The 127,606-nt window shown below is 53.9% G+C and overlaps 1 protein-coding gene across 2 annotated transcripts; it reads right to left on the reverse strand.

The window, feature by feature from the left end:
• Positions 1-5,169: 5,169 nt before the first annotated feature.
• JPH3 (junctophilin 3) lies at positions 5,170-79,500 on the reverse strand. 2 transcript variants are annotated; one of them, XM_036275420.1, is made up of 6 exons: positions 78,454-79,500; positions 54,063-54,840; positions 11,946-12,070; positions 8,919-9,802; positions 6,558-6,776; positions 5,170-5,504 (listed from the first exon to the last, which is right to left on the reverse strand). In XM_036275420.1, exons 1-5 carry the CDS (start codon positions 78,833-78,835, stop codon positions 6,696-6,698), a joined length of 2,250 nt encoding a protein of 749 aa, XP_036131313.1. In that variant the 5' UTR covers positions 78,836-79,500; the 3' UTR covers positions 5,170-5,504; positions 6,558-6,695. The 2 variants fall into 2 exon arrangements, with proteins under 2 accessions (XP_036131313.1, XP_036131314.1); XM_036275421.1 differs by lacking the exons at positions 5,170-5,504; positions 6,558-6,776; positions 8,919-9,802; positions 11,946-12,070; positions 54,063-54,840 and adding an exon at positions 77,843-77,883 and having other exon boundaries at positions 78,454-78,835.
• Between the last annotated feature and the right edge of the window lie 48,106 nt (positions 79,501-127,606).

Raw genomic sequence — 127,606 nt, forward strand, 5'->3', positions numbered from 1 at the left:
TGTAAGGTGCAGTTATCCCTCTCGAAATGTTGGCACTGGAATGTTGCAGCGAAGACACGAGTTTGAGACGGTGCAGATTATCCAAATGTCAAACGTCAGTGTGTGTTATTGCAAGGAGTGAGTTTTCTTAGTCCCCACCGTGTCCCTTGCTGTCAGATAGTGAAGTACATAGTAATGGTATGATTTAAACATGTTCAAGAAAGTTATTTTAGCCCTGGCCGGTTTGGCTCAGTGGTTAGCGTGTCGGCCTGCGGTCCAGAGAGGCCCGGGTTCGGTTCCCGCTAAGGGCACGTACCTCGGTTGCAGTTTGTCCCTGGCCCTGGTTGGGTCGTGCAGGAGGCAGCCACTTGATGTGTCCCTTTCACGTCGATGTTTCTCTCTCTCTCTCTCTCTCTTTCTCTTTCTTCCTCTCTCTGCCGCCCGCTCTGTCTGAACAAAAAAAATGGAAAAATGTCCTCGGGTGAGGATAAAAAAAAAAGTTATTTTATTTTGTAAGTAACCAAGCTATTTTTCCAACTAAAAGTAAAAGGCCGAAGTAATGTTTTTAGGCTGCTTCGTCAATGAGAAAAATCAGAACATAGTCAACATTCCTTTTTGTCAGTGTGCAGAAATGATTGCACAGCATCAGCAAAGAGCGTGCCTGCACCCCGGGGAAAGAAAGAATGGGAAGAGGAAATGCAGATGGAGACGGATTTGTGCCCGGGTTCGTTCATTCACAAAAAGGCATCTGCATCGGGGTTAGAGGTTTCAGGTCTAGAGCGAAGAGTTTCACGAGCTGCTCACCTGAACAGTGAGGATGTGTCGGCTTTCTCTCCTTCAGGCTACACCGGATGGTGTGTCTTTGGAAAGGGTGAATGGTGCAAACAAGCAGGGTCCCGCTGGAGAACGTGGTCAGGTCCAGCCAGTGTTGGGGAGGCGTTGGCTGAGCCAGGGGCAGGGGCACGCGTGCTCCCGTGTAAGCCACTGAGTGCACGAGGGCGGTGGAGGCAGGGGTGAGTGCAGGCCACGCTGCCGAGGGTGGCAGTGGCCGCGCCGGAGAGCAGGCTCACTCAGGCCCACGGGGAGGAGCCCGGGCCCAGGGCCAGGGCTGCGGAGTCGCCTGGAGGGAGCACGTGCAGGGCTGGCCGTTGTGCTGACTCCTTCCTCCTGAGCCTCGCTGTCTTCCTGACCTCTCGATGTCTGGGGCGCCCACACGGGCCGTCGTCCTCCCGACTCACTCTCCTCCCGCCTTTCACAGGCTCCTGTACTGTGGTGTCGTCGTTCGTGGAAGGTCAGTGAGCACAGTGCGTCAGCCCTGCCGGAACTAGTAGCATTGAGAGAGAGAGATTCTTGGGCTGTGTGAGTGCTCTGCTCTTACGGGACCAGAACTTCCCATGCCTGCCTCGGCGTGTCAAGCGCTGACCTCCGAGGAAGCAGCCCGGCGTCTGTCTGACCTCCTAGCAGGTGTGGATGAATCCCTGAGGCTGGTGCTGCCGCCGGCTGGAGAGGAACAGGGGTCCTTGGGCCTCTGCCTTCATGGGTTTGGATTGCCGCTGTCAACATGTCACCATGTCACCAGCGGTGGCAGCACAGCTGGAGACCTGCGACCCTGTGTGGCACAGACATGACGGGAAGGGCAGCAGGAGAGGGGGTGCAGGCACGCGGAGCGGGGGGCCTGAACCCGCGGCCCCAGCGCACAGTGAGCTGTGTGTCTGTGTCTCGAGCAGCGGGGGGTGGAGGGGGCAGGCGAGTGAGGTAGGAGTGTGAGCTCTGTCGCCCTCACCCTGCCCTGCTCACCATCCCCCAGACCCCGGACCTGGGCTCCCTGCACCCGACTTGCCCAGGGCAGGCTCAGACCCACACCTTGCTCTGCCCCTGGTGCCTGCCTGCTTCTCTGAGGTTTAGGAACACGTTTGCTCATTTCTGTCCCGGGCACTTCCACGTCGGGGTTTCACGCAGAAGCACACTTCAGAAACAGCGTTTGTGCTGAGTTTTGGAGGACATTCAGTCATCTTCCAAAGCACGGCCTGCATCTCCCTCAGGGGCGTTCGCCTGTTCCTGCACCGCCGCAGTCATCTCCCTTCTGCACGGTTCCCTCCGCGCCACGTCTCCCGCCGCGACTTCCTCAGTCAGGCTGACCCTCGCGTTTCAGAGCCTGTGGCCCTTGCGTCTCCATAGCTTTCAGACACCCCGTACATCCTGTAGTTCACATTGTCCGGGTGTGTGTGCACTGTAAATGCAGTTTTGTTCTTTTATTTTTAAACAAAGGCAACTGTATTTTTTCTTGCTTTTTTTTTTTTTTTATCACCCGAGGACATTTTTGCATTTATCTTCACATAGAGCAGGAGGGAGAGAGGGAGGGAGAAAGAGAAACGTCAACTTAAGAGAGACACACCAACTGCTTGCCACCCACACGACCCCAACCGAGGCTGGGGACAAACTGCAACCGAGGTACGTGCCCTTAGTGGGAACCGAACCCGGGTCTCTCCCGTCCGCGGGCCAACGCTCTAACCACTGAGCCAAACCGGCCTGGGCCTTCTTGCTTCTTTTAAGGCGGAATTAGGGATACTTCTTGGCACTTGGGACAGATCGTTTTGTTGTTGTTGTCGGTTTGGTTTGGTTTCCAGTTTTTGCTTACTGATGACTTTGCCGTGGCAAGAGAACAAACTACCCAGACACCTTAGGTTTGCAGACAGTCAGCGTCACCGTCATTCCTTGATCCCGTGAACTTCTCCTTCACGCTCAGTGGGCTGGGAGCGAAGCCTCGTCCTAGGCGAGAGTAAGGGACTCCTGCTGTGCTGGCCCAGTCTCCTGAAGCCGAGGGGCTCAGCTGGACTGAAGGCTGCCGGTTGACCTAGCGTCAGCAGCGCCCTTTAGGTTAAGTGTCTGTGACCACAGGAAAGAGACATTGGGAGACAAGATCTGTAAAAGTTAAAGAAACGGATTTACTGTGGAAAAGAGGTTGCTCCCCCCACTCAGTGTTGGAAAGTGTTCCTGGCACGTGAGAGTGGAATGAGTGACTGCCTGGGGGAGCCGCTGCGGGCAGCTGGGAGCACCCGCTGCAGGGCCCCCCCTTGGGTACAGGTGGGAACTGCCCTGACAGGAAGGGCTGCCCAGAGAGAGCACGCGGGTGGGGGTCCCAGCGCTTGGCCGTCTAGACCAGCGGTTCTCAACCTGTGGGTCGCGACCCCTTTGGGGGTCGAACGGCCCTTTCACTGGGGTCGCCTAAGACCATCGGAAAACACGTATTTCCGATGGCGATTCATAACAGTAGCAAAATTACAGTTGTGAAGTAGCAACGAAAATAATTGTATGGTTGGGGGTCACCACAACATGAGGAACTGTATTGAAGGGTCGCGGCATTAGGAAGGTTGAGGACCCCTGGGTTAGAGGATAATAAAAACCCAAACTAAAAACAAAACGCAAAAAACAAACTATTTCGTTCACTCCCCCAAATATTCATCTACTTTAACAAGACCTTGTGGGATCTGAACACCTCCACTGGGCTCTCAGTAATGCCCTTGGTGCGTAAGTGGGGTGGCCACGTAGCTTACTGTGCACAGTGGTGGAGCTCTTTTGAAAGGGAACGGGAGCACCGTCACGACCAGGCTGGGACGTCAGGCGTTAGGCAGGGTGTGGGGCTGCTCCACTGTGCATCCTGGGAGCCAGGCAGGCCCTACGGGGAGTCTGAGGAGACCTCATAGTCATCTCGGGTTCAGTGCATGTTGGAAAGAGCTGTCATCCGACCACGGGTGTGTTCGCTCACACCCCACACCATGGCGTTTCAACAGAGACCTGAGTGTGTGGCTGTTGGATGTGGTGTGGACTTCTTAGGAGGTGGATTGGAGTCCTTGCATTTTGACGACCCTCCTCCCTCGCCTCGAATGCTTGCGGCAACGGGCGTTGCATTTTTGTGGAAGCACTGAATTGTATCAACATCTTGTTTGTCAGCTATTTTAGCATCGGCAGTGCATACCTCCTCCGTCTTTGGGAACCTGTGTGCTAATGACAAACCTTAGAATTCGAAAGGACGGATGAAGAGCACGCGTAGATTGTGCACAGGCTCCTCACGTCTGTGGTCAGGGAACAGGCGATCTCGGGGGGCTGTGCTCTTTCCAGCTCGTTCAGGTTCCCAGCCTTGGGTGGGTGAGGAGAGGTGGGCAAGGGGTGCTGACCCCTCCTCCCCATGGCCCCAGGCCAGTGTCTCGGGTATCTCAGTTTCTCTGCCTCTGGTTTTCCCATCCAGAGCATGTCGGGAGAGAAATGACTCTCACGAGGTTGCTCTGGGATTAATTAGAACTTGTCAGCGCTCTGCACCGCGGGGGGCCGGCGGTGACACACGTCTGTTTTCCCCACAGTCCCACACGTCCTTGTCGGGCTCAGCACACTCACATCCACCAGGAACAGGCATGGGAAGCAGCTCAGCTTACCTGGCACACCCATCGGGCAAACCCGAGGCTCTGGGCAGGTAGGCAAAGCAAGCTGGGCTGAGCGGGAGCATCTGGCCTGTGCGAGGTGCTGCGAGGCAGCCTGGTCTTGCATCACACTGTTTGGAACCATTGAAAATGGGCTGTCTGGCGTCTCTCAGACCCAGTGTGTTTGGTCTGGGTGGCATCCACTTGGAATTCACCAGGAGCGTAGGGAAATGGCTCCATCCTCTGCAGGTGTGGAGGGGTGTTGCTCTGGTTTTGGCAGCTGGACTAGTGATGGAGAGGCCTCATCGTGAAACCACTCCTGTTGAATGCTGCGCACTTCTGTGCTGCCGCGGTGACGCATCTGACAACCTCGTGGTGTTTGCGTGTGGATATGTAACCTCGTTTGTAGGTGCCATTTTTGTCATGCGGCTATTGGAACGTACAAAAAGCCTATAATCTTTACAAAGAGTTGCAAAACAGAATTATAAAACACATATCCCAGCATGGAGGATTCTTAGAGCTGCAAGGAGCAGGCATCTTTATTTGGTTCACTTCAGGTCTGCAGCAACCACTTGATATTAAAAAAGAGGAACGGAAAATAAGATGTACAAAAAGATGTAATATCCCTTTAGAAAGCAACATTATCAGAAATGTATTTCCTACGGCTCCTCCCTCCCTCTCCCGTGTCCCCACTCCCCCCCAGAAGACCCCAACCAAAACCAAACTGTGAGAAGGAACGGGGATTGAATGTATAACAGAAAAAAATAAAACTGAATTTAACTGGAACATGCTCTAATCTTTAGTTTATTTCTGGTTAAAAATATAGCAATCCAGTGCAGTGTAGTAAAGAAATCTGCTCGAAAGGTAGCAGAGAAACAGCTGAACATAAGCAAAGCAAGGCAGAGTCATAGACGGGCTGTACCCAGGACGACTGTGGGAACTCGCTTTAAGGACCTTCCCAGGTGTGAGCACAGGGGGACCTGCGTGTGGACGAGCCCATGGCCCCACAGACACGTCCATACACGCTGGCCGGGCTGGCTCCGCAGCCAGGGCCAAAGAGCACTCGGGCATTCTGGAACCTTGTTCTTTCGTCTGGATGACAGAGCAACGCTCATGGAGAAGGCAGACACCAGGGACCTGTTTTTGTTTGACTGGAACAAGTTATGTATTTTGGGGGAGATGGATATGCAACGATTTCTCAGGAATTTTCAAGCCACTGGGTTTCAACCACACTCCTGTCCTGGGACCAGACCAGCTCTGGAGAGTGAACGAGGCATCAGGGAAGAATAGGCGCAGCTAGGGGGACGGGGGTGTTGCAGGCACAGGACAAAGATGTGGAACCCACGGGCTCACTGACAGAGAGAAGACGATGTCACATAAGGGCCGCGGACATCTGACAGGGACATGGGAGCCTGGATACCCGCCCGGCATAGTAAGCACAGGAGTGCCACATGCTGAGAGCCGGCTGACGGCCCCAGGGCCTCACCCTGCTCCCTGCCCGCCAGCACCAAGCCCGGGCTTCTGCAGGCCTCTGGACAGCATGGCTCCCCGGGGGCTGGGGGAGGATGGTGCAATGGCGGGGCAGCGGGGGGAAGAAGGACTTGACTTTGAGACTTGGTGTGGGGATCTGGCCTTGCAAGGAAAGTCGTGGGGCGCCGAGGCAGGGCCGGGCCGGGGTCTGTGTCTGGGGAGGGAAGGGAAGGGAAGACAGACCTCTGCTTCCTTAACTGTGCAGCACACATTGAGAATAGAAAAAGGCTCAGCCAGCCAGGACGGGACGCCCTCTTCCCCAGGCCTCACGCCCACCCTTGTCCCCAGTGTTCCAGGGCAGACAGGAGAAGCAGGGGTAACTGACGTCCCGCGTTAACACCTGCCAGCAGCTGCCTCCCCGGCCGGGCACCGCTGGGCAGGCGGAGGGCTCCTCCTCGGCTGCCCCCTTGTCCACATCCCAGGCGGGGGTGCGATGACGATGGTGGTTTTATTATGTATTTATTTTTTTTGCCGCTGATTGGCCAGGATCCCTTTTCTTTCCACTTCAAGCGGGAGGGTCGGCGTGCTGGCCTCCTTCTGCCATGCCACACAGCATAGTGTTATACAAGCAAAGAATTTTGGCTAAAATCCAAAAAACATTACCCAGAAAAAAAGGCAAACTGTGAGTAATACCCAATCGTGGTGTTCTGTGAAGAAACTCGGAAGTAGCTGTCAGGCTGTCTGCGTTATGGTCCTTTCCTCTTTGCGGTTTCGCCGTTAACGTCCCCCTTTTGTACACCCACCGGTATTTTTGCTAATGTGACAATCTCATCAGATGAAAAAGTTAATAAACAAAATGGCGACTCCGATGTTTAGCAAGATCACCATGGCTACCAGGATGGGCGCTGAGCCCTGGAACGGAGAGAGAGAGAGGAGGTGAGCCCGAGGCGTGGTCTGCAGCGTCCCCCCATTCCCCAGGCCAAAGCAGGAAATCCAAGGGGTGGCAGGATAATGGGGCACTTGGGAAACCACCAGGAACCAAACATCCATGTCTTCAGAAGTCAGACTTGAGGAGGAGGCTGCGCGCCCGATTCTAAGTCTGCGCTCACTGCGCTCGGAACTCCTCGTGGCTCTGAAAACTCGGGCGTCTGCCCTTCCCCCTGGTGCCCCGGCTTGTATGGCTGGGACTTCACCCATTGTCACTGAATTTCAGATGCAGCCCAGCCAGAGTGGCCCCTAAATTCAGCCTGAGACCCCTACACCGGCGATGGGAGAGCCCTCTGATAGGCCTCCAAACGATCTCCCTCACCCCTGGGCACCCCGGCCTCCCCTCCAGCGGGAAGGAGCCCTTTGTTCTCCTTCAGGCCTTTCCTGGGCTGTGAGGTGCCGGAGGCCCGCAGACCGCGGTCCCTCGAGCTTGCCATCCTCCTCAGCGATGGGCGCAGAGGCCCCCCTCCCCGTCCTGGCCCCAGCTGCCCCTCAGGACCAGGTGCGCACCTCTACCCCAGGGAGCTTCATTGAAAACACCCAGACCTGCCAACATGGGGGAGGGGTAAACACGGAGCCCTTCCTGCACCCCCACCCCGGCCCGTCACCCGGCTGTTCTAAAATAGCGCACAGGCACACGGGTGCACACGGGTGGGAACACGTCACGTGCTCGCCTTTCCCGCTGCCAGGCTGAGGGAGAGGAGCTGAGTGCCCAGGGCAGTTGTGTCCCAGGGGCTCTCCCGCAGTCAGGGATCTGGGCAGAAGCATTTTAGGAACCAGCCCACCATCAAGAAGGGCATGCCACAGAAATGGCCTCGAGGGCCAGCAGGCCGTCTCTGCCAGGCGGCTTCTCTTCCAAGGGGCACTACCTCCGGACACGGGCACATTCCCAGGAGGGCGGAGACCGAGGGCGGGCAGACCTCGGCCCCTCCGCAGAGGCACTAAGTCCCAGGGGCCCAGTCGGTGCAGGGGCGTGGCTGTGCGTGCCCGGGAGGCAGGCCCAGTGTTCCTCCCGCACACAGGAGACTGCCGCACAGTGCCCACCAGCAACGAGGAGGCTCTACGGGATGACGGGTCCCTGGGGGCTCTGTGGGACCGCACAGGGGCATCGCCGGGGGTGTGGGTCCGAAGTGTGTTCCATTGGCCAAGGGACCAAGGCATGTCTGCTTCTAGGTGGAAGCCACCTGGCAGAGGGTCCCGGGATGTGCCTTCAGGGTGCAAGAGCTCTCCCCAGCCCCACAGCGTCCTGCCCAGGGGGCTCCCCCTCCAACCCACCCTCCTCGGGAGGAGGGCTTCCAGGCTGGTCTGGCACCTGAGACACGGGCCTCGCTCCTGAGCAGCCCCAGGGTCGCCCATGGGACCTGATCCACCTGGTTTACAGCCCCATCCACAGCTGTGATCCCACGGGCCTGGGGCGGGTCAGAGGCCTCATTCTAACCATCTGCCCTGGCTGAACGCTGGTGCAGTGTCCGGGCCCACCTGTGGAGAGCCGAGGCCTGGTAGGAGGGGAGCCGGGGGGCGTGGGCTGGGCAGCCTCACAGAACCGTCTCTCACCCACTGGGAAGTAGGCTTTGTTAGCAGGACACACAGATGGGGGAACCGCAGTGCCTGGCCAGAAGGAGACGGTGTGGCCTGGACAGAGGGCACCGAACCCAGCCTCACGTCCCCTGCTCTCGGATTCTGGCCCCGTGTCCTCCGGGACTGGGACACTCCTCAGAGACAACGATGCTGCGGCTTCTCGACAGGGAGGCCGACCCTCCGGCACTGGGGAGGGCCCCTCGCAGCTGGGAGGTCTGAGCAGCACGGCGAGGTCTGCGAGCAGCGGGTCTCCTGCCGCCCACTTCCTTTTTGGGAGCTTTCCCTGGAGGGTGGAGCCCGGGAGCGCCCTCTGGCGGCTGTCTGGGGAATGCCGCCAGCCCTGCACTGGCCCCTGTGGGGAGGGTCCCAGCCGCTCCTGACCGACCCCCCCACCCCCTGCTACCGGGGGACTCCGTGAGTCTCAGGACTCCGTCTCAGGACCGGTGGACCTGGGCCCTCGCTCCCCAGGACTGCGGGGCGTCCACTTACCGAGCTGGACTTGAGCTCGTCCCCGTTCTCCTCGTCCGATTCCCGTGCCACGGGCGAGGACTTCTGGGGTGGGGAGAAGGTCAGGTCCCAGCGCAGCAGCCGGGGCTCGGCCCTGTCCCCCAGCCGCAGGCTCTCCAGTCTCTGCACTGCGGGCTCCGCGCTCGCGGCCGGCCGGACGTTCTCCTTGTTCTGGGACTTGGGTCTCAGTCTCTGCGCCCCAAAGCCCCGGTCCTCGCCCAGGCCCCGGCAGGCAGCCCCCCTGCTGTAGCGTCTCTTCTGGGGGTGCGCCTCCTGCATGTGGGCGTCCACCCTCAGCAGGGGCTTCATTTCCATCTCATAGTTGCTCAGCTTTTCCTCATCGAGCTCCAGCAGTTTGGCGCCCCCTGAGCTGGGGTTGCTGGCCCGAGGGTGGGAAGTCCAGGAGAACGAAGGGGGCGACTCCGTCCGCCGCTCCCGGGGCTTGGGGTTGCCGGGCTGCTTGTGGCCCGAGCCCCGGGTGCGAAAGTCCTCCACGGGCTGGCCACTGCGGAGGGTACCGCTGCGGACCCCCCTGGACCCCCCTGCCTTCTCCTCACCCCAGCTGTGGCGGCCATAGTCCCCTCCTCTGCCCTCCAGGAGCATCTGGATGTCCCCGCCACGCTCCTCGTCCACCGACACCTGCCGCGAGATGTGGGCGACCTTGTTCCTGGACGCAGGAGCTGGTGGTGGAGTGACCGAGGGGCTGGCAGGGAAGCTCTGCAGGGGGCTGTCATCGGGGGTCAGGTCCGAGGGGGTGGTGCCCTTGCGGTACAGCTCCGGGCTCTCCTGCTGCATGGGTGTCCCAGTGGACATCACCTCGATGTCGTCACTGGAAGCTTGATGCTTTGGCCGCTGGTACTCGAGCCCTGTACAGAGGGGAGGAGGCAGCGCAGAGGCTGGGTTACCGCGCTGTTCTGTGCGGAGGCCTGGCCTCGCCTGAGGGTGGCAGGAAACAGGCTGGGACGCAGTGGTTCCCCAAGTCCCTCTGTGGACCCCAAGCCCCACACCCCAGGTTGGGAATGACCAGGTCACGACAGGTGGTGGTGGACAGCAGTTCTGGCTCCGATCCCCAGTTCCTGGGGGCAGGGCACACCCAAGGCTCAGAGTGTGCGAAGTCTTGGGCCCAGCCTACTCCGTGGGGTCGTAGGTCCCACCCCCCATGGGGCCTTGCTAAAGATCTCATGCTAGGTGACTTTCTATGGGGTCTCAGCCTCCGGGGACAATCCTGTCCCCCAGTTCTCCATCCCCGGGTGGCCTTCCCGCCCCACCCACGGCCTGGGGCTGGGCTCCCCTCCCTGCTTCCATGCTGGAGCCTCTGGCTGGGGCAGGAGACCTTGGGGGTCATGGCACCCTCAGTGAGGCCAGAATTTTCCAGGTCCAGCAGGGGCCGGTGCCCCGTTGACAAGGAGACATGCACCGTGCTTTGGTGGCATGCACGGTGGCCTGAGGCTCCTCTTGCTTCGGGGTTTGAGAGCACTGACCAGAACAAGGCAGAGCTGGAGACACCCATGAACAGTTCCTGTGGCTGGTCCACAGGGCGAAGGCCCCCCATGGGAGCCCCATGTGGTCCTGGATGGGGGAGTCAGACCCATGAGTGCTGGGAAGACATGCCTGGGGCTCAGGGCAAGTGGTCAGTCCCCCTGCCCCTGCTCCCATCTGTTACATGGGGGTGTGGCCCAGGTGTGTCCAGGTCTCATTCAACCACCACACCTCTGTGGCCGTGGGACAGAAAACCTGCTGCCTCCCTCCCCCCGGTCCCCAGGGAAACAGGCCCGAGGAGCCCGAGGAACCAGTGGAGAACTGCCCCCTTTGTGGGGAGCCCTAGCCCTGTCCCCGGACTCCCATGGCCTTCCCGACCTGCCCCAATTGTGATCTGGACTTCCTTGGGGGCCAGGCCCCCGCGCCACCTTACCCCCCTGGACACCGAGCCCTGAGGGTCCCACGGACCCCACACCCCGGAAAGAGGTGCCCTCACGCTCAGCCCCAGCACGCTGTCGGCGCCACCTCCTGGAGACTGTTCTCAGCTAAAGTCAGTTCCAGGGCACACGCATTCCTGGGAGCATCGTTGTGCAAATGCAAAGCAGAACATGGGTGGCTGGGTCCCAACACCTTTGTCCCCTGTCTTGGGTCCTCCTGACTCCCAGACGTGGGCCCGGCCTCCCTCAGCTGCCCCAAAGGGCCAGGACCCCTACCAGTGAGGTGAGGAGCTCAGGGCGTGGTCTCAGGATACAGACTGCACCCTGGCCGGCTCCAGCCTAAGCCCTCCAGTGGCTTTACCCCCACTCGGGGGCATCCCTGCAAGGGATTCGGTTTAACCTGTTCTCCGGGGCTTCCTGCTGCAGAGGCAGCTTCTGAGTGAGGCCAGAGGGACTTGGGGCAGGAGACGGGGGCTGGGCTGGCCTTCGGGGACCTTAGCCTCAGCAGGCTTCTCATCATCATCCACCCCTTCCCCAGCTCTCGGTCTCCCTCAGGCCTGTCCCCAGAGGATGAGGGTCACAGATCTGGCCAACCTGCGGTGGCCTCTAGCTCCTCCCAGCTTCCACCAAAGGGCGTGGCCGAAGCTCCCCTGGCTGTCCCAGAGCCACGGTGTGCAGCGTGGCCGCCGGCAGGCACCTGTGGCCACCTGCATGTCTGTGGAGATCCGTTAGGATCAAATAACACTAACGACCCAGGTCGTCAGCCACACTAGCTGCAGTTCCCACGTGGCCCGTAGCTGCCTCGTTGGACAGAGCGGTTATAATCGTGTCCCTTCATCACCCTGGGGGAAGGGCAGGAACGGCGACCACGGCACATGCAGCATGTGGGCCGGAGAGGGATGCACGGAGACTCATGCGCGCAGGGAGAGAGGCTGCGACCGCCCACCTGTGTCTGAGGGAGGCGCGTGCCAAGGTCGCTGGCGGGGACACACATCATCAAGGATCGTGACCCCGAGGTGAGGTGGCCGCAGGCAGAACCTGCTGGAATGTGGCTGCCCCCCCCCCCCCCCCCCCCGGCGCGCACCCGGCTCACCGTTTTCCCTGTGCTGGAAGGAAGGGGAGAACTCTTTGGCAGTGATCCTGGCAATCCGTGCTTCCTCCTGGGCCTTCTGAGCCGCGGTGAGGGCTGCCTCGGCCTTGGCCCGGGAGTGGGAGGTCCTGGTGGGGAGAGACAGGCAGGGCAGTGACGGCGCAGGAGGCAGAGAGGCTGGGCCAGGACAGGTGCTGGGCGCCCGGGGGTTTGTGCCCTCAGACCTCCGGACCTCTCATTTATTCATTCACCGAACATCACTGGGCACCGACCAGGCCAGAGAGACCGCTGGCTCCTTTGGGCACAGGGCAAACCACACCCTGTGCAGGGCCTGGGTCGCAGCTGGAAATTCAGCCTTTAAAAGGGACCCTTTGTCCTGGACAGAGCGCAGCAAGGGGCCTCCCTCCTTCCCCGTGTCTCGCCCACAGGCTAGAAGCCGGGACCCAGGGCCGGCTGTCTAAGTCTCCGCAGGCGAGCAGGGGCCTAATGCTGACCTGACGAGAAATAAACAGCGTGGGGGTGAGTGGCCAGCCAGGCTCCTGAGCAGGAACAGGCAGGCTTGATGGCGGGACCAGCAAAAGGTCAAGGGCACACGGCACAAACGCGCCCCCAGCACCAGACTTGGTTCCAGGCCCAGGGAGGGTGTGGGCCAGTCATGCTGACCCATCCGGATGCCTAATACCCTGGGCCCAGGCTGCCCCATCGGCGTGAGCTGGGCCCGAGACGGACGGACAGGTGAGCTGTGAGCTGGGAAGGAGTTACTGGGAGACCGAACGGGGCTGAGCTGGCCCCTGGCCGCTCGGCCGGCAGTTCGTCCACACGACCCCCACACTCCTGCAGGGCCAGGCTGGGCGTCCTCTCAGCCGTCACCTGGCACCTTCTAGAACGGCTGTCACTAACCCCGATGTGTGCAAGAGACAGGCGCAGAGGGTTTCAGAAGCTTCTCCAAGTAGGTGTGAAGCGTGGGTTCCAGATGCGGAGAGAGAGGCCGTGTTTCCCACAGGCTCTGGCCGGGGTGAGGCCGGACTCCCACCAGCATGTCAGTGTGGGTGAGGGCGTCACTCGGAGCAAAGGCTCCGCCCCTCCACGCAGGAACCGAGAGGCCCAGTAGAAGTCACACGTCTCTGGGCCTTGGTTTCTCCCTTGGTCACACAGTCAGTGACAACATGGACCTCGTGTGTGTGTGTGAGGTGGGGGGCACATAAAGTCCCCAAACACAGGTTGGCCTTGAGGGGCCTGATCAGAATGGGCGTGCTCTCTTGTCAATAGACGTTCTGCACAGGTTGCACCAAGCTAGTTTGAAATTGCTGTCCTGAAACTTGGGGGTCCCGGGACTCCGCTCCCCAGCTGAGGTGCACATGAGACCCTCCTCCCTTTATAAAATGAGGCTGGACTGGATGCCCAAGGCAGGACAATGTCACGATCCCTATGTCCCTGGTGTCCTGGCTCCAGGGGGCACTGATCCCAACACCAGGGAAACCGAGGTACAACAGCCAGTCCAGGACCAGGGGTAGCCTGCCCCTCAGCGGTCTCCTCCCCAGGCTCCCCTCGGCAGCCTGACCCTCCCAACACCCGCGTTCCTCCAGTCCCCGGCTTAAGGAAGCCCCTCCCTCCTCGCGAGTGACCAGGCTTGCTTTTTTCGAATTTCCACCACGCCAACTAGCAACAGCCTTACTGGAAGAGACCGTGTACGACAGACACACAGTAAGTCACAGTACGAACACGCGTCCAGGAAGCGGGGCCAGCGCCGAGGATGCCCGCACAGCGGTCGCCAGGGTTCCTGTATCGTCCTCTCCGGCCGTCGCCCCCGTCCTGCCCCAAGACGGGAGAGAAACCTCTGCAGAAATGTAGCATGAGGACATTCTCCGTCCACGGAGTTCTCTCCTACATTTGGGAAAACGTGAGTGTCACCCGAGACAGCGGCAGCCCCGTGTCCCCAGGTGCACAAGCTGTGAGGCGCCGCCTGGAGCCTGTGGTGAGGACCAGAGAAGAGGGGCAGGAGCCTCCTGGAGACACCACCGTTCCCAAAGCAGCAGCTGTTAATACTTCATTTGTATCAGTAGCACATCAGCTGGATAAGTCGTTACTGCAGCCTTCGACCCGACCCAGCCCACAAGCTCCTGAGCGGTCTCTCCCACCTGGAGCCCATGTTCCAGCCCCGTGGTCCCTGAAGGTCACAGCCACGAGCATGTGAAGTTGGAGCTGGAAGAGGGGTGTATGTATCTCGAGGTCGGCATGAGAACCACGGGAGGGAGTCAGACCCAGTGAGGGCCAGTGTGAGGCCTCGGTCGTCCAGGCCACATCCCGGGGGGACCGTCGGTGACGGGGGCGGGGGGGTGCTGGATGGCAGGGTGAGCAAGCAGAGGCCTCCCAGCCAGCTCCCGCCACCTGTCCCGCATCTCCGCATCTGTCCTGGGCCGAGACCCAGTGAGCGGACCGCTGGGGCAGCTGGAGACCCTGACCTGGAGCCTGGAGGTGGACAGGGGCCCTAAGCAACCCCACTGAGGGGCTGTGAACTGGGAGCCTTTGGGTGGGTCCACGTGTCCCCTGAAATTGTACTCAAAATGCTCTACATGCGTCACCGCCACCCCCAAAGCAGAGGGTTCATGCCTGTCTTTCATCAGATTCCCTGAGGCCCTGTGACACCCCGAAGAGACTCGCAGCCTGAACGCAGCTGGTCCTGATGGAGAAAAGCGCAGCTCGGGGCTTGGTCCCACGTGCTGCCAGGGAGCCACGCTGCCCACGCGCCCACGCTGCCCACGCGCCCACGCTGCCCACGCTGCCCACATGCCCACGCTGCCCACGCAGCCTCAGCTTACCCAGGGCTCGGCGCTCACCTCCGCTGGGGCGACCTGGCTTCTCTCCAGAACATGCCATGGATTGGCTTCTGGTTGTGTTTTGTTTTGGGTAATAACTGATTTATTGAGATAGAACTCACAGAGTATACAAGCTTTCATTTAACATGTAGTCGTTTTGCCCTGGCCGGTTTGGCTCAGCGGTTGGAGCGTCGGCCTGCGGACCAGAGAGTCCAAGGTTCGGTTCCCGCTAGGGGCACGTACTAAAATAAATAAAATGAAATAAAATGAAATAAAATAAAATAAAATAATAAACTAGCCCTGGCCGGTTTTGCTCAGCGGTTAGAGCATTGGCCTGAGGTCCAGAGAGACCTGGGTTCGGTTCCCGCTAAGGGCATGTACCTCGGTTGCAGTTTGTCCCCGGCCCTGGTTGGTCGTGCGGGTGGCAACCACTCGATGTGTCCCTTTCACATCGATGTTTCTCTCTCTCTCTCTTCCTCTCTCTCCCTCCCGCTCTGTCTGAACAAAAAATGGAAAAATGTCCTCGGGTGAGGATTAAAAAAATAAAATAAAATAAAATAAAATAAAATAAAATAAAATGTAGTCGTTTTTAGCGTGTTCACAGAGTTCTGCAACCATGGCCACAATCAATTTCAGCGTTCCCTCTACCCCCACCTTCCCCCCGACGCCATCCCACCAGCCCCTGGTAAGGTCTGTGTCCGTCAGATCGCCGGATATGCCAGGTCCAAGTAGTTTTTTAAAAGGTTTTCTTTCTCCATTTTCTAGGACTGAGGTGTAAGTCACCTGACGTGAAGTGAACCAGTGAGAAGTTTGGGGCCTTGGCACGTCCGCAGTGCTGGGCGGCCACCTCTACCGCTCAGAGGACATCCTGTCACCTCAAAAGGAGACCCGGACCATGAGCAGTCACCCCCCACTCCCACCTATGCCCCTAGCCCCGGGGGGCGGGATCTGAGTGACAGTTCTGCCTTCACTAAGCACCTCCCCTCATCCCTGGCCTTCCCCCCGCTGGCCGAGTGCCCCCCCTCACCCCGATCCCAGGGATTGGGGTCATCAGCTGGCACAGGAGCATCACAGCCGAGCAGATGACTGTCCCCAAAGCCCTGTTTCTAGCTGAGACCTGAGCAGGTGATACCCACCCTGAACCGCCTGCGCGCCTTTGTACACAGAGTCTGGGACGGGTCAGAACCGCCAGTGTTCCTTAGTACACAGAGTCTGGGATGGGTCAGAACCGCCCATGTGCCTTTGTACACAGAGTCTGGGATGGGTCGGAACCGCCCGTGTGCCTTTGTACACCGAGTCTGGGACGGGTCGGAACCGCCTGCGTATCTATCTGTACATCAAGTCTGGGACGGGTCGGAATCGCCCACGTGCCTTTGTACACAGAGTCTGGGACGGGTCAGAACCGCCCGTGTGCCTTTGTACACCGAGTCTGGGACGGGTCGGAACCGCCTGCGTATCTCTGTACATCAAGTCTGGGACGGGTCGGAACCGCCTGCGCACCTTTGTACACCGAGTCTGGGACGGGTCGGAACCGCCTGCGTATATCTGTACATCAAGTCTGGGACGGGTCGGAACTGCCCGCGTGCCTTTGTACACCGAGTCTGGGACGGGTCGGAACTGCAGTTCCGTGGAGATTCTTCCCTGAAGTAGAGCTTGGACGGCTTGGGGCTGGCACCTGCCCTGACGAGAATGCAAGACAGAACATTCTGTGCCGCCCGCTAACAGCAGGTCTGCACGTCCCTAATAGTCGTCGTTGCCGACCACGACAGACGCTGAATATGGAGCCCAAACAGGGCTCCGAACCAAGAGAAGGGACTGAGCAGAGAGAAAACAGCAGGAGCGTGGCCTGACGGGAGGGCAAGGCAGGGCAGGCCAAATGAGGCTCAGTGGCTGGCTGCCTGGCTGCAGGGGGATGGGGAGCTCTGGGTGGTTGCCGAGGGCAGGGGTTAGAGGCTTTGGGGCAGTAGTGTGTGTCCCGGCCCACAGCCAAGTGCAGCACGCTGGGTTGGACACGGCTGCTCACAGGATGAAGTTATAGGGAAACATGAAAGTGAGATTTTGTTTTGTTTTGTTTTTTTTAATCCTCATTTTTGCATTTATCTTCAGTTAGAGTGGGAGGGAGAGAGGGAGGAAGACAGAGAGAGAAACATCCACGTGAAAGGGACACATCGAGTGGCTGCCACCCACACAACCCTAACGGGGGCTGGGGACAAACTGCAACCGAGGTACGTGCCCTTAGCGGGAACCGAACCCAGGACTCTCTGGTCCGTGGGCCGACGCTCTAACTACTGAGCCAAACCGGCCAGGGCATGATGTTTTTTGTTGTTGTTGTTGTTGTTGTTTTTTAAGTAGCAAGTTAGCCCCTGGCCTGTGTGGCCCAACTGGTGGAGCGTTGTCCCATGCACCGATTGGTCGCCGGTTCAAATCCCAGTCAGGGCACCTGCCCAGGTTGTGGGCTTGATCCCCAGTAGGGGGCGTGCAGGAGGCAGCCAATTTATGTTTCTCTCTCTCCCTTTCCCTCTCTCAAAATCAATAAAAAAACTTAAAAAAAAAAAAAAGCAAGTTTGATCATTGCTCACTTAGGAATAACATGAACTTCTGTTTATTATACCAGTGCCCACCTCACAAAACTCAGTTTAATCCTCCAAAAGTCAGGCTAATGGGGCGTCCTTCCAAAGCATTTCTGCACACAGGCGTCCCAACAGCATGTGCACAAATGAATGTGCCGTTCCCTCTGGACGTGTGTGGCCGGGTGATGATAGCGTTTCTCGGGGTGGGAGTGGGGTGGGGTGTCCAGAAGGTTGACCAAAGATCATGCGTTCACCACATGCTTGTTTTGTCCTGAACCCTCGGAAATAAAAACCACCCCTTCCCGCCTGGCAGACTCTTGGCGAGGCAGATCTGCCCCTGCTCCAAGCCAGCATGGTGGGGTGTGCTGGGTCGTCACGGCGCCCACCGACCCACCCTTGATGGGTGCCAGTCATGAACTCCGCCAGGACGGTGCACTCCCCACCGGCTCGGAGCCCCCCCCCACAAGTGAACGCATGGGAAACGCCCCTGCAGGGGCCACTAAGGGTTCCCACAGCTCCGCGGAGTAAATATACCACGAACGTTAACTCACCAACATCATACGTGTATTTACATATATACGTTCACACATACATAAAAAGAATATGCTGTGCCAACCCTAAAATAAAATTAAATCAAGACGAGTGCTTTTAATAGAGAAGAAAACCTCCCAGTGCATCTCGAAGATTAATTTTAGAGAAGACTTTCAGGATTCCGCCAGCAGCCAAGCTGCTGGATGGGTACGGGCTCTGGGGCAAGACCCCTCTGGCTGACACCTGAGGGATGGGGGGCAGGGCGGGAGGCCACTGAGCCTCCTCACTTGCTGGCCACTCCACAGGCTGCATCCCAGTCATGTTCTTCCTCCCGCCCCCCAGTGTTCATCAGGCCTGCACCCCACCCCCACCCAGCTCCCACAACCAGCTGGGATCCCAGAGCAGTGGCCATGAAAACCAACCTGGGTTCTGACGCTGCTGCTGACCAGCGGGCGGGGCAGGACCGGCTCCTCCAACATGGGAGGGGCCAGGGTCGAACTACGTGAGGCTGTCTTCCCTCAGCATCACTGGTGTGACTGAAAATGAACGGGACTTGGAACACGGCCACCGCCAGGGTTGTCTTCTGGTGGGGCCTGCCAGGACAGGCCAGGCTGAGGGTGGGCCACCACACAGCAAGCGGCACTTTGAGTATGAAATGGCCACAGGAGACACAGGTCTCCGAGCTGAGGGGTGGTGGCTCGGCCTGGTGGTCTCCATCTGTGGGTGTCAGGGGTGTTAGCTTGCTGCAACCAGACCCTCTGTTCTGAGTTCAACCAACTCGGAACCTTCTATATTCTTCTCTGGATGCCCCACAGCTGGCTGGGGCTGGTGGGTGAGGATTCCTGCTGCCCAGTTGGTGCCCTCGTTATTACCAGGGGCAAGACAGCTGGTTGGCAAAGCACCCACAGGCAACAAAAACTATGCATCCAGGTGAGGTCCTTTCAGATTCAGACACTACTGGGGTGTAGGGGAGGGAGGGCAGGACCAGCCTCCGGTGGGATCCAGGATGAGTCCCCATCCTCCACAGAGCCCAGATTCCAGGTGCGGGCAGGGCCAGGTTCTGTCGGATGGTCCTCCCTGCACCTTCCAGCTCCTGGAGGCTCCAGGCGTCCTGGGCTTGTGGCTGCATCACCGTAAGATAGTCTTCGTCCAGACTTTTCCCCAGCCTGTCTGTGGCTCTTCTCTCTCTCACAGGGACACCAGTCCTCGGCTTGAGGGCGTCCCTCACCCGGGGGGATCGCACCTCCAGATCCTCCGCTCAGTTCCATCCGCAAAGACCCCACCCAGAGGTTCCTGATGCACTTGTCTGTTGGGGGCCACCATCCAGCCCGGCGCGGGGGCGGCCAGGCTTGCTGCTGCCTGGGCAGCTGCAGGAGGAGGCAGGGCCGGTGGCCGCCCGAGGCAGGACACTTCCCTCCGGCGGTCGGCGTGTGAGGCCGCCTCCTGCTTGCAGGGGGGCCGTGCCAGGCCTGTTTCTGCCCACAGGGCCTGCGGAAGGACGGCGTCTCAGGCAGCAGAGACAAGTGCAGTTTCCTTGAACAGAAGCTGCTCTCTCAGAGCCAGGATCTAGGGGAACGCCAAGTGCGGGAATTACCACTGCACGTCGGCGCGGAATCCTTCCTGTCTCCGCAGCGCGCCACCCATTCACCCCGCGTCTCTGCGCTAGGACTGCGGGCTGCGGAGCTGCCTTCCGGCCAAACAGTAATGTGTCTCAATAAACGATCAATACATGGAAATGGGACACGGCCTGTGACGTACGCAAATGAGCACAGCGCTGGTTTTGCAGAAAGCCACACCCATTCGGCTTCCCATTGAGGGGCTAAGCAGCAGCCAGTGGGCCGCAGCCTGGGCAGAAACCACAGAGCTGACACTTCTGGGTGCCCCCTGGCCCCTTGCCGGGCTCCCGCACTGTCCTGTCTGACCTCCGGCCCCTGGATGGCCACCCAGGTCTGGCCGCCCACCCTCCATGTGCTCAGGACCCTCCTACTTACTCTCCACTCACCCCGACGCCATGAGGTCGGGGACAGTACAGGTGTCTGCATTTTAAGGAAGGATGTGCCTCCGTGAGGCTCCCATCATTCAGCTTGCTAGGTTCCCAGGTTCAGGGCCCCGCCCGCCCCACCCCTGCCACATCTGTCTCTCACCTCTCAGCCTGGAGCAGAAATGGGCAGGAAATGGGGCACGCCTGGGGTGACCCAGCAGAGGGGGTGAGGCTGATGACAGAGGCCAAGAGCATAATGAGGACCAAACCTCCACACGACATTTCACAACGAGGGACCCGAGGCCCATGGAACTGAGGGGACCACCCGGCATCGCAAGTGGGGTAAGCAGAGTCGGGGCCTCAGACCCCGGGGCTCCGGACCCCTGTGTGGTGAAGTGGGCTCTGACGGCCAAGAGGCAGGGTGGACTTTTCCTCTTTTAAAAATGTGGTGCTGGTTTGTTTTTGTTTTTGTTTTTTTCCCCTTTCTCCCTCCTGGCAGATCTCTAAGCATTACAAAGGGCATGTGTGTGTCATGGGTTGAACTGTGTGCACACGAGACACGCTGACGTGCTAACCCCTGGTACCTGCGAATGTGGCCTCATGGAGAAGCAGGTTGTTACAGAGGTACTGACGCTAAGCTGTGGTCTTTGGGGTGGGCTCTCGTCCACGCATACGAAGAGGGACAGACACACAGCCGGAAGGACAGGGGAGGAGCCACCGTCCCCTAGTCAAGGAGAGAGGCCTCAGACAGAACCAGGCGGACGCACCTGGATCTCGGACCCGCGGCCTCCAGAACCAGGAGAGACCTCTGCCGTCTCGGCCGCCTGAGCGGACTAACCCGACGTGTGTTGTTTCCTTCCTTTAACTTGTGGCATCTCTTCCTCGCTGGTCGTGGCCAATCCCGAAGTCACACCCTGGCCTTTGGTTCGAGCCGATCCCACTGGACCTGGTGGCTCAGGGATGCTCCCACAAAACCAGATTCCCAGGCAAAGGAAGAAAACCTCTCACCCTGCGTCCAAAGCAAGCCCAGTTCCCGGACCAGGGAAGTGAAGACGGGGAGACAGCCCAGCCCAGGGCAAGCTGTTCCTCCTTGGCTACGGTTGCCAAGGCAACCCTGCCTCCTGGAGGGAGAAACCCACAACCAGGGCCGGGTGTGCAGCAGGCCTCCCACCCCTCTGAGCCAGTGCCCTGGAGGCCGGCTGCTGGTCAGTCCCTGGAGGACTGGAGCCTGTCTCTTCTGGATTTGGGATCCCCAGGCCCTGCAGCCCAGTGCCGCCCGCGGAAGGCCCAGTCCGCAAGTAGAATCCATGCCTTTCCTATTCTACAGATGAGGAAACAGAGGCCCAGAGAAGCTGATCGGAGGCCCAGCGTCGGAACCCCATGTCCCTGCTCCGCTTGCGTGCCGGTGAGGCGCTGAGAGCTGTCCTGGATGCCCCATCTCCTCAGGGGTCAAAAACTCACCTCTGGGGGCCCTGAGAGAGGAAGCCGGGGACAGCCTGCCAGTGCCTCCTCCTCCTCCGCCCTCCGCCCCCCTCCCCGCCCCCAGCCGGCCCTGAACCCTTGCCGCCTGCTGAAATGTATTTGGGTAAACAGGCTGCCAGTCCCACTCAGCTTGGACCCAGTGCTTCTTCCGAATGAGGGCGGCACCTTTTGCAAGCCCTGTGACTGCCTCCCCGCGAGTCCACGCTCTGACGCGTCGTCTACACGCAGGTGGAGCCTTTCCCGGCTGGGCTGTGGGAGGAAGGGGTCACGCTGTGCCGGGGACCGGGCGAGGCTGGGGCGAGCTGCCTCCAAGTCCAGGGTTTCGCCCATCATAATTCATGGGGTGCTGGGGAGGGGAAGGTGGGGTCCCTCCCGGGAGGCCCAGCCTTTTACCTGTGGAGAGACCTGGCTGGTCACCAGGCCCCATAGGCCTCAGTTTTCCCATCTGTAGAATGGAGCCATCTCAAGGATGAACTGCAGCCGCACAGGACATGCTCCCAGCACACACCCAGCACGTGGTAAATGCTGGGGGATTTGGAAGCCGTGTTCTTCCACCCTGGGTGCTAGTCCCTGCGCATCAGTGGGGAAGGGGCTGTAGGTGCCTGAGCCAGCCCTGCTCCCTCCCTAGGATGGGGGTGCTCCTCCCTCAGGGCCCTTCCCTGCTGCCCCCATGTAACTCAGACAGGATTTCCCCAGGCGGCCCCCTGCCCTCCACCACGGAGCTGAGAGGGAACAGACCCAGCAGGGCCAGGGAGCTCTGGGCACAGGCCTGCAACCACAGCCCCCGCGTAGACCGTCCCCAGCCCTCGTGAGCCTGCTGCCACAGGGTCCGCGGCCCTAGGCTCGGGGCAGCACCGGCAAGGAGAGGGTGCGAGAAGGAGCTGCTCTGTTCAGAGCAGGCAGAGTGGCCCTGGAGTCCTGACTGGCCATCCTGGGGTAGATCCTGGGGCCCTGTCCCCCCCTTTGCAAATGGAACACCCCTTCTTGGCGCAGAAGACTGCTTCATCTCAGGAACCCAATGGACAAGGATGCCTTGGAAAGGAGAGGAATTCAGGCCCAGGGCAGCTCCTACGGCCCCTCCTGGGCAGACATCACTAATCGATCACTGCGTTCTCTCCCGGGCTCTGGCCACAGCCTGGGAACCTTCTGTCTTTTCAGCCCCTGACCGGCCAGTCAGAATCAGCTGACAAGCGGAGCGCTGGGGCCTTCCCTGGGTAGACTGCTACTTATTTCTGTAACGGCATGAGCTCTCGGGGAACCCAGGGCCAGTCTGATTACCCTAGAAACACGGTGAACAGTGCAGACACCATCCAAGGGGAACACTCACTCTACCTGTGCCTGACCCCACCAGACTGGGGTGCACCTGCCAGAGGTGGTCAAGGGCTCACCTGTGCCGTCCACGGTGAGGGCCCTGAACCTGCAGCATCAGCATCACTGGGGGACACCCAGAATGCAGATTCTCAGGCCCTCCAGCCCTCTGAGTCAGGAAGGCCAGACATCTGCCTGAACTAGGGGTCTCTCACACGGACCTGTGCCCCAGAAAGGCCCGCGTGGTCCTGCCCTGCAGCCCTGATCAGGCTAAAGCTGGGGCACCAGAGGAGCTGAGACCAGAGACAGGAAAGGCGGTGGCTTTAGGTCACTTACACAGCAACCTTCCTTGACCTTCACCACTTTGTCTGACCCTGTGCAGGCTCCAGGGACACGGGAGGAAGACCCAACACCTGCCCCAGGAGGCTTAGAGGGTAAAACAGACATTAACTAACCACAATGCCACTGGTGATAACCGCAACCCGTTATAACCAGTGCTGGAGACAGAATGAGTGCTGAGAACGCATCCTCAGGGGCTCACGCCTGGTCAGGGAGCGCTTCCTGGAGGAGGTGACAGTGAGCTGGGGTTTGAAGGACCAGCACGACAGTGGTAAAGGTGAGTGCAAGGGGCTGGGCAGGGCCTATGGGGGTCCTAGGAATGGGGGGCATGGTGCACCCAAGGGCCCAAGTAGAGAAAGGAGCTGGGTCAGGAGCTGCCTCACAGAGGTCTTGTTCATCCCAAGGCCAGCGAAGGGCCTCCGCAGGGTCGTGGGCAGGACGGGACCAGCTCTGAGGTACGCACTGAGAGGCGCCCTCTCAGGAACACCGTTGGCCGCTGCACCAGGCACCAGACCGGCTGACCAGCGCCCTCTACAGGCGATGCGTCTTCACAGCCACTGCCTGAGCTGGTGCACATGAGGCAGGGAGGGGATCGGCAGGATGGAAACAATTACTAAAGCAAAAAGAATTCAAACAGAGCCCAACAGTATCACATGAAAGTCAAGCCCCCTGTCACAATGGTTCTGATGAAATGTCCCAGCAGAGCCAGGGCACGGGGGGAGGAGCCTGATCCCACCCGGATCCCTGGAAAGCGCAGCTCAGTTGCCGGACCCGGTTTCAATGTCAGCGATGCGCAGGCCACACAGTAGAGCCACCAGAAACATTCTAGATCAGACCGGGACAGCTGGCCTCTCGTCTCCTGCCACACCGTCCACTACCCCCATTCTTGCTCCTGTGAAAAAAGTCCTCAGAGGAAGAAAAATAAAAGCCCAAAGTCATGAAAGAAATGGTGTCTGGTCCGCCGGCGGGCTCCAGCCAGGCTGACTCACAAAGGCAGCCAGAAACAGACGGGGGTCAGGGAAATGCCACCAGAGGGACACGCTGCACCTGAGCCTGGGATGCGCAGGGGCCCCAGGTGTCTGCGGTTTGGGCTGGGGGCGGGGCAGGAAGGTGTGGGGGTGGGTCTGAGGTCAGGCGTTGCCTCTGCCTGCAAGATGGACGTGTCCAGGGGCTGCAGTAACAATGACCGAGACTGGGGGATGGGCTTAACACAACATAAATGGATTCCCCGCAGGTCTGGAGGCCAGACGGCCACACTCCCTCTGAAGGCCCCGGGAAGATCCGTCCCAGCCCTCTCCCAACTCTGCTGCGTGCTGGCAGCGGCCGCATCACTCCAATGTCTGTGTCTGTCGTCACTGGGCCTCTCCCCTCGTCTGTGCCTCTGTGTGTCTCCCCTTCTGTTCCCTTACAGGGCACTCGCTTTGGATTTAGGGTCCATCCTAATCCAGGGTCACCTCATCTCAAGATCCTTAATTACATCTGCAATGTCCCTATTTCCAAAAAAGGCCACAGTCTGAGCTTCTGGCTGGACATATCTCTTGGGCGCCACCATTAACCTACTATGGGGTATTAATGCTCCACTTCCGTGACCTTGACCCCAGGCCAAATGTCACTCCCAGGAAGCAGTCCTGACCCATGAACATTCTGGGCTTTGTTAGACTGGTGTCATGACCCAAGAAGGTGTGCATTGGCACCCAGACTCCCCATTCGCCGGCTGCTTCATCAGGGGCTGGTTATGCCTCTCTGAGCCTCGGTTTCCTCAGCGGCAGGATGGGTACAGCAAGAAGGATCCTTGCAGCTCACAGTGGATGATCGGCGTGTGAGTTTACTGAGGCATAGTTCACATACCACGGCGTTCTCCAGTTTAAAAGGTATATACAATTCAATGGGTTTTAGTATTTTCAGAGGTGTGCAACCATCAGCATAATCTAATTTTATAACATTTTCGTCACCCCTAAAAGAAAGCTCATAGCCACTGGCAGTCGCTCCCCATTCCTCCCAGCTCCTGCCAACTGCCCGTCCACTTTGCGCGTGTGTGGTTTTGTTGAGTATTTCTCTCGGGGAGGGATTCAGGAGCCAAGGGCTGGCAGGAGAGAGGCTCAAGAATTCGCGTTTGAATCTGTGTCAGTGGGGGGTGCGGTCGGAAGGGGTGGAGGGGGGGTGTGCAGGCAAAGGTAGGACCCAGAGGCACCACGGCACAGGGCGGGCGCTGCGGCCCCCTCTGTTCTCCCACCGAGCCTGGGTCCCCTTTGAACTCCTTTCATTACGGAGTTCTTTTTTGAGTTAAAAGATCTTTGCTGTAAAATCTGACAGAACTCTAAAAAAACCATGCTCCTGGAACAAACCAGAAGACACAGGGGAGTGTGGAGAATCTGCCCCGGACACAGCATCCACAGCACTGCTCAGTCACTGCAGACGGCGGCCTGGGACAGCAGGTCCGGTGGGCTCACGGACGGGGTGGACGGGCCGGACACAGGCAGGAGCTGGGATCTCAAAGCCCAGGGGCAGGTCCTGCCCAGAAGGAGTGGAGGTTCCGATGGGGAACGCCAGTACAGACAGAACCATGGAGCAATGAACATCGGCAATGCCCTGGGATGGACACAGGCCTCCGAGGCCCGAGAGGCAAGGAAGGACTGGCCCAGAGAAGAGAGTTCTAGGATGAAGGGACAGCAAGTGCAAAGGCCCAGGGGCAGGGGACTGAGGGAGGTGAGTGTGTACAGGGAGGTCGGGTGGGCAGAGGCATCTGCCTCGTGGGGAGAGAGGAGGCTGGTAGAAGCAACCCTAAGACACTGGGTTTAAAACCTTCTACTGTTGCCCTAGGCAGTGGGACAGTTGGTTGGAGCATTGTCCCCTACACCAAATAGGTTGCGGGTTTGTTTCCTGGTCAGGGCACATACCTAGGTTGTGGGTTCAATTCCCAGTCAGGGTGTGTACAGGAGGCAACCGATCGATGTTTCTTTCTTACATCAGTGTTATTCTCTCTCTCTCCTTCCCTTCCTCTCTCTCTAAAAATCAATAATGAAAAAATATATCCTCATGTAAGGGTTAAAAAAATTATTTAAAAAGAAGCCTTTCCTTATCTGGCTATTGTGGCTAGCTATTTTCTTTTTAAAAAATATACAAAAGTAATATGGGTTCTTTACAAATTTTTTAAATAAAAAGTATGGAGAATAAATGTAAATTTCCCCTTTCAACACTTTCCCCATCTATTCTAGATCCCACAGGCAACACCTTGAATTCTGGTGGATTCTCTTTCAGCTACTTTTCTATATACTTACAGGCATGCACATCTTAATTTTTTATTTTTTATTCTTTTTTTATTCCTCACCCGAGGATATTTTTCTATTTATCATCAGATAGAGTGGGAGGAAGGGAGAGAGGGAGAGACAAAGAGAAACATCGACGTGATAGAGCCACATCGACCGGTTGCCTCCTGCGTGACCCGACCAGGGCTGGGACGAATCGTAACCGAAGTATGTGCTCTTGACTGGAATCAAACCTGCAACTCATTGGTCCGCGGGCTGACGCTCTAACCAGCCAGGGCTTATTTTTTATTTTAGAGAGGGAGGAAGGGAAAGAGAGAGAAAGAGAGAAAAACACTGATGTGAGAGAGACACATCGATGTGAGAGAGACACATTGATCGGTTGCCTCCTGTATATGACCCAACGGGGGATTGAACCCACAACCTGGGCATGTGCCGTGACTGGGAATCAAACCTGAGACCTTCCAAGGCACAGGACAATGCTCCAACCAACTGAGCCACACTGGCCAGGGCATACGCATCTTATTTTTGAAATATGAATGAGGTCATACTCTATATTTTTTCCTGTGACTTGTTTTTGCCTTTAATATATCATGGATGTCTCTGCTTATGAGTTCACCGAGATATTTATTACTGTTTTTAATGCCTGCATAATGATGCATTAAAAACTCAGCACAAGCGTTAGTATAGCACACTGTTCTGTGTCTCGCTTTTTCTGGTGGTTGTTTTTCCCCCAGCCTAACACCGTACCTCGGAGGGTGTTCCACATCAGCAAACACAGAGCTTTCCGGTTCTTCCGAATGGATTTTGTACTGAAATACACGGAGTCCGCCCCTACCGAGGGACATGTTTTCCACTTTCTGCTTTTACAAACCCTGGTCCAGTGATACCCTGATGCCCTGGAGGTTTCACAAACACATCTGTCTTCAGGATACATTTCCGAAGTGCAGTTGCTGAATCAACGATGCAGCTTAAATGTTCCTACAGTCTACACTGACAGAGAGGCGCCCTTTGCTATGCAGAGAGGCGAGATCCGCTTACAGGAGCAGTACCCAGAGGGCCATTTCCCCACATTCTCTCCGAGTCAGTGGGCTAGCCATTTTTTATCTTTCCTGAGCTGACAGGTGAAACATCATATTATCTCTTTGTGGTTTTAATGGGCACGATGGTTATTAGGAGTGGGTGGTTTTATTTCCTGGATGGTTTGGAGGAGTGTTCATTGAAAAAGCTCTGTGAGGCTGCCCCCCCATCTCACAGGTGAGAAGACTGAGGCCTCTGGAGGTGACCCCGCCTGGTGTGTTTGCCACCTCCAGCGGGGAGCCCAGCTGGGCGCTGAGCCAGGCACAGAGCCATTACCCAGTTAGGCTCTGGGCCAGTTTGTCTTGGGGGTGGGGGTGGAGGTGGCGGTGGAGTGGAGAGGGGCTGGTCTCAGTTGCCATGGCAACCCACAAGCGCCTGCTCATTAGACACTGGAGCCTCCTAAAGAGTTGACTTCCCAACACCATTTCTCTCTCCTCCTGCCTCCCCTTCCCTCTGGTCTGCAGTCTATATTTAGACCGAGCACCCCCTCTTTACCTCCCTCACCCCACACCCCAAGCCTCCGCACACCAGGAATAGCAGGCAAGCAGCCCCCCATAATTACCCTACATACCCACTGAACAAGTGGAAAGAGGGCTAATTAGGGTGCTGCGTTCCCACCAGCTCAGGCTGGTGCAGAGCCCATGCCCGCCTATGACTGTCCCTGGGCCTGGGATCGCCCCTGGACAGGGCCAGGGGGTGGGGGGACCGGACAGACAGGACGGGGTCATGGCGCCAGGGCAGGGACAGATTCTGAACGCAGGACGAGCCAAATCTAATCTGGGCGCTTTCTTGGCGCAGAAAGGTTGCACTGGTGACATGTTTACTTACAACCAGCCGGGGAAGCTCGGGTCCAGGTCCTCTGCAGTCTGCCCACTCAGTGCCCTTCCCGAAACGTGATCTTTGAAATAGCTTGCTTATGTTCAGTTAAAAAAGGGACCAGTCTGTCCACGAAGTCTGGATTCCCCTCCAACGGGCCTGCCGCCCCCATGCCCCGCAGACAGCCGTCAGGAGGGCAACCTCCCAGCCAGGGCGTGGACGAGGGGCCCCTGCCATGCCGCCCACCAGATGGGCTGTGACCCTGTAGCTCGGGGGGGAGGGGGGAAGGCAAGCCCTGTGCCCCCACTCTCCCGGCCCCCAGGTCCCCGCCAGGGCGGAGGGCAGTGGTAGGACACGGGACTGGTTACCATCTGGGGATGATGAAGGGGCGGCCTGCCCGGGGGAAACCTCTCCTTGTGAGCAGAGGCTCTGAGACCCAGCTCCTGTCCCGCGGGGCGTCCCTTACACCACAGTTTCAAAGCTGCGGTGATTCAGAATGTCCAGGTGGCGACACCGGGCGTTAACCCCCAAGTCGGGGCCCTTCTGGGGGTGGCCCCGGGCGACAGACTATCCATAGAACTTCTTACCACCACCTCCCCCTCTGCCTCCTGACTCAGGGAGAGCCCCTCCATCCTGACCAAATGCCACTTCCCCTGGGAAGTCCTTCCTGTCCCCACCCCTCCCCATCCTCCTGAGAGGCCCCCGCAGCCTGGGGGCTCTGACCCAGTGTGTACCCCTGCATCAGCAGGGCAGCCCCGGGAGAGCAGGATCTTTATCAGATGCACCAAGACCAGGGGCCGGTGCAGGGTGGGCCCCCTACAGGCAGTTGCTGAACGGAGGAACCATTATATCTGTGTGATTCTCCAGAATCATCTGTCTCCTTCCCACCCGCTCCCCGGGGACGGGACTGATGGTCTCATCAGTGTCGGTGTGCAGCAGGTGCTCCGGGGGAGTGTCTGATGACGGACTGGGTGGAAAGGAGGACAGAACAGCGTGAGGGAGACACAGGAGGTGGACCGACGGGAGGCCGACAGAGGAGGGGCCGCTGCGGTGGGCAGACCCTCACCGGTGGTCCACCCACGGGGATCCTGGAACCTGGCACAGTGCTGTGCGCACAGCAAATCCAACAAGCGTTTGTTGCTGGAATGAATGAAATAAGGCCAGGCCCCAGGGGCCCTTGGAGAGCGAGCTGGAAAGTTCGTCAGGGTCCTGGTGGAGAGCCTTCCACCGCTGACAGCGCAGATTAGGGGTTGGCTTCTCCCAGGATGTCAGTGACAGGAGGAGCCATCTTTCTAGCAGATTCCCCCAGGCCACCGTCCCCGCTGCTGGACACCCATGGGTGCAGAGGTCACCCTCCCCGGCCAGTTCAGCCCCCGCCTCACGACCCGTCATTGATTCTGCTCCTGTGGAGTGCAAGTCAGTCTGTCAGGGTCCGGCTGACCCACCCCCAAAAGCTCCTGCCTCGTCTCTGTGCGTGGAAGGAGCCGAGACGCTCTGCGGCGGAGTGAAAGGAACGCTGTCTACAACCTCCTGGACACGGCCCCTACCAGGTCGGCCCAGAGGCCCCAGCGCCGGAGGTGACCACGAGTCCTCAGGCAGGCGGAGACGTGGCTGCACCTGCGGACAAGCCTGCCCAGGCTCCCCGTGCAGCTGGACACCTACTGTGTGGCGCTGGGATGTTCCTCTAGCTTCTCTGAGCCCCTAGATGTAAAATGGGGGGGGCAGGGAGTGAGCACACGCAGGTCTCCCACGGGGGCAGGCGCCAGGGACGCGCCCTCTGAGGTTTAGCTGCTGCTGCTACTCTGCTTGTCCAACCAGTGTTCTTCCTTCCTCCACCCAGACTGGCTCGGCTTCCCCCCCCCGGGGGCCGGGTGCTCTCACACATCACGCCTCTCGTTCCACCGGACCGGTGGGCCATCGCTGGGAGCCAGGCCTGGAGCGGGACCGGTGAGGAAGGACGACCCCAGGGCCCTGCACTTCCTACGCAGCCTCTGTCGGAGCACCGGGTGCTAGGGTCACCCCACTTCACGGAAGAGGACACTGAGGCACAGCACGAAGGAGGTTCTGCAATCTGCCCAAGGTGACAGGCAAGGGACCAAGGGGTGACAGGATCCCACAGCATCAGTCTGAGCACACGCTTTAACCTAAAGGTAACCAAGTCTCTCCTTTACTCAGCCCTTCCAAGCCAGGTGTGGAGGAGACGAGGCACCTGGTCTGGGTGTTCAGTCCCACCCAGCAGGCAGGCATCGAGACCCCAAGCCCCTCACCAACAGGGCCAGGTTTCCTGCGGGGGGTGGGGGGCAGGCAGGGGCTTGCAGCCCACCCCCGCCCCCACAGCTGGCCACGTCTTGCACTTACTGCTGTGGACCCCACCACCCCGGTGAGGGCCAGGGCAGGCCCCGCAGACCACAGACATCCCTCGTCCCACTTGGCGTGAGACAGGAGACGTCAGCAGTCTCTCAACGCTTCCGTGTCCATCCGGAGAAACGGGGAGACATTTCCTTGCTAATTTCCAGTTCTCCGAAGGCAAGCTGCGTGAGCTTAACCTCACCGGACCGCGAGAGGCTTGATGAGATGTTTGCAAAGTGTCTGGAGCTCCCTGGAGACGGGATCCAGGCGCGTGCAAGGTGCCAGCTGGTTGAACCCTACCCAGCGCGTCACCGAGGAGAGCAGAGCTCTGAGTCCCGGGTCCCAGCCCGGGTTCCTCGAGGAAGCCCCTTCCCACTTTCCAGTGGAAGGGGTGGGGAGCTGGCCCTTGAGTCCAGCTCTTTTGTCCGTAACCTCAAGAGCACCAGGGGCTCAGCACCATCCATGAGAGGACCCATTCAGAGACTAACCATCCATTCAACCAGCCAATGTGTGGGCCCTACTCATTGGGAGGGGGGGACAGGACCCTCATGTCATGAGCATTGCCCAGGCCTCCATCAGCCCCTCAGCCAGCTCATTACCTCCCCAGACATACAGCGGGGACAGGGATTCTCCCATTACAACTGGCTGGCTGTGATGGACACAGCCGGTGTGACCGGCCACGCTCTGTGCTGAGTGAGCTCTCCCTGCTGACCCTGGCATGACGGACAGCGAGTTGCTATGGTCCCTCTAACAGACAGGAACGGAGGCTCAGCTATGCTCACCAACCAGTGGCTGGGATTTGCAAAGGACCCAGAAAGAGTGTTAAATCTGCAAGCCAGGGACAGGCCTATGTGGAACCCCAAACCCAGGACAGTGACAAGCAAGAGAAGGCGACCCACTAACCATCCAGGCACAGCGCCGACTGCCCCAGTGATTACGTCCAGGACCTCGGGACCATCCTGGATCATCACATGGGCTTTGAGGGCCATCAGCGCCCTCTGATGAGGCGAGCAGACAGGGATTTGAGACAGAGGAGGAAGATGTCGTGTGGCCACAGAAGCACAGGGGGAGTGATACGGCCACAGGCCCAGGACACCTGGCGCCCCCAGGGGCTGGAAGAGGCAGGGAGGACCGTATCCTGGAGCGTCTTCAGGGAGCACGGTCCTGCCCGCACTGGGTTTCAGACTCCCGGCCTCCAGCGGTGTGAGAGGGTAAAACCTCAGCCTGGGGAGTTTCTACAGTGGCCTGCGTGGACTGAGACACTCACAGCAGTCAGGGGAGCACACAGGCGCTAGGGCCTGCTGGCCGGGCTCAGTCCCAGCTCGCCTCAGTTTTCCCATCTACAGAATGGGAAGAACACCACAGCCCACCTCAAGGCATGGCCGTGACAGTTAGATTAGGGTTACCATGGGGCACACCCACATCACAAACGATTCATCGTTTACCTGAAATTCAGACGTCACAAAGCATCCGGGCTTGTATTCGCCAGCACGCGAGGTGATACGGCGCAGGGACGCTCAGCGCCAGCGAGTGCGCAGCGAGGCCGGGGGCTGCCCGCCCACCTGCGGTCGGGGCCCAACGGTAAGGCCCGCTATCGACACTGAGAACAGAGTCCTGGTGATCAAAGTTCCGACTGGGGACAGGACATTCTGGGTAGCAGACAAGGTACTTTGCCAACTGGCCTCATCCAAGTTGGGGGACGAGGATCTGGTTGGCCAGGTGCAAGCGGACTCGGGGGGGATGGGAGGCAAGCAAGCAGGGAGGAAGGTGACAGTCTGGAGGTCGGCCAAGCTGAACTAAAACAGCAGGTCCCGGCGTCCACCGGTTCAGGTGTCCTGGCACGGCGCCCTGAGTGCCTGCCCTGCAGAGAAGGTTCTAGTCCGGCCACTCTGCAGTGAGCTCATTACCTCCCCTGGAAGACGATGTCACCGGCACCTCCTTCTCCACATCAGAGGGAAGGGCTTGGGGCTGGGGAGCAAGGTGCGCACCAGCTCTCTGGTTCAACCCACAAGAAGCCACCGCGAGTGCCAACTATTTGCTAGGAGCGAGCTGGATGAGCCCAGAGCAGACACGAGGGGCCCCGCATGCGAGATGTTCAAGGCTTTGCGCACTGGAGGTGTGGGGTGGGCGGGCGTGCAAGCTGGGCCAGGGGCAAGGCTGACCTTGGAGTCGCAGTAGTGACCTAAGTGCCCTGGTGTGACTCCAGCTCTGCCACCTACTAGCTGGGACCCTGGACAAGTCACATGGCCCCTGGGGCCTCCGTGTCCCCACATGAGAGAGGCTGATCATAACCGCCCCTCTCACCCAGGCCTTGTGAGGATGGTAAGGGCATGTGGCCGGCACTCAAGGGTGATTGACTCCGGTGCTCCCTCCTGCCACGCCACTAGCCTCCACTGAAGTCACTTATTCAGTGATGGCAGCCTGTCCACTAGGGAGTCCTATGGGGGGGCAGCCCTGTCCAGCTGCTGAAGCCAGGGCTGCTGCACTGGCATCTCTGAGCCGCTGGCTCTGGATGACCAGCTCCTGCCCATGTCCAGGCCTCCAGGAAGGGTCCACTGGTTCCATCTTGATTCTGCCTGCAGGGGGCGGCATCAAGCCAGACACCTGGGGACAGAGGTGAGGGAGACACAGGCCTAGCCTTCAGCAACAGAGACACAGCCCCTCCACACCCCAGCTGCAGGGCCTTCGCCACCACCTTCTCATCTGTGAAGCCAGACGGTACCTGGATGGCAGATCAAGCGAAACTGAGACGATTATAAACAGATGTCGGGAGCCAAAGAGCGAGGATAGGGGAGCCACTGAGCCGAGCCCCGGGGTGGGAGAGGCTGGCGAGCGGGCGCTGGGGATGGGACACGCAGTCTGCATGGAGCTGGTAGGGTGCCCGGCTGGGCAGGGCCCCTGCATTACTGTCCCCACTGCCATCACCAAGCTGGGCCTCAAATCTAAGAGTGGCCGAGAGGTGGAGCCGCAGCGGCTCATAGGTCCTGCCAGTGTAAAAGCCCTGGGTCTGCTTGTCTTGGGCAAGTTTAAATGCTTGTAAAAATGTTTAATCATTGTCTGGCTGCTGTGGCTCAGTGGCTGAGTGTCCACCTGTGCAACAAGAGGTCGCTAGTTCGATCCCTGGTCAGGACACATGCCCAGGTTGTGGGCCCAATCCCCAGTGGGGGGACATGCAGGAGGCGGCCAATTGATGTTCTCTCTCATCGATGTTTCTATCTCTTCCTCTCTCTTTAAAATCAATAAAGAAAAAGGAAAAAAAAAATTTAAATGTTTAACTGTTTGGAGAAATATATGTTTTGAGTGAGAGCAGAGCTGGAGGAAAGAAGCAATAACGTTGACAAAAACGTGCTCTGAGTGAGTCCCCAGGAAGACGCCAGAAGGTGGGGGTCAGCTCCCAGACTGCTCAGGCGAGAGATAGCAGGGTCTGGGGGCCTGGCCCTTTGCTCTTGGACGGCCCCTGTCTGTGGGGTTCTCCTCATCAGCCTCTCAGGATGCCCGGCGACGCTGTCAGCTACCCTGCGCGCGGGACCGGGGCGACACAGGCCCTTGCCTCCTGGCTTTGCCTGCACCTCTCTCCTGCCCCCAGCTCCCTGCGAATGTCGTCTGTGTTCGCGCAGTGTTTCTGGCAGATGAAATCATACAGAAGAAAACACGCAAACTGTGTTACGTTCACATTGTTCCCTCATACATCAATCGTGTTGGAGCCACGTTGCATTTTCAAAACCAGCGTACACTGTATGCTACTGCTATTGGGAAGCTAACCTTGAGCCCTGGCCGGTTTGGCTCAGTGGTTAGAGCGTCGGCCCGCGGACCAGAGAGGCCCGGGTTCGGTTCCCGCCAAGGGCACACACCTCAGTTGCAGTGTGTCCCCGGCCCCGGTTGGGGTCGTGTGGGTGGCAGCCACTCGATGTGTCTCTCTCACATCGAGGTTTCTCTCTCTCTCTCTTCCCCCCTCTCTCCCTCCTGATCTATCTGAAGATAAAATGCAAAAATGTCCTCAGGTGAGGATAAAAAAATAAATTTAAAAAAAGCAGCAGCAGCCGCGAACCTGGAAGTGATGCTGTCACCTTGCAGACCCAGCGCAGACCTCACCAAACTGTTGGCTCCTGGCAGCATTTCGAGGGCCCGAAGAGGGGGTGAAAGCAGCCGGGGCCTGCAGCTGTGAGGTGACGCGAGGCGAGCTCAGCCTGGGGCTGGGGGGTGCGTGGTGCCAGACCCCGAGGCCCTGGAAGTTGCTGGGAGAGGCCCGTGCTTCTTCCTGCAGGAACAGGGGAGCTCTGAAGGCTGTCGGCAGGGAAGGGCCTTTTCAGGTCAGGGGGCTGCCCCACGCAGAGAGGGAGACGGAAAGGAGGGTGTGGGACCCTCGAATGGAGAGTGATGGGGGTCTGACCACCATTTTTATTTAAAGGGGAAGTAGAAATGCCACCCTGAGAGACAGGGCCCTCATCCCAAACAGGCAGCAGGGCTTGGCAGACACTAGGCTCTGACCCAGGACTGACCGCGGAGGGGCCAAGGCTCCCTCGCCCCCCTCTCCTGCTCTATCAACCCCACAGGACCTTGTTCCCAAAACAGACACCCCAGAAGATGAGCCAGGGCAGCAGAAACAGCCACAAAATTAACCCGGCCCCTTAGCTGTGGTCTCAAGAAATCCGACGCGAGGCCCGTGAAATCAGGCGGCGGGGGAAACCCCAGCTGTCCTTTGGGTTTCGGTTCTGAAACCACCGGCCACTGGTTCAAGTGGCCTGCAGAGGGGACAGAACACTTCCTGTCCAGGTGCCTCATAGAGAGCCTCGCCCACGACACCTCCCTGGACCGCACCCCTGGTCCTGAGGCACACCTCCCGGGACAGGGCTGCTGTCCCAGCAACGCGGTGCCCAGCCAGAAGTATCGGCAGAGCCCGAGCCCGAGCCAGGCCCGCGAGCTTCTCTGTGCCATCCCAGGATGATTTTCTTTCTTTTTTAAAAAAAGATACTTCTCTCTACTGATTTTAGAGAGAGAGGAAGGGAGAGGGAGAGAGAGATAGAAACATCGATGAGAGAGAACATCGATTGGCCGCCTCCTGCATGCCCCCCACTGGGACTGGGGCCCACAACCCGGGGATGTGCCCTGACCAGGGATCGAACCGCTGACCTCCTGGTGCGTGGGTCGACACTCAACCACTGAGCCACACCGGCCGGGCCCAGGACGGTTTTCAATACATAAAACAAAACATGTGGCATTGCGAAGAAAATCGGTGATTTTGAATGCTATTTACGAATTGCCTCTGTGAGCTGGTCAGACGTTATGTCACGCTGCTGGGTGAGCACAGGAAAGAAGCCGAGCAGTCCGCCTAACGTGGACCATGACTGAGGAGTGGAGCTGGCCAAACCCTACCTCCTTCACCAGCTGAAAATACCGACCGAGGTTCGTACGCGGCGGCAAAGTCACAGCCCAGTGACGCCGCCAGGGCCGACTTTTACCTGGAGGCTAACGCAGGTGCAGACGTGATCTTCCCCATCTGAGCCTGTCGGGGACCCTCGGCATCGCCCAGGGTTTGGAGCAATGAGAGGAGGGTGGGGCTTGACCCCCTCCCCACCCCTGGGAGCCCTGGGAAGGCCTCTCCTCCAAGCAGGGAGGATGGCCCGGAAGGGGAGAGGTGGGGCCAGCTGGCGCCTCCCCACGACTTCTCCCCACCCTCAGACAGGAGGGGCAGCTCCTCGCAGACAGGCAGTGGCGACTCTGAGAAGGGGCATCTCACGCGGCCTGGGAAGGGTCGGGAAGGCCCCCCAAAGCAGCAGCCTGGGCCACAGGTAAAGGAGAGCAGGGGGGGCCACTGTGGGCAGGGTCACGGCCTGAGAGCACCCTGCAGGGGCAGATGCCGGACGAGGAAGGGAGGGTGAGGCTGGGCACAGACGTGCTCCCACACCAGCCCCCCCAGGGCCCTGGGACCCTCCGTGGCGGTGGGAGCACAGAAGCCCCTCAGCTGAGATCTGCCCTGTGAGAGCCTGGTTCTGGCTATGGAGGAGAGAGGGTGGGGTGGGGAGGAGAGCCCCCGGGGCGGCTGCCTGCTCCAGGCAGGATGGGATGGGACCCTCCGGAGGAAAGAGGGAGCTGAGGGCCGCTCCAGAGGCGAGTCTCAGGGAACCAGCAAGGCTGGATCAGGGATTAGCTGGGGCTGCAGGAGGCAGGGGCCAGGGTTTCCGTGCTGCCCCGTTGGGTGGATGGTGATGCCTTCTATTGAGATGGGAAACCTAGATTGATTTATTTATGTATTTATTTTTTATTCCTCACCCGAGGATATTTTTCACTTATTATCAGATAGAGTGGGAGGGAGGGAGGGAGAGAGAGAGACTCTATTGATGTGATAGAGCCTCCCACACAACCCGACCAGGGCCGGGGACGAACAGTCACCCAGGTACGCGCCCTTAACTGTAATCAAACCCGCAACTCATTGGTCCATGGCCTGACGCTGTAATCGCTGAGCCAAGGTGGGAAACCTAGATTTTACAGAAGCTGGTACAAAATGCTATACCCACTAGGATGGCCACTATACAAAACAACAACAACAACAAAACACAGAAAATAACAAGTGTTGGCAAAAACATGGAGAAATTAGAACCTCTTGCACTGTTGGTGGGAATCTAAAATGGTGCATTCACTATGGAAAACAGTCTGGCGAGTCTTCGATAAATTAAACATAGAATTACCGTATGGTCCAGCCATCCCGCCCCTGGGTACACACCCAAAGGAACAGAAAACAGCCTCAAAGAAATGTGTGTACAACCATGTTTGGAGCAGCACTATTTACAGAAACTGAAACTTGGAACCAAGTCTCCATCGACAGATGAATGGATCTGCAAACTGGGTTCTATACACAAAGTGGAGTATTATTCAGCCTTGAAAAGGGAAGGAATTCTGATATAAACTACCACATGGATGGACCTTGAGGACATTATGCTCAGTGAAATAAGCCAGTCACAAAAGACAAATACCCTGTGATTGCCCCTAGAGGAGTCAAATTCATAGACGGAAAGCAAAATAGTAGTTGCTGGGAGCTGGGGGAGGAGAGAATGGAGAATTGTGTTTAACTTGAGTTTCTATTGGGGACTATGGAAAAGTTCTGAAGATGGTGTTGGTGATGGTTGTACAATATGAATGTGTTTAATATTGCTGAACTATACACTTAGAAAAGGTTAGATGAGAACATTTACATTATATGTATTTTACCACAATTTTAAAAGTTGACAACAAGAATGCCACGGCCATCAAGGGCCAGAGGGCGAACAGCGTGCTCTAGGGAAGTTCCTCTCCGCAGCAGGGACACCTGTGCCTGCCTCCCCGCAAGGCCCGCCTCGGCGTCAGCTAAGGGGTGAGTACGTGGGCCTCTCCTGGTGACCCCCTTTCTGGGTGCCCACGACCGGCGTTACTAATCAACCAAGGCCCTTCCACTGACCCAGACTTGGCCTCAGAAGCCTTCTCAACCCAGAGCCCCGGGTAGACTCCCCATCAGAGATGGCAGCAGCCACTCCCCCGCAGCTGCGCCCCAGCTGGTCTGAACCAGACCAGGTCCAGATGCAGGGCGGGCGGTCTCGGGCCTCGGCCGCAGTGTCCCAGCCCAGCGCCTCGGCCAGCGCCAGCGACAACCAATAACCCAGGTGGTAGAGGCTGTGGAGTCCTGCGGTAATCACCCCAGTTCAGAGCTTCCTGTAATTGCCCGCCAGGCACCAGCCAGTCACACCCCCTACTGGGTAAATAACTAAGAGGGGAGCTTCAGTCAGAAAGGGGAGGGCCCGTGGCTGTGGGGGGCAGACAGCTGTGCTCCAGCCACCGCAGGCCCAGGCTGCACATCGCCCACGACTGGTGAGGGTTCGGACCCCAATTTAACCCCATCATCAGGCTCAAGCAGGCAGCGGGAGAAGGAAGATGGTCCAGGAAGCGAAGCTGGCTTGTCCAGCTGCCCCCAAGGTAGAGCATGGCCCTGCACCCCCTCCCGGGCTGCCCAAGGTAGAGCACGGCCCTGCACCCCCTCCCGGGCTGCCCAAGGTAGAGCACGGCCCTGCACCCCCTCCCGGGCTGCCCAAGGTAGAGCACGGCCCTGCACCCCCCTCCCGGGCTGCCCAAGGTAAAGCACAGCCCTGCACCCCCCTCCCGGACTGCCCAAGGCAGAGCACGGCCCTGCACCCCCTCCCGGGCTGCCCAAGGTAGAGCACGGCCCTGCACCCCCCTCCCGGGCTGCCCAAGGTAAAGCACAGCCCTGCACCCCCCTCCCGGACTGCCCAAGGCAGAGCACGGCCCTGCACCCCCTCCCGGGCTGCCCAAGGTAGAGCACGGCCCTGCACCCCACCTCCCGGGCTGCCCAAGGTAGAGCACGGCCCTGCACCCCCTCCCGGGCTGCCCAAGGCAGAGCACGGCCCTGCACCCCCTCCCGGGCTGCCCAAGGCAGAGCACGGCCCTGCACCCCCCTCCCGGGCTGCCCAAGGCAGAGCACGGCCCTGCACCCCCTCCCGGGCTGCCCAAGGTACAGCACGGCCCTGCACCCCCTCCCGGGCTGCCCAAGGTACAGCACGGCCCTGCACCCCCCTCCCGGGCTGCCAATGCCCACACACAGGGCCACCTGGAAGCCCTACCTTTTTCTTCACTGTCCTTTCTTGTCAGTCGTCCCCGGGTCTGTGTCAGAATGTACAGGTAGGGAGAGGGGTGGTAGGGAGGGGGGGACAAAGAGACAGACCTAGAGACAAAGAGGTATAGACAGAGACAGAAAGAGCTGGAGTCAAAGACAGAGACAGAGACACAGAGCGGGAACCCTTGTCTTAGTGCTCCTGACTTTTCCCCAGAAGATCGAAACACAGAGTTCTCCACCAAGGTGTGCTGAGTCTGGGGTTCAAATCCTGCTTGGCCGCTGAGGGGTTGTGACCTCGGGAAACAGCTTTCACGTCCAGTTCTCTTGTCCTCTTCTTATAAGGACACCAGTCCCCTCGGGTCAGCGCCCCTCCCTTATGATCTCACTAAACCCTGTTTACCTCCTAACGGCCCCGTCTCCAAATAGAGTGACATTTGGGGGCTAGGGCTTCACATCTGAATTTGGGGGAGGGCCACAGTTCAGTCTATAGCAGACGCTGTATTAGGAAGGAGGTCAGATTGACAAGACCCCAAATCACAGCTGGTTAAGGCCTAATACGTGCTGCAACGTGGATGAACCCTGAGAACATGGTGCTGGGGAGAGCAGTAGACCCTAAAGGACAAACCCTGCGTGAACCCACTCACATGAAATGTCCAGGAGAGGAAAACCAGAGTGAGGTTCCCAGGGTGGGGGGCTGACTCCTCATTAGTGAGTCTGCGGTTTCTGTTGGGGTGGGCTATGCACCCCACCCTCGGCAGCCCCACTCAGGACAACTTTGCAGAGGCTGGACGGCCGGCGGTCAAAGGGAACGCATCGTGGGGGGCTGGACGTGGACGGGCAGGGTGTGAGTGTGTATTGGTGACAGGTGTGTGTGTGCATGTCCCCTCACCTCCTTGAACCCAGGACCTCCTACGAAGCCAGAAGTGTGGACCTCGACAGCCACTCTGTTCTCTGTGCAGGGCGGGACACTGGCTGGTGCTGTGTGTATTGGCCATTAAATAGTCTGAATGCCACCCCTGGGAACAGTTATGATTGCTTAGGGAAAACAGGAAATGGTAGTTAAAACTGAGACATGATTCCTGTCCTACGGACAGGGAAACTGAGGCTCACGGAGAAACAGCTTCGTCGGTGGCTGAGCGGGGCAGGAGCAGGGGAGGCTGGGCGTGGCAGTCTCTGGTGACCAGCACGTGGACCAGGCTCCTTGGAAGCCCACTGCTCTTGGGGTGGCGGGGTTGGCGGGAGGGGCTGAGAGGGCCACACAGCAGCGCAGGGCCCCCAACTCCTGGGGTGTGTGGAATCGAGAGAGCTTCGAGGAGAACGCAGAGCAGGAGGCTGAGACAGGTCCCAAGCTTGTTCCAGCCCCGCAGTGCCACAGAGCCCTTGGCTAAGGTAACCTCTGGGTCACACCCTTCGGATATTTGGCAACAAAGACAGGCTCCTCTGGGAGACAATGTTTTCCCAGAGCCAAATGGGGGTGTGGGTGGGGCTTAGGGGTCAAGGATGATTTAGCAGGAGTCCTTAGCAGCGGGTCACCCGCCAGGGGACCAGTGCATGTATGCGTGGTCACCCTAGGCCTGGGTGCTCACGGTTCCATAACTCTGGGAACAGGGTCTATACCTGTGGGGCAGGACGCAGAGCCCGGCTGGAGAACCCCCTCCTGCAGATTGAATTGTTGATTAGTGAGCGTTCTGCGGGTCCCCAGATCTCAAGGTGAAAATAGCAATGCTGACTGTTATGACCCCGAGGCCCTTCCTGTGGCAGGGACGTGCTGAGCATTCTATTCCCAGCTGCCCCAGGAGTAAGGGCTGTCATCACGCCTGATGTACAGATGAGGACATCGAGGCTCCGGGCAGTGAAGGCTGGTCTGACCCACCGGCCACACCACTTACTACTCAGACATGACCGTCTATGTGAGAAAGATCCCTTCCTGCTGCTTCTAGCTCCTGTACTGCTGGGCACTGAGAAGGCAACTGTCCTGACTTCAGGGAGCTCCGAGTCCCAACGAACACATAAACTCCTGCACCACAAATAGATGCCAACACAGAGGGGAGGGAAAGTGTTTTGGGATCACAAAACGGGACCAGCTGACTCCCCCTTGGAGCGGGGATGAGCTCAGAGAGGTGGGTTTAAACTGGGTCTCTAGGGATGCACAGGAGCTCACGGCTGAGCTGAAGGGGGGCGTTGCAAGCGGAGGGAGCAGTGTGTGCACAGAGGAAGGCTGCCCGAGGGTGGTGGGGTGGCAGTGCCGGACTGTGGCTGGGGGCGGCGGGACACAAGGGCAGAAAATGGGGAAGCTGGTCATTGGCTGGGAATCCGGAGTTTGTCCCAGAAGCTCTGGAGCATTGGAACAGAGAGATCGGATTCCAGTTCCTACAGCTGCTGATCTGCCCACTGCAGAGATGACTGGACACAGGCACTGGAGACCGGCAGCTGTGAGCCCTCCCAGAGGAGGGTGCTGTGGGGTGAAGGTCCCCATGCTCCAGCTTCTGTTCTCCCTGCTCTGCACTGGTGCAGATACCCCATGGAGATGGATCCCAGACCCCTGAGACTCGCCACCACAGTTGGTTTCATGCCAACGACTGTCCTGGCTGGTCCTTTGGGACCTCCAGGGGGTGTCAGGAGGACAGCCTACAACCAAGCCTGGGAGTTGCAGAAAATGCCTCCATGGGGTTGGACCCAGACTGCCAGGTCTCTCTACTCCAATTCCCTTATTCCCAACGTGCCACCAGCCGGCGCCTCTCCTTCTAAAACAGCAGGCCTGCAGACCTCACCTCAAAGCTTCACAGGGGCTGGTACGAGCGGTCACAGCCCCAAGGTCCAGGAAAGGGATGGGTGCCAACTCAAGGGAGCGCGGGCTGAAGTCCTGGGCCTTCCCTGAGGACCTCCTGGGGACAGGGAGGAGACCAGGATACGGTCCCTGCTGCAGGAACCCCAGCCCTGCAACACGGCTGTGCTCTAAGCTGTCAACCAGCAAGTCCCAGCACCCGCCGGGGGCTAGGTGCTGTCCCAGCCCCAGGGCAAGTTAAGGGGCTCGGGGAAATGACAGGTATTAAGCCACAAGGCCAAAATACATGCATCTAAATATTCAAATATATACTTTAGTCCGGCTGGTGTGGCTCAGTGGTTGAGCGTCGACCCATGCACCAAGAGGTCGCTGGTTCGATTCCTTGTCAGGACACATGCCCAGGTTGTGGGCCCGATCCCCAGCGGATCAGGAGGCGGCCAATCGATGTTCTCTCTCATTGATGTTTCTCTCTCTCTAAAAATCAATAAAGGAAGCAAAAACAGTATATATATATATATATATATATATATATATACACACACACACACACACACACTATATACTTTTAGTCTTTTGGTGGGGGGGATGGGGCTTGAGCTGACTCTGGGCTGTCCAGGTGAGTGGTAAGTTCTGATCCACTAATTCCAGAGGCTGAAACCAGGATTTACAGAGGACTAAAGTGAAGAAACAGGAAGAAAGGCATTTACAACCACCGGAACAGCCTGGCAGTGTGCCCCGCAGTGGGCTTGAATGGACCCCCACATTTATATCCACCAGGAATCTCAGCGTGTGACCTCATTAGGAAGAGGGTCTTTGCAGATGTAATTAAGAGACTAGATTAGGGTGGGCCCTACCTCCAATCCTATGAGAAGACACAGACACAGAGGAGGAGGCCTGTCGCAGCAGAGACGGAAAGGATGTGGCCACGAGCCAAGGGACGCCTGCAGCCACCAAGATTGAAGAGGCAGGGAGAACCCTCCCCCAGAGCCCGAGAGGGTGCAGCCCTGCCGACACCTCGACTCTGGCCTGCTGGCCTGCAGGATTGTGAGAGAAGAAACTTCTGTTGTTTTAGGCCCTCCGTTTACGGTACTCTGTTTCGGCAGCCCCAGGACATTCACAGAGGTGACCAGGAGTGTCTCAGGAAGGACCGATGGTCCAGCGTGGCCGGAGCTCATGGCGTGCGGGTGTGAGCGCAGCAGACACCCTTTCCTTGCCTCAGGAACGACCCACTGAATGCTGCATCCGCCAGCTCTTTCCACAACATGCTGCATGACAACCCCCCCAAAAGCGAGTGACGTAAAGTAATCACTTATTTTCTGCTCGCGCATCTGGGTCATCCCAAGGGCCCCTCATCCCCAGGGATGGGGGCGGGGAGGAATGGGCACTCCCAAGGCGTGTTGTCATGACATCGGCCGAAGTGCAAGAGGGGTGAGCCTCCCAGCGCCTCTGCTCGGGGCTGGCACATCATCACCTCCGTCCCATTCCACTGGCCAAACAAAGCCACAGGGCAAAGGGCGTGGGCCCCGCTTCCGGGAGAGGAATCCGAACCGAAGGTGAAATCTAACAGCACCTTCAGGTTCCCGGCTGGACTGAAATGAACTCAGATGAAATCAAACGAACTTCTCAGATCTGATCGGTGTGGACGTGGACGTCCTGCGCACCGAGTGGGCCCTTTCACTCAGGTGGGGAAACTGAGGCTCGCTGACGGCCAAGGAGTGGAGGGCAGGGGAGTCCTCTCGGTGCCTCTCCCCCTACCTGCTCTACCAGGTCACCGGAAAGCCAACCAGGCGTCCTGTCTTTCCTTGAGACCCGGTTACTCTTCCCAACAACCCCACTGGACACAAACGCTCTTCAATCCATTTCACAGAGTAGAAAGCGAGGGCCCAGGGGCCTGATGCTCTTGGCCTGAAGCCAGAGAGCTAAGAACAGCAGAACCACTTACATTTCTCTCAAAGAGGGAGAGGAAATGGGATCCAGCTGCAACAGGAGGGTTGGGGGTTAGATTTATAGGAAAAATTCCTGCAGTCACCAAGTCTGGGGACATATCACCAAGACCACGTGGGAGTCCCTTTCTCCAGGGCCTTGTAAAAGGCAACAGCTTCTCTTGGCAAGCAGGGAGCTCAGGGAAGGACAGATTAGATGCTCCACAGCGCCGGGGCCGAGGCTGGGCCGCAGGACCCCTGGCCCAGGGTTCTCCCGCGTGCAGCCAGCCCAGGGCTGGCTCCCCATTTCCTCACATCACCCAAGGTGCCTGCCCAGTGCCAAGTGGGAAAGCTGCCGGAGGGTGAGTCAGAGGCTCTGTGCACTCTGTCTAACAAGCAGCACAGAGTGAAGTAGGCCAGATCCTAATCACATCCGACAGCCCACATCCCCTGACCCCGTGCTTGAGGGCGAGACACCCTGGGGCCAGGACCACAGGTGGTGGAGGCGGAGGCAGGAGCTGGCTCTCCAAGTCCAAGCCCCCGACACGGGCCAGCCTCAGAGAAGCACCGTAGAGATGCTAGACCCAGGCCCAGCGTCAAGAATTCCTGGATCTCTGGGATGGGACCCAAGGTCTGTGGGCACACCCAGCCCTGGGGCACAGCTTCTCAGCCCCTGGCGAAGCCCTGTGCTGGCCCTGCACCTGGTCACTTCCCAGGCTCTTGCACTCACTCCCTAGTCTTTCCTTATCCTTGTTTGTTTGTTTGTTTTTTATGTCCTGAGGGCAGAGTCGGAACAGATGGCTGTCGTCTGTGTGATATGGGCTGGCCCGCCCCCAAGGCAGGAAGCCGCATGTACCCTGCACAGAGGGCCCGATTCCACAGGACCTGGAAGCGAGGCCACAGAGCAGGCTGCCTGGTGGGGGCAAGAGGGGTGGACATGCTCCTTCTGGCCAGGGGGACACGGGGTGACGCGCCCTGTCTCCAGCCAGAACGGGGAGTGCAAGGGTTTCCTCTGGAGCTGGAGCAAATCCCAACATGCTCAGCGGCATCCAAGCTGAATCTAGCGGGGCTGAAATCAGGTGTCAGCAGGGCTGCTTCCCTCTGGAAACTCCAGGGAGAATCTGTTTCCTCATGTTTCCCAGCTGCCAGGGGCCACTTGCATTCTTAGCTTGTGGCCACCTCTCCCCAGCCTCTGCGCCATCACCTCAGCTCCTTCTACTCTGGCTCTGGGTCTTCCTCTAATAAGGACCCCTGTGATTACGCCGACCTTCCTCCCCCCACATCCCCGCCAAGTAATCCTGCATAATCCCCTTGTCTCGAGATCCTTAATTTAATTACTTCTGCAAAATCGCCTTTGCCATGGAAGGTGACATCCGCAGATTCCAGGGAGCAGGACATGGACTTCTTTGGGGGCCACTGTCAGCCTGCCTCAGGGAGAAGCCCTTCAGGGGCACAGCAGTTAGTCCTCAGGGCCACCCCACCACCTCCTCAGCAGACCCCCCCCCAGCCAAGGGAAACCGCTGTAGCCTTTTTGCCAGGCAGTGTGGCAGCAGCTCCCAGACTTGAAATGTGCCCACCTCTCAGCCAGCAGTGCCTGCTCGCGGTGCCCACATACCCACCCCGGCAGCACAGGTGGGTGGACAAGGAGAGGCTCTGCCGCCCCATCGGCAGGACCGAAAGATGGGGCGCATCCGAAACATTCACATGTAGAGTAAGGGCTGGACCCGTTTGGGGCATTCCGTAGCCATGAGAGAAACATGCAAGTCTGGATATGCTGACACGGAAAGATGTCCTTGATGTAAGCGAGGAGAAAAGCAAGACGAACGGCAACACAGCGCAGACGGTGTGACTCCATTATCGTAACGAGAAACCGTGTATGTGTGACACGTCTGCCTGTGTATGGGCTGGGAAGACGTCTGGAAAAAAACTAAAATTCCCTGTGTCAACGGCAGGAACATTCGAACCTGTAGAGACGTTTTGTAAGTCTGTTTGAGCCAAACAGACTCACAAATCTCGATGGATGGAGATGATGCTCCGGAGAATGGCAGGTGTGCACCTTACTGGATACGTTTCAATCATAAGAGAAGATGTCAGTGGATTACATGAAATCCACTGGTGACGGATCAGAGAGGTGGGAAACCTCTGGGATTGGATGAAAAGTAAAATGATAGACACACATCTTTCACATAGGTGGGCACAGGATAATTAACAATCGACAATGAACTCTGTAACAACGAGGGCATTTGTGGTCTCCGCAGAGCAGCGCCTGGGCTTTGAGGGTAAAAGGAAAGTTGACATTCCAACGGTATGTTATTGTAGACGCAAACGACAAGCTTTGTGAGGGTGAAAACTGACCTTGGTCAGGGAAGATACTGACCGAGGACATGACTACCCACCATAACCTGCTTTCAGTTAAAAAGTTTCCATGTCAGACCATGCTTTATGGTTATTTTAGGTTTCTGGGTTTGTCAGGTTTAACATGTGGTCCCTTTTTCATCCACACCAGTAAAGAGATGAGCAGGTCCTGATGGGACACAGTAACATCTGTGTTATAAACAATACCAATCTGTTTTATTGTTTTAATATTTTATAAGACTATATTATCATGTTAACAATATTTTTTAAACTAAGAATACTACCCTCTCCCCCAATTTCAAATGCCCAGAGATTCTGTTTCCTTTAAAATGCAAAGATGTCCCAGTCAGAGAGCCCCAGGAAATCTGGCAGGTAAACCCCCGCCCACCTGCCCCCCGCCCCCCTCTGTGCAGGTCTGGGAGCAGGTCTCCCTACACCTGGCTCTGGGACCAGCTGGTGCAGATCTGTAACACAGGAGCAGTGGAGCCACTACGGACAGTTGATGGCCAACGGTCAGGGTGCCCTGAGACCTGGCCGTACAGATACAGCTCAGGGCCTGGCATATAGCAGGTGCTCAAAAATCAGCTGGGCGTTTGGAAGCCCCACCACCCTGAGCAGGCCACACCTGAGGTTTGTATACCAAATCCTTCCTGTTCCAGGGACAACAGGTATTTGGAGAACATTTCAAGGGAGCCAGCCAATACCCCTGTATTCACAATAGAGGAGGGGTCCCTGAATTTGGTCCAGGTCTGAAGGGGCTGAGAGGAGGAGCAGGGCAGGAGGCAGCCCCCATGTCTAGCCCTGGCCCTGAGATCCATCACTGCCCTGTAATACGGGGTCCTGGCTCTCAGCCAGACTGCCTGCTGGGCCCACTTTCCCACCATGCTGGCAGAATTGGTCCCCACCTTTCAGAGGGCCCGCCTGCCTAGTGCGAGGATTCTGAGTGCAACAATCAATTAGCCATGTCTGCCATGGTTGCAGGAGGAAGGAATGGCTGCCAATGTGCTGAGAATTTGTCATTTCCCATCTAAATGCCTATCGAGGTCCCTCCTAGCTCCACCTGCCTGCGATTCTGCTCACTCAGCAAAGCATCACAAGACAGGGGTGTCAGCTGACAGCCGGCAGGCAGGCCTGTTGCTATGGCCCTGACAACTGCATGACGACCGGCCAGCCTCAATGCACAGGAGCAGGTGCCTTCGTCCACCCGGCCACCTCCAGGAAGGCCCCCACCCCCATCAGGACAGACAAATGCCCTCTGCATCTCGGGCCTCCCAGCCCCGCCCTACCTCCGGCCCACACACCTAGGTTCATCCGCGCTGCTCCCAGGGGAACAGAGATCCTTGAAAAGCACAGCCACCCCGCTGGCCTCCTCCTCACCCTCAAGCACGGTGAGCGGTCACTCCCAGGAAGCAGAGCTGGCTCTGAGCTCCAGGATGCGGGTTCAGCGCCAGAGGAAAGCCAGGCCAAGAAGTGGGGGAGCGGAGCTGTGGAGCATCATCCTGCCCAGAGTGTTTGGGCGATCTGTCCCCCACCACTGCAGCCATACAATCAACCCAAAGAGCAAGCCAGCCTGGTCCCCTGCAGGGATCTCTGGGCGGGGTGGGGGTTGTTGCACACAGAGTTCTCATCCTCACGAACACCCCCCTCCTCCCCGTGGGCATGGTGCTACACACTGCGCACACACTTCGTGTGATCCCCGCAACATAGGACCCGGGGGCAATGCACCAGCCCCACCCTCGGTGGAATGAGTTGGTGACCCTCCCCCGGCCACACAGCAAGCCAGTGCATCAGGACTTGGACCGCATCTGTGGGATGTCAGGGCCCGGGCACCGCAACACTGAACGAAACCTCAGGAGCACACAGTTCTATCTCCCAGGAACGTTGCCAGAAGACGCTGCCTTGCTGGACCCAGGTGGGTCCACCTCGCACCCTCTAGAATCTGTGGGCACCAAGGGGCAAGCGGGATCCCACAGTCCCCACGGAAAGGACTGATCACTCAGCTGTGGCAACCCCTGCTCTTTGTGAGCTTGACCCAGTCATCTGTGCCCCAAGGTGGCCATGGCCACTGCTACACCTCCGGATCCCCAGAGCCAATGGAAGTAGCCAGTGCCCCTGGCAAAAGAAAGTGGGGTCTGAGCAGTTACTCATTCATTCATTCATTCATTCATTCATTCAAAATGTAACACTGTGCAGACTCTATGCTGTTAAGCTGCAGGTCCCAGGCTCCAGGGGGAGTTTGTGTTCCAACAGAATGGAGTCAATCTCGATAATAAACACCTCCTTTGGCTCTTCACCACTTTGCAAACCCTCTGACATCTCTTCACAGTAATGTTTGAGACAAACCACAGAGGCGGCAGAGAAAGGAACACCACCAGAGTCCCTTGTAACTCTCACAGGGTCTGGGGGTCCAATAAGTCGTGGGTTTCACACTGGCCAGACCCTCCCTGCCCCGACTCCGGGCAGACACAGCTAGTGGACCCCGGCACTTTCTCCCATGGCGCTGGGTGCAGCATCAGACACCTTCTCAAGCATGAACCATCAACCAGGATACTGCTGACTGTCCTGGGGCCACCGCAGAGAGGTGGGAAGGGGAGAGGCAAACAGGCCACAGTCTGCCCCGACTGGCCCCCAGCTTGACTCTGAACATCTACTTGATCCCTCAGGGAGCTGTCAGAGTTTGCATGACAAAGGGCTCTGTGCCTAAAAGCTAAAGAGTGACAACCTCTGGGCTAGGTGTTCTCCATGCCTCTTTCCTCTCTAGTAGGTGGTCAGGTTTACGTTTTGATTCCCAAGCAGACCACAGGCTGGACCAGGAACGCTGCTGAGCAACAGGTGATGGCCATTGGGTTTCATCTTCGTCGCCAGCAGCTAGGAGCACTGGGATTGACTAGTTATGTCTGCCACGGGCCAGGTGAGCACTGAGAAGCAGCAGGTGCTATCCAGGGAGGAGACACTTCATAAAAGTGTCCCGAATGTATGCAGGCGAGAGAGGTCTATACCTGTGGTCCCCCAGAATACAGGCAGCTTCCAGCAGGCTGAGAGCTCCCCTGTGTTTCCCACTTGGCTGGGTGACAGGGCAGAATGGGGTTCATCACAGCCCGTCCCTAATGGGGGTTCACAATGGGGTGAAGAGGACCCTACAGGAAGTCACAGGGGAAGGATGGCAGCGCCTTCCGCTCTGACCTCATCTCATCCAGATCAACCATCTGGCACTGAAGACCCCACGGGGCACCCTCCACACGTCTCCTCCCCGCCGGGGCCTCCTGTGAGACAGAAGAGCGGCTGTGCTCGGGCCAGCGGTGCCAGCATCCTGGAGGCTCCTCAGATGCAGGTTGTCAGGCTCCCGCCCAGACTGGCCGCATCAGAAGCTCTGGAGGTAGGGCCCAGCCATTTGCATTTTACACACCTCCCGAGGGTGCTGAGGGCACCTAAGGCTCACCTGGAGAGGCTTGAGGGGCTCTGCAGTCCCGGAACTGAGCATCGTGGGTGACCAGCAAGTCTGAGCACACCAGGAATTCCAGCACACACCAGGAGGGGGGCGGCGAGGGCTGGGGGACCTGCTACAGACCCGTCCCAAGAGGAATCCCAGTCCCCTTGGCTGAGTGGCCAGTCCCCAGCCCTGAGCCACTGTGGCCTCGGCCCACTCTCTGAAATGGAGAGGACGGGACCACCTCTGAGAACTCAAACTTGATAAGACACCCCCCCACATTTAACAAGAAAGCCTGGGTCCGCCCTGGCCGGTTTGGCTCAGCGGTTAGAGCGTCGGCCCGCAGACCAGAGACCTGGGTTCAGTTCTCGCTAAGGTTGCAGTTTGTCCCTGGGCCCCGGCTGGGGTCGTGTGGGTGGCAACCACTTGATGTGTCTCTCTCACGTCAGTGTTTCTCTCTCTGTCTTCCTCCTTCTCTCCCTCCTGCTCTGTCTGAAGATAAATGCAAAAAAAGAAAAAGGAAAAGGAAGCCTGGGTCCCCCTCCTGGCAGTGGCTGCTCTAGATGCTCTGACCAGGACACACCAAACCCTTTCTCTCTGACTCAGCTCAGTAACCTGTGCGTGGCTGCCCATCGCTCCCTTTTTGCCTGGCAGTCTCTTTCTTTGGCTGTGACAGTGACCAGAGCCCACCGGGGCTGCTGTGGCCGCTTGCACGCTCCAGTGCAGGGTGGGCCTTGGGGCTTCGGGGGCACTGACCCACCGGCCCATCTGCTGGCTTCACTCTCGAGGATGCAGCCTCTGTTCTCTCCTTTTTTCCAACTCGAAGCCCATTGAGAAAATGCAGGACACGCAGCTCCACCTGCAGCCTGAACGAGGCTCGTTCTCAACCTCATCGTGGTGACCAAGGACACTGTCGCTTCCGGCCTCCAAGGGGCAACCCCGGGCACCAGGGGGCCAGCATGGCTAGGGCAGGCCCGTGGACAGGCAGGCATGCCCACTTCCCTGCAAGGCCGGGGCTGGCATGGCTCAGCAGGGGGGGGGGGGTCCGTGGAGCCCTCCAGGCCCCACCCGAGCTGAGGCACTGCGTGTTGCTCCTCCGTCCTTTGAAGGGAAGCCTGACGCACGGAGGGTAAGCCTCCCCCCCAGGACACTCGGCAGCGATGGGCCCAGGCTGGACATGGGTTTGCAGGCTCTGAGAAGCAGTTCCAGACGCCGCCTAGGTTTGCCCTCCTCTCAGACATGTTTTAAACGCCAGACTCTGCAACTTTGTTCCCCTGACCTGGGAGACGCACTTTGGAGGAGACAGAGGGGAAAAAGGGCTGCATTCCCCACCCCGGCGCTGCTTGGGTCCTGGCTCTGCATCACCTCTCCCACAGGCCCATCTCGTGTGTGTGTGTGTGTGTGTGTGTGTGTCTGAGTTGTGTGTGTGTGTATGTGTTTGAATGTGTGTGTGTGTCTGAATTGTGTGTGTATGTGTTTGAATGTGTATGTGTGTGTCTGAGTTGTGTGTGTATGTGTTTGAGTGTGTGTGTGTCTGAGTTGTGTGTGTGTGTATGTGTTTGAATGTGTGTGTGTGTGTCTGAGTTGTGTGTGTATGTGTTTGAATGTGTGTGTGTGTCTGAGTTGTGTGTGTATGTGTTTGAGTGTGTGTGTGTCTGAGTTGTGTGTGTGTGTATGTGTTTGAATGTGTGTGTGTGTGTCTGAGTTGTGTGTGTATGTGTTTGAATGTGTGTGTGTGTGTCTGAGTTGTGTGTGTATGTGTTTGAATGTGTGTGTGTGTCTGAGTTGTGTGTGTATGTGTTTGAGTGTGTGTGTGTCTGAGTTGTGTGTGTGTGTATGTGTTTGAATGTGTATGTGTGTGTCTGAGTTGTGTGTGTATGTGTTTGAATGTGTGTGTGTGTGTCTGAGTTGTGTGTGTATGTGTTTGAGTGTGTGTGTGTCTGAGTTGTGTGTGTGTGTATGTGTTTGAATGTGTGTGTGTGTCTGAGTTGTGTGTGTGTGTGTTTGAATGTGTATGTGTGTGTCTGAGTTGTGTGTGTGTGAGTGCTGTGAACGTGTTCTGAGTGTACGTGCGTGGGCGAGTTTTGTGTGGGGTGTGTGTGAATGTGTGTGTACAGAGGGGGGCACTTCAGCCGCCAGCCTGGCTCACGAAGGGGCGGGCTCCAAAGCTCCATATCAGCAGGTACGTGCAGCCAGGAACCCACTTTTCCCCTCCCGACCACCCTTGGCTCACATCCTTGACCAGTCTGAATCCTCTCCCCTCCCTCGCTCAGTCCTCCCCCCAGTGAGTAACACACCGACAGACGCCCCCCCAGGAGACACAGCAACACCAAGGCCGCCGGCTAATGCCCATGGGTCCCTAGCTGCTCCAGCCTCTTTGTGCCCCTTCTGCCCCCCGGCCCAGCGCCCTGGCCCTCGCTGGACCATGCTGCTCGTCGACCAGCGCTCATGAAACCCCACACTTTCCCCTACGGACGGAGGAGCGGGAAGGCCCCAGGCCCAGAGGGCGCTGTCTCCCTGGTTCCCAGACCTTCACAGCAGGCGGGGGCCATGCTCCTCCGTCACAGGGGAGGAAACAGGATCAGAAGCACCGACAACCTGCCTGGGCGGAGCTCCCTGGGTGCGCTGACTCCGAGCTCTGCCCGCACCGCGGCCTCAGTTCCTTAATGGAGCCGGCACCCTCCCATTTCCGCGGGGTTTGTCGGGAACTCAGTCCAGGGGAGTTCACCTGGTCGGCGGACTCTAAGATCAGACCAGTTCCATGTCCACTGAGTTCTGTGCCTGGGCCTCTCCAACGCCTCGGCTGAGGCCTGACAGGCCAGGTGGGAGCAGCCATGAGCACCCCAAACCTTGAACTACACCGTGCCCTGCCCTGTCACTGCTTCTTGTCCACAAGGTCAAGGAAACAAACTTAATACAAAAGGTAAAAACAAACAAACAAATACACTGAGAGGAAAGAAACAGGGCAAAATGCCAACAAGAGTCCGGTGACACAGCAGACCAGACCTAACGTCGCTTTTCTTCTGCGTTCGATTTTCTAATTTTTCTATATGGGGCAAGTATTACATTTATAATGGGGGGAGGGAATAAAAAAAGAACTACTGAACCTAACCTGATCCTAAAATACCAGGTGAGTAGTCATAGATGCGGCTCCTATTTATAGCCGTCGCCTGAACATTTCTGGGGGAGGAGAGGGGTGAGCAGAGCAGTTTTGACCTCGGTATTCAGGTAGTAACGCCAGTGTTCTCTCGGCTTCTTGGAACGGACTCTGCTTCCCTCCAAGGCCTCGGTTGTGAGTGGCAGATATTCTGCCAACAAACTGCAGCCGCCACGTTTGTTCTTTCACTGCGGATCAAAGGTCACTGAAAACCAGAACCAAATGGGCTGAAGTTTTAATTAAGTGACAAGGTTGGGAAGGCCGGAGCTCTGAGCCTGGAACTTTCCTGGAGAAACTCTAGGCCTGCCCCTGGCTAGGAATACGGAATCACCCAGAAAGACGGTCCTAGAAGCCTCCTCTCTAGGCACCCTGAGGGCCCTGAAGCAGCCCCCAGACCCCCGTCCCAAGCCCCAGGACTCTCCGGGCAGACCCCGAGGGTCCTATCCTGACCCAGGAAAGCACACGGAGGTGGAAGCTTCTGGTTAACTCAGTCAGAACGATTCCTTTAGAAGCAAGGAGTGTGGCGACCTGGGGCTCTTGGGTTTCAACAGGGCGACTGCTCTCAACCTGTGGCAGGCACCTGCCATTTCCTGCTGTCCACAGCCTCCCACGGCCAGGACCAGATCCGGGCCGACATGCTTACCTCTGCAGCTGCCAGGGAGACCGTCCCTGGGCCCCCCTCTTCCAGCTCGGAGGCCCCCACCTCTGCACCAACACCAAAAACACCTCAAAATCCAACATAAGGCCCACCCACATCAACTCCGGCCCTGCTGCTGAGGGTCCAGCGGCCCTGCTGACCCCAAACTCAGAGTCCTGCATCCTATTCAGAACAGCTGCTGGCCACAGCACCAAGTCTCGCCTGGTACCTACAGCTCATCTGTCCAGTTGGTTCTGTGTCCCAGGGCCAGGGACAATCTGGGCTGGAGTCCAGATGGCCAGGGCAGCTCTCACCCTCTCTCCACGTCCCAGCAATGCTGGACACTCCTCGCCCAGCTGGGAACGTGGCCATGGTGCCATCACACTTTTCTCTCAGCCGGCACCGTCCTGTGCATCTTCCCAGCAGAATAGCCCACCTTCTTTACCCAAGAGCATTTTACGTTAAACACCAGCACATAAAATAGACAGGAGAGTCCCTGCTATTGAGGAGGGATTCCAGGACCCAGAACCTCTCACATCGACCATTTCCTTGCCGAACCTCTGAGGAACCCCAGGGTTCCCAGGGGCCTAGTTTGAGAAATGCCAGGGCACGCCTCCAACGGGGCCGTATGCCTGACCGGACCAGGCCCGGCTGGCAACTCAGAACCACCCCACTGCCCCATGCCTCCTCCTCACCCTCCTACCTGGAGGCCGCAATCTCTGCCTTCTGCTTGGCAATGGTGGCAGCCCGCTCGGCCGCCTCCACGGCCCGGTCCACCTTCTCTCGGATCTTGCTGGCGCGCAGCGGGATGAGGTTCTTGCGCTTGCCGCTCACGAGGATGTTCTGCTTGTACTTGCCCTCCTCCTTGGTGCCGTCGGGGAAGGTCATGCAGCCGTAGCCGTGCCGCCGGTTGCTGGCCCACTCGCCCTCATACTTGAGGCCGTCCGAGCGCTGGCTCACACCGAAGCCCGCCCGCTTGTCGTTCTTCCACTCGCCCACATAGGTCTCGGTGGTGGTGGCGTCGATGTCGTCCTCGATGACCGACAGCTCGGCCTCGCCCTCGCCCAGGCTGATGGTGGAGTGGATGTCGCTGGCGGTGGAGCTGACCGTGCTCATGCCGGCCTCGCTGCGGAAGGAGCTCTGCTTGCTGCGCTGGCTGGCCAGGCTGCTCTTGGACTCCGACTTGCGCAGCTTCAGCCCGCTCAGCAGCGAGCGCCGGAACAGCCCCTTCTTCTTGCTCTTGAGGATCTCGGAGTCACTGTGGGCCATGAGCACGAAGCCCCCTCGGGACACCGCTGGGGAGCTGGCCACCGCGGGGGAGGCGTCGGGGTGCAGGGCCGCGCCATTGGTGTGCTCACTGCGCAGAGAGTTGATGGACGTCCTCAGGGGCGAGCGGATGACCGCCGCCATGCCGTAGGGGACACTCTGCCGCACACCGTAGCCTTGGCGCATGCCACCGACCCACTGGCCCTGGTAGGTCCCTGTGGAGACAAAGGAGAAAGGGTGAGCTCCCAAGACAGTGATGGGGAACAGGCACCTTCCACGGTGGATGGAGCCTCCGTGGTCCTCTCCATCTTGGGACAACTTGGTGAGGTTAACAGTGAGGCAGACAGACCGTGGTACCCTTTTACAATTTATATCGCTGAGGGTTATTTTTATTTATTTTTTATTATTTTTGTTTAATCCTCACCCGAGGACATTTTTGTATTTATCTTCAGATAGAGCAGGAGGGAGAGACGGAGGACGAGAGAGAGAGAGAAACATCGATGTGAGAGAGACACATCGACTGGTTGCCGCCCACATGATCCCAACTGGGCCGGGGACAAACTGCAACCAAGGTACGTGCCCTTAGCGGGAACCGAACACGGGACTCTCCAGTCCACGGGCCGACACTCTAACCGCTGAGCCAAACCGGCCAGAGCCTGATGGTTGTTCTTAGACATTTCCATCCTGCTTCCCACAGCTGCGTTTTGTTCTCTCCCTTAGAAGCTGGGGAGGGGCAAGGGAGGCCTGGGAGTCTGTGACGGACAGTCAGGAGCACAGAGTCAAGAGTAAACCGGAGCGCCCACCCTGCGCATGGGCAGAAGGCCACCCAGAAGAGACTGGGGAGAGACCTGCAGTGAAGAAGAAAGCAGAAGCCATCCTGGGGAAGCGGCACCGGTGGGGTCACAGATCTGGGCTACATACTGAGAACTGAAGAGGCACTTTTAGAGGTAGTAACTTCCCTGTCACCAGAGGTATCCAAGAAGAGTTTGGGAGAGCACTCGGCGGGGACGCCTTTAACGGCATGGGGACCTGAAGGGCTTGGAGACCTGAAGGCATTGAAACTGGCCATCCTGATATGCCCAGAAGAATCAAAGCAGAGAGATCTGTCACATTCATTCACAACAGACAGCAGGTGGAAACAACCCAAGTGTCCATGGGCGTGTTAATGAATTAACGAAGTGTGGTCTATCCGTACCGCGAAATATTATTTGGCCTTAAATGGAATTCATCCCACCCTGAGGTGAGGGGGTCGGACTTCTGGACCCCCAAAGCTGAGCTTGGGGGTACAGGGTGAGGCAGCTGAGGGACGGAGTAGGCCCTCTGCCATCAACACTGGAGGCTGCCCCTGCCTTCCCCCTCAGGCGGCGGTGCCTGTGCGGGGACAGGGAACCTTTTCCCCAAGGAGTCTGTGCACCTGCAGCCCCTCAGCGCCCACTGCAACCACCCCGCCCCCCCAGGATCAACCAACTTGGCTGCAAGTGGAGGACAGTCACGGAGGGGCGGGCAAAGGCAGTGGCTAATTCTGTGCCACTCAGCATCCCAGCCTGGCCCATGCTGGGCGGACACTGCTAGGCCTGCCTCAGTCTGGGGTTACAGGAGAGGCTCTGCAGCCCGGTGGCTTCCCCCTGCCTGGCATAAGGTGGCCTGTGGGCAGCTGGCCCTTTAACAAGGCCAGACCGCTGCCTGGACAGTGGCCTTCCTGCGGCCCCCTCAAGCTGACAAGGGCTGCCACCGCAAGGACTCTCCCCTCCAAAGCTCATTCCTGGCTTACTGCCCCTTCCACGTGTGGGCAGGGGAGGGGGCTGCCAGGTCAAACACAGGACACCTGGTTAAGTCTGAGTTCACGCGAACAGCCATTTTTTAAGGGACATTGCACGGGGCATACTTATACCAGAGAAGATGTGGCTGCTGATCTGAAATTCAAATATAATAGGGTATCCCATAGGGTTTTTTTGTTTTTTTTTTTATCCTCACCTGAGGACATTTTTCTATTTTTTGTTCAGATAGAGTGGGAAGGAGAGAGAGAGAAACATCGACGTGAAAGGGACACATCGAGTGGCTGCCACCCGCATGACTAACCACAGCCGGGGACAAACTGCAACAGAGGTACGCGTCCTTTGCGGGAACCAAACCCGGGTCTCTCTGGACTGCAGGCCGACGCTCTAACCACTGAGCCAAACCTGCTAGGGCCACTTGAGAACATTTTTTGCATTTATCTTCAGATAGAGTAGGAGGGAGAGAGGAAGAGAGAGAGAGAAACATCGAGGTGAGAGAGACTGGTTGCCACCCACAAAACCCCAACCAGGGCCAGGGACAAACTGCAACAGAGGTACGTGCCCTTAGTGGGAACCAAACCCGGGTCTCTCTGGTCCATGGGCCGAAACTCTAACCACTGAGCCAAACCAGCCAGGGGTCCCATAGGGTTTTTTGCTGAACATGGCCACCCCAGATGGAACCTCCCAAGATGACACCTTGGGTTTTGCCAAGGCAGGGGTGCTAAGGATGGCAGCCCCCCTCTCCCAAACTGAGGATCCCCCTGCAAAGGAAGGAGACTAACCACCCTGCCCCCAGCACCTCTGCTTCCCCTCCAAGGAGGCTGGGCTTGCAGATAAGGATGAATGAAAGTTGAAGAGTAAAGCATAATGGAAAAACAAAGTATTTATACAGTGGAGTATTATTAGCCTTGGAAAGGAAGGAATCCGACACAGGCCATAGCATGGATGGACCCGGAGAACATTGTGCACAGCGAGATGAGCCAGTCACACTATGATTCCATTGACATGAGGCCCCTAGAGGAGTCGAATTCACAGAGAGGAAGCAGACGGGTGGGTGCCCGGAACTGGGAAAGGGGGTGGGGGTGAGTGTTTCGTGGGGACAGACAGATGGTGGTGAGCATGTGAATGTGCTTAATGCCACTGCACTGTGCACTTGACAATGGTTAAAATGGTAAATTCCATCTTATGTATATGTTTCCACCATTAAAAAAAAGCGAAGGCGCTTATAGGAGCTTCATGTATGGCCTGGTGGAGGCCATGCGGCGCAGGGGCTGTGGAGGAGTGAGGAGCGGGGTTCGAACCCCAACTCCACACTTTCTACATCTGTGACCTTGGGAAAGTGCTTTAACTGCTCTGCGCCTCAGTTTCCTCATCTGTGAAATGGGGACGGTGGTTGTGCGAACAAAATGAGGTACTGGATGTAAAGTGCTGGCTGGTCATTAGCAGCCAGTTCACAGTTACTAGTCATCATCGTCAAAACCTTGAGGGGTAAGCAGCACCTCACTGTCAGTCAACCCTACGAGCTGGATGTCACCACACTGTCCTCCAGCCGTGACCGCGCAGAGGACATCCAACAAAAGACCGCAGGCAGAGGCTGGCTTGTTCTGAGTGACAACAGGTGGAGCAAGGGCTGCAGATCCGGGGAGTGGGCTGTGCCTCCCCCTCTCCGAGCTCCCGTGTCATGTCATCCTGGCTTTCCAGGGGCCGCCCAGCCGTGCCCTTGAGGAGCTAAGGGACCTGGACAAACCACAGCCTTTGTGAGCCTCAGTTTCCATATCAGAGAAAGGAGGGCAACTCCTTGGCGACTTATTCCTGAATTCTGTGGTTCTGGAGATCCCCTGACAGATTAGCTACCACTGGGGAGGGTCTGACTGTGGGCACAGGGCATGAGCTGGGCCCAGACAAGGGTGACACACTTCGTGTCCTGAACAGGCAACTCCACAGACAGCAAACAGATGGGCAGTGGCTGGGCTGGGGGATAGGAGTGACCGCTAATGAGGACAGGGTTCCCTTTCCAGGTGATGAAGATGGTCTGGGACTCGACAGAGGTGGTATTTGCACAACACTGGAAATGGGTAGGATGCCCCGAAGGGCTCACTTTACAATGGTTAGTTTTACATTACGTAGACTTCCTATCAATTCTTCAAAAAAGATATAATGATCAGTAGCAGAGAAATGAAGCGCAGTAAGAAAACTTACGTATATATAAGTTCATATTCTCAAAACGAGACGAAGAAGAGCCGATCAAGTTCTAGGGGGACATGGACTTTAAAGCAAACTCCTGTGCCCAACGGGGTCTGGCTGGTGCGGACCACCCAGACGTGCTGGGGCTCTGGGAGAGCGGAGCCCATGACCGGGGGGACCGGACTTCACCTGTCAGATTCCGATTTATTCACCTGTTTAATGGAGGTGACAACTCTACCCGCACGCTAGGCTCGTGTTCTGTCCACACGCACAGAGAGCACTGGGCGTGGCGGGGCGGCTGGCCTACCTGCTCCGAGCGTGCGGTCTTCTCGTAGGCACACGTTTGCCCCAGGGGGAACATCTCTGATTTCATAGCTGACGTCAGTGAGAAAACGGATTTCAGTACACAGAAACACTCTCCAGGTGAGCTCTGTTCTGACTGCCCGGGGCCGCTCGGCCTCGTGGCTCCTCAGCCAAAGGTGGGAAAGAGCCCGGGGGGGGGGGGGAGGGGGACACTTGGGCAGCTCAGCAAGGAGCCCGTTCCCCAGGGAGTCTCCCGGGCACCTGCCCACCCTCGTTGGGCCTTCCTTCTCTCTCTCTCTCTCTCTCTCTCTCTCTCGGAGGGTGGGGATGGAGGTCCCCATCGCCCAGCAAGACCAAGACAGAAGATCTGAGTGGACTCAGGTGAGGAAAAAAAAACCTCCCTAAACCTCACTTGTCAGATGCCAACGAGAATGATCCAGACCACGGGGAAGAGCAGACAAGACGAGACCACCAGCGGGTGTCACACTCGAACAGCATCAGCATCCCCTGCCAGGCGTGTTAAAGCCAAGTTTCCGACCCCACGGGACGGTGCACACGAACACCTGCACTCCTGAGGGGCTCCAGGTGAGGCTAGTCCGTGCTCCGGGGATGCCGCTTCCGAGAGTCACTCTGGCACCTGCCACAGCATCTGGGTCGTGTGGGCACCAGTGATGTTTGGTTCGGGAAACTTCTGGGTCCGAATTTGAAAACCAGAGCCCTGGGCTGGAGCACAGCCTGGCCAGCTCTGCCCACACTGCCCAGCCAGCTAAGATCTGGCCTCAACCCCAGCCCCCGTATCTCGGGTAGCAGGGATGGTGCACGCTAGCCAGGTTACCTGCATCTCTCTCGGGCCCCGTGTGTCTCACACACACGCTTACATTCCTCCTCTGCAGCCCCCACCCATCAACTGAAGTTCTGAAGCCTTCACCCCAGGCCCAGAGGACCGGCCTCATGGAAAATGCAGTCTCACTAGGTGCCTGGTGCCTGAGACACCCAGCCAGATGGAACAGTCCCAGGCACGACGTAGAGCTGGCCCCCAGAACCCCACGCGGAAGGACATCTCCCTGCGGGTAGCGGACGGCACTTACAAAGCTCCCTGTTCTCACAGGTGGACCAAACACCCTTTGCCCTGCCTTCTGTCTCATCTGTCCCAAGCCTCAGACAGTGGGCAGAGGGGCCGTTTGACCAGCATGAGGATGTTCCAAGCGGCACTTCATTATTTCTTTTGCTCCGCAATTCAGCCAGGAAGCGGTTTCCCAGAGACAGTGGACACAAAGGTCCGAGTGCATTTCGTCCAGAGGTAGAAAGACCACCACAGCAACTTCACGGCGCAAGGGCCAACCCAGAATCTCCGAGCCGGGCAGGACTCTGAAACAACCGGTGACGCTACTGCTTCCCAAATGTCCCCAGAGATGAGATGAAAGTCACCTGTCGTGTTTGTTTGTTTGTTTTTAATTGAGGGAGAAAAATACACATTCCCAGGCCCCAGCTCTGACCTTCTGAATCAGCATGGCCAGGGATGACCAAGTGACCTATAACTGTCAGCCCCCAGGTAACTCTTCTCCTCAGGGCATCCTTGGGAGTTAGGGATGTGGAAAAGGAAGGTCAGGAGGTGAAGCGACTAGTTCAAGGTCACCCAGGTCATAGGCAGCAGAGCCAGGGTAGCAGCATCATGGTACAGTGTTCTGGAACCTTCCTTAGTTTACACTATATCCTGGACCTATCGCCACCTTTTCTACACCATCAATAATGGTTGCAACTAGTCCAAAAAATGAGTGCTCCACAGTCATATAAATTACAAGCCAACCCTGTCCTGAGGGATACTTAGGGAGTTCTCACTTTTGATAGCTAATCTTTGTACACAATGCTAAATTATATCCTTGGATACATTCCTAGAATGAAATTGCTGGGTCAAAAGGAAGATTATTTGTAAGGTTTTTGATAAATTGCCCCTGGAAAAGACCATGTTAAGAGTGATTATTTTCCCCACATCGTCACCGACACCAGAAAGTATCACTGTAAAAAATGTGTTTTAGCTGGTCTGGCTGGTGGAATTTGTTATGGGAGGAGCTATGTTTCCTCCCAAATCCATATGTTGGAGTCCTAACTCCTGGTAACTTAGCACGTGCCTGTATTTGGGGACATGGTCTTTAAAGAGAATTAAGGTAAATGAGGTTGCTAGGCAGTGGGCACATGAAAAGATGCTCAGCATCACTGATCATGAGGGAAATGCAAACCGAAGCCACCACGAGTACCACCTTACACCCACCAGAATGGCTACTGTAAGGCAAACAAACAAGCAGCAAGTGCTGGACAGGATGCGAAGAAGCGGGAATCCTTGTCTACTGCTGGTGGGAATATAAAATAGTTCAGCCCCTGGGGAACAGTCTCGCAGTTCCTCAAGAAATTAAACACAGAATTACCATATGATCCAGCAATTCCACTTCTGGGCATATACCCCCCAAAAATGGAAAGTAGGGTCTCAAAGAGATATTTGCACACTCATTATTCACAACAGCCAAGAAGTGCAAGCAACTCAAGTGTCCATGGAAGGGTACACGGATAAAGCAAACACATCCATCCATACAATGGACTATTTCTCAGCCTTAAAAAGAAATTCTGCCATGAAAAATGCAAAGTATAGAAGAAGACAACAGAGAAGCCAGAAATTATATCTTCAAATCAGATACTGAATCCACAAAATGAGAATCAAATGCAATAAAAGGAAACATCAGAGAAAAAGAACTTCTGGAAATGAAAAGTATGACGGCTAAAATAACAATTTTGGTAAATGAGTTGGAAAATAACTTCAAGAAAATCTTTCAGCCCTGACTGGGTGACTCAGTTGGTTAGAGCATTGTCCCAATACACCAAGGTTGCAGGTTCAGACCCTGGTCAGGGCACATACAAGAAGCAACCAATGAATGCATAAATAAGTAGAACAACAAATTGATGTTTCTCTCTCTTTCTCGCTCGCTCTCTCTCCAAAAAAAATCTATAAATAAAAAATTTTTTTTAATAACAATAAAATTTTAATCACAAAGAAGAAAATCTTTCAATAAACTGAAACAAACAGGTGAGCAAAGAAATAAGAAATAGTGAGAAGATCACAGTTATCCAGAAGGCCCCAAATCTATATATTAGGAGTTCCAGAGATCAATGAAGAAAAGTCACCAAAGGTATAAAATAGGGAAATGTCCCAGAATTAAAGGATATGAGTGTCCAGGCTGAAGAGACCCACAGACATCTTGCACAAGAAAGGAAAATGACTCATACTGGGACATGCATTGTGAAATTTCAGAACTCCAATGAGCAAAGATCCTAGACACTTCCAGAGAAAAAGAAAAACAGACTTCTTGTGAAGGACTGAGAATCAGAATGGCATAGATTTCTCAACAGCAACACCAAAACCTAAAAGTCAGTTGGAAATTGCCTCACCCCCCCCACCACCACCAAATTCTGAACAAAAATCATTATCAATCTAGAATTCTACACACAACCAATGTATTAATCAAGTCATCAAGCTACCAAAACTGTATCTTCCATGCATCCTTTTTCAGAAAGTTACTTCAGGATGCACTCCATCAAAAATGAGAGAGTAAACCAAGAAAGAGGAAGACACAGGGGAGGTCTAACCCAGGAGAGGTGAAGAAAATTTCCAGAAAGAAGAGAGGTTAGTGCAAATGGGGCTACATAGATGTATACATCTCCATATGTATATATGACTTCCAGAAAGTAATAAGTAAAAATATACAAATATATGAAAAGTATGCATGTATGTATGTATATATTATTTGTAGAGAATCTGGTGGGTTTGTTCATGTAAATGCCCAACCCATATATTTAGAAGGCTGAAGGGAAAGATAGAAAAAGGGGGTGGGGGAGAAGTGGCAGGTCCTGGGCTCCTGTGGGGGACACTGGGGAGAAGGCCTGACACATGCAGATTGGAGGCAGGAAAGCGACCGAGAGAGGCCACAGGCATCTCAGGCAGACTAGCCAGGAAGCAACCCCAGGGTCAGGAAGGGGTTGAGAGTCAAAGCAGACCCCAGCGGGGAGTAGCAAATCCCACCTCCACGGTCACCTCATGCTGCCCAGGTGAGAGGGGATCCGGGCACAGGTAGTGTGTTTGGCCTCACAGACCGGAAGGGATGAGCACCCACCCACATGTGCCCACCTCCACAATCTTCCAACCTGGGGGATGAGTCCCAAAGACCACATGGTTCATCATGGGAAGGACTTTTTTTCTTTTAAAAAAAATAATAGATTGTTGTCCTGGCCGGTTTGGCTCAGCGGTTAGAGCATCGGCCTGCGGTCCTGAGAGACCCGGGTTCGGTTCCCGCTAAGGGCACGTACCTCGGTTACAGTTTGTCCCCGGCCCTGGTTGGTCGTGCGGGTGGCAGCCACTCGATGTGTCCCTTTCACATCGATGTTTCTCTCTCTCTCTCTCTTCCTCTTTCTCCCTCCCACTCTGCCTGAACAAAAAAATGGAAAAGATGTCCTTGGGTGAGGATAATAATAATAATAATAATAATAATAATAAATTGTTTTTTAGAGCAGTTTTAGGTTTACAGACAATTGAGTGGGAAGTACAGAGATTTTTCATGTACCTCCTCACCCCCTACTGGACACACACACTTCCCTACTGCCTCACCTTTGCCCTCGATGAGCCAAGATGGATACATTGTTAATCAGACTCCACAGTTTGCATGAGGGTTCACGCTTGGTGTTACATATTTTATGAACTTGGACAAATGTATAATAATATGTATCCACCATTGTGCTATAGTCTCAATTGCCCTAAAAATCCTCTGTGCCCTACCTATTCACCCACCCTTTCCTCCCCCAACCCCTGGCAACCACTGGTCGTTTCACTGGCTCCATGGCGCCCCCTTTTCCAGAATGTCGCCAAGTTGGAAACGTACAGTGTGCAGCCTTTTCGGGGGCTCCGCTCACTCAGTAATAGGCAGTCAAGGTGCCGCGGTGTCTTTCTGTGTGCCTGTACCATGGTTTGCTCATCATTCCCCTACTGAAGGACATCTTTGCTGTGTCCCGATTTTGGCAATCATGAATAAAGAAAAAGTCTTTCAAAAAAAGAAAGACGGTGAATCTAATCTCAGAATAAAGAGTGTTGTTTCAAATCAAGTATGTATCTTTAAAACGTCCTTCTCCGTCTGGGGGCACCTGGAAAACCCTCCTGGATCCCATAGTTGGGCACCGTGGTCACCGTGTCTGAAGGACGACGTCAGCTGATGTTTGCTGAGCACTCACAGAACACGGAGTGCCAGGTGTTGTCATGTCACAACAGCACATGGGGATTCAGAGAGGTGAGGTGACTTGTCCAGGGCCACACAGCAGGCAGAGGTGGAGATCTGACCCTCCCTACTTAGCTATCCCCAGAGCTAACAGGGGCTGTGGGACATGGGAGCCACCTCCTGACTCCTCCTTGTCCTCACCATAGGGAGGCTCACACCTGTGATCAGTGCACATTTGGGAAGAAGTGGCTGGTATGTAGACAGACCTCAGTCAGGTGCCCCTCTTCTGGAAGTATGATGGTTCTGTTTAGCTCCCTCCATACTACCTAAGCGGACAGGCTCTGCTCACCTCATCACCCTGACCTCACCAGGGAGGGCAGCCTCACCCCCCTGCCAATAGGAATGACACCCCAACACTGCTGAGTGCTGAGTACTCACATGGTTCTCACAATGACCTGTGAGGGGGAACTTGACTACACCACTGTACCCATTTTACAGATGCAAACTGAGGTGTGGTGAGGTTAAGTCATTTGCCCAAAGTTGTGACGTCGAGGAAGAGGCTGAGTGAGGACCTCTGCCAGGGGTGTGTGATTCCCAAGCCCACATCTAGATGATCGGTCTCCATTGCTCCTGCCAAACAGACAGGCGGTGAAGTCAACATCCGAGAAGGTGGACTCCGGCTCCCATCCCACCACATTACCATCGGTTTGGTGGTTCTCGGGCCTATGTGTGCACGGGGTCGCTCACACAGGATAGCAGGGAGGCCAGTGGCAGCAAGACTCATTCTGAATGAAGGCAAACTCCCCCCTCCCCGCGCCCTGCAGTGGCAGCTAGACGCTCATCACTGGGAGCTGGGAGCTGGGCAGTGGGGGACAGGACGCTGGGTTTCCTTTGGAGCGGCTGCTGCTACCACTGATGTCAAGTGTGGTCTTCTCCCCACAGCGAGCCGTTCAGATGTGCAGACTGAGACCTGGGCGCCCCTCCCTCCCCATGTCCTCACAAGCAGGGACCACCCTTGTCTCCCCAACCCCAGATTCCTCCATCCTCTGCTGCCCTCCCTCCGACCCTCCCTCTGGGTGGGAACGGGGGTGGGGGGGGGCAGAAACAGAAGCACAGCACAGAGAGGGTGCTACTCTGTGTCCTGCCATCCAGAGGGCACCTCCCATGGACCCACAGTCCCCTCTCTGGTCGCCCAGCAGGCACCGAGGCTCATCAGTGCCCGAGGCCACAGGGCTAGCCTCTTAGAGGTCAGGGGTTAAGAGAAATGCCTGTGAGGAGGGGCAGGAGTGTGGGAGGAGGGGGGAGGGAGCCTCTCTCATGGAAGAGGACCCTTCACTGGTGTGGCTGGAACTCAGGCAAGTCTGGGCTCAGATCCTGGCCTTGTGACTTTGGACAGACTCCCTGACCTCTCTGAGCCTTGCTTTCCCTGGAAGGCACTCAGCACAGGACCTCGACAGTGCAAATGAGCAAGAAATGGCAGCTTTCAGACTGGGGGGGCGTAAGAAGTCATCTGTGCATCCCTGCAGCAGGACGGTTCCTTCTCTCTCCTCCCTGTCCCCTCCCGGCCTCCCTCTCTTCACAATCCCCCCCATCTTTCTGTCTCTTCCTCCCCCACTCCCCTCCCCTTAGCTCCCTTTTCTCCTCCCTCTCTCGGCTCTCTGTCAGTCTGTCCCTCCCTCCCATCTGTCCCTCTCCCTCTGTCCCTGTCTCTCTGTGACTCTCCCCTAACCCCCTCCCACTGTCTCTCTGCTGACTTCCTCCCTTGGCTGGCACATTGCTGCTTCTCCTCCCCCGGCTCCGGCCTCCAGCTAACAGGACACTGTGCCTGTCAATGCCTCATGGTCAATGTCACCCCGCCACCTCCAGCCGAGGAAACCCTGACCTCTGCTGTAGTTCTGACACATTCTCTTGAGGACACACACAGATTTCCTCCAAACTGGGCCCTGCTCATGGATGTGGCCCCTCAGCCTCCACGCAGGAGGCCCAAGGACCCGCTCTGTCTGTGGGACACTGGAGCGGAGGGAGACTCCCGGCTGGGCGGTAGGCTGGGACCTTCGTCCCCAGTGGGTTTACCCCCTGTGTGGTTTCTCCTAACAATCAGGTTGGTTCTGTGCAGACCTAAAGGGTCAGGCTGTGGCCTCCACTGCCCAGGAGGGTCTGGCCCCTAGATGTGGCCAGAATCATGCTGGTTCCCAGGTGGCTTTGCTCCCCCTGCCTCTGGGCGCTTAATAATGTTCCTCCTGGAGCACCTGTGATGCCCCCCCCCCCCAGCCTCAGGTCCCCATGGGAAAGTCATTTCCCCAGAGGTGTTTCTGACACCCCAGACGCCCACCCAGTCTGTTAGCCTGGCCCAGCCCCCCTTCCCATCAGCATTAACACTTGAGGAGCTGAGTCCCCTACAGAGCCCTGGGGCTGTCTACTCGCTGCTGTCCCTGGAGCCAGCTCGTTGCCTGGCACACAGTCGGTGCTCAATAAATACCCCTGTGGGTCCCTACTTCCCCACAGACACCATGGCTGTCCTCTCCCAGTTGGTGAAGGCAACCATAAATACAGCCCATCAGAGCCTCTGCAGTGGGAACCGGGCAGGATCACCTGACCTCCCGGCCAGGGGGCAGTGGTCCAGGTTCTATTAGGATGACACTTCCTGGGCACCTACTGTGTGTCTGACACCGTGCCAGGTACTCTAGGGGCAAGAGAAAGGCGTCCACACGGTTGATTTCAGGGACTCCATCATTGCATGGGGGGAAGCCACATGCAATCAGGCATGGGGGGGGGGTCAGGAGTCACATGCTGGAGTCTAAGTCACTGTGGGATCTACAATATACTTTCCAAAAAAATTTTACAACACAACAATAAAAAGACAAATAAGCCAATTTTAAAGTGGGCATGGATCTAAACTAGTGGTTCTCAACCTTCCCAATGCCGCGACCCTTTCATACAGTTCCTCATGTTGTGTGTGGCAGTATCTGCATGTGGGCGGACCCGCCTGGAGACGGATAGAGGAGCCGTGTCTCGGTTCCGAAGACCATCAGAAATATGTGTTTTCCGATGGTCTTAGGCAACCCCTGTGAAAGGGTCATTTGACCCCCAAAGGGGTTGTGACCCACAGGTTGAGAACCACTGATCTAAACAAACATTTCCTCAAAAACTTATAAATGGCCAATAAGCAGGATGAAAAGATGCTTAAATTAACATCAGTTATCAGGGAAATACAAAGCAAAACCGCAGGAAGATACTACTTCACACCCACTAGGACAGCCATAATCAAAAGGACATGACAGCCTGTGGCTGGTGTGGCTCAGTGGTTGAGCGTTGACCTATGCATGAAGAGGTCGCTGGTTCGATTCCTGGTCAGGCACATGCCTGGGTTTTGGGCTCGATCCCCAGTGGGGGGCATGCAGGAGGTGGCCAATCGACGTTGATGCTTCTCTCTCTCATTGATGTTTCTATCTCTCTCTCTCCCTCTCCCTTCCTCTCTCGCTCTCTAAAAAATAAATTTAAAACATTAAAAAAAAGACATAACAACAGGTGTGGGTGAGGGGATGGAGTAACTGGAACCCTCGAGCCTGCTGCTGATGGGAGTGTAAAATGGTGCTGCCACCCAGGAAAACAGTAATTCTATTTGTAGGAATCTACCCAAGAGAATGGAAAATATATATCCACACAAAAACCCATGCAAGGCGGTTCATAATAGCACTATTCACAATAGCCCAAAGGTGGAACCAACCCGAATGTCCATCACCTGATGAATAAACAAAATGTGGTCCATCCACACAATGGGATAGTATTCAGTCTTAAAAAAGGAATGGAGTACTCATACATGTGACATGGATACACTTTGAGAACACATGCTAAACGAAAGAAAGCACATATTATTCCATTTGTATGAACAGGCAAATCCAGAACAGGCAAATCCAGAGGGACAGAAAGTAAATTAGTGGTTGTCATGGGCCGGGGGAGGTGACTACAACGTGGGAAGCTAGGTGGGAGATACAGGGGGCCCTCTGCATGACTTCTCACAACCGCATGTGAATCTACAATCATCTCAAAATGTAAAAAGCTTAATTACAGAACCACAAACACCAGATAGTGTTGCTGCCCTACTTACATTGTTTGGTGCCCTTCCCTGGCCTCCGGATGACATCCGACATCCGAAGCCCCTCGGAGGCCTGGAAGATTTCTGCACTCACACCTCCTCCCCATCTCCTACTTCGTCTGCCGCAGCCACAGGCCGCTTCCTGCGGTTCCTGGGAAAAGCCGAGCGTGTTCCAGCCTCTGAGCCTTTGCACGTGCTGTTCTCCCTCCCTGCACCCCCTTTCTCCCTCACTCCACACGATTCAGATTCTCCAGCTCTCCACTGATTTGTCACGTATCACTGTCCCCCTGTGCCTTCCAAACCCCACCCCCACCCCCCGCTGCAGGTGACGTGGCCACACCAGGGCCACAGTGAGCAGCCCTGCAGACCGGGTCTCTGCTCTCTAGGAGCTTCCAGTCCAAGGGGAGGAGACAGTCACAGAAGCCACCAATTACAGCACACAGGACCACATGCAATAGTGGAGAGGCCAGAGGAGGGATGCCCTTACACCTGGCAAACCCACCCAGTCCCCACACCATCCTCACCAAAGTGCATTTCAACTATTGCTCCCCTGCCAACCCAAGCTACCCACAAGCAGCCAGGCCTCTGAACTCAACAGTGAACCAAATGGCCGGGGGTGGGCCCACAGAAAGGTTATGCACAGAAGTTAGCTGGATAGTCCCCAGGCTGGCAGTGGGGCACCAACTCATGGCCCCTTGGCTTTGCTTCTACAACTAGCCTCCCAGTAAGGTGAGGGAGTGATACCTGCCCACCAGGTAGGCTCCTGTTACTCCTGGGAGGGGCCTTCTGCCTCCCTTGGTTCCTGAAGCCCTCCCCATTGAAAAACCCTCCCGCACCTCCCTACCGTCCGACAGCCATCCCCTGTCCTAGAATGCCTCACATCCTGTTTAGTAGTCCTCTCCCTTGAGGCACAGACTGTCTGGGAGGGGCACAGATGCTTCTAAAGGTGTGTGCTTAGGACCCCCTGTATCAGATGGCCCTAGGTGTGTGATCCTGCTGTAGACTCCTGGGCTCTCTTCTACGGGGCCTGTCTGGGGGCACTGGGCCAAGCGATTCAGACTGGTGACCACACGTTGCTGAGTCCCAGCAACTCCCACTGCACCTGCTCCTGGACTCTGCTTTGGATCCACAGGCCTGCAGGAGTCTGTTGGCTCCGTCCTCCTATCTCCCACTCGCCATGCACACTGAGATCCTTCTCTGCACATTTAGGCATCAGTGGAGAATGGAAGGGTTCTTATCCTGGGGTTCATGGTTAAGTCTCAGGGAGTCTGTGAAGCCCATACATGTGCACAAAACATCGCATGTGTGCAGGGACATGCATGTGTCCTGGGAGGGGCCCCACAGCCTTGTCACACTCTCAGAGGAGCCTGAAGAACACACGTTTATGAATTACCGGGTAAAGGCCCACTGAGGCCAGATCTAGAAGACCATGGTGTTACCTCCCCCAGCCTCTCCTGCACTGCTACACCCAGGGTTCCTCTCCGGAACTCAGTCTTCTCATCTCTAAGGCACAGAAGTGGCTGCAAGAATCGCTCCATCACTGGGTGCTGGAGACAGCTCTGGGGCCAGTTGAGCCCCACGGTCCACATATGACCTCATCAAGGCACATAACCCTCACTTTTCTCATCTCTTAAATGGGGGCACATTGCTTATCTTAAAGCACTGCTTTGAGGAATAAAAGGCATAACATTTACAGTAAAGTGCACAGCCCAGTACTCAGAACAAAGTAGACATTTAAAAACTGCACCCTTCTTTCAAAGGAACCCCCTTGGCTTTGTGACTGTAGGTTTCACTGACGTGCTGTGGAGGACTGTCAAGCTGAAGTCTGTGAGACACTGCCATGCGCTGAATAGTGACCCCCCAAAAAAGATACATCTACATCCTAACCCCTGACACCTGCTAATGTACCCTTATTTGGAAAAGGGGTCTTTGCAGATGCAATGAAGTTAAAGACCTTGAGATGAAGTCTTCCTGGGTCTTGGCTGGGTCCTAAATTGGGGTGGGGGGGGAGATAAACTACAGAACTTATATGCATGTACGCATAACTGATGGACACGACATCAAAGCTGGGGGTGGGGTGGGGGGGATGGGGAAGAGGGTGTCAATGGGGAAAAAAGGAGAAACATCTGTAACAAAGAAATTAATTTAAAAAAAAAGAAAGGAGGAAAAGAAGCGTAGACATGGAGAAGGCCACGTGGTAACAGAGGCAGAAACATAAACAGGGCTTTTCCTTACTACGACATAGGTGTTGTGCTGGGAAACTTTCTAGTCCATTTCAGTTTTTTAAATAAAGCACAACATTCATTTCTTGAGCCACTTGCCCCAGAGTTTGAAAACCTCTGTCTACGGCCGCGACTCTTGGCCTTGCCTGCCTTTACCACATACGCAGGCCAGGTGCCACCCGCCAAGATCCTGGCTGGAGTGGCACTGGATGCAACCCCAGGGGCATCCTAGTGATTCAGATGTGCGGCTGAGGGTGCTCTGGAAGAGAGGGCCCCTCAACCTGCACACTGGAATCACCTGGACAGTTTACCAAAGAACCCCAACACCAGGCTGCCTGCAAACCACCTCAGGCATCAGCATTTCTCAGAGCACCCAGATGACTTCACGCAAGGCCAAGATGAGCTTGTGCGCTAGAGCAGTGCTTCCCACGCTTCAACCCCTGGGCATCTCCCAAGCACTCAGCTTCTCACCCTGGAGGTCTGCGTTAGGGCCTGGGAGTCTGCATTTGTAACGGTCTCCCAAGGGACCATCCTTGGTGATTCTACTGTGCAGCAGAGTTAACAGGCACTAGCCTAGATCCGTGCTTCTAAAGGTAGGGCCCCAGACCGACATCATCGGCATCAATTGAAACTTGTAAGAAATGCAAATTCCTGGGCAAGAGCTCATGCCCAGAAATCCATGGGCGTGGTCAGCAATCTGTTCTAACCTGCCTTCCAGGCAGTCCTGATACATACTCAAGTTTGGGGAGCACTGGGCCTAGAGTGACAGACAGTTGGCAGTGCCAACTCCTGTGCTCCTACAGCAACACAAACTGACCCTTCATTCTTGTGGGGACCTCCAAAAACACCAGGGGACCCTCCCTGGGTCCCAATGAACACTTGTGACACTCCTGGGAATGCAGAAGATGGCACATGTTGAGAGGAAAAAGGTGTTATGATTCCATCATAGAGATGGTAATACTGAGGTTGAGAGAGGACAAGCCTTCTTCAAAGCCAGCAACTTTGGTTTGAGAGCAAGTTGCCCTGCCCAGCCTTCCAGATTCAACTCAGGGGTCCCCTCCCCTAGGTATCCCTGCTGCTCACTCAAGGACACACACACTGCTCCCCATCTCAGAACTCTCATTTGCGGTATTTCCATGCGGATTCCCAAACCCCTCATGATTTCATATATTTCAGTTTTGCATCCAAACTGCATATATTCTTTTGGGTAGAAGTCATGCCATTCTGTTTCTTACATTTTATTTTTTATTCCTTTATTTTTTTCCAACAGCCTACATTACTGCAAACTATGTGCTGTATACATAGTGCTATAGACTGAATAGCTGTGTCCCCCAAATTCATATATTGAAATCCAAACTCCCAATGTGATAGTATTAGGAGGTGGGGCATTTGGGAGGTGATTAGGTCATGAAGGTGGAGCCCCCAAGAATGGCATCAGTGCCCTTATAAAAGGGACCCCAGAAAGCTCCCTTGCCCCTTCTACCATATGAGGACACAAAGAAGTTGGAAGTCCATAACCCAGAAGAGGGCCTTCACCAAACACCAAATTTGTCGGCACTTTGATCTTAAACTTCCAGCCTCTGGACCTGTGAGAAAGGAGTGTTTGTTGTTTCTAATCCCCCAGGCTGCGGTGTTTATGACTGAGACACAGAGTCAGCGCTCAGCAAATATTTCCAGGTTAATTCACTGAAGGTGGAGCTGAGTTTTTCTGTCTTGGTGCCTTGAATATAGTAAGAACTCAGTAAATGCTTCCCAATGATTAAATGAATGAAGCCAATGAAAAGGTAGCAGTAAAGAGACACAAGTTGAGTAGAAAATACAGAAGGGCATTTTCTGCTCGTCTTTGCCAGCACTTTGCGATGGATGCTGCTCATTAAATAGTGCTCCAAATATGTCTTCTGGTCATGACTGGTTTGCACCATTATAACATTATCACTCTATTATTCATTGTGTTCACATCATCCGTCTTACTCAGGTAAAATGCTGGCAGAGACTCTTATGAGCAATGACAGAGCCAATAACAAAACAAAACTGGTCAAGGGATTATAACAGTGATGCTTTAAAGAGAGTTTTAAATTTTCCCTTTAATGGTCTACGCCAAGTTCTAAGTTCTTGTGATGAGATGGACGTATGAAATGATAACAGTGAATAAAATGATCAAATACTACTGTATCTCCACAAATATTTATTGAGTGGCTGCTGTAGGCTGGCACTATTTTAGTCCCTGGTCACACAGGGTGACCGGCATAGACAACATATCCCTTCCTACAGGAAGGGATGGAAATGTTCTATGTCTGCACTGTCCAATATGGTACCATCACTAGTTAGATGTGGCTACCGAGCACTTGAAATGTGACCAGTGTAGCTGAGGCACTGAAAGGTATACATTTTATTTCATTTTAACACCTTTAAATCTAAATTCAAATAGTCACATGTGGCCAGTGGCCATTGGATTGAGCAGAGCTGGTCTATATGAATAATCCATTGATGATGATTTAAAGAGAATGGTGGTAAAATAGCTTTACATTGGCTGCTACAGGCAAGACAGCACTCCTTTGCCTGCTTTTGGTTGTACCCTGATCACCCCTGCATGCTCCGTGGGAGCAGAGCACATACAACAGGAGGCAGAGGTAAACCTCAGACTTCAGAGTGACTTCTACAAATCTTACTGAAGGACCCCACCCCAAACCCACCTACACCATCTGGGAGACTCTCCCAATTCAGCAAGAAACACCAGGAAGGTAACTCGAGGTTGTTAGAAAAGACTTGCAGGATTGGGGTGAAAAATAGGCAGACACCCCCAGCAGTAGTGTTTCTTGGAGTAGGGAACCCACACACTGACAGAGCGAGCAGGCAAACAAACTCCTGAGAGCCAAGTGTGTAGGAGGGGTCAGAGCCAGGCGGTCGCTGGCCGGAAGAGGTGTCCTGGAGAGAACCAAAGCAGAGCCAGCCGCCCCGCCAGTGTCGGGCGCTCTCCAGGGTGCTGAAGCGACTCCTTTCTCCTACACGGAGACCGGAAGACCCAAGAAAGCCAGCCCCTTGGTCTAAACCGCAGAACCTGTTTGTGGCAACGCCAGAACCCCACCGCGCACACTTTCATATTCCACGTGGCCTCACACAACCCAGAAAACTAAACCTGAGGGAGCGGCTGATCCAAGAGGGGTGGACCACTGTGGAAAATCAAAACAAACACTACTCTTTTTCTAGAGCTCACAACTCTCAGTATCTTGTTGTCATTTCAGGAAATAATGAGTTTTATATACAAAATTACCAGCTCAGAGGTGGTACCTATTTTTAGAGTTGTAGACACCTGGGGGGAAATTGAGGCAGAAAAGGAGTCTTGAAGAAAAATAGCAGAGGTTCCTGGCCCTCCCTCGACAGCCCCTACCGCCCTTTGTTTTTCTGGGGTCTTTCTGTCTTTAGCCAGATGGGCCCACAGCCCCGTTAACAGTTAATGTCAGCTAGGGGCTGCTCACTATCAGTGGAGTGGCTATTTTCAGAGGGTGCACATCCTCACTTCCTCACCAGCCCCGCCAGGCTTCCTAATATAAAGGCGCATCGAATCGCTCCAGGGCTGTGCTGGGTGAGGGAGTCTTCAGGAACACTTCTTTCTCAGCTATTATTGGCAACAAAGAACTAGTTATTTGCTTTCCCCTTCTCCTTTCACCTTGTGGGGCCTTCTCCCTCCCCAAAGGGGCTGAATGAGACTTTCTGAGAAGATGCTTTTATCTCCCATAGCTGAGTGTTGGATCCTTTTCATTTCTGAAAGGAGTTCTGACGGGCACCTAATATGTTGAGGGGCCCACTTCCTCCTAATCTGGGCATTTGGATTAAGAAAAAAAATTACTTTCACATTTCCATAGTGAAGTACCAAAAATATGCCCATTGGTAGTTGATTTTGTTTGGATGAGGCGCTTCCCCCTTACAAGGGGCATTGAGGGCATAAACGTGTATTTGAAGTGGAAAGGAAGCATGAAGCTCCATCTGTAATCTGAGCCCTCCTCCAGGGCTGGTACTCTCCCTTTACAAGGATGGCAGCTTCTCAGGAGCAGGAATGGGTAGGGATTGGAGTACGTGGCCAGAGCACAAAGCTGGGAGGGTGCACGTGGCTGTGTTTTGGGGGACAGGACGGAAAATGTCTCTGGGTGACAAGTGTATTGTGCGCCTGTGCGCGCAGGCTCCAGGAGATCTGAATTTTGTGGGCGTGTGTGATTCGTGTGGGTGGAGGGATCTGGGCCGGTGAACGGAATCTGTGTATGAGGGGGAGAGGCCGGGTGTGTGAGATGACTCATATCTTTCAGGCTGTGGGAGGGTTTATTTGCGGGGGGTAACTTTTGGTCCCAGGGATCCTATGTACACAGCCCCCAGGAGGAAATATTTACCTGTGCAGCTTAGTGAAGGGGTCCAGCGAGGGGAGAAGAGGCATCGTGACTCGGTGGGACGGGAGCGCGGGTGTGGGTGTGTGTGTCTGCAAATGTGAGCTTGCCTACAACTCTGGGCTGCTGCACCCAGAAGAGAAGAATGGATGTGGAGGAAGAGGGAAGAACCAAGTGTCGTTTAGAACCAGGCAGTTTAGAGACAGGTGTTCCACACGAAAGCACAGGCTCTGGAATCGCCATTCCGAGTGGGAATCCGGTATGGCCCCATGCTCATCTGCCTTCTCTGAGCCTCCACTTCCCAGTGTGGGAAATGGGAAGAACAATCCTGGAGAAGTATGGAAATTAAGTGCTATAATTCATGCAAACACTTGCCCCATTCACACAGCAAGTGTTTAATATTGCCATTTATTTATCATCATTGTCACGTCTGGCTACTGGTTCTAAAACATAATCATTACATGTGACGTTCATTGCATGTGAACTGTAATAATAAGATAGTGATAAATAATAATGAATGCTCACTGCTACAGCCATGTACACCACCTCAATTAATCCCCACCTGATTTACAGGTATTATTATCAGCCCTTTGAACAGGTGAAGAAACAGAAGCTCAGAGAAGTTAACTTGCCCAAGGTCACGGAGCAAAGGCACAGCTGGGATTCGAGCACAACAACTATAAACTCCACAGCATATGCTCCTGCCACCCCACCCCACCCCAATCTCACTATCTTTGTGGAGTCACCCAACAGACTGAGGAAGCCACTCAGCTCACTTCAATGAGCAACACCTGCCTTGAGCTCAGGGGCGGATGGACCTGAGGGAGGAGTTGGCAGAAGTGTCTCCAGTTGAAATAGATTCCATACCAATTCCAGCTAAACGTAGAATACATTCGCCATTTGTGCATTATTCATGAATATCAGTTTGCCCAAGTCAGCACTGGGAATTGGGCTGAAGTTTGGGAGCTTTGCTGACGTCTGCCCAATATTCCCATCCCTGTGCACAGGAAAAGTTGGATCAAACCATGAACTCATCAAAGGCTCCGCCCTCTCAGAAGGGAGACTCATCATAGCCCACAAGCTGACTGGGGACAAGGCATAGAGATCCACTGTTTTGTTCTGGCGGATTACGACACCCCACTTTGGCTCTGCTTGCTTGATGGACTGCTCAAAGGCACACATTCTCCACAGTCACCTTCTTCTTAATGAGAAGTGGGGCTATGTTCCAGCAAAGTGGCCCCAGATGTCTGGGCTTGATTATCCCAGGCCAGAAGGGTCAGTTTGATTTTCTGCCATGCCATATCACAAACCAAAGGGGAGCAGCTGGCCCTGGCACCCTGCATCAGTGTGCTGCCTCTGTTGGCATACAGGTGGTGTGATGAGGACAGATTGAGGTTCAAACCCTCAACTCTGCCACCAAAGGCTGGGGGCCTGGCTCCTGGGCCTTACTACCCTCATCTGTAAAATGGACATGATCCCCTCCATCATGTGAGATTCAAGCAAGAAAATGCAGACAGGAAGGGCTTTAGTGAGCTGAACACTGCTTAGTTGGCTAGATGACGGACAGAGACCCAAGGATGGAAATCCAATGAAAGAAGCTTCTCACATCAACATGTCAGCCTAAACTCATGGCCAGCCACAGAATCAGATCCTCTCTTCCCCCAGTAATCACAATGGAATTACCACCCTTCCTTCTAAAACGGAAGCTCCATGGGGGCAAAGATTTCTGTCTACTTTGCTCACTGCTGTTTTCCCAGAGTCCAGAGCACCTGCTCAATGTAGGCACTCAGTAGATATTTGTTGAACAGACAGTCCCACAGGCCACTGAAGATGTCCAGGGAAGGTGGACAGACTGGAGTGCTAGACCTCACCCTTAGATATTCTGGGGAGTTCCTGACTCCTCTCCACCACATGTTCCCACATGAGCCCCCTTGCATAGGACCGTGAAGCTACTCTCCTGGCTCAGGCACATCTGGGAGCACCTCTGGAGGGATGGATTCGCAGAGCAGCCTGGCCAGAGCCCCGGGGTGACAACTGCCCCTGGGCTCCCAAAGCGTCCAGCTGGGAGTGCCAGGTTGCTCAACCACCCACCTCAGCCACCCACATCTGCTGCCCGGGCCTCCCTGTGCCTGCACATGGGTGCGTGCACGCGCATACATGCATACACACACACACACACACACACACACACACATGCCCACGACATGGAACCCAGCAGGTCCATCTGCTCCGCCTGTCCTCCACACCCAGGGTCAGGGAACTCTCCAACCTGATCAGTGAAAACAACAACAGCACAGAAGAGGCCGCCTGGGACCAGGGCTGGGCACGGCTATGACAGGCAGGAGCATTATATAATTAACTGCCCCCCACGCCTCCTCCCCTTTGAGGAATAATGAACCCTGCCTCTCAGTTGCATAAGCCAAAATAATAATTACCCTCCAGCCCTCTGTCACTCCTGGATGTGGCCAGGGAGCAGGTGTTTAGCACTTGCTTCATGAGACTTGGAGGCAGCGAGCAGGCAGGGAGAAGACCATACATCCACTCATGATTTCTATGCCTACCAGAAGCACACAAGTCACTGCTGTGCCCACTCCTTTACCATGCCTGAAAAATCACCTAGCTGCTTCTGAGGATGAGCTCCCAGGTTGGGGGCAGGTGGGGCGGGGGTGGGGGCTGCATCTGGAGAGCAGGCTTGTTTGGGGTCTGGTTTCCAGGTACGGTAATTGCTCCATGCCTTTCAGATGCATCAAGGAGTGGACTCTAGAGTGTCTGGGACAGCGGGGTAGCTGCAAGGCCACCAAGGCTCCCTGCACAGAAATCATCTTACAGCAGTGGTGGGCAGAGTGGGCAGTTCTCAGGGTTGAGCCGGTGCAGGAAGCCAGGATGTGGTGGAATCTCAGAATGAAGGCACAGAGCATTCCCTGAACTAATGGGGAAAATGATTCAGCCACTGAACGGCTAGATTCCTGGGCTCTTGCTAAACAGATGGGCCTCCCTCCCTCCCTCCGTTCAGCAGCCTGCTCCGACAGGGCTAGCCCGTGTCCAACCACCTAGAAGTTTATTGCCTTGTTGTGTAGGTTTGGGTTCGTGTCCCCTGTCTGTAGCTCTCCCAATTGCTCCCCTTCCATTGGCTTGAGTTGATCAGGTCTGAGGGAGGCCCTTTGGCACCGCAGGAAAACAAGAAGCAAAGCTGGGGCCTGACTCCTGGAGGCCCACACCAAGGGAGCTCTGTCAGCAAGGGGAAGGGCCCTCTCCCGGTCCCCCTCCACCCTCAGTGGGTCCCAGAGGAGGCCTGGGCCCAGTCTGGCCTTTCCGCAGGTCTCTGGCCTGCTCCTGGATGATGCACAGACACACTCTGCTCAACTCCGCAGCTCCAGGGCCTCCTTCTGCTCCTGGAAAGCCCCCAACATCCTTCAGCTGGCGCAAGGGTGCTATCCCCCACCAAGCAGTGGGGCAACCTGTAGCCAGGGCAGCTGGTCCTCCAGGGAACCCCAGGAAATGCCCAGGTGCCCACAGCCCCGCTGGAGGGAGAAGCTCAACTTCCCCAGAGATAAACAGAAGAGGCAAGAGAAGGTCCCTCCTCCGCCCAGCCCCCGGCCCGCCCGCACCCGCGCACCTACCTCCATCCGAGTAGGTCTCGGTGCCATAGCCGTCCTGCAGCCCGTTGCTCCAGGTCCCTTCGTACTTGGCCCCGTTGCCTGTGCATTCCCGCACCCCGTAGCGCCCCTTAAATCCGTGCGTCCACTCGCCCTTGTACACCCACTTCCCCTTGCTCTCCAGGCCGATGCCGTGGCGCTTGCCCTGCGCCCAAGTGCCCTGGTACGTGTTGCCGCTGGGCCAGGTGTAGACGCCCAGCACCTCGAAGCCGTGGCTCCACGAGCCGGTGTATTCGCCCTGGCCCTTGGGGCCGGTGCAGACGCCATGGCCGTGCGCCTTGCCGTCCTCCCAGCCTCCACAGTAGGACCCTCCATCGTCAAAATTAAACCTACCCCCACTGGACATGCATGTAATTCGGTTTGCAAATCCCGCAAACGGTGAAAAAAAAAAAAAAAAATAAGGCGATCAACAAACCGGATTCTTGGCTGGCTGGCTGGTTTTGTTTTGCTATTTTTTTTAAAAAAAAGGAAGAATGGAGAAAGCAAAAACACAGCGAGCAGATCCCGAGCGGCAGGCGGCCGCGACGCCGGCTTCGGTGGAATTTAAGTCAATCGGGGGCGATTATTCATTTTTGAGCTGCGCCGCGGAGCCTGACCAGCGTCTCGCGCTCCCGCTGGAGACAGGACCGGAGGGGAGGAGGGAGGGGGAGGGGAGGGAAGGGGAGGGGGAGGGAGGGGGCAGGAGCAGCAGCGCTGGTGCAAACGGCTCCACCTCAGCGCCAAGTGCCCCTCAGAGGCGAGCCAGCGGGGCTGGCCGCGCAGCCCGGCGCGGGGACGAAGGCTCAGGCTCGGGGCGCAGCCCTCCACCTGCGGCTGCCGCTCTGCGGGCGCCCGAGGGCGGCGGCGGGGCCCGCGGGTGGCGGCACGGGCGGCGGCGCGGGCGGCTGCACCATATTGAGGGCCGCGGGCCGGGCCGGGGCGGCGGCGGCAGCAGCAATGCGGCGGGTCGGGCGGCGGCGGCGGCGGTGGCGGCGGCGGCGGCAGCGGCGGCGGCGGCGGCGGCGTGCGCTCGGAGCCCGGCCTGCGCGCTCCGGCCGGCGCGGCGCGCGCCCGCACCCTACCCGCGCGCCCCCGTCCGCACCCCGCCCGCCCGCGCGCCCCCGCCCGAGCCCCCCGCCCCTGGCGCGCCGGCGGCCTGGAGAGGGGCGCTGCCCGGCCTGGCAAAGAGCGCGGGGCGCAGGCGGGGACCCCGGGGCCCCGTGCTCATCCCCTACCCGGCGCTCCGGCCCGCTAGGCATCCCCCCCCTTGCCCGGGCCCGTCTGGAAATAGGGGTCCAGCCAGGGCACCCAAGCCCCCCCTTTCCCGAGACTTGGATTTAAAGGGACAGGAACTGCGTAATGGGAAGGCGCCCAGTACCCAGGGCGCTCTCTACCCCTCCCGGGAGCCGCGGATAAAACCCAGCCGAGCAGGCCCGGGGCGGTCTGGGGACGCCCCGAATGTTTCCGCTCCCCAACCCCGAGCCTCGCCCCTCCGCCTGGCTCCTATCCGCGACACCTGCCCCTGGGTTGAGTGGAGAAGCTCTTGGCAGACCACAGGTGGTTTTTCCTATAACAGATAATCCATCCTTTTCCTTACAGGCAGTTTAGTTCCAAATGTGGGATGCAGGATTCTCGCCTCAGAAAACATGTCCCCTCCCCATAAATGAAAAGAAAGTGCGGCCACACGCACATATCTTGGAGTAAAGATACCCCAATCCTGTCTTGCGTCTGCGCCCGGGACAACAAGTAGCCCCCATTCCGGGAGTGGTCGCGCTTTGGGAGTAGAGTGGAATCTCCACTCCAGCGTTACGAGGTCTTTCTCCACACATGCTCCCACCCCCACCCCCAAGAGATGGTGTCTGATTCCTGGGTCCGAGTATCTTGGGACCAATTTAAAATGCATTTCCTGGATGATAAATCCGCAAACGGTGCCCGCCTTCCCAATCCTCCCGGAACGCATGTGGCAAATGGCAGCAGCCAGTGCTGTGGAGGAGAGGCTGCACCCGGTCCGGGCTGATTGAGTGCGAGTGGGTGACTCGGGCTGCCTTGAGCCAGGAATTGCAAACCAGGCAGTGTAGCCTGAGATTTAGCATTGCAGACGGGGTGCAGTTGAAACCTCCCATTAGCCAGGGGTTCTGCTCAGCTTTCTCCTGCCTGCATTGTTCCCGCTTATGGGTAAACAGGCCCTCACTGGGAAACTAATCCCTTCTCGGAACCCCAAAGTTTACGCTCTTTTTGTCTTGCCCTGAGCACCCAAGACCCCTCCCTAAAGTGCCACCGGCAGTGAAAGCAGCCACCTTCTCATCCACCCTGGCGAGGGTCGTTTAGGGAGTTTTCAATTTAGCTTTGTGATTTGCAATTACAAAGGTTCAAAGCACCTTCTCAGCCCAGTCTCCCAGTGCTTTTTTGAATGCCTGGGGGTGAAATTGTTGGGTGGAGCACGTCTCTCACATAGTAGAAGTTGCTCTCCAGAACACCTGGAGAATTTCCTTCTAACCCTGCAGTGCACCTGTGCTTCCGGTTCTCAACTTCCTGGCCAGCCCTTGGCATTATCGGACTTCCTATTAGGTTTCCATGTATTTTATTTGGTCAATCTAAATGGGTAGGAAATAGCATCTCAGGGCTGTTTGGTGAAAATGAAAAATTACAGATAGTAAATATGTAGGCAAAAGGGCTGCAGACTTTTCTCACAAGACTCAGATTCAAATTCTGCTTCCAGGGCTGGCCAGTTGTGTGGCTTTGGGCAGTCATTTAACATCTCTGAGCTCAGTTTTCTCATCCATATGAGGGGCATAATGGTAGTTCCCACAAGTTGCTGTGAGCATGCAAATAGCTGGGTGCCCAGCACATGGTGAGCATTGAAGAAATAGAAAGTTGTGTTATTAGGAGACCCCCTCCCCCGAGCAGAGGTCATGAGTTCCTACCTAGGACCCCCAGCTTTCAACCTGCTCCTCCCAAACACTGTTGACACAAAATCACTATTTCTCTTGTACACTCGGCACTTTCTTCCATTTTATTTCTAACCTGTATTTTTGCTGATTAAGCAGCCCATCCTCACAGGAGCAGTGAATTGCAACTGAGATCTTATTGGAAAATGGTTATTGGTTCCAAGCAATTACTGGTCAGCACCGTCTACCTCTGGGTAATGCATACTCTTCCCCTGGCAATTCCAATACACCCCTCCTCCCCCACAACTGACCCTCCCTCCTCTCCGGTGCACAGTCAGATGAGCCCCAGCAGTGAGACTACTGTCTGAAAATGCAGATATTAGAGGCACTCGTTTTGTGCAGTTTGGAAGTCATTCTCCCATAGAGTGGGGCTAGGAGTACTGATTTCATTTTGGAGGAAGCTCTCCAAGGCTTCCTCCAAACATAGTACCACCCAGCAATTTCAAAACAAAAACCAGTGAGAAAAACAAGAAACTATACTATCATGCGGAGTTTCATGGTCTGGGATGAATACCTCACATTAGTGATCCCACGGGCAATCCGTGGGTGACCTGGGCTTACATATCCTTCTTTTGTAAAGACCAGCTTGGAGCCTACCTAAGTGAAATGTCCAGCTGAAGGGAAAAGAATGATCAAGCAGGATTCCAGCACAGGCGGTCTGGTTTTCCAGACTGTAACCTTTCTGGCCTCTAGGCTGCCGGTCCCTTCTCCCTCTTCCTGTGACCATGACCTGGAAGTTTTCTGGTTTCAGCTCCTGAAAGGCTTGCTGGTTTCCCTGTCTAGAAAATACCCTCCTTTTATCTCCACAGAAGCCTGTTTGTTTCCTTCAGAGAACTGAGCTACAATCTACAGTTACCCTTCTTCTTGCTGGTGTTTAACCTGACACTGCATCAAGATGTCCCAGTCTGGGGGCTCTCCTATAAAGTGACATGGACACGCCTCCTGCTGAGAGGTGGGCCAACTGGTGAGTGCAGCAGAAGTAACACAATGTGACTTCAAGGGCCAGGGCATAAATGGTGACACAACTTCTGCCTCATGGTCTCAGGATGCTAGAGCTTGGAATGGAGTCACCATGCTGTAAGGAAGCCCAAGCAGCCCACGGAGAGGCGCACAAGGAGAGAATCAGGGTCTCCAGCCCACAGACCTAGCTGGACTCCCAGCCAGCCCAGCACATATTGGCAGCCATGTGAGTGCACCATCTCGAACTAGATCCTCCAGCGCAGGCGGACCACCCCTGAGTGCACCATCTCGAACTAGATCCTCCAGCACAGGTGGACCACCCCTGAGTGCACCATCTCGAAGTAGATCCTCCAGCGCAGGCGGACCACCTCTGAGTGCACCATCTTGAATTAGATTCTCCAGCTCAGGCCAACTGCATGTAGCAGAAACCCACCCATGTAGCTTTCCCTACCACATCATGTCATAATTTCAATTTCTGAACAAAATTAGTGATTGTTGTTATGTTAAGCTAGGGGTCATACAAATGACAGCTCATGGGCCATATCTGGCCCACCCCTTGTTTCTATAAGTAAAGTTTTATTGGAACACAACCACCCCCATTCATTTACATATGTCTATGGCTGCTTTCCCACCACAATGGCAGAGTTGAATCATTACAACAAAGACCATATAACCCATCAAGCCTAAAATATTTACCATCTTGTTCTTTACAGAAAGAGTTTGCCAAGCCCTATGTATTAGTCTTCTCAGGCCACCATAACAAAAACCATGAGCTGAGGGCGCTTAAACACGGATATTTATTTTCTCACAGCTCTAGAGGCCTGCAGTCTGAGATCAGGGTGCAACACAGTGGGGTTCTGCTGAGGATCCTCTTCCTGGCTTGCAAATGGCTGCCTTCACTGTGTCCTCGGTTGGGGAAGGCAGGAGAGGGAAGGAGAGAGAAAGACCCAATGAGCATAGGCAAGTGTACTGGTGGGTTTTTTTTTTTTTTTTGCTTTGTTTTGATCCTCACCCAAGGACACTTCTCATTTATCTTCAGAGAGAGCAGGAGGAAGAGAGAGAGAAACATCGATGTGAGAGAGACACATCGACTGGCCGCCACCCACACGACCCCAACTGGGGCGGGGGACAAACTGCAACCGAAGTATGTGCCCGTAGCGAGAACCGAACCCAGGACTCTCTGGTCTGCGGGCCGATGCTATCACCGGTAAGCCAAACCGGCCAGGGCTGGTGTTTTTTTTCTTATAAGAACACTAATAAGGACCCCTATGGGATCAAGTGCCACCCTTAAGACCACATTAATTACTTCCTTTCTCCAAATCCAGCAACACTGGGGGTTGGGGCTTCAATATATTAATTTGGGGGGGGGGGGCGCACGCAATCCGTGGAACCCTGCTTTAAGTCACTGAGTTTTGGGGTGATTTGTTGTGCAGCAGTAACCAGAACAGGCCATACGCTTCGTGCAGAAGGAACCACATCTGTGTGGTTTCCTCTCTCCCCCGGTAGCAGGCACACAATGGGTGTAGGATACAATTTTGTTGCACAAATCACCAACCCAAGAGGGGGCTTGGTGATAGGGATAACGCGCTCTGGGCACTGGGGGAACCTGGATTTTGGTCTTGGTTCTGACACCCATTTATTGTGTGGCAACAGGCCCAGTGTCTTCACCTATAAAACGGGAAACATATAAAAATGGTTTTCCTGGTCCGTCGGTTCTATGGTTCTAGAATTTTCCTCAGCACTCACTGCCCCCTTCGTGCAGTCCAGTGTGACGCTGCACTACTGTGTGTGTGTGTGGGGGGGGGGGGCGGTTACTTACGATCTCTGTGCCGTGGATTGCTCACCAGGCCCGGGCTGTGGCGTGCGTGGCGCCGCTGAGGGGAGCCTTCAGAGGGGCTGTTTTTCTGGCGTCTCCTCCAGCCAGTTCCAGGGTCTGGTGGATCAGCCCTGTGGTATCCCAAAACCGATCCCCTTACACAAACTTGTGCCAATGCGGGAGGTCGACATGGTTCCAGCACCAGGGGCGGTTGTTAGGAAGGATGTCTGCTGTCTCATCCATGCGGTCAGTCCCCTTCGCTGCCTGGGTTTGAAAACCAGCTCAGCTGCTTGCTTGCTGGGAGCCAATAATGGGATATCTCTGTGCCTCTCTCCGCATCTATTCTTTTTTTATTTTTTATTCCTCACCTGAGGATATTTTTCTACTTATTATCAGATAGAGTGGGAGGGAGGGATAGAGAGAAACAGAGAAACATCAATGTGATAGAGCCACATCGACTGGTTGCCTCCCGTACGACCCGCCCGGGGCCAGAGACAAACCGCAACCAAGATACGTGCACTTGACCGGAATCGAACTTGAGACTCATTGGTCCACAGGCCAATGCTCTAACCACTGAGCCAAACCGGCCAGGGTTCTCTCTTCGTCTTAAAGTAGCACCATCACCTGACCCCACTTCCTAGGGCTGGGGCGAAGAGTCACTAACTGGACACAGGTAGGAAAGGTCTTGGGTGGTCCTTCTCACCTTGTTGGTCCTGAGTTGTTATTATTATTCCTTCCCTCTCCAGGGATGGTTGTTCCCAAGAATGAAGATGGCTAATCTGTTATAGGAGCTACCTGTGGCCCGGGGGAGCAGGAGGTGCCCTGTGTCCTTCCTCCCCGTCCTCTCCTTCTCCCACACCACCACTGCACAGCCTCTGGTTGTGAGTCTCCACCTGTTCATACTCAGACCCCAGGGAAGAGATGACAATTGCTTGGAGCTGATCATAAGGGTCTAAACCTTGAGATTGTCCTGGGGCTCCTGATTCGCCCCAAACCAGAGGCAGAGAAAGATGGCAGCCCTGGGTGTGAGCAGACTGAGTAGTCAGCAAGATTGGGTGTTGTTGGCCGATTTCGCTGTGCCAGACCTTGAGCACCTTACTTCATCCGAATCCTGGCAGAACCTTTTGCGGTTCAGACTGAGGACAACCTTCCTTCTTAAAAATGGGGAAACTGAGGCTTGGGCAGGTAAAGTGTGTGGCCCAAGGCTGCAGTCAGCTAGCAAGTGTCAGCACCAGGGCTTGACCCCCAAAAGGCAAGGAGAAGTTGGGGGCATCTCACTCCGGGGCTGCTGTCCACTGCCAAATCCCAGCCTTCAGGGCCGAAATCCTGTGTTTTTGATGAATTGCTGACCAGCTCCAGGGTCAAAGGTCTGCTAAGGAGAAACATGGAAAAACCTTAATCTGAGCTTCAAAATTCAACACTTAAACACCGCTGGGTGCAGTTTTCTCCTTACCTTGTGGCTGCCTAGGCCCACCTCTTCGTCCCACGAAGTGCTAGACATCACGGTGGTGCAAAGGACTGCCACCTGTCTGCCAGGCACACCCCAGCCTTTCCCAGCTGTTCATTCATTTGTTCCTCATAACAACTCCAGTAGTGGTTCATAGAGGATGTTATTAGCCCCATGTCACGGAAGAGAAAACTGAGGCAGATCGTAGCAGAGGTGACTTGCCTAAGACAGGCAAGTACATTGATCAAAAAATGGTTCTGCAACCTTGACCTCCCAAGTTCAAGTGTTTCTAGACGTGTGCACTCTGTCTTCTCCACCAGGAGTGCCAGGAACCCCCATCCCCGACCATCTTTTACAAGGACAGCCAGTGGGTCCCTGCTGTGCGCTGGGCTCAGTGCCCCCAATCCCTTCTTCCCCATGTCAGCCCCTAGGGTGGGTGCAGCTTTATGGGTGAGGAGTCAGAGCCTTGGACAAATGAGTTAACCTGCCAGTGAGTGGCAGTGTGGATTCGGAGCAGGCCTATAGCCACCTCTTTCCACCCTACTCCCCTGCAACAAATCTTCATCCTTATCCCTGAACGACCTTCTCCATCTGGGCCACTGGAATCATGGCATCAGGAGCTAGCGGAAATCAGCCACGACTGCCCTGCCTGGTGCCCACCCCACGACGGTGACAAGTGTAGCAGCAGTAAGAGCAGCAGTCGGGACACGATACAGAATGTTTCCCTGTGCACCTCCCATCACGCTTTCCCGCCACACGTCACAAGGAGCAGCTGTTCTGACTTGTATCACCATAAATTGGTTCTGCCTTAGCCTTGAACTTCATGTAAATGGACTCATACATTTGTGTCTGGCTTCTTTCATTCAACATTATGTCTCAGATTCATCTGATTTGTTGGGTAGGGGGGCACTTGGTTCTTTTCGTTGCTGTATAGTATTTCATTGCATAAATACACTACAATTTATTTATCTGTTCCCCTATTTATAAACAAGTGTGTTGTTTCCAAGCTGGGGTTATTTTGAATAAAGCTACGATGAGTACTCTTGTATGTCACTTCTAGGAGTGAATTTACTGGGACCTAGGACAGATATATTTTGAATTTTAGTATTTAGTTTTCCAAAGTGGTTGATGCAATTTGCCCTCCCCCAGCAGAGGGTGAGGGTCCCATTGCTCCACAACCTGACCAACACTTGGTAACGTCCGTCTTCTTAATTTTAGCCAATCTAGTGGCTGTGTGATGGTACTTTATTATGATTTTAATTACATTTCTCAGATAAACTCTTTGTAAATTGATAAAGTTTAGTTTTTACTTATATTTTACCACTTAATTTTTATTTTTGAAGTCTAATGTATTCTTATTATTTATTTGTTGCATGTATTTATACAGTTTCCTTCTAAGAATATTATATGCTACAGATTTTCTATTTAGATTGCTAATGTAAAGTTTTCTTTGAAAATAAATCTATCCAAGTTTTTTTTAAAGGGGGGTGGGGAAGATACATTTAAAGAATAATATTATGCAATGAATAGGCCAGCAGGGATGAGAATATGGTAATTTATTTGGAAAGAAGTGGACCTCTCTGACCTCAAGGACGAAGGTAAAAGTAGGCTCTGGACAGGTGTCCCTGTCACAATCTGTTCTATTCCAGCATCTCTCAGTCCAACACCCAATAGTCAATAACTTGGATCCTGTGGATCCTGATTCCTGGGAGAGGGATTCCGCTTGGGCCAGCGCAGGTCAGGTGTCCATTCCTGACCTAGTTCAGCTGTGGTCAGGGAGTGGGGTCCTGCCTTGTGACAGCAGGAAGAAAACATAACGGACATTTCTGGTACAAGTAGAGAAGGCACAATCTGAACCAAAAATTGGAGTATTTATTCTATCAATGGGACATTGAGAATGGAAGAGTCGTGGAAAAATGGCAGGCAGAATTTTACTTCCTAATCGACCAAGCACTAAAATGACCTATGACCCCAAAGGAGCACTGTTACCGGTCATTCGATTTCTAGACGAAGACAATAATGAAGGAGAGAGAGGTGGAGGAATGAAGGAAGAGGTGGATTGTGCATAGGTGATTTGGATGGATTCGCAAGAAGGAAAAAGAGAGGCTGTGGTGGCAGTGATGATGTCATGGTGATGGTGATGACCATGATGGTGGTGACAGTTATGGTGGTGGTGATGATGGTGGCAATAATGATGATGATGGTGATGGTGACTAACTTTACATTGATGTTCCTGGCTCTGTGCTCAGCACTTTACATTAACTGTCATTTAACCCTAAAACAACCTTATAAGGTGAGTAGTATGATTATCCCCATTTTAGAGACAAGGAAAACTAAGGCTTTGACAGGTCATCACTTGCCCAAGGTGTAAGTGACCCAAGCAGCTGACAGTAGAGCACAGGCTTCCAACCACCACTCTCTCCTGTCTCGAGTGTGTAAACGTCCCCTCAGTGGGGAAGAAGAGCTGTTCTTTTGTTTTTGTTTTTTTGTCTGTGGTCAAACCATATATTTGCACAATTTGATGAATGGTTATATAGTAAATGCCCGTGAACAACCACCTAGGCCAAAGACGAACATCATCGTCACCCTGAAACTCACGATGTGCCTCTCCCCAATCATAGCCTTCTCCTCCCGCCAGACAGAACCATTCATCGAAATGTATGGTCATCTTCTTGTCTTTGTAGTTTTGCTATCTGTGTATATGTATTCCTCAGCACTATAGTTCAATTTTACACATCCTAGAACTTGATGTGTCTAGAATTCTACGATGTACATTCTCTTTTGCCAACACAGTGTTTGAGGTTCATACATATGGTTGTGCACCTCTGGGGTCCATTTGTTTTCTTAGCTGTGTAATATTCCCTTGTATGAATATCTGTTCTCCTGTAACTGGACATTTGGCTTATGTCCAGTTGGGGGATATTGCAAACAACTGCTTCCACGGATTGGTCTCTATATTCTGAAGTATGTGCACCCATCTCTTAGCCCAGGACCACTTGTTCACTCTCAGGACACACCTGTCCAGGGCCTCCTCATGCCAGGTGCTTCTTCTCTAAGCACCTGTGCTCCTCCCATTATAGTTTTTAATTCCTGGTCTCATCCACTCACACGGGGAGAGGGAATGCTGAGAGGAGGGACCTGTCAGACCCCTTTCCTCCCTGGACACTCAGCATGACGTCTGGCACACACTGGGAACACAATGATTGCATTGTGAGTAAATGACGAATGAACAAATGAATAAATGAACAGTCAGCATTCCCCAAACATTTGTCACAGAAGTGAGTGATGGAGCCCAGAGGTGCTGTTAAGACGTTGACTCAGCTGTGGCTGCTTCTGATCTGCGTGTTGACCTTGTTTGACACGGGCTGGTATCACAGACATGGCACCCGGGGACGCCGTCTACAGGCAGAGGAGTGGGGAGGGTTCCAGAGACCTCACTCACCCTTCCTGCTCGGTAGGTGGTATGTTGGATTCATAAAGACATCCAGAAAAACACTTCTGGCTGCATTGCCTTTTTCTATTTCCTGCTTCTCTGCCTCCCAGGGCTAATAAGTGTGATTAGACCTCATTAGAGCCAGGCAGCTAGTGGTTTCCTCGTGCCTTTTCCTTATCTACTGTGCATCTGATTTGTCCATCCCCGTGGAAGATAAGTGAGCAGGCGGTGGCAGGAAGAGGCCCATGGATCCGCTGGCTCTTCAGAGAGGAAGATGAAAGGCACGGAGGCCGGTCAGGGGCTGTGGGCAGGGGCTGAGCTGCCATGTTTTGATGGGTGTATCTGAGGGTCAAAGCCAGCATGCAGAGGCTCAGAGGTTGGGGAGGTGAATCCGGAAGTCACAGTAGTGGATCGGAGGCCTGGCCAGTGTAGACCAGCTGGTGTGCAGGCCGGGCCAGGTGAGTACACTCCTATCCTATCAGTGATGGGTTTCATCAGAGCCCACTGGCCTCAAGATAGCCTCCAACCTCCTTAACATGTTTGACAAGACCTCCCTGACCGGTGCCTGCCTACCCCTCCTGCCTCCTCCCTCTGTCCTCCCTACACCCTGCTCCTATATCCCACCCTACTGAAGCTGGCCTCTGCCCTTACATATTCTATTCCCCTGGCCTGCTGCATGCTTTCATGTTTTAGCTTAGTAACTCCTTTTCCCAGAAGCCTACCTGACCCCCGACCCCATCAAAGGCCACGATGGATGCTCCTGCCCTGTGCTCCCAGAGCCCCTTGGATCCTCTGACTCGTAGCAATGGGCACACTGTGCGGTCCAGGTTCGTTTCATCATCAGCATTCTCTGCTAGATGATTAAGGGCAAGGACCATGACCACTGTGTTCACATTCTATCCCAACTCATTGTCTGTACATAGCAGGTGGTCAATAAACATGCTTTGGGGTGACGGAATAAATAAGATGGTCAAGTATTTGCTCAGGATCATGGAGTGGCTCAGAGGTAACTGGGACTGGGGACAGCTCTTTCTCTCTCCCATCCCTGTCCCCCAACCTTGCCTGCTGTATAGACAAAGCCAGGAAGGCTTCCCTCTCCTCCTTTTGAGTGGCTACCTCTTGTGCCTAGTCAAGCTTGCAAGAGACATAGGGTTGTTGAGCATCTGCCACACTTTACTTAGGCAAAAACATTCAGATTGTGCCCTGTGCTGGGTAGTCTTCAGCCAGATGCTACTGACCTGTTTTAGCCACCAAATTGAGTGTTAACTGAAGGCAGACCTATGTTTGAACTTATTCACTTACTGAAGTACATAAGCAAACAGATTCCCTTTTTTTTTTTATCCTCACCCGAGGACATTTTTGCATTTATCTTCAGATACAGCGGGAAGGAGAGAGGGAGAAAGAGAGAGAGAAAAACATCGATGTGAGAGAGAGACATCGACTGGCTGCCACCCACATGACCCCAACCAGGCCCGGGGACAAACTGCAACCGAGGTACGTGCCCTTAGCGGGAACCGAACCAAGGACTCTCTGGTCTGAAGGCTGATGCCCCAACCGCTGAGCCAAACCGGCCAGGGCCAGATTCCCTTTTTGCTTACATCACTCCGAGCTAGGTTTTCTAGTACTGCAAAAGTATGTTTTTAACAGTGTTATTGAGATATAATTCACATACCAATAATACATACATTTAAAGTGTATAATTCAATGTTTTCAGTATAATTATAAAAGTTGTAAATTATCCCCACAATGTAATTTTACCTTTCATCATCCCCAAAAGAAACCTGTACCTGCCCTGGCCGGTTTGGCTCAGCACTAGAGCATCGGCCCTCAGACCAATGAGTTGCAGGTTCGATTCTGGTTAAGGGCACGGACCTCGGTTGTGGTTTGTCCTCAGCCCTGGTTAGGGTCCTGTGGAAGGCAACCAGTCGATGTGTCCCTCTCACGTCGATGTTTCTCTCTCTCTTTCTTCCTTTCATTCCCTCTCTCTCTCACTCTGTCTGAAGATAAATAGAAAAATATCCTCAGGTGAGGATTAAGAAGAAAAAAAAAAAGAAACCTGTACCTATTAACAGTCATCCCCTATTCTCCCCTCCCCCCGGCCCCTAGAGAGTACTCCTCGATTTCCTATCTCTATGGGTTTGCTTATTCTGGAGATTTTCTATAAATGGAACCATACACTACAGGCCTTTTGTAACTGTCTTTTCTCACTCAGCATGTTTTCAAGACTCATCCATGTTATAGCATGTATCAGGACTTCATTCCTTTTTAAAAAAATCTTTTTATCTTTATTTTTGAAAGTATTATAGATGTCCTCTGTTTTCCCCTCATTGACTCCCTCCTCCTCCTCACTGCTGCCATCCACCCGCCCCTCCCCCCAACCCCTTCACCCAGGACTTCTTTCCTTCTCAATGCCAAGTAATATTCCACTGTATGGCTGGACCACACTTTGTGTACCCGTTCATCAGATGATGGACATTTGAGTTGTTTCCACTTTGGGCTGTTGTGAATAGTGCTGCTATGAGCATTCATAAAGAGGTTTTTCTGAGGATACATATTTTCATTTTTGTTGGGTATAAAACTAGGAGCGGAATTGCTGAGTTACATGGTAGTTCCATTTCACCTTTTGAGGAGCTGCCAGACTGATTTCCATTCCAGCTGTACTGTTTCCCTAATGATTAGTGATGTTGAGCATCTTTTCATGTGCTTATCGGCCACTTGTTTATCTTCTTTTGGAGAAATTTGTATTCAAGTCCTTTGCCCTCCTTAAAATTTATATTTTTATTATTGAGTTATATAGTTCTTTATATATTCTGGATACAAATCTCTTCTCAGATCCATCTGCTTTGCAAATATTTTCTTCTATGGGTGATCTTTTCACTTTCTTCGTGGTTTTTATTATGGCAGTACAAGTTTTTTATTTTGATTGAGTCCCATATACCTATTTTTTCTTTTGTTGGTGGTGCTTTTGGTGTCGTTGCTAAAGGACACACACCCAACTTCTTTGAGAGCACTCACCCTCATCATTTTGACCTGCTCTATGTCTTTACATCCTGGTGGCTTTGCCTCCCAATGAGAGCCCTGGTGGGGGGAGGGGGTTGGACCAGTGATGTCAGAGTTGTCCAGAGCCACACAGTGGGTTCTTGGGGAAAGCACTCCAGGCTCCTGGATAGACCAGGTTCCAAGATGCCCACTCCTGTCCCCCACCGTGGCCAGAGCTGATTGAACACATGAGAGCGTCAAGGAGGGAGGGCCAGCAGGATGTGGAAGACACAGAGCGGAGGCCACTCAGAGAGCGTGAGCCCAGGTCAAGTTCCACTGCCCTAGGAGGGGCTGAAGAGCCTGGAGCTCGCTCCACTCTGATGACTCTCCAGGCCCTTCACAGCCTCCGGGAGCTCTGCCTCATCAGGGAATAAACCTGGCCTTGAGCTGGCGGCCAGTCTCTGCCCTTTCCCAAGCCAAGAGCTGAGCAGATTAACTTCTCTCTGCCCCCTTCCTACCCACCTCTCCTGCCTCCAAAACATAGATCTTTTATCCTGAACATTCTACCGCTCACTCGACATTCACTCAAGAAACCTGAGGTGAGGGCTGGCGATGTGGCGGAAAATAAGACAGGTGTGGTCTTTGCCCACGTGGCCGGAAAACAATCCCCATGCTCTGACCATGGAAATTACAGTTACTGATGATATGGAGAACAGGCTGGGCTGGTAAACAGTTGTGTCCGTGAAGGACTCCCCTAACTAAAGAAGAATCACATGGTGAAGAATTTCCGGAAGCCTGAAATGCACTCGGAAGGTCTGTGCTCAGTCCTGACTCTGCCCTTTGCTGGCTGTGCGGCGTTGAGCGAGTCACTCAGCCATTCTGAGCCCCGGAGTCATCATCTGTCAAATGGGAAGAAGAATCAGCCCCTCCTCCCTGCACAGAATTAGGCCATGTACACACTACAAATGTAAGTGATGGTCAGCGCTGACCTGGCAGGAGGTAGTAACAATCCCCCCGTTTATGAAGAGCTGTGTGCCAGGAGCTGGCCTAGGCATCACCCGGTGAATCAGCACAACAAGCCCACATGGGCGGCACCCCCAGGAAAGGATACAGAAGCTCCAGTAGGTGGGGGAGCCCAGGGTCTCTGTAGTTCCCTAGAGAGCTGGGGCAAGAGGACAGGGATTCTTGTTCTCTCTCACCATTCCAGCTCCCTGCACACCTGCACCCTGCAAGGGGGCAAGGGCTGTAGGGAATAAAAGGAAGCCCCCCTTCATGAAAAGTATCAGAGGTCCTTGAACTACAGCTTTCTTCTTTGCAGAGCAGTTTTAAAAAATGTGCTTGGGCCTGGCTGGTGTGGCTCAGTTGTTGAGCGTCGACCCATGCACCAAGAGGTCGCTGGTTCAATCCCCAGTGAGGACACATGCCCAGGTTGTGGGCCTGATTCCCAGTAGGGGGCATGCAGGAGGCGGCCAGTAGATGTTCTCTCTCGTTGATGTTTCTCTCTCTCTCTAAAAATCAATAAAGAAAAAAATATTAAATATTCTTTTTAGTCCTGGCCAGTTTGGCTCAGCGGTTAGAGCGTCAGCCTGCAGTCCAGAGAGACCCGGGTTCGGTTCCTACTAAGGGCGTGTACCTCGGTTGCAGTTTGTCCCCGGCCCTGGTTGGTCGTGTGGGTGGCAGCCACTCAATGTGTCCCTTTCACATCGATGTTTCCCTCTCTCTTCCTCTCTCTCCCTCCCACTCGATCTGAACAAAAAAATGGAAAAATGTCCTCTGGTGAGGATAAAAAAAAAAAATTCTTTTTAAAAAATGTGCTTGGTTCATATTATTACCATCACACTTACTATACACACTTTGGCAAACACAGAACAGCACACACAAAAAATGAAAATCATCATCATCCCATCACCCAGCAGTTACAGTTAACAATGTATTTCCTTCCTTCTGTCGTTTTCTTCTGTGCATAGTTAACACAAATATACAAATGCTTCTTGACTTATGACAATTTTGACTTATGATGGGGTATCGGGCCGCAACCCCATCCTAAATCTAAAATGCATTTAATACATGTAACCTACCGAACACCCTGGCTTAGCCCAGCCTACCTTCCGCATGCTCAGAACACTCACATTCACTTGCAGTCGGGCAGCTGCCTTGAGTTTCATCTTCAATGAAATTGCCTTCCTCTTCTCGCCAGACACAAGAGCTACAGATGGGCATTTTGTAGACAGGATGGGCTGCAAAAAGCAAAACATAATATCCAAAAAAATGCTGGCAACGCTACGTGGTCGAGTATCGGTTGTTTACCTGACTGAGTGGCTGATGGGCTGTTGCCCAGCATCACACGAGAGTATTCTAACACTTACCATTATTCCATGAAAAGATCAGAATACAAAATTCAAAGGAGGGTTTCTAGTTCATGCGAACTGCAGGTATACCCTCGTAAAGTCAAAAAGCCATAGGGATGCCTGTATTTTACAGAAATTCAGATTGTACTGAAAAGGCTGTTTAGTACTTACCCCCTGCCCCCCCTCCCCCACTTAGCATATGTCCTGAGCATTTTGCCATCATTAAATTGTCTTCTATAGCCCAACTTAATGGTTGTTAATGTCCAGCTACAGCTGTTACTAATAGCAAACATTGCCCTAGCTGATTTGGCTCAGTGGTTGGAGCATCGGCCTGGGGACCAAAGAGTCACGGATTCGATTCAGGTCAGGGGCACATACCTTGGTTGCAGTTTGGTCCCTGGCCCTGGTTAGGGTCGTGCAGGAGGCAACCAATAGATGTATCTTTCTCACATCGATGTTTCTCTCTCTATCCCTCCCCTCCTCCCTCCTTCTCTCCCACTCTGTCTGAAGATAAATGGAAAAATATCCTCGGGTGAGGATTAAAATAATAATAATAATAGTAAACATTTATGTATGTGAATAGTTTATATCATGCTTTAGAGCTTTATAATGTTTACATGGTGCTCACAGATGCTCAACACTTTCCATAAAGTACCTCATTTAATCTTCACAACAACCACATGAACTAAGTCTACTATTTTGACCCCACAGAGAGGAGGAAGCTGAGGCACAGAGCAGTGAAGCCATTTGGCCAAGACCACACAGATGCTAAGTGGTGGGGCCAGGATTCAAACCCAGGCAGTCTGGCTGCAGAGTCCACCCTGCCTCTCCAAAGTGTCCTCATGAGGGGCAGAAACGGGACAGGGATGATCCTGGAAGGCAGTACGAGAGGTGGCAGGAAAGCCAGCTGACTCTGAGCCCAGCACGTAACTATACTGGGCTGTCTGCCCCTCGGCCACATCATTCTCAGAAGCCTGCGGCGGAGAAAGTGGTCATGTCCGTCTGGGTGGCCATGTGCACCTGCAAGAAACGCTGGGAATCCATTTAACTTGGGACTCCCATAGCTGCAAGTACATGAGGGGGCTGGTCCTCTTCTGTCCCAATCCCCAACCCCCTTGGCCTCAAGCACCATGTTCTAGAATGAGGACTGACCCAACTGCCCATGGCGATGCTGGCCTAAGCCACCAGAGACAGGGGCTTCGCTGGCCAACGGCAGCCTTGGCAGCAAGTGTGGAACACAGACCTGGGCTCACAGAAAAGGTACCCCCTCGTCCCCCTAGACTTTCACAGGGGCAGGAAGAAGGGAGGAGAGTGTCAGGGCAGTTTGGAGGCGTGTCGTTCAGGTGTACATGATGCTCCTACTGGCAGGACTGATTGGTATCCATGCTTCAGACTAGAAAGCAGGACAGCTATACAGACAGACCACATTCTACCTGGCCAGCCCTCGGCACTGGAGGTGGATCGTTCTGCTCCCTGACGTATGAGGAGTACCGTGACGGATGCGTTCACACAGCCAGGCAGAGGGCACTGCTGGTGGGGGCCACTGTCTGGGCTTAACTCCTAACTCCTGTGTCGTGGCTGGATAACCCTGGGCTCTTTAACTTTCATGAGTTCTTTCTTTATCAGGGAGCCACCTCCTGGGGACAGGAACTGGGACATCCACTGTGCCTGGGGCAGACGTCCACGGTAAGCACTTCATGGCCATCTCAAACATTTCCACAGGGGCAGCTGTGATTGATGCTTTCGGATACATTTCGAAATGCAGAACAGCCAGGTCAAAGGGCGTTTTGCAAACCGGCTGCCGCCACCTGGACAGTGCTCCTTGTTGCAGCTGCTCAGTTTTCCACCCGGGTCAGAGTCACCTGGCTCTCATTCTGGTTCGGCAGGACTGGGCAGGGCCTGAGACTCTGCGTTTCTGCGTTGGTGCCGAGGTGCCTGGTCTAGGACGACCCTCTGAGTAGTGGGGGTGCCCAGGCGCTCACAGGTTCTCTGCCATCCCCTTCTCGCAGGAAGCCTGAGGCTCCGTGGGGCCAGACAGACCACGGCCCCAGAAAGCATGTTCGTGGCTGGCTGGTACCGAGCTGTGGAGGCTGGAGGAGCAGGTCCTGGCACAATGCCTGTGTCCGCACAGCTCCTGCCCTCCCGGAGGAGCCTGCATCTCTGCCATTAGCCACCAGCCCAGATGGGCTGTTTATGCGCCAATTACTGCGAATCTATTCCGCCCAGAGAGGATTGGTGAGGCTGGCTCCCTGCGCCGAGGCCAGGCAGCGGGTCCAGCTCGCGCGTGGAGAGCCTTTCCTGCAGCCTGCCAGCCTCAGGTCCCTGCGCGCCAGCAGGAAGAGCGCGGCTGGCGGAGGGAGACCCCCTCTGGACGCATCTGTGCAGCGCCAGCGGCTCTCTCCACCCCCGAGTCCTGCCTTGGGAAACAGAGACAGTGTGTGCTGGGTTTCTATCCACCTGAAGGCTGCAGATACGCCTGCGTTCCTTGGGTGGAAGCAGGTGGGGTGGGTGGGGGGAGAGGTTAGTGGAGAATGGGGGTGCACAAAAACCCAACAACTTTAATCCAAGCGAAAGCTAGGGGAGGGCACAACATACTTGGTGTTTAGCTTTCCACATGAAATGGCCCATCTGAGGCCAGTTTTGCCTTCCGAAAGGGCGATTTCATGTGGTTCACTAGTCCCCTTCCTTGCAAAGCTTTGGAGTCGTTTTAACGACCCCATTCTCAGGACACGCAATGCCAGCGTATCTGCACACCATCACATAGTGCTGCAGACGTTTCCTGCACTTCATGGACTTTAACATGCCGCCAAGCATAAGGTGCTCTGGGCCCCGCCATCCCACCCCCAGCTGGGGAATTCCACTGACGTGCTCTGAGGACCTTTAAAGAATCAGCGCCCCCCACCCCAATGTTCTCTTTCCAGCGTTTCAGAGCTGCCGCGTTCCGTGGCAGGCTTCCAAGAGCCACATGCCTGTGAGGACTGATGAGCCAACGCAGGACACACGGCCTGGCATCTGTCTTGTGTCGGTGGGACTGGCCTCCTTCTCTGCTCTCCACCAAGACCTCGGGGTCAGTCCCTGGGAGGGCGGTGGGGTGTGGTGGGGAGGGGGAGTCCAGACTGAGAATCTAGGGTGGGAGGTTGGACTCCATCTGAGCCCGGGGAGCAGACAAAGATGCCAGTGTGTAGACAGCTCACTGACTCACCTGGCCCCGACCTTCCGGAGGAAGGAGGTGAGAGCCTCCCAGGTATCAGTGCGCTGTGGCCACGCTGGAGGAACGGGGCGTACCCCTCCCAAAGTTGAATGAGCTGCACCAGCACCAAGAGGGTAGGACCGGTTTGTTATTCCTGCGCTGAGAGAGCAGGACCACCTCCCAAGCTCCTCCAAAATGACTTGAGGGAGCAGGAAAGGAGACTGGCCTGTGGTCTTACTGTGGTTGGAGTGCGGCCAAGAAAGGAGCTGAAGGAGCTGTGTGGTTTGGATCCCCTGCAGCGAGGTGGGGACCACCTGGGCTTTCTTGTCAGCCTGCCCGGATGTGGGGCAAGGAGAAAGCAGGGTGAAGCTTAAAGCCTTCCAGCACCCAGCATCTAAAATAGAGTCAGTCTACTTCCCAACAACATGCCCGCTTCCTGCTTCCAGATCAAAACACTGGCCACTGTGTGCCCGGCGTGACACTTGTGATATGCATGACATGCTATGTGTGCACACATGCACATGCATCATGCAGAGGGCATGATGACACCTGTGAGTCTCCAGCATATTAGCATGTGGGGTGCGTGCATTTGACTCTCCTGTCCACAGAGCATCCTCACAGCAGTTCCATTGTCAAAATACACTTAAGATGCTAAATTATAAACAGTTCAACATGTACCAGACACCCATGTACCACTGCCCAGATTGAACAAATGTTAATCTCTTCCATATTTGCTTTGGAGTGTTTTTAATGAGATCAAAGTTAGAGAGAGTTGAAGCTCCACCCTGCCCAGAGGTGACCTCCAACTGAAGTTACTGCCCGTTAGTCCCATGCCTGTTTCCCACTGTTTAGCAACATCCAGAAAACCCATATCATAAACTCTGAGTCTCAGAATTTACATAAAGACGATCCCACTGTTCAAATCCTTCAGCACCTCGTCTTTCTTTGCTCAGTAGAGCGTTTGAAGTTTATCCCTGTTGATCCATGCAGTTCCCCTTCACTTTAGTGTGGTATAGCACATTATTCCACCGTGTAACTGAACCCCAGCTTGCTTAACTATTGTGCATCCTGATAAGCTTTCGGTTGTTTCTAACTTCTGTGTATAGTCATTATTTTTTATTTTTTTAAATAATTTTTCTTTATTGATTTTAGAGAGAGAGGAAGGGAGATACAAATATTGATGAGAGAGAACATCTGTTGGCTGCCTCCTGCATGCCCCCCACTGGGGATCAGGCCCACAACCTGGGCATGTGTCCTGACTGGGAATCGAACTGGCGACCTGTTGGTACATGGGTCGACTCTCAACCACTGAGCCACACCAGGCGAGCTAGTTATTATTTTTTTTTAGATGAAGAGTGTAAGACCACTTAGCCTGGAGATGGCAGGCCGGGAGATGAGCACAGACCTTCGGACTCCAAATCTCTGGTTCCTTCTCATTCATCAGCACAGCATCACACGTGTGCTCGGGGCCTTTGTTAAACCACACCTTCCTCTGGGGAGGTCACCAGTTGTGGTTCTAAACATTTGTCCTCAAATTCTTGGATATTCCACCTTAGTTCTCCTGCCCTTGAGCATGGGCTGGACTCAGACCCTCACCTCTAACAAACAGAATATAGCAGGAGTGGTGCCGTGTCACTTCTGAGATTAGGTTACAGGAAGATTGGCTTCTATCTTAGTCTCTCTCTCTCTCTCATCGCTCACCCTGTGATAAGCCAGGGCTCATGCTGGGAACTGCCCTATGGAGAGGAGGCCTCCCACCAGCAGCCAGTGAGGCCCCGAGGCCTGCTGACAACCACAGCTCCGCTGAAACCCCACATGACAGCCCGGACTGCAACCACATGAGCCAGAGCCACTCAGGCAGCTCCCAGATTCCCCACCTGCAAAAACCATGAGATAAAGCACGTTTGTTGTCTTAAGCTCCCAAGTTTGGGGATGTTTGTTATGCAGCAATGGATAGCCCATACGCTCATTTAGCATCACTCAGAGGTCAGGTGGTAGATCGCAGGTGGACTTGGGCATCCGGCTGACTTCACCCTCAACAGTCCCAAAGTGTCTCTTCCTCATAGGGTCCAGGCCTCGGAAGGCATGTACTGAACCAGAAGCCACCAGCACGCCTGCTGAGCTGTGGCCCCCAAAGGGCTGAGTGCCTGGGCAAGCATGTCTGTGTAAGCACCAGTGGTAAACGCATCTCCTCCCAGCCCTCCTCCAACCGGGCCATCCTTTGCCAATTCCCTCGCAGCCTTCACTGGCTGCCCCTCCAGGGATTGTAATACCACGAAATAAACTCAGACCCAGCTCCAGTCTGCAGGGAACTAGCTCCCAGTTGAACTTTCTTCCTGAGTGTAAATTACTGACACAGAATCCGGCACATGAAGCGTTTTGAAATTTTCCTCCATGTTACGAGGTTTCGGAGTCCTATGGACCCGGATTTCCAATCTCCCTCCTCTCATCGATCCTCCCCTCCCCTCCCTCTCCTCATCTGTAAAGCAGGGTCAATAATCGCCTCTCTCCAGGATGGCAGAGAGAATTCAGGCAGATCAAGTGAGCCAATGCTTAAAGGAGAGCCCCCAGCAAACGGGCAGCACGGTTATCATTCATTTTATTAATATGAATTAATGCCTGAGCTTGGCAGCCGAGGGAGGCCTGGGGCACGGACCTGAAGGTGGCTTCCTGGGAGATCTTGGGTGGAAACTGGAAGGGGAGGGGCTCCAGAGCAGGGGAGGGTCCCACCTGTGCCCCGGCTTCCCTGGCCTTCTCTGGGTTTCATATGGAGCCACACTGCCTCTACGGGCCACTGTGGAATCTCCCACACTCCCTGCTGCGTCTATTTTTTCTTTCTTTCTTATTGAGGTAAAATTCACATAACATAAGCTTAGCCACTTAAAGTGAACCGTCCAGTGGCATTTAGTACATTTATCGCAACCGTCACCACAATATAGTTCCAGCACATTTCCATCACCCCAAAAGGAAACCCGTTCCCCTTGGCTGCCACTCCGCATTTCCCCTCCCCTCGGCCCTGGCAACCAGTAATCGGCTTTCTGTCTCCATGGATTGCCTGTTCTGGATGTTTCATACCAGAAGAATCATACACTGTGGGCCTTTTGTGTCTGGCTCCCTTCACTCAGTGTGAAGTTTTCAGGTTCATCCACGTTGTGGTCTGTTAGTACTTTGTTCCTTTTCATGGCTGAGTAACATTCCATTGTGTGGATGGCCCACATATTGTCCGTTCATTCATCAGTGGATGGACATTTGTTTTTTTCCACTTTTTGACCGGTGTATGAATTCTGCTGCTGTGAACACTCACGCACATGTTTTTGTGTGGACGTGCGGTTTCCACTCTCTTGGGTGGACGCCTGGGAGGGGAATGGCTGGGCGGGGAAGCTTTCTGTTTCCTGGTTGAGGATCCCCCTCGCAGGCCCCCGCCCATCCTTCAGCTCTCTGTGCTCTCACAATTGCACACTCTCCAGGTCTCACGTTCCAGGTGGCTTTTGTGGAATTATCTGGATGGAGGTCTCTGAGCCCATGTGAGCTGGAGTGGGGTTTTCCTGAACCCAGGCCTGGCATGTGAAGACACTCTGAGTGCCCATTCATGTGTGAGTGGAGTACAGGTGTGAGTGAACAGGTAAGCAGAGATGCTGCCAGGGAGCCCGAAATCCAGGAGCAGGGACGACTTGGCAGGTGCAGCAGACACTGGCTCAGGTACAGGGTGCAATGAAGTGCTGGGGGTTTATGCTCCAGGACAGCCCTCTCGACAGCTCACTGGAGTGAGGGCCTACGCTGTGTCCTGCACTGTCGCAAAGTCACCAGCAGGGTGTAGCCCTAGCGTGGTGTAGGATTGACCCCTCCTGTGTGGTCTTTCCCTTTCTCCTTGCCCCCCACTCTCCCACCCAGAATTACTTGGGTCACCTCCACATAGACTGATCCTCTTGAATCAGTCTGCTCATCAGAAACCCAGACTAAGACAGCAAGGTAGGCCCTCTGGTCCACGTGAGGGCTAGCCTTGTCACTAGGAAAAATGAATCAACATTTATAATAAGAATTAACAAGAATCAAGAGGCTTTCCCAAGTTGGCTGCACCAGACACAGTTAAGTTCTGGTTCTCTGGGGCTGCACGATGCTGTACTGCCTGCCTTGAAGACATGGGTCAGGCCAGGACCAGCGTGGGGGGGGGAGGACCAGTGAGGTGCCCGCACTCAGGGTCCTGCAGTGCAGGCTTGCACCAGAGAGGGAGCGCCCCCTTGTCCTTGTGGCCCTGGTTTCAACTGTAGATAAGGCTTCTGTGTACCCATGTGTGTACATACGTGTGAGTATAAATGTGCGTATACGCATGAACGTGTATCTGTGTTTGCGAACGCTTGATTCTGTGTATGTGTTTATGTATGTACATATATATGTAAGCGTATGTGTATATGCCTGTGTATTTGCATATTTGTGTTTAATTGTATATGTGTGTGCATGTGTGTATTATGTATATAAGCAAGCATGCATATGTGTTTGTGGGTGGGTATGTGTATGTTGATAGGTGTTACGTGTACATGTGTACATGTGTGTATATGTATGTGTGTGCATGAGCGTGTTGTGCATGCATGTGTGTATTTGTGTGTTTGCACACCTAACAGTAGCTACTGAGCACTTATCATGGGCCCCACATCATTCTAAGGGCTTTATATTTATTTAAAATATGTTTTTCTTGATTTTTTAGAGAGAGAGAGGGACAGAAAGATAGAAACCTAGATCGGCTGCCTCCTGCCTGCCCCCACAGCCTGGGCATGTGCCTTGACTGGGAATCGAACCGGTGATCTCTTGGGGCATGGGACAGTGCTCAATTCACTGAGCCATACCAGCTGGGCTAGCTTTACACTTATTAACCCATTTAATCCACCCCAAACCCTGTAATATAAGTTCTACCATTGTCCCCAGTTTGCAGACGAGGGAACGGAGGCTCAGAGAGGCAGAATGGTTTTCCTAAAGTCACACAGCTGGTAGACATGGGACCAGGGTGAAAAGCCAACCTGACTCAAGAGCTCACACTCTGAACTTCTAGGTCACGTATCTGAAGATGTAAACAAAGCCACGTTCCCCTTCTGGGCCTCACAGCAGAGTGACACTCTCGCCCACCCTCTTTCCTTTTGTTTCGGCGCCTTTGCAGTCCAGGAGAGCAAGAAATTCCAGCGTGCATCAGACCCATAGGCTCGCTTTACAGCTGGGAGGAAGGATTCCAAGCAGGGAACCACGCCCGCAAGTTCTCACGGCCTTAAGTGACAGGCGAGAGTCCAGACTTGCCTGGCTGGAGCCTCGGGGAGCCAGAGGGGGAGGGGAGGCCCTACATGCCCTCAGTCTGAAGAGCAAGCTGTTTGCAACCCAGGCTGCCCTCGCTGTGTCTGTTCTCGGGCAGCCGCCGGGACCTGCTCTGTTACTCTGAACCGAGCCTGTGCCCACAGCACACAGGGCGGTGTCCACTCCCCAAGGCACCTCTGGCCTGGCCATTCCTTCTCCCAGAAGGTGGGTTTTTTTTTTGTTTTTTTTTTTTTGCCTCCTTACCCTTAGGGGTGCCAGCTTTAGTGGGAAAGAAAAAGGTCCGGAGAGACCAAAAGGCAGGGGGCGGTGCCTCCAATGCCCACGCAGAGGAGCCAGGCTGCTCCGTCCGGCTTCGGGCTTCATCCGCCACCCGCCCGGTCCTGGGAGCCCAGGAGGACAGAGCCTGCGGTGACAGCTGCCCGCGCTCCTCCCATTTGGCCGACAGACAGGCTGGCCTTGGCCAGAAATGATATGTTTTGAAGCTTTTCCTGAACCAGAAGCCCCAGGACAGCGTCGTCTTTTGTGGTGGTGGTTTGTCTTCTCCTTGAAATCGACTTGCGCTTTCCTTCCCCTTTGATTTTTTTAAAACTGCATTTTGTTATGTAACCTATAGTTACTGTAGGGAATGAGAAAATACAAACGAGCATAAAGAGTTAAAAACCTCTCAATTCCACTACAAGGCGAGGAAATGAAGCAACTTGATCTACAGAGGACAAAGATGCCCCCCGGGGGCAGGAAGCCAGACCTCCCAAGGCCAGTAATTATCGCTGGGAGTTCAAACAGGCAACACTGACCTGCAGTGTGAGCAGCCAGGACGCCGGCCACCCAGGGAGCGAGGAGACTTCCACTGCTGGGCCATCCCCAGTGTCTGCACTTGTGATCTGTGCACGTTTCCACCAGTGCGTTCAAGAAAAGCTTTTCCTAAAGAAAAACTTGCCCTTTTTTATTCCCAAGGGATCATCAATATTAACATTTTGGGATATTTTCTTACAGTATTTTCCCATGTATATATGCATTTTTCTTTTTCACGGAAAGATAAAATCCTGCTCTGTGTTTTCCCTGGGAGGCAGTGAATGCAGAAGTCAGACCGTGGTGGGTGAGGTCCCACCCTGAACCCTCCAACCAAGTGGCCCACCTCCCCAGCTGTAGGGGTGACGCAGTGGTGAGCACTCAATAACTGTGAACTCTCGTCCTTCATTTGTTCTTTTCACTTCCTCTGATGCAAACATCTTTCTAAATCAAGACATCACCCTTGTGCCTGTATATAATGGAGCCCGCCCCCCAAACAGGGAAATGCCCAGTCGAATCCTCTACAGTGTTTTTAGTCCAACTTGAATATAGAAATGCTTTGGATGTCAATGCATAGTGCATAGTCACAGGAATGCATATCAATTTAATTCATTAATTGCATCAAAAATGCATTTTTAGAATCATAAATGAGATCAAATAGAGCATGTGGTGGAGACTGGCAAGTTGTCCATCAAACCTTTTCCCTCTTTCTCCTGGAGATACAGACCGCCTCTATTTCCCAGCTGCCCCGGCGGTAGCACAGCTACAACACAGAGACTGTCCAGTGGGATGCGGGCAGTAGTATCTCGCATCAGTTCTGGGCCTGGCCTCAGAAACCTCGCCTGTCCAGCCTTTCGAAGCTCACACTTTCTCTGCTGGCTGGACACTGGGTCCAGCCCAGGACGCTGAGCCCAGGGCGCTGAGCCCAGGGCATGGGGGAATCCCTAAAGACCCATCACACACCCAATTAGAATTTATGGCAGAAAGAATGAACCCCCGGCCGTTACTTCACATGATTGTCTTAATTGTTTGGTGGGCAGGTTGACGCCTCCTAAATCAAGACGTTAATTTAGAAGTGATGCTCTTTCCAATTCACATTTCCTGGGTCAATTTTACTCAAAGTCATTACATGTATTGTCAACATCGGTGCCTTTATCTTCAAAAACCACTTCTTGAGTCTTCAAACTCAGTCTTCCAAAGCACGTCATGTTGTTTTCACCTCCGAGATCACCATTCCTTCAGGACAGGGTTGACGATGGCTTCACCAAGATACTCGGCTCCATCACAAGATACGAGGACAGTTTTCCTTCATTTGACGTGTAGGTTTAGATCCTTGGCCTTCACGCATAAGCACTACAGTATTCCCTTTAAAGGGGATCTTTAAATAGCTTATTCACTGGGACATCTACACTTTCAAGGTTCTCCCCAAGGAAGATTGGCTAGATCTAGGTTAATTTGGGGGTCCTTTTTTATTGCTTCTCTACTGTTACCCTTATGTTACCCTCATTTATTTATTTATTTATTTATTTATTTATTTATTCTCAACCAAGGACTTTTTTTTTTTTTTCATTTATCTTCAGATAGAGTGGGAGGGAAAGAGGGAGGAAGAGAGAGAGAGAAACATCGATGTGAGAGAGACACATCGAGTGGTCGCCACCCACATGACCCCAACCGGGGCCTGGGACAAATTGCAACTGAGGTACGTGCCCTTAGCGGGAACCAAACCGGGGCCTCTCTGGTCCACGGGCCAATGCTCTAACTGTTGAGCCAAACCGGTCAGTGCATCTACAGTTACCCTTATAAAGATCTGCATCTAGCCTTGTTTGAGGTCATTCCCAAATAAGGTCTCTTCCCCAAACAAATTTAGTTGTTCAAAATAAAATAATTGTAAGACTGACCTGCAAAGACACAATTATTAGATGACTATTTTAAAACTGATCTCTTTTATTTTATTATTATTTACCTTTGATATTAGAGATTTTCAAACACACAAAATGATGGACGATCCTGTACACACCACCCAGCTTCCACAGTAATCGATACATGGCCCCATTTTGTGTTGTCTCTACCACGTCCACCACACTCTCTGTTGCAAGGAAGACCTTTTCTACTGTTTTTAAAAATGTATTTCTTTATTTACATATAGTTGGTGTACAATCTGATATTGGTTTTATTAGTTTTAGGTGTACAATGTAGTGTTCAATATTTTTATACCTTACTATATGATTATCCCACTAATTCTAGTAACCATCTGTCACCGTGTAAACTTATCACAATACTATTAACTCAATTCCCTTTCCCCTTTTCACCCATCCCCCACCCCCTCCCTCCTGGTAACCATTCCTTTGGTCTCTGTTTCTATGAGTCCATTTTTATTTTGTTTGGTTGGTTTGCTTTGTTTTTAGATTCCACATATAAGTGAAACAACATGGCATTTGTCTTTCTCTGCCTGACTTTTTCACTTAGCATAATTCTCTCTAGATCCATCCATATTGTCATAAATGGCAAGATTGATTTTTTATTGCTGTGTAATATTTCATTGTGTATATACATGTACCACATCTTATTTATCCATTCATCTATTGACAGACACAGGCTGCTTCCATATCTTAGCTATTATAAATAATGCTGCAATGAACATGGGGGTGCATATATCTTTTTGAATTAGTGTTCTTGTTTTCTTTGGATAATAGTCAGAAGTGGAATTGCTGGGTCATATGGTATATCTATTCTTAGTTTTTTGAGGCATCTCCACACTGTTTTCCATAGGAGCTGCACCAGTCTGCAGTCCCAACAGGGCGACAGGGTTCCCTTTTATCCACATCCTCACCAACACTTGTTGTTTGTTGACTTTTTGACAATAGCCATTCTGATTGGTGTGAGGTGGTATCTCATTGTGGTTTTGATTTGCATTTCCCTGATGATTAGTGATGTTGAGCATCTTTATATGTGTTTGCCACCTGTATGTCTTCCTAGGGGAACTGTCTTTTCATGTCCTCTGCCCATTTTGTGATCAGATTGTTTATTTTTTATTATTGACTTGTGTGAGTTTCTTTTATATATTGAATACCAATCCCTTATTAGATATATCATTTGAAAATATATTCTGCTAGTCAGTAGGCTGTCTTGTTTTGTTAAAGGTTTTTTTTGTTTGTTTGTTATACATAAGCTTTTTAGTTTGATGAAGGTCCATTTGTTTATTTTTTTCTCTCTTTTGTTTCCTTTGCTGGAGGGAACATATCCACAAAGATATTACTCAAACTAATGTCAAATAGTTTACTTACGGTTTTTTTCCAGGTGTTTTATGGTTTCAGGCCTTACATTTAAGTCTTTAACCCATCTTGAGTTTACTTTTGTGTACAATATAAAAGAGTGGTCCCGTTTCTTTTTTTTTTTTTATTGCATGTAATTGTCCATTTTCCCAGCACCGCTTGTTGAAGTGATTGTTACTCCAGTGTATATTCTTGCCTCCTTTATTAGTTGACCATATAAGCGTGGGTTTATTTCTGAGCTCTCTTTTCTGTTCCATTGATCTATGTGTCTGTTTCTGTGCCAGTACCATACTGTTTTGATTACTATGGCCTTGTAGTATAGTTTGAGATCAGGGAGCATGATACTTCCAACTTTGTTCTCAAGATTGTTTTGGTTATTCAGGATCTTTTGTGGTTCCATATAAATCTTAGGATTATTTGTTCTAGTTCTAAGAAGAATAATATTGGTATTTTGATAGGAATTGCACTGAATCTATAAATTGCTTTGTGGTCTATGGTCATTTTAACAATATTATTTCTTCCTATCCATGAGCATGGTATATGCTTCCATTTATTTGCATCCTCTTCAATTTCTTTCTTCAGTATCTTATAGTTTTCAGAGTACAGGTCTTTCACCTCCTTGGTAAAGTTTATTCTAGGTATTTTATTATTTTTTTATGTCATTGTGAATGGGATTATTTTCTTCATTTCTCCTTCTGATTGTTTGTTATTAGGGTATAGAATGTGACAGATTTCTGTATATTAATTTTGTAATAAGGGGTACATTTTTGAGAGAAACCTTGCCTTATATTTGAGGCTATTTGGTATTTTTAATCAACATCATTTTTAAAAAACACACATTTTCTATGGAAAATGCCAAACGTATATCAAAAAAGACAGAGCACAATGAACCCAATGTGTCCGTCATCAGCTTCAACATGGGACCCAGCTTGTTTTATCTCCACCTTCCATGTCCACCTGCCCCCAGATTGTTCTGAAGCAAAGGCCAGACAAACCATCCTTTCAACCAGTCATTGTGATTGCTCGCGGCTGTCTTTGCTTACATGTTTGAGACATACGAACGAGGCAGCCCGGGAGTCACCCAGGATTCAGGTACGAGTACCTCTCCTACTAGCTGTGTGACATTGGGCAGGTGACTGCCCATCTCTGAGCCTCTTGCTATGGAGGGAGAAAATAACAGTGCCTTCCTCACAGCCCTGTTGAGGACTTGATGTAAATACACCTGCGAAATGTTGAACACAATAAATTCTGATTAGTATCATTTTTATCGATAATCTTTTAAAATATTTTAAATGCTAGGGGGTCCAAATTGGAGGACAGAAATGTTTCATTTTAGTCTGTGCCCCTCCAGAAGGAATGGTCCATTTTGGAGGGTGCCATGAGACCACCTCCCTATATGGAGGAGCTAGTGAGGGGCACCCAAGCCCAATGGCTTCCCCTCAAGAATGCAAACACATTTCCAGCCATTCCTCCAGGGGGCGCTGTTGGCATCCTTAGGCAGGATAGCTCTTCAGGGTGTCCAGGAACTGCAGAATGTTTCATTTCCCCCACCTCCTGCCTACTAAATGCCAATAGTGCCACCATATCACTGGGTCAGCCACAGCAGCCCAGACAAAGACTGTGAATGAGTTGATTCTTACGCACCTCTGTCCCCGGGTGGCTTTGACTGTGGAGAGTTAGGAGCCTGTGGTCATGAGAGTGAGGGCCAAGACTGTTCCTCGTTTGTTTGCCAGTGTCCCAACATCTTTATTTTTTCTTTTAATATTTTTTTCTTTATTGATTTTAGAGAGAGAAGAAGGGAGAGGGAGAGAGAAACAGAAACATTGATGAGAGAGAACATCGATTGGCCACCTCCTGCATACCCCTCACTGGGATTTGGCCCACAACCTGGGCATGTGCCCTGACCAGAAATTGAACTGGCGACCTCTTGGTGCATAGGTCGACGCTCAACCACTGAGCCATACCAGCTGGGCCCAACATCTTTATTTGTACCCACAGTCTGGGGTCACCCCCACCAAAGCTTTCTGTGCCCAGCTCCATCTCACTGTTACAGGCAGACTATGTCCCCCAAATGTCATATGTTAGAATCCTAACCCCCAGAACTTCAGAATGTAACCGTATTTGAACCCAGGGCCTTTACTGAGATAAACAAGTTAAAATGGGGTCACTTGGTGGTGGGGGGGGCTCCAATGCAGTATGACCGGTATCCTTATAAGGAGAGGAGATCAGGACACAGTGGAGGGACAGTGTGGGGACAGCCACCTGCAAGTCATGCCTGGAACAGACTCCTCTCTCGCAGAAGTAACCCTCCCTGCTGACACCCTGCTCTCAGACATCAGCTCCCAGAACTGGAGGAGAATCATTTCTGTTGTTTAAACTGCTCTGTCAGGAAACAAATACACTCACCTGGCAGGCCTGACCCCCGCCATCTAAAGGCAGGTGGTGGCCCTGAGAGGCTCACCTAAGGAAGAAACACTTCTGTGTGAGAAGCCAGGCTGCATGCAGCTGGGTGGCCCTCAACTTAGACCCCGGTCAGGGCCCCAGTCAGATGCCCACCGTGGGCAGACACCATCTGCCCCCACGCACAAATAAACCAGGCCCGTCTGGTAACAGCATGATCCAGTGGAGAAGGGATTTTTGTCTCTAGCCCGTCCAAACTGGGTGCTGGTGTTTGGGTAGATTGAGCAATGGTTTAAGACTTCATGTTATGGAATATAAGCAAAGGGGGGGGGAGGGGGAACAACATCAAGATGGCTATTTTCTTCCAATTTTTTTCTTTATTGATTTTAGAGAGAGAGGAAGGGAGAGATAGAAACATCAATGAGAGAGAACATCGATTGGCCGCCTCCTGCACGCCCCCCACTGGAGATCCGGCCCACAACCTGGGCATGTGCCCTGACCAGGAATTGAACCAGTGACCTCTTGGTGCATGGGTCCACGCTCAACCACTGAGCCTCACCAGCCGGGCTTTTCTTCCTTTTTAAAAAATTTAAGTTAAATACTTTATGCAGGGAATTCAGTTAACTTGAGAAGCATATCCTTAGAATTCAGACAGAGGACTAACAGCTTTTACTTTCACCTTGACTCTGTAACACCATCTTCCTTCTAGAAAAGCATTCTGTCCGGGAACCCTTTTCAAAGCCAGCTGAATGCGAAGCCATCAAATAATTTAAGTTCAGGGGAACAGTGCTCCTTTTCCTCTTTCTTTTTCTTCCTTTCCTTCTCCTGTCAGACATATATCCCAGGGTTTGGCCGATTTTTCTGTGAAGGGCTAGGTAGTAAATATTTTCGGTTTTGCAGATATATGGTTTCTGTCGCAACTACTGGGCTCTGTAGAACCAAGGCAGCGAGAGCAATCTGAAATTGATGGGCATGGCTATGTTCCAATAAAACCTGAATTTCAAAAAACAGGCAGTGGTTGGATTTGGTCTGCAGGCCATACTTTGCCGACCGCTTATATAATTCCTCTAAAGTCAGAGATAGGATGTGTCCACCTGGATTCAGCTGCCTCAACCGTAGGCATAAAAAGACCCCATGGCCAGGAGCTTGAGCAGTAGACAGTGCTCAGGTACCTGTTCTGCCTTGAAGGTCAACAGCTGTGACTTTAGGGCAAGCTACAAACTCCTCTGAGCCGAGCCTTGTTGGTGCAAGGGGCATATAGTGGCCCCTGTCCCTGGCGATCACTGTGAGAACGGAGCTGACATGTGTGAGGGGGTCAGCCCAGGGGCGTCTGCAGTTGCCATCAAAGCAGGCTGCCCTGCCAGGAGAGAAGGGTGGTTTCTTTGGGTGGAGAGACAGGAGTCCTTCTGAGCGTGGAGAAGAAGGTACACGAGGGAGGCAGCTGTAATTAATAACTCAGGGCCCCCCGGGGGCAGGAGGCGGTGGAATTGAGGGCAGGCAGGAGGCGGCAGACAGAAAAGGGGAGAAGCTCCGTCCTTTGCAGGTAACACCCAGTGGCTCTTTTCCCTAAGGCCTGTCAATTACGCTGTCCATGGTGGCAGGGACCAAGTGAATTTTTTCACAGCGGTGTCCCCAGATCTTAGCACACATGGAGGGATAGGTGGGAAACAAGGAGAGAAAGAAAAGTCTCATTATACATTTGAAACCTATATAATTTTATTAATCAACATTACCCCAATACATTCAATTAAAAAAAGAAGAAGAAGACTCCCTCCTGGGAAACCGAGAAAGACTGTCATCTCGCCCGGGGTGGGGTGGGAGGCTGTGGGAGCCGGAAAAGCATCTGACAGAAACATAAAAACAAGAAATGTGCTGCGTGACCCGTATCTGGGTCCTGATTTTAAGAAATGACATAAAGACACCACTGGAGAAATCTGAACATGGCTCGGGTAGTGATGATATCAAGGAAACATTGATAATTGTGTTAAGTATCCCAATGGCATGATGGGCATGCTTTCTTTTTGGTCTGTATCAGTCAGAGAGCATACTAATTACGGGGAAGTGACAACATCTGGAATTTGCTTTAACATTTCGGGGCAAAAGAGGAGTGGAAAGTTCAAACACGATCGGCAAAACGGCAAAACGTTGAGCTGAAGCTGGGACGGCTGCATGGGGTTACTTATTCTCTTTTCTTTACTTTTGTGTATGTTTGAAATAGTCTCTAATAGAAGGTTAAAAATACTTTTTTTTTTTTTTTGGTACATGCACCTAGTGGGAACCGAACCCAGGACTCTCTGGTCCGCAGGCCAGCGCTCTAACCGCTGGGCCAAACCGACCAGGGCTAAAAATACTTTTTTTAAAAAAAGCATTGGATGAACATAGACAACAATGCTCGGGGGGCAGGATCGGGAGGAGTGTGTCTGAGGAGGGAAAGGAAAAACATCTGTAACAAAAATAAATGAATTAATAATAATAAAAAGCATTGGACCATTTGCTTGGAGATCTGCTTGCTCTAGGACACAGTGCTGCAGTTAACAGTACTGTACTTCAAAATGTGTTCACTTTAAGCCTTGTGGAGAGGGTAGATCTCATGGTAAGTGTTTTCGCCCCCAAAAACCAAGAACCCAAAAGCAACAGCAAGCATAAAGGAACATCTAGAGGCGATGGCAGATTTTGGTTACTTGGTGGTGATGGTTTCACGGGTGTGTGCAGATGTCTAAACTCAAATTATGTACATTAAATATGTGCAGGTTTTGGTATATCAGTTATACCTCAATAAAGTTTTGGTTTTGTTTTTTTACAGAGCAAGTGGCAGAGCTGGGGGTGGGGGCCACTGGAACTGTCACCAGGGTGAATCCACTCAGCGACCGTGCCTCATCCAACTGTGCCCTCATAGCAAATAATTCCACACCCCGTTGCCATCCCAAAATGGAATGGGTAGAAACCCACACAGTTTCCTCACCTCCACTCAATGCCCAGCTGTAACTGGCAGCAGATCTAAAAGGAAAGAAAGAAACGTAAACAAAAGAACACATGTTTCAGTGTGGTGACGCTCACTGCACCTCCCTGGGAAGACTGCGCGGACCGCTCACTGGCTTGTGAGGTACACAGGCTCCCAGGAGCGTGACAGTGGCAGATGCGTCTGACTAGCTGTAGAGAGTGGGACCCACCTCTACAGAGCGGCTTTTCCAAATGATGAAAACCGCTTGACAAAGTTCTGAACGTAAGAAAACACTGTCCCCACCGTTCACAAAATAGTTGCACGCCCAGTGTTTGCGACTAGTCTCTGGATTTTGCTCACACGACAGATGAGAGAGCAGTTAGGAGTCTTAGCCAATAGTCTCCCACACTCCCTGGGGACTGAAAGGCCTATTGAGCAGAAAATCTTGATTGACATGAATCCCTGCCTCAATGCCTGACTGTATATACATCAAACCTCAGATAAACCTCTGATTACCACCCCCCCCCCCACCAAGAACTGAGGGAAGAATGTTCATGGATCCAGATCACTTGACATCTAGAGGATTGCACTACTGAACCAATCCAGAGGCTAAGAATGCAGGACTGATTCTCCTCCAGGATAGACTTTGTTTTTTATCCTCACCCGAGGACATTTTTGCATTTATCTTCAGGTAGAGTGGGGTGGGGGGAAAGAGAGAGAGAAACATGGGCATGAGAGAGACACATTGAGTGGCTGCCACCCACACGACCCCAACCAGGGCCGGGTACAAACTGCAACCAAGTTACGTGCCCTTAGTGGGAACCGAACCCGGGACGCTCTGGTCCGCGGGCCAACGGTCTAACTGTTGAGCCAAACAGACCAGGGCTCAAGGATATACTTTTATGAGAACCCTCAGCTTTTCTTTCTTCTTCAGAACATTCTGGATATTGCCTGGTTATGTTTCCAGTTTGCAAACTCTAAGACCTTCGAATAAATATTTATTTTTAATAAAGAGTTGCATGCCTGGCAATGGTGCAGAGTAAATATATGCAAAACCATACTTTCTGTCTGTAAAATGGAGTTTGGTCCTAGATAACGGTTTTAACAGGGTTTCCGCCTGCGTGAGTACCCCACAGGATGTCCCAAAACAGGTGGATGTAGGCTGTTGCTTGGGGGTCATGTCCAAGACCTGTGCCTGGCACCCTCCAAGTGCAGGCAGCACCTCTGATCACTGTGACAATCTCCTTCCAGAAACCTCCGACTTGGTCCCTAGGGGGAGGCAGTGCCCACAGCATTGGGCAATCCACCAGGGCTTAGGTACTCTGGCCAAGGGGCACCAACCAAGCGGCCCGGTTTTTGCCTTTCTCCAGTGACGGTGGCAGCCTGGAAGCGGGGGTGGGTAGGGACAACAGCAATGACACCGGCTGAGGCACTCCAGCTACAGATGCCCCTGGGAGCTGCAGAGAACCCAGGGGGACCTGGCTTCTCCAAGGTTTCTTTCTGGGAGGGGAGGCAGGTGGGAACCAGGAGGCGGGCCCGGCCACAGACCGGGAGAGCGAGGCCAAGCCTAGGGCTGACTCTAACCAGAAACAAGGCGGAGCTCTGGAGTCCGACTGCAGTGGACCTGGGCAGCCCTCCCTAGGGCTCTGGGTGGTTACTATTAGCAATGGGAGGCAGGGAGATCAGAGGTCAGAGGCCTTGGAGGCCACTGTGAGGACTCCCATGGTTCCATGGGTCAGGTAGCAAAACTCCAGAGCGAGAGATTTCAGAGTACAAATCGTGAATGTTGAACCGAGTAATCAATGAGGCCTTAAGAAGGCGTATGTAGCCCTGGCTGGTTTGGTTCAGCGGTTAGAGCGTCGGCCTGTGGTCCAGAGAGACCCGAGTTCGGTTCCTGCTAAGGGCATGTACCTCGGTTGCAGTTTGTCCCGGGCCCTGGTTGGTCGTGCGGGTGGCAGCCACTAGATGTGTCCCTTTCGCGTTGATGTTTCTCTCTCTCTTCCCCTCTCTCCCTTCCTCCCACTCTATCTGAACAAAAATGGGAAAATGTCCTCAAGTGAGGATTAAAAAAAAAAAAAAAAAAAAGGCGTGTGTTGTTTCTGGCCCATCACGAACCCCCTGTGGGCCTCATCCTGAGAAGTGACCTGGATCCAGGCTGCTCTGGCCGCCCTCACCCTTCCTCATCCATCTTCCTTCTGTGGAAGCGGCTCTGCCCGCCACCACCCCTGGTTTTCAACAATCCTGTGCCCATGGTTGAACAGGACTCTCACCCAGTGGCTTGGTGGTCCTTTTGTAAACATAAAATAATACTTACCGCTCCGGGGGAAAGGGCCTTGTCTGGGCCGAGAATGGAACCCAGAAGAGAAGTGAAGCCCAGCTACCTGTAGCCCAGAGGCCAGGAAGCCTGAGCCTCCAGCCAGGCTCCATGTTCCCCGGGGCTCAGCCTCTGCCGCTGGGCGCTCACCCCGCCTGCCCCTTTGAAGGCCTCACCCCTCCCTGGATGCCACAGCTTTCCCACAACTTGACCTGAGGACACACACAGTCTGAGTGGTGCTAGCTGTGGGTTGTTGTTGTTTTAAATGTTTTTATTGATTGCTTTTTTTTTTAGAGAGAGAGATAGAAACATCAATCGGCTGCCTCCTGCACGTCCCCCAGTGGGGATCAAGCCCCAAACCTGAGCATGTGCCTTGACCGGGAATCGAACCGGGACCTCTCAGTCCATGGGTCGATGCTCAACCACTGAGCCACACCGGCCGGACAAGCAGTGGGTTTTTCTTGATGTCCTTGGCTATGAAATCACCCTGAGCCAATCTGGATTGGTGCTGAGAAGGCACTATCGTCCCACCGTCAGGACAGGGGCCTGCACAGGAGGCCCACCATCCGCTCAGCTCTCCCGGGCTGTACACGTGCCCCTGCCGCTGGGTGGAGAGGTGCCCGCTGCCCCATTTTACAGAAGCAGTTCACGTCTCAGGAACTTGCCCATCTCAGGCCCTGGGCCCAGGGTGGTGGCTGTGTCTGCACAGGAGGCCCATCTGGGGACAAATGCGTGGGAGGGAGAGGGGCAGCATAAGCTGGGTGCCAGTGAGAGGTCCTGCTGCTGGGATCTCCAGACCCACTGTCCCCTCCCAGGGCCTCACCGCAGCGTCACAGCTGGCTCACTGAGCAAGCACCCCAAGGACAGGCCCCGCGCTGGGGCCCACCCTGCCCAGCGGGAAGAAAAGGCTGTGATCTATGTTTCCAGATCCTCTCTGGCCAACTCCAGTCTTGGTAAGCGGCAGGGAGTAGAGATGAGTTTTTCCCTGGATTCATTATGTCACTGAGGCGGGCTGAGTAATGGCCCTGCAAGGCGTCCGTCCTGATCCCTGGACTCTGCAGATATGTGACCTGAGACAGCAACGAAGTTTGCAGGCGTGGTTAAGGATCATGAGATGGTAGCGGGTTCTAGATTATCGGGGGTGGGGATGGGGGGATAAGGGGGCTTATAAAAGGGAGGCAGATGGAGTTTGACCAGCGAGGAAGACGGCGACGTGACATGGAAGGCAGGGAGAGAGAACGCGATGTGATGGGGGGCCACAAACTGAGGACTGTGGCGCCTTCAGAAACTAGAGAAGAGGAGACATCGGATTCTCCCCTGGAGCCTGCTGGAGGAACCAACCCGGCGACACCTGACTTCAGCCTCTCGGGGCCAGTGTTGGACTTCTGATGTCCAGAGCAGTCAGAGAATAAATGTGTGTTGTTTAAGCCACCAAATGCGTGGTCATTTGTTATGGCGGCCACAGGACACGCATGCAGCTGCCCACCACCTTCAGAAGGTAGAAGAGGCTGCAGTGGGTTTGGGTTTCAAAGGACTCTTTTCAAATCCCTACGTTAAGAGCTACACAGGTTAGCCCTGGCCGGTTTGGGCCGGTTTGGCTCAGCGGTTAGAGCGTCGGCCTGAGGTCCAGAGAGACCCGGGTTCGGTTCCCGCTAAGGGCGCGTACCTCGGTTGCAGTTTGTCCCCGGCCCTGGTTGGTCATGCGGGTGGCAGCCACTCAGTGTGTCCCTTTCACATCGATGTTTCTTTCTCTCTCTCTCCCTCCTGCTCTATCTGAACAAAAAATGGAAAAATGTCCTCGGGTGAGGATAGAAAAAAAAAAAGAGCTACACAGGTTAACACCCTGGCTTCGTTAGGGCGTGTGGGCTCCAGTGATGGGTGGCGTCATCGGTCATCGTCCTCACCATCATATTCTCCCAGTATCACCAGCCCAAGACCTGAACCCTCATTCCCAGTCCATCTGCGAAGTTAGGGCTCACAATGGGCACAGGACAACTGGCTTTTTAAAACTGAGCTCTTGTTATGTACCCCACATTCCTGTGAGGTGGGGACCATCACAGCCATTGTGCAGATGGGCTCCCGTGGGCTCCCTGTGGCCATCCGTGGAGCTCGGCCCGGAGGTGACCTGCTCTGTGGCACCTTTTCCCACATTCCTGGGCGTGGCATGGCCCCTTCCTTCCCAGGTTTCCCACAACACACGGGTGTTGCCAAAACCGCCACTCCAGCTCGGGCAGGTAAGGGACGGGGCGGTGTGGAGCAAAGAGGGGGCCCTGAGGGCAGTCAGTCCTGGTCCAGGTCCCTGCCCCTCTACCCTGGCACTTCCTCCTCCTCAAGGAGAGATGACAACACTCACCTCTCCGGGTGCTGTGGGGACCAAACCAGACCATGAGGACCTCTGGCCTAGCCCCACTTGCCCAGGCCACCGTGGTGAGCATTTAGTAAGTCAGCCTTTGCAGCCGCGGTTTCTGACCACGAGGCTTCAGTGTTTTTCATCGAATAAGTAAATGAATAAATGTATTCATTCAACGAACATGTATTAAACGTCTATTGAATGTAGGTCCCTGAGCTAAACGGGGAGCGAATGAAGAAAGAGAGAGAACACCTGTGCTCGGAGCGGATGGATCCCTGTGATGGTCAAATGGATCTATCTGGGGAAAGCCGTCCCTTCTCCCTCCCCGCCACTGGGGGGCCCACAGGCTCCGTGGATACCGGGCAGTCCCCTGCAGACAGGCGGTTAGACCGGCTGTGGGTCTCCAGGAAGCAGGCATCCCTCAGCTCAGGAATATAAACACATTGCACACGGCTTCCTCTGGGGGAGCCACCGCCGCTAACAGCCTTGGAGGACTGTTGTCCAAAGGCCACCCTGCAGCCCAGCTTCCCCAGCATTGTCGGGCTCTTGTTGATAGGTACACTGAGACCCAGGATGGGTGGGGACTTGCCCAAGGCCACTGGGAAGTCAGGGGTGGAGTCCAAGCCCCTGATACTCAGCCAAGCACGGGTTCTGATGGACTCCGGCGCCTCATTACAGCGAGAAACACTGCTCAGGCCGAGAAAGGCAGGCAGCCCTCCTCTCTGGGCATGGGCCGGTGCCAACTGATATGTCCACGTGGACTGCCCTGAATGTCCAATGTGATTGCACAGAAGCTCTGGTGTCCCCACTGGCCAATGCCTGCTCAGACCCCTCTCCAAGTAGCATCTGCCCCCCAGGAGCCTCTGCCTTTCTTTCAGGAGCCCCGCCCTCTGTTCTGGGGAATTTTTCCACTTCAAAGGGAACTTTCTGGTACCATGGATGACTGAGAACTTTCCCCATCAGGCAGACGCTGGGCTTTAGCAAAACACGCTCAGGGAGCTGGACAAGATTTCTGGCCAGGCCTCTGCGAAATTCCCTAGAAATGATGAATTGTTCACTAAACCCGGCTCCTCGTGGTGCGTGAGGCGTTTGCACCGCTTGTCCTTCCCAGGAGACTCCTGCCACTGGAGAAACAGCTGCCAGTGCAGGGCCAAGGCCACGGGCAGCAAGTCCCACTGGGGCCTCTGGGCCAGATGCCACCTTAAGACACTGTGGTGGCCACCGTATTCGTGGTAGACCAAGGGCACCCTGGACACTCCCAGACACTGGCCTTCCTGGAGCCGGTCCCGTCATTCCAGCAGGCTCTTCTCCCCGCTGGGTTCCTCCCCTGCGAGAAAATGCCGACCCTCTGAGGCTTGCGGAGAGCCAGCCCCGCGGGGGGAGGGGCATGTTGGTTGGGCACAGAGATGCCTGCCAGCGGGGATGTGCACCGGTGCAGCTGCTGTAGAAAACAAGTCTGGCAGTTTCCCAAGCAGCTCAACATAGGGTTACCAGGTGACCTAGCTGTTCACTCCTAGGTCTATACCCAAGAAAAATGAAAATGCACAAACATTTGTACAAGAATGCACATAATCGCCCTGGCCGCTTTGGCTCAGCAGGTGGAGCATCAGCCTGCGGACCAGAGAGTCCTGGGTTCGGTTCCCGCTAAGGGCACGTACCAAAAAAAAGAATGCACATAATCACTTATTTATAATAGCCAAAAGGTGGAAACACCCCAAGTGACCATACATTGATGAATGGATAAACAATATGTGGTCCATCCACACAATGGAATATTAATCAGCCATAAATAGGATCGAAAGGCTGATACATGCTACAACTTGGAGAATCCTGAAAACCTTATGCAAAATGAAAGAAGTCAGTTACAAAAGACCAAATAGTATATAATCCCAGTGATACGAAATGTCCAAATCCATGGAGACAGAAAGTTCATTAGTGGTTGCCTAGAGCTAGAGGAAATGGGGGGTTGGGGTGACACTTAGGGTGTGCAGGGTTTCTTTAGGGTGATGAAAATGTTCTAAGGTTCACTGTGGTGATGGTTGCACAACTCTGCGGATATGGTGGGCACCATTGAACTATACACTTCCAATGGATACATTGTATGGTCTGAATTATATCTCAATAAAGCTTTAAAAGGAACAAAAGTTAATGGAAGGCAAGGATGTGGTGCAACTGGAATTTTCAGACCCTTTTGAAGTCTGTAATTACAGAACTCTGTAGAACTGCCAATATTTACTAAAGCTGAACACACATACCCAATGATTCGAGTTTCCTTCTCAGGCACATACTCAACAGGGCGAGTGCATTTGTTCACCCAAAGACATGTACCAGAATGTTCACAGCAGAACCAACGGCGATAGCCCTAACCTGGGAACAATGCACGTGTCCAGCAATAACAGAGTGCATACATTTGTTCTCTTCACACAATGGAATACCATGCAGCACTGAACATGAATGAGCTGTAACCACAACAACAGGGATGAATCGCATAAACACAGCAATGAGTTAAAGAAGCACATGCTATCTACTTTCAGCTGTATAAATCTCAGAAACCAATCTTCCATGTTGAAAGTTAGATCAATGGTTATTCTTGGGGGGTGGAAAGTGTTTGGGGGAACAGGAAAAGGAGCTTCTGGGGGCTGCTGATGTTCTGTTTCTTGATCTGGGTGCTGTTATGTAAGTGGGTTCACTCTGAGAATTCAACCAACAGTACACTTAGAATTTGCACACTTTTAGCTTGCACTCATATTTCAATAAAAGTCTACTAATAAAAATATGTTTAAAAAGTTACTGAATGAAAACAACCCAAATGCAGATTAATAATGACTATATAAACAAGTTGTGGCATATCCATACAATGGAATATTATTCAGCCATAAAAAAGAGTGAAATATTGATTCATGTTACAATATAGATGAACCTTGTAAACATTATACTCAGTGAAAGAAGCCAGATGCAGATCACATATTGTCTGATTATCTTTATATGAAATATCCAGAACAGGCAAATCCACAGGGGCAGAAAGCAGATTCGTGATTACCAAGGGCTGAGGGGAGGGGAAACGGTGAGCAACTAGAAATGGACATGGTGCTTATTTCTGGGCTGATTAAAAGTTCTGGAATTGGACAGTGATGATGGTTGTAACAACTCTCCAATGTACCAAATGCCACTGAACTGGACACTTTAAAATAGTTAAATGGTGAATCTTACATTTTAAAAACGTTAATAAAAGTATCGAGGCACTGGCCCCGATGTAAAAAGAACTGAGATCGGTAATAAACATGTCCCCTGTAAATTACACCTCAGTGTATATTTTTATTTTGAGTACTTATTATGTGCCAAGAGCTAAGATGAGCTCTTTTCTTACAATATTTCATTTCTTTTTCAACACTCTCCTAGGGAGTAATTACCACCATCATCCCCATTTTACAGATGAGGTATCAGGTGCCCGAGGAGGCTCAGCTTCCTGTCCAGTCAGAGTGGTAGAACGGGGCTGGAACAGTCCTGTCTCAGGCCACGCTCACAGACAGGTGGACAGCTGCCTCCCCTGCTCTGTGCAGGAGACCCGCTTCCTGGGGTCTGTGAGTTCCTCACACACAGCTGGCCAGATGTGACCAGCAGGTAAGATGTTTATGGTGGAGAGCAAGATGGGTAATGTGTGACTCGGGCAGACCACCACCTCCCCTCCCCGAGCCTTTCCAGTAAATCCCACGGCGGAAATGAGGAGGGAGTCTGCGGCCTCCCGCCATAGCACGGGCCAATGACAGAACTTCGGTTCAGGGACATCCTTCTACATGCCAGGCCTTATCAGATACTTCATGCATCATTCCATTTGATTGTTACAACCCGAGAAGTAGGCCCTACTGTTTTCTCCATTTGACAGCCAAGGAGACTGAGGATCAAGGAGGCTAAGTCATCATCACAAAGTTCCAAGAGGCAGGGTGGAGATTTGGACCCAGAAAGTTGGACTCCAGAGCCATCTTCTTGACACCACCTGCTAACAGGCAGCCTGGGCTCTCAATATCCCCCTGAAATGGCAAAGTCAATTGAGCACCATAAACGTTCGGAACCCTCTCCCAGGTGGCAGGTTACATAACAAGAGAAGGAAGACAAGGGTCACCTCAAGGTCAATGTCTAAAAACACAAAGCTCTATAGCCTCCATGAGGGTGGTTATTGCTTAGACACAAGAACTCTTCCAATTACAGACAAAGTTGGCAGCTGCTTGGGGATGCCACCATTATCCTGGCCAGCTCGCCCTGTGGGGGTGAACACATCTAACTGGGGGAAGCAGCAGGCAGGTGACAAGTAGGCCCCAGTGCAGAATCACCTCCCTCTGGCAAGGGAACATACAGGGCCAGGGCAGAGTTCATAGAGAGACACAGCCATCAGGACATGCAGCCTGAGCCACAGTATATACAATATACATTTTCTATGTCCTGGTTGATGCCCATTGAGGAGAAATCCCCCCTCATAGAATCAGGCCTTGCCTGGTCCCAAGAGGGTTCATTTATTCATTCAAGAAACACCTAATGGGCACTGTGGCAGTTGATTTTATATGTCACCTTAGCTGAGCCCTAATACTCAGATATCTAATTAAACGTTATTCTGGATGTATTTCTGTGAGGATGTTTTTGGATGAGAATAACATTTAAACCAGTAGACTTTGAGTGAAGCAGACTGCCCTCCATAATCTGGGTGAGCTTAGTCTAATCAGCTGAAGGCCTAAATAGAATAGAAGACCGACCTCCAAGCAAGAGGGAATTCTGCCAGCAGATGAGCTTCAGATGGGAACTGCAACATTGGGTCTTTCCTGGGTCTCCAGCCTATGCTGGCCACCCCGCAGATATTGATATGCCAGCTTCCATAATTTTGTTAGCTTAAATTAAAATAATTAAAATTTTTCTTCTTCTTCTTCTTCTTCTTCTTCTTCTTCTTCTTCTTCTTCTTCTTCTTCTTCTCCTTCTTCTCCTTCCTTCTCCTCCTCCTCTCTGTCTGTCTATCTCTTTCTCAGTATAGATAGATAGATAGATAGATGATTGATAGATAGATAGATAGATAGATAGATAGATAGATAGAGACATCTATACATCTATAAATATACATCCCATTGGTTTTGTTTCTCTGACAAATTACAGGCACCTACTGTCTGGTAGAGCTGGAACTCAGAGTGATGACACAGCCCCTAAAGCCTCAATCTGCCCCATCTGTTAAAGTGGCAATGCCAGACCTTCAGGGACAATGTGCAACTGCACAGGACAACGCGGGTGCAAGAGTTTGTCTGCTTTTGAGAGCAAGGCTGTCTGCCAGGAGGCTCCTCTCAGACAGCTGTGCGATCCTGACCAAGGGGCTTCATGTCCTAGGCTTCCATTTCTGTGTCTTTGAAATGGGCTGATGACAGTTTTGCATGGACGGTGGTGATCCCCCATGAGGCTTAAGCAAAACCTAACGTCTAGAAAGGACACTGTGCCCAGTCCATAGTAGGTACTCAACAAATCACACTTGGACATGACTCTGCAGTCTAGCCAGGAACTTGACTGCCTCAGAATCACCTGGGAGCCAAGTTGCTGGGCCCCTCTGACCCACTGAATCTTTCTCTCTGGGTGGAGGAGCCTAGGATCTGCATTTGAATCACATCTATCTCCAGGTGGCAGATTTGAGGACTCAGGCTCATTACAGAGGGTCACAGAACCCTTTGCACGCAGACAGGACCGTGCCTTCTCTAGACAGGCGCAGCAGTCCCCTGACCTCATGTCCCTGGGCCAAGTGAGTTGGGCTGGGGCTAGGCTCTTGGCCACAACCCAAAAATTGCCTGATAATGAGCTACCTCATTACCTTGCAGACTGCCACCCCCCTCAGACACCATCTGTCATCTCACCTGTCACCTGGCATGACCCCATCCTCCCACCAGCAGGAAGTAGGGAGTCCATGCTGCCCTGAGCCTTCTCCCCCCATCCTGCTCCGTGGGGGCTCCGGGCTCAGACAAGGCTGTGTAACAGACTCACGCAGGGGAGTGGCGAGGCGGGACAAGTGTCGGAGAGGTTTGTTCCTGAGAGGTAACTGAGTTACCTCCTACACCATTCCAAAGCACACAGGGTGCCAGCCCTGTCTCCATGCCCCCCTTCTCCTTTCTTACCAGAGCTCCGCTTTTGGCCAGGGAGCGAGGGTCCCAGCTGAAAACACACACGTCCCAGCTTTCCTGCAGCCAATGGCATGTGCATGCCAGGGGTGGGGCTTTTGAAAAGCTGGTGCCTGTGCTTTGCAGACCTCCTTCTCACCTGGAGGCCGCAGGTGCTGGAGGAAGAGCTGCCATCATGTAGCCAGGAGGACAGGAGCCGTATGAGGTCACTTGCCAAAGTGGAGATGCCGCCCGGACCAGACTGCCTACATCTGGACGCCCTCGGGCGCCATGAGGAAACGCTGCTCATTCTGCTGTGCCGGAGTTCGGTTCTGTTGCCCGCAGCCAGGTGCAGGGTCCAGCCAGCCCTGGAATAAGGTGAGGATCTTCTTCTCGACCCTGTCCCAGCTCCCAGCTTCCCCTGGGCGTGCAAAGGGACTGGTTTCATGGGGGTCTTTCCAGAGAAACTGGAGGCATATATAAGCACAAATGACTATAGGTTGCTTTTCTTTTCCACCCAAATGATCGCACAGAACACACTGTTCTGCACGTATCCTCTCAGCAACAGATCTTAACTCCCTCCCAGACAGGGCATGTGGTTACGAGGCCTGTGCATCCTTCATTGTGTGAGTTTACCTGAAGGCATGTAACCGGTCCCCCACCAAGGGACACCAGGCTGTTGCCAGGCACGTGCTTTGGCAGTGATTTCTAAAGGTACTATTTGGCCAGATGGTTAAGATTATGATAGACGCACAGAGGTAGCCCCATGAAAACCAGGCTGTGAGACAGTAAGAAGGTCTGCTAGGAAGGCACCTTTTCTGCTTTCCTTCTGAGTCAGTAGCCTGGCCCCATCCCAGGCTGGCCCTGCCCTATACTTAACCCTCTCCAGGCCTGGCTCCTCCCCCAGAGGCGTTTGGCTCTTCCCCGGCCCCACCCTTGGCTTTTCTTGCTCCATTAGAACCTGCTTCCCCCTCTGTTTGCCTTCCTCCTGCCCAGCCCCTCCTCTGGCCATCACCACTGGGTCCAGCCCCCACTTTCTAATTCCTGGATTGTTGTAACTGCCTCCCGCCGGTCCCGGTCCACCGGGCCTCTCTCCAGCCCCGCTCTCACACCCAACATGTCACTCACCCCGCTTAAAACCCTCCAGGGAGCTTGTTGCTTCCAGTGGCAAGGACACCCCCCCCCCCCCCCGCTCCTCCACCTGCCCAGTGAACGCCAGTCCTTCCGCTTCAGGTGGGTGTCAGCCCTGTCCCACAGCCCGCCCGCCATGCCAGCGAGACCTGGCCACTCTCCTTTGCTGCCCCGCCTCCTGCAGACTTTCGTCCCATTTCTAAGAGCAGCTGTGTGTCGTGTGTGCCGCAAGTGCACCCTCTCACTGAGTCCTCGATCGTCGGTCTCCGAGGTCAGACCACTCCTGCTCCGCCCGACAGAAGAGGAACCGAGACTGTCTGTGGCCGTGTCCCCTGGGCTTGCCACGTGGGCTTCATTGCTTTAAAAAAGGCGTAAATGAGGTGAACAAGGAGACAAAAGAGGCAAAAAAAAAAAAAATCCCAGTTTCCATAGCAACAGAAAGGATGCAGCATTGTGAGCAAAGGGACCGGGGATGGGGGGAATCCTGAGAGCAGGATAAATCCTAAAATTTCGTGATAGAAAGGACCTTCCATTTCCTTTAGTTCAGACGTTCTCTACTGGGGCCGAGCCCCTCTGCCCCCCGGGACATGGGCAATGACCGGAGTCATTCTTGGCTGTCATTTTGCTTGAGTGTGCGTGCGATTGGCCTCTAGTGGACAGAGACCAGGGATACCGCCGACATCCCGCAGTGCACGGGGCAGCCCCGCTCCCCCAGCAGAGCTATCCAACCCAGAACATCCACAGTGCCAAGGCTGAGAAGCCCTGAGGTCGTTCGACCCCTGTTCTGGGTTTGAACCCCCTTTATGACACCCTCTCGCCGCTTCAGAGCGTCTTCAGTCTTTGCTTAACTGCCTCCAGGGGCTCGCTACCTCTGAGAGCAGCTAGTTGGCGCTCAGCGTCGTGCCAGGCCGGCAGGACATCCGGGGAAGAGGGTACGCGTATGTCTCCAGAGCAACAAGCAATACCCCGCTCGCTCTGAGGGCTTCCAGAGACTGCCAGTGAACTAAGACACCAGCTTCTGTCCTCAGACTCCCCACCGAAGAGGGTCCTCTAGGAACCGGAGAACTGGGGGCAGTTCAGAGGGTCCTGGTGGTTCTTGTCCAGGGATCTCAGTCTGGGCTGCAGGGCAGGCGTGCGGAGAGGCAAGAAGGAAGCAGGACTTGGCCATCTGCATTTCCAGAAGGAAAATTAAATTTCCGAAATATTAAAGTTTCGTTAACAATATGCATGTTGAACTATTTAGAGAAAGATGTACGTACTCTGAAATACATAAAAAACAGGAGGGATGAACAGGTAGGTGGGTGGGTGGGTGGATGGGTGGCCAGATGGATGGGTGATGGATAAGTGGATAAATGAATGGATGAGGGATGGATGGAGGTACAGATATGTGACTAAGCAAGTACATATAGAATATGTCAATTTAATTTCATGATTAAACCCATGTTACAGATTAGGAAGCCTTTCAGAAGGTTGTGGAAATAGCTCAAGGTCGCCCAGCTAGTGAATTGTGAGCGTCGGGATGTGAACCTTGGTGAGTCTGACCCAGAGCCACGCTCTCCACACCCTGCAGGACTCGTCCCTTCCATGGGAGATCACTGAGGTCTCTGGCTGCTCCAGGCTCTCTATAGGAGGGGCTCCCTGGCACCCATCTCACCAGAAGGAGCAACCCCAGGAGATTTGTCAGAAGGCGGCCTTGATTATACCCATAGAGTGCGGGCTGGTTAACAGGTACATGTTTCCCTTAGACACCCGTTGGCGCTGCCCCTGACTGGGAGCGCATTTAGATACTGAAACAGAACAGTGAACTAGAGCCCTCATGGAGCTGGCCCTTTATTTTCCGGGCATGCTCTCAAGCAAGGGTTCCTAGACCTTTTTATGCTATGGACCCTTTGGCCTTCTCATGAAGCTTGTGGGTCCCTTCTCAGAATAATGTTTTTTTTTTTGTTGTTTTTTTTTTATCCTCACCGGAGGACACCCTTCCATTTTTTGTTCAGGTAGAGTGGGAGGAAGAGAGAGGAACAGAGAGAGAGAGAGAAACATCGATGTGAAAGGAACACATCGAGTGGCTGCCACCCGCACAACCGACCAGGGCCGGGGACAAACTGCAACCGAGGTACATGCCCTTAGCGGGAACCGAACCCGGGTCTCTCAGGACCGCAGGCCGACACTCTAATCGCTGAGCCAAACCGGCCAGGGCATTAGAATAATGTTTTAAATGCACCAATAAAATGCATAGGCTATGACAAACCAGTTATATACATTTAAAAAAAATACCATCGTAGCTAAAGATCTGGTGAAGTTTCTGTACTAGCACCTTAAATAACAAGCTCCACTGCCGTCTCTCCCATTGGGGATGGACCAGCAGGGGGCCGTGGGCACCTGTGGAAGGATGCGTTCTGGTGCACTGATTCAATGCACGTGCGTGGGGGTCACATGGACCTGGGTTCAAATCCTGGACCTGCTATTCATGAGCTGTGGCACCTTGAGTAATGATGTTGCCCTGTCCACCCTCGGTTTTCTCATCAGTAAAGTGGGGATGATCATAGCACCTGCCTGAAAGATCAGGGCATATGCCCAGGTGCGCATAGTGTTACTTACTCTGAGTCATGACCCCTTCTGAGATTTCTATAGGTGGCAAAGTTGCCTCCCAGCTAATCCCACTGAATCTGGAGCCTGGATGCACAGTTATAGGTTGGTGAAGCCCTAGCCCAGCCAGTGAGGCTCAGTGGTTGAGCGTCAGCCCATGCATCAAGAGGTCGCCAGTTCTATTCCCAGTCAGGGCACATGCCCAGGTTGTGGGCCAAATCCCCAGTGGAGGGCATGCAGGAGGCGGTCAATCGATGTTTTCTCTCATCGATGTTTCCATCTCTCTCTCCCTCTCCTTTTCTCTCTCTCTGGAATCAATAAAGAAAAAAAGAGTTGGAGAAGCCCTGGCTGGATGGCTCAGTTGGTTGAGCATCGTCCTGTATCCTGGAAGGTTGCTGGTTCAATTCCCCGTCAAAGCACATGCCTACGTTGTAGGTTCGATCCCCAGTGAGAGCACATACAAAAAGCAACCAATCGATATTCTCTCTCATATTAATGTTTCTCTCTCTCTCCCCCTTCCCTTCTCTCTAAAATCAATAGGCATGTCCTTGGGTGAGGATTAAAAAAAACAAAGTTGGTAAAAACAAGGGTGTCATTTTTTTCCCCTCTAAGTTCACCAACCCCTTAAGTCCCTCTATAAACCCCATAGGACTCACCATGCTCCCACAGGAAGTGAACTTGACCACTTGCCTGCTGGACTAGCAGGAACTCTTGGTCCATCCTATCCTCCCCACGAAGTGGGAATTGTTCAACCTCTTGAGCCCAGTTGGTGGTGAGCGTGTCCAGGCAATGGCCTCTGCACCCCACCCCAGCCCCGGGC

This window comes from Molossus molossus, unplaced genomic scaffold, assembly GCF_014108415.1.
Source record: "Molossus molossus isolate mMolMol1 unplaced genomic scaffold, mMolMol1.p scaffold_m16_p_21, whole genome shotgun sequence".
Taxonomy (NCBI): domain Eukaryota; kingdom Metazoa; phylum Chordata; class Mammalia; order Chiroptera; family Molossidae; genus Molossus; species Molossus molossus.

Bases quoted from the DNA above. Each gene is read 5' to 3' on its own strand.
- JPH3 (XM_036275420.1), bottom strand. From the start codon at position 78,835: ATGTCCAGTGGGGGTAGGTTTAATTTTGACGATGGAGGGTCCTACTGT. The intron at 9,803-11,945 runs GTGAGCCGGGTG...CCCTCTGTACAG, and splicing joins CTTCCAGCACAGGGAAAACG to GGCTCGAGTACCAGCGGCCA. The intron at 6,777-8,918 runs GTAAGTGGACGC...TCTCCGTTCCAG, and splicing joins ACGAGCTCAAGTCCAGCTCG to GGCTCAGCGCCCATCCTGGT.